Source organism: Electrona antarctica, assembly GCF_951216825.1.
Source record: "Electrona antarctica genome assembly, chromosome: 19".
NCBI lineage: Eukaryota > Metazoa > Chordata > Actinopteri > Myctophiformes > Myctophidae > Electrona > Electrona antarctica.
Genome location: NC_136800.1, coordinates 11,497,097 through 11,599,413, shown reverse-complemented (window position 1 = coordinate 11,599,413; position 102,317 = coordinate 11,497,097). Strand labels below are relative to the sequence as shown.

Genomic DNA, 102,317 nt, shown 5'->3' with positions numbered 1-102,317 from the left:
TCTGGGTACCCCCCGTAGTCATGTGGGGGTCCCGACCCACAGGTTGAGAACCACTGATTTAAGGTAGAGCACACATGGCCTCATATGGCTGTATAGGGGCTGATTTGATAAGGGCAACAATGTTTGATGGTGTTGTTCCATGTTTTTTAATTCAGACAGCCAAACTCAGATGTATTAATTGCCTCTACATCTCTGTGAATTTACTGTGTTGTGTTTAACTTTAAACATTTCGAGTATTGACAGAGGAATGATGAGCTCTGAGTGGTTGAGAATATTACTGGCTATTGTACAGAACATGCTAACACGCAGTCACGCATGCATGCATGCATGCACGCACGCACACACACACACACACACACACACAGACACACAAACACACACACACGCACACACACGCACACATGACACTACACACACTGAGCACACATTAAACATGCACAAAGATATGTACATGGCCTATAGATATTTATATAAATGAAATCAATATTTTCATACAGTGTTAAATAAAGCCTCCTACATATGGCACAGAAAACATTTAATCCAGCCTGGCCTCTAATGCAATGTTTAGAAATATGACATAACTTTGAAGCACAGTGATAGCTACAGACAGTACAAAACCTCTTGTAGAGCAAAGCGAGTGCTTATTACAAACTCGGTATGACCTGAATCAAATTGCAAATGGATGTAACTTTTGTTGAAGCTAACTGATTTAGCTTCATGCTACACTTTTGAGCCATACTTCAATTGTTTTGTGATTATCACAACATGCCAAACTCATTCATTCTAGGCTGTGTAAATGTGTGCAATAATTTATTGCTGTCTTACTTTTGTACGCATATAGAATGTAAAGTAGTGCTCACAATATAAGATAATGTATGAGGAGTTTAAAATGTAGAGCGTCTCTAAGCTAACTTGCAGCACATCTACTGTAGTTAAGCAATAAGTCTGTAGTGTATCCCTTTATATGGCCATGGCCTGTATATGCTTTGTATATATGAAAATATATGGATGAACTCTACGTACCGTACCTGCTATGTATATAGGAGAGTTATGCATTTGAAATCAACAGCCATTGTTATTTTTCAGAGAACATGAAGTTGTTTTGTACATCATTGAAGGATTAAATTTGAAAAACTTTGAGACGTAAGCCGAAAGAAACACTTCTTGTGTGTGTGTGTGTGTGTGTGTGTGTGTGTGTGTGTGTGTGTGTGGTGTGTGTGTGTGTGTGTGTGTGGGGGGGACTGCACTGGACTGTTGTTTTTGTTTTTTTAAGTGGTGCAAACCACTTCCTTAAAGGGGCATTCCACTCATTTTCAACATTTTACTATGTCATTAATATAACTTAGAGCTGTTGTGTGGAAATAATAAAAAAGTCCCCCCATTCTGTGTTTCCTAGAACTAGAGGTCTGAAAAAATCATTAACATGGTGAAACACATCTTGATGATGTCATCAAGATGTGTTTCACCATGTTAATGATTTTTTTCATAATTACAGTTCTAGGAAACACAGAATTGGGGGACTTTTTTATTATTTCCACACAACAGCTCTAAGGTATATTAATGACATAGTAAAATGTTGAAAATGGGTGGTTTTCCCCTTTAAGTGAGTATGTGTGGGTCCCTGCCTGGCTGGCTGGGTATGTGTGAGCACGAAAACAGCATGGTTGTAACTCTGTCATTTCTCAACCGTTTGGGACGCGGGCGGCTCGCCCCCCCGGGGACCCCCACACGGACGCGAGGCGGCTCGCCCCCGGGGACCCCCACACGGACGCGGGGCGGCTCGCCCCCGGGGACCCCCACACGGAGTTGCACCACTTACTTCACACGGGTGTGATTTTAGTCTTTTGAATAGTTTTCATTTAGTTTTAGTCACATATTAGTCATCTGAAATGTTTTAGTGTTAAGGTCATTACACACTGGCGAATTAGCGACGCGAATTATTCGTGCGAATAATTCGCCTTTTTTTAAAACCAATTGAAGTCAATGCAAGCTTCCACATCAGTGGCGAATGTGCGAATGTGCGAAAATGCGACCGTTTTCGCTCTTTATTTGTTCGCTCCGGTGTTCGCTCCGGTGTCGAATTTTTAATTCGCGTCGCTAATTCGCCAGTGTGTAATGACCTTTAGTCTAGTAAAACTAGACTAGTTTTAGTCGACTAAATATACGATTTTAGTCGACTACCTACTGTTGATTTAGTCGACTAAAATGTATATTGGCGGGCCTCGATGAGGATTTTACACTTAAATAGCCGATCTACAAGCTCACAACATGTCGCAGCGCGACAGCGCACTCTCCTCCCTTGCTCAATGGAAGGAGAAAAAAAGAGCCCATACAGAATTTGGTTTTGAAAAAAACAAATCATATTTATACAGTACATAACACTCAGACATTCAGTATCAAACGTAGCCCACCCCACATAACACAGCATGACCCGGAAAAAACAACACAAAAAAAACTGTACAAAGAAAACGTTTCAATTACAGTCAGCTTTACATTCTGGCTTCACTCTCTAATATATAAACACTCGAATCAGCGGCAGAGTGCTTCAGGGTTGTTGTCTTTTTGTAGGTCAACCCTGATGCTACTCCTCAACATACTTTTGAACACATTTTAAAGCTGAAAAACTTTAATAAAATGCTACTGTACAGGTATGTTAAGAGCTTTAGAGTATGTTGATACAATACTAACACTAACACACGTGCAGCGGTTGGATGTGGTCTCCTTGCTCTTGTGTTGAGAGATTTGGATCCTGTGTTGGATAGGACAGTGGTTCCTACAGTGGGGCCCGGGGACCCCCAGGGGTCCATGAGGGAGTTCCAGGGGGGGCCCCAGCTAAATGATAGTTTGCAACCATTTATTCCATTTATACACACTCAGAATTAAATTAACATTGATTTTACTATTTAAATTGGGGGTCCCAGAGATAGAAATGCCATTAAATGTGGGTTCCGTAGACTACTAATGCATGTCAAACTGGGGGTCGTTGAAATTACACGGGTCGAGAATCTCAACTAGAGCCGTAGAAATCTTCTCTTATGGGGTCCCTGGCATATGTTTTCAAATGGGGGATCCGCGGACTAATTAGTGCCAATTTGGGGGTCCTTGACATGAAAAGGTTTGGGAACCACTTGGATAGGACCTTCAGGTCGGTGTATGACCGCCTGAAGGTCAAAATGCAATTTCTCTTCTGAGCAAGCAGGTGTGCTCAATTAGCGCAGTAGCAGACAATTTGGCAGTTGCGCAGGGGACCAGGTTAAAATAATCCTGGGTAGTATATGAAAGTTATCGATTGCAGCTTTAAGCCACCCTATAGGTAATTAATATACAGTACATAGAAAGAAATGGCTTCAAAATTCACAGTTAGGATACGAATTGTTGCAACATACGTCGTAGAACATAAAGCGAAGCTCTCTTGCGTTTATGTTAACCACAGACCTTATTTGAAGCATACATCGAAAACCCTATTGGGAAAAACCCCCCATTGTGGACTTCCTGGTTTTAGGACTATATGACCTGAAGCACTATAAAACCACAGAGGAAAGAATGAGCTATGGAACAGCACATTGGTGGCAAGGAGGGGAGGCCGAGGGGAGGAAAACGTGTGTGTGTGTGTGTGTGTGTGTGTATGTGTGTGTGTGTGTGTGCGTGCGTGTGTGTGCGTGCGTGCGTGCGTGCGTGCGTGCGTGCGTGCGTGCGTGCGTGCGTGCATGTGTAAGGGCCAGGGGGTTACTAAAGGATTGATTGAGATGTAACAGCCACATCATATTAAGAATCAGCAGAAGTCCTGGGGGGTGGCAGGTGGGCGAGGGAGGGGGGGAGGACAGTCACCCCAAGTGCTCCTTCCCTTCTTTGTTCTCCACTGCCTCATCCCGCTCTTCCTCCTCATCGAATGACGCAACTCCGGATGAGGCCCGGTCGGAGTAGAAGCGCCCCGGGCCGGGGTGCCATGCGTGCCCCTCGTGGAACACACTCCCTTCCTCATCATCATCCTCCTCCTCTTCGTCCTCCTCTCCGGGAGACTCGGAGTGAGAGGTGGAGTAGCAGGAGTCAAATCGACTGCTCCGACCGCGGGGCCTCCATTCGGGCTTGTGATGGACGCAGATCTCGCCGGGTCGCTGGTTCTCCTGCTGCAGCTGCGCTGTCTGCCCTTCTCCGCCAAGCGGCCCTTCCTCCAGGAAGGGGCACGTGTGATTGCCGTACAAAGTAGGTGAATGGGTCTGGGTGGAATGTGGGTCATCGTGAGGCACAAACCTATCATGGAGCAGCCTGCTGTTGCTGCTGCTGGAGCCCAGAGGACTGCCACAGGGCGGAGCTTCGCTGTCATCAGCTTCAGTCTGGCATGGCACTTCACGCGCAGGATTCTGATTGGCGGTTGTGGCGACTGAGAGAGGAGCAAAGAGTCAGAACACCTATAGGAGATGGATTAAGAGGGATGGGGGAGGAGGCGGGCGGGGTGGGGTTGGTTTGACAGAGGAGGGGGAAGCGTTCATGAGATGATGATGATGATGATGATGATGATTGTGATCTAGAAATTACAATGCGTTGACTGTAATGGAAGAGAATAGAAGGAGAGGGGGAATTATGAGATGGGTGATGGGTGTCTTGGAGCTACCTGAGAACATGTGTGTCTGGCTCTCGGATTGCGCGAAGTCTGCGTCATTAGAGTCTTGCTCCTCCTCCTCCTCCTCCTCCTCCTCCTCATCATCATCATCCACTGATGCCCAGGCACGCAACTTGGCCTCTGCAATCGCAAACTGCTCTTCCACTCCTGGAAGAGACATGCATTCAATCATGACGTCAATACTACAACATAAACTAGACGAACTCTGCAAGCATAAAAATGAACAGTGTTTTACAGCACATAGACACTACAAATACTGCTCCCCCACTCCTGTCTCTATCAGTGTCTCACTATCAGTGTCTCACTATCAGTGTCTCACTCTGCTGGTAAAACAAAACACATTCATTCAAACTGAGAGATTCTTAGTTGACCAGTGTCACTTATTTTTTCCTTTTACAGCAAATTTCTTTGCTGAAGATTACAATTTTGAACTTGTAGATCTACCATTTTTGCCGAATAGGGAAGCTATAGGTTTCACGGGGTTAAAGTCACAGGTGTCAGGGATAATGGCAGGTGGCTTTTCTGGGACACCAAAGGGCAATAAAGTGTGTTTGCAGTCAATCTAATAGTCTAGGTAACCATCTGCTACAGTACCAACCAAGACATGCCATCCTTCAGGAGACACAAGCAGCACAGGTGAAGCTAGAATGTGAGCGCTGGCATAAAATTATATATATATAGCCTGGCAGCCGGTGAACACTGGAGTTCTCAACAGGCCCGGAAATTAAGGCCCGGCCCTACCTGTGCCCTCATCAAACACTGTACACTCAAGACACTGCCACCGCTGCCACCCTTAGATCTCCATATATGGAGCTGACCTGTTCTGACATTCCATATGTTGATCTGACCTCATCACCTCATATATATATACTGTATATATATATATATATATATATATATGAGACAAAAGAGGGACTCCTGCACATCCAAAAAGACCCGTGCGAGGTGCAAGTCTAGTTAGCAGGCATAGACATCAAAAAGAGAAAAAAACCTTCCAAGGAAGGGACTGCACACTCCAGGGAACAGAGACGGACAACTTACTGCATCAACTTATTTATTGTGCTAATAATGTATATATATATATATATATATATATATATATATATATATATACAGTAGATATACTGCATATTCCTAAAGAATTGGGCCATTATTTTAAGACAGTAACAAAATGAAGCGAGCCAACTGCAGTTGGCACAGGTTGACGCAGCAGTATAGTATAAAATGGCTGGAGCAACCATGAATACTTTGATCTGACATTCTCTGAACACTGGATGGATCCATGCAACTAACTAGCTGATGGAATGTGAAGCTGACCTTTTGCGAAGCGCGCCTCCTTCTCTCCCTCAGTCAGGTGACAGTAGGAGCTGAAATGGGAGAGGGCGGCCGGCGGGGGCTCTGTGGGTTTCGGCCACCCCTTCCACTCAATGAGGTGGGCGACCCGGCCCTGAGCCAAGGATGTGGGCTTTGTTACATGGTCCCTCACAACCTGGGAGATGCCTATAGACGTAGAGAAATAGGTAGAGGTTACTCTACATATATACATGTGTGCGTGTGCGTGTGCGTGTGCGTGTGCGTGTGCGCGCGCGCGTGTGTGTGTGTGTGTGTGTGTGTGTGTGTGAGGTGGTGTTTACCGTTTAAGGAGGACCTGGCCAGAGCGGCAAACTCATGCATGCTCACAGCTTTCCTTGAGTCAGTTGGAGATTTCACCAACTTTGGAATCATTTCAGCCTCCTCAAATTTCACCTGCAAGAAAGGTTGGATTACCATGAAATTTCACAGAGGTGACAAGCATAGCTTCTCTGTAGGTCTATATCGCACTACTTAAAATCGAATCATCAACACTGCCTAATTTATACGTGCTTTATATGTGGTTTGAATGTCAAAGTAATAATTATCCATCGTTGTCGGCTTACAGCTCAGTTTCCTTCAAAAACAAGTTCTTACAAGACAAAATTTGACAACATGACAAAGTACAAAGTATGATTTCCTTGCCAGAAGTAACATTCAAGAGAAATGTTGTTGGTGCCCGTTTGGCCAACAACAGCTCAGAATCCGAGCCCTGTTTCTGTAGAGTTTGATGTTTTTTCTACCTCTGCCTGCCACGGCTCTCTTCTTTCCCTGCTACTAGGTGTCAGCCGCATCATGGAGATGGAGAGCTGGTATCACCGCACAGCAGACCGACACAACTAAACCACACAACAGCTCACGGTTTACTGGTTTAAACCACTCGGCTGACAAGCAAACAGCTATGCCCTAAATCTATTGCACAGATGCTAAAGCCATGGTAAGCCTGTGAAACCAGATAGAATCGTTGGGTCTGGAAGGGTGAGGGGGTTTGTGAGAGTCTCCACGAGACCAGGCAAACATATGGCACGTGCATGAGCAGCCTTAGTAAGCACCTCCAGGCCTGCTGCCCAACCCATGGCTGCTGATCCCTATTAAAACTGATAGCCCCACCTAATTAACCGCATGTCCAAAACAAACAAACATATTTTAACATTGTGTAGGCTACTGCAGAACTTATACAGTAGGTCACTCCTATAAGAATATGACCAAAAGAGGTCTGTGGAGGTTATATGATACGTAGCTTGCGGAGTTAGTTCAGTCAGATATACTCGAGCAGGTTCATGCTATATGCTCAAGGGACATAAATGCATTTGAGGGGTTAATATGCTGCATTACTATGTGGGTGTACAGTGTTTGCAAGACCCACACGTCATTCGCTGATGTGGCAGTCAGCTGACCAATTGGGCGCGGTATTTAAGCTCACCTAGACTGCATGCTTCTTCCTGCCTTCCATATAGTTCCTGGTTGTTGTTATGCACTGTTTGCTCCCACCACCACCCCAGCACCACCGGTGGGCTCTGTTATTTCTGTTCGCCATGGGGGGTTGTTATTGTATATCTATCTCCCTGCTCTTTATGTTTAATGATGGTGTTTTATTGTGCCGAGCAGGGAGAAAACTACAGCAGAGCCGAACGCCAAGATAATATATTATATGCACACTTGTATTCTGATTCTATAATAAATATTGGTTAAATCTATTTGTGAGTTATCTGACTGAATTTTCTTCCAGAAGGGCTGCTTGCTTTTGCTCATCAAGTAAATTCACAGCCAGATTCCAGCTCTGGTGAACACGTGGTGCATGGCTTGAAACGACCAAATACCAGCAGGCAGCCTCAAGCAGATTGCCCCCTGAAAGCATCTAAGAAAACGAAGGGTCATGAATCACTTCTGACACTTACTAAACAGTCAACACTAGCAAAGTTCTTGGACATTCAGGACAGGCCTTAGGGAAATGACACATTGGAGACCATACTGTATATTCAGACAGAGTGAATCTGATTTCCAAGAGCCAAGCATTTGGTCTACTGGGTCAGGTGTACTAGTGCGTGCATGTAGGTGTTGGGTGAAATCAACCCTCAACGTCTATAGGCAGACAGTTAGTTGGTGGTTTACTGAGAACACACAAATAGCCAAGGTAGTTAGTGAATATATAGGTTACACAAGATAGCAATCAGCCTAGTTAGTAAATACGGTAGTGCATTGATTGATTGAACATTTTATTTCTACAGTTTGTAGAATGGGTACAGTTCAACGAAAGTACAGGTCAATACAAAATCTGCTAAGAGGAGGAAACCAGTAAAGCACTAAGACTTGTTTACATGAGGGTCCTCCATTTTCAATTCATCTGAACATTTAAAGACATGCACATAAACATGCAGACATCAAGGCCTATGATCAGCAACGTCAAACTCTTTGTTGGTGATAAGTGGATGGTTAGCTACTAGCTAGTTATAGCAAAGGGAACCGAATCATGTCAATCAATCACTATTCCTAATTTGAGAGGTTTTAGCACACAAAAAAACGTTTTAAACACACCTAGCCCTTCTCAACGTGTAGCTTGTTTCAGCACCCTGGACAGCTCCTCCCAAGTTCTAGCAATCGCAATTATAAATCCATGCAGGGCAGCACCGTTTTTTTCTCTTCTCTCAGAATACCAGGCTTCCTTCTGTCTAACCCAAGAGGCAATTCACTATAATCTTGTTATTATTGTGATTATTTGTGTAGGGCCTACTGTAGGCTACTGTTAAATCCTCGGAACCAGTGCTCTAATCGCATGACCGCAACAAGTGGAATATAGTCAAGCCAACAATAAGTGTCATGGGGTAGCATAGAGAATATAATATACCTGTATGCCCTCTAACTAGAATGGAAGCGACGGGGATGGATGTGTGATTATGCGTTTACAATTTACATCATGCTCTGAAACAGGATGATCTGTGAGTGTGACACAGTCACAGACGTGATAGGAGGCCAAAACATGTAGACCGTACGTATACTGAAATTAGTGAGAATAACATCATCGTTGAAGTGGGTGAATGAGACTTTGCTGCAGCACGTTTCTAAGCAACTGAAGACCACATCTGCACACGAATGACACGGACTGCATCGAACAAAAAATAGGATGGGATGTCCTTCATACTAGATCTGCTCTATAATACAACAAGCGATGCATATAATGGCAGACATTGGCAGTTTTGTTTACAAGTAGTCTACTGCCACTTTACAGCACCTACCTGCAAATCGAACGCTGGCGGCCCTGTAAGAGTCGCGCATTATAATGAGCTTGTCTCCAATCCTATCAACAGATGATATGTTGACCTCTTGCTGTAGGCTAGTATACATGGGAATGGCACAAAATCCCAGTGCGCATATTCCAAGCTCCCGTATTAGGTCGCGGCTGTAGGCATTGTTGCTCGCTCGGTACAGTATATGGGTTGCATACGCTGTCTCTAAATGCCCCGTTTAGTGACGCGTCATCAACACAAGGCGGTGTCATATTCCATCTCCCCCTCCCCATGTCGAATCAGATCAACTGCGCAGGCTGAATGATCCATCATCCACATCCTAAAGAGCAGTTAAGGATGATTTATCCACTTACGACACTTATCCACCTACGTTTACTACACGCAAATAATTCTTTAATTTTGCATTGTTGTCATGAAAGGCGCATATATAGTTTATTATATTATTATTATATCTGAGAAAAACAAACTGGTGGACACTGTAACGAAGTAGCCTACATTTACAACTGTGAGAAGTAAAACAATTTTAAGTCTGTTCTTTACTTGAGTAATTGTTTTTTGGACAGCCCATTATGACTCTTAATATTGTACTTTTAATGCCACTAATATCTAGGAATGTAAAAAGCACATTACACTTTTGTGAAAATAGCAAATCTAATATGTTTACTATATTCTTTGAAACTTTCTTGAAAATCTTTTTTAATGTCTACAATTTAATAGAGCAAAAAGAAAATGTACTTTGTAATTGTACTTTTGAATAATGTATTTTTAAAAGAGGTACTTTCAACTACCTATACTTTCACTTGTAGTTGAGCAATAATTGACCAGGAGTCTTATCTATTCGTTGACTCAAGTAGCCTACTGAGGTTGAATAATTTGCCCACCTCTGTAAAACACCAAGATGAAGGAAGCCTACCTGTTATTTTTTGTTGTTTTCAAACCATGAGGAACACATCAAGTTGTAAATAAAGCTTCATTTGAAGTGATAATTTAACATGAACTACAATAAGTAATGCTGTATGAAGACATTCACAACAACAACAATATACAGGCCAATGAGTATAGTTCTATCCTACATGCGCTATATTTAATATGCCCAACATGAACCCTATGATCACGTAAATTAGCAACACATTGAGTGATCCAGCTAATATTGTAGAGGCACACACAAACACAACAAAAAGGACATCAAATGAGTAGGACAGAGTTCTATACCCAAACTCTGCTCAGCAAGTCTTTTATTTGCAATGCTCCATTTCCTCATGTTTCCAGTTTCTGGTGCAAAAATAAGTAATAATTCCTTAACTCTTCATGACTACCTCCCACAATACAGTCTAATGTCCCGTAGAAAAGGTGTCTTTTATTTTGAAACCCCTGAAATTCAGCCCAAAATGAACAGAAGTAAAGATCGGCCATCACCAATTTGCTGATGGATAATTTCACTTTCATCAGAAGCTTTAATATTATTGTAACCGCGCCTATTTTTTTATGAACTCCTAACATCAACGTTTTGTTTAATCACCTCAATCTGAGCTTCAATTTCGAGAAAAACGCTGCTAAAAATAGAGGCAGGGGTCTATGCAGCGGCCATCTTGCTACAGTCAAATACACCAAGCCGGGCATTGCCTAGCGACGTGGAACGCTACTTTACTGTAGAAAAAAAGAGGCCATTCTGGATAAATATAAACCCCAAATTCACGTGATTCACGTTAACGGCAGTAAAAAGGTAAAATAATAGCGAAATCAAAAATATTTACAAACTTTCAATAAAACTTTAGGGAGGAGGGGTGGGCACAGCATTCAGGAAGTCCCTATAGTCCCTAGTCAGACTCGTCCTCTGCCTCACGGATCCAAGTGAAGAAGGCGGTCACCGACTTCAGGGCCACGCCCTTGCCCGTTTGCTCGGCAGGGTCCTTGCTGGACTCCCACCTGTATAAGGCTTCCTCTTTGATGACGTCCTCGTCATAGAGGGTGTCAAAGAACATCCGCAGCAGGTCTAGACAGGGAGGGACAGACAGGAAGAGGGTTGGCGGATGACGTTCATATTGGCTCTAACCGGCTAGACAGTGAAGTCCTCCATATTCATTTGTAGCTCTGAGAGTGCACAAAGGGAGCCAAATGTTAAGTTTGTATGCTAAGACACTGTTTTTCAACGTCAGCTCTGGGGACCACTAGGGGTCTGTGACTGACTACAAATGGAATGCTCTCAGAGTTTAACACTGGGAGTAGATTAGGGTCCCAATGGGGGTCCATGGGCTAATGCATATGAAAATGGGGGTCCTTGAAATGAAAATGGTTGAGAGTTAAATAAACACAGAGGATGTTAAGGAGTACTTATTATTGATAAGGGGAGTCGGCGATGCTCACTAGCAGGTTGCTCCATGTCCACCATGAGGGCCTGGAGAGCATAGAGGGCTTGCAGCTCCTTGTTCTCATCACTCAGGTATCTCTGCAGGAGACTGGCTCTCTGGGTGATGTGATCTACATCCACCTTGTAGGGGTTCTCACCTGAAGGGAGGAGGAACAAATGCTGGTTCATTTAAATTGACTTGGTTAAAAGAAATGGCCGTTGTGGGGCTCGATGGATACTCCCATAAACAGTAAAATCCCAAGAGAGCATTAAATATAAGGGACCATTTGGCTACAGTTTACTTTGTATTCTCAACTTCAGGCATACTTACATATGATGGCTGACTGGCAAATAGATGTCATCAGAGCACGCACAAAGTGGTTCCAATCAGTCTGTTGCTCATCTATGTTAGCCTGGATGAGGAAAACAAAACAGGTGAATATTCAAATGAAAACCAATTACATGACTGTCCTGCTGTGTACTTGCTGGGATAATTAAGCCCAAAATGGCATTATTTCACATAATAGTATAACATACTGTAGTAATTTCACCCCTTGACATAACAAACACTTCAATATAAAATTTCAGATTTAAAAATCTGTGATTGTCAAAATATATAAGTCATGCACATCCCCAACACCGGTACACACCTCAATCCAGTCTCTGATCCGCTGGTTGTTGGCTTTGTCCTGGATGAGTCGGTCAAAATGTTTGCCGAGCTCCTCTGCAGTCAGTACCTTCTTCTTCTTGGGCTCCTCAGCCGCTGGCTCCTCACCAAGAGTAAACTCCACCTTCTGTTAATGGTGCAAAGGTCACACACAGATACATCAATCAAAACAGATTCCTCTTCAACCAACAACCCATATAAGTTCAGCAGTTTGCTTTTCCATTTTAATGTTAGATTGGAGATGGACTGTTTACTGTTGTATTATTGTACAGACCTGTTCTGTCACAAACTTGTTGACATCCTCATCCTTGGGCAAGAAGTCGCTCCAGTCCAGCCCATCGTCGGCCCACATAGCTCCAACCTTCTTATGGGTCTGGTGGAAACGATTTTTTACACACAAACACAAAGTAGAATGTTGTGGATATGGACAGTGATAATAAAGTACTGTGTAACATATTAATTATTTATTTCTGCCATAGTACAAAAGATTTATTTTGTCTTGGGTGATGGTCACGTACCATTCCTTTGCAGAGCAAGGTGAGGATCTGGACAAGTAGCACACCAGCCTGACCCTGAGGCACTAGAGGCTTGGAGATCTCCCTGAACACACAATTCACACAAATTAAGATCTCACCGGTTTAGAAGATATGATTACTCTGCGGTGATGATGATGATGATAAGGTCTACAGTCAGAGCCTCACCTGAAGAGCGGTCCCATAGGGATGCATCCTTCGTGAAGCATGGGTGTGATGAGCTCTGCCAGGTAGAGCCAGAAATGGGGGATGTCTTTGGCCATGTCCTCTGCCACTTCCAGTATCTCCTGTAGCCTACAGTCCACAGCAAGGACGGTTCAATATCACCTCAAGTCATTTCTTCTAATCTTTTCAAGTCACAACTTATTGGGGAAGTACCTGAAGGCAAGATTAATGTAGTGAAATACATGAATAAATATGCAGGGTATGACCCGCATCTCTCTCACCCTTTGTAGTACTGCTGTGTGGTAAGCGTTCCTGCCTTGACGAGCTGCTGCAGCAGCAGGCCCGTGTGTTCCCTGGCGATGGTGCTGCGTTCCAGTGTCGACTGCAATCCGTTCCGCACAAACACGAAGAGCAGCGAGGCACAGTTGAGCTCCGCCACACACTGCAATGCATCCTACAGTACCCAGAGTGGAGAGGGGGAATCAGAAGACATCATGGTTATTTAAAGACGCCGCCTCCTATACTTGTACACAGCCTGACAAAGCCATTTTTCATAATAAGTGCAAACGGTCACCCGTGTTGTACCTTCAAGTCATTAATGTGAAGATACTCCTCTATGATGGTGTTGGTCTTCTTAACCAACTCTTCTTCGCTCAAGGCTGGTTTGGAAAGAGCAGAGCTTCTTACTACAAAGAATGTCATGTACTATGATTTCAGATTGCCAAAAAAGAACAACGCAGTGATAGATGAACAACTTGGATTAAAAGATTTCAAAGATTATCATGGGGACTACTTTTCGCTTGTGGGATAAATATACTGTAGGTCTAAGCAGTCTCTGAGGAACATGTCCAACCAACATTGCGCTGCATTAACCTGTATGAGTAAGGGACAAATACTGTAAATCCATCTTGGTTCTTGATACATACCTGGCTCTCCACTGACTGGTTTGGCTCCCGTTGTTCCTCCACTAATGCCTTTTCCCCAGCTTCCCCACATGCGTTTGTGGCCTGGGGCCAGTAGCTGGTTGTTAAAGTCCAGACACAAGATACTATTGGCCTAAAAGATACAATCATTTAGGCCAATAGATGAGGAATGGCAATTTAAAACCACAGTGCATTGTAAGTAAGTAGAAATAACTCCTTATATGATCCTTATACACTACTACAGCCTGGGCTTGATGAAGGTACTGTACACATACCTTTGTGATCTTGCTGAGGCGGGAAGGGTCAATGGGCCTGTTCTTGGTGGATATGGGCACAGTGTTCCAGCCCTCATCCTGGGGCTGCTGACCCCGGCCACCTCCTTCCCGACCTTCCCGGCCACCCCCTTGGTTGTGTGAGCCACGGCCCCCCATGCCTCCTCCCATCCTGCCTCCTCCTCCGTTCTTCTTGTTGAACATCTGCTGCTGGACCTTGAACGGCCACCGGTGTTCCTCTAGTTCTGCGTCCTTGTGGATCTGGTCGATGGTCTTGGGGCCCTGGTCCCCTCTACGAGGTACCCATGAACACTATGGTGCAACACGGGGAGAACATCTCTCAAAGTATTTGACGTTTGAAATGAGAACATGAGGCTGAAGAATGGGGTTGATGAGTTATGAAGGATAACAGGACATGTTGAAGAAAATGAGTTTGAAACCAGGGAAGCAATTTAATTGATCATTTATAAATTCTATCCTACCATTCTGAGGTCTATGACGTCCTGCAGCATGAAGCGGATTTTGGACGAGGTCTTCCTCTCCTTGATGATATTGTCAATTTGGTTGAAGTACTGATCCATTCGAGGCTGCGAGGGATAGACGGAGATAGAGAGACACTGAAACTTCGGTTTAGCAGAAAAGCAGAACGAGTTAAAACCTAGTGTTTGTGTATACGTGTGGCTGCGTCTGTGTGGGGACATGTGTATGCTCTGCTACCTTGGCTTTCTCATAGTCGAGGACCTTGCCAATGGTGGACAGCACCCTGCAGAGGCATTCCAGAGACTCTTCGTCATTATTCTTCAGTAGTTTGACCACGCAGTCGTGCATGATGACCTCTGTCAGCATCTTCACCATAAAAAGCTCTCCGATGAATTTGATGTTACTTAGCCAGCGGTGGTGGGCCTGGTCCCTGGCAGTGGTCAGCTCCAACTGCAGGGGCTCCTGATCCTCCTTTTATCAATTAGAAATAACAAAAGTAAGCATGGGCTCTGTCTGGACTGGGGTTTCTCCCAGTTCAGTCACTACTGCAAACAAGAAAAAATGTATGCACATAATGATGGGTGCCTAAAGTTATGTTTTTATCCAAATCTTAAATATGTAAGATACAAGAATAAAAATTGTGAATTTGGTCCATTTCCATGCCCAAGCCCAAGTGGCTGATGTTCATTAATGGATTCAATGAATGTATAAAATAGTTTCTATTACAGCACTTCTCTATGTGCCTTTATAACCACCTTTTTATAAGTTATAATAGTTATAATGTGCTGTTCCACTGAGCATAATAATGCATTATGACCAGCACTTATAATATGTTATAAACGTGGTTATAAGTTGTTATACATGATTATAAACATTTATAACGAGTGTTATAATGCCTTATAAGCACATTATAATGCATTATAAAGACGACCTTAATATAAAGTGTTACCAAGATGTCTTTAACCCATTTATACCTGAGGCCGATTCTAAAACAATACAGAGAAGGAGAAGTCCAACAGTCTGTTGGAGCAAAGACTGTGTGCGGACTACTCCTTCTCTATGTGTATATCTACCTTTTGTCCAGCACCAGCAAGGAACTGGATGTGCGCAAGCCACCTGCTTTTTAAACCGATTATAAAACAATGTCTTCTAAATCATTTCTATATCAGTGGTTCCTTAACTATTTCATGTCAAGGACCCTAAAAATTAAATGTAATTGGCCGCCGACCCCCATCTGAAAATAATATGTTGTTCCAGGGACCCCCCGGAAGCAAAGATATGAGTTAAAAACATTGAAAGAATATATAAATAAAAATACATCGCATGGATGCACCTGGGACGTATCTTCAGTGATGTTTCCTGAGGTCAACGGGGTTTCGGGTCTTCCAACATCATACCCCTCACTCAGGCGACCCAGCCGGGGTTGATCAAATCCCGACTTACGTCCCAGTAGCTACCCTTGATCAGTCCATCAGGGAATGAACAAGGCCACACAATCCGTTGCTCCGGAACTACTCTGCCAGTACTGGGAGAACCAAAATCTTGCGCGTGGAAGGACTAGGCTCTGTGGGTTGACTCCTGACCGGGCCTCTCCTACGTCTCACGTAGGCCCAGGCCCAGGACCTGTGCGTTGCACCAGACTCCCAGTACCAGGCACTGCACTCAGGAGTGGTGGACTATAATGACCCTCCTAAAGGCCTCACCAAGGTTTGTTGGGTTTCCTCCTCACGGAGGACAAAGGCTGGGGTGCTAACCCATAATGCTCACCCGGGTGCCGTCTACATTCCGGCTGTCACCCGTCTCTCCGGTGGTCACCAGACTATACCTGGTTGTCTATTCCTATGAGTCACTATAAATAGAATAACTATAAATAAAAAGACATCGCATGGATGCACCTGGGACGTATCTTCAGTGATGTATACAGTATTGTGGTGTCTCGATGGTAAATCACCACCCAGGTAAGAATACCCCCGGAGGCCAGCAGAGGCAGAGAGACAGGAGAGGGACATGCCAACCACTGGGAGTGGTTGTGGAAGCCAGGTACATTCCCCGTCACCTGTTGGACCAACTGCGATGCGCGTCACCAGTGTTCGCCCATTAGGGGAGACGTACATAACTGAGTCCTCTCTGCCTCAGAACAGATCACACTCCGGGGGGTGAGGAAGCACGTACGAGACTGCTAGGGCGGTGAGTCGAGAACCACTATTCACCTGTCATTCTATGCCACTATGTGAACTGTCATGCTGACACCTCTGTCTTATTCCCCCCAGGCTAATACGGAGCGCACGCTACACGCGCATTGGGAGCGCGCCTGTCAGTTGTAGCGCAACCATAAAACCCCGAAGGGATACGAGGAGTAGAACCTGAACGGATACGGAGCGGGGAAAAGGAGTGACGGGATCGCTGCCCGAGTACCCCAGCCTGGAGAGAGACCTGGTTCAATCTGATAGTTACTGACCGGCTCAGCTATCGATACTGACCGTCCCCTCTCCCCAGTACAGTCCAGAGACTAGGTCCCGCGACTACCTGGCCAACCACCCCTCCTAGGGGCAGAGAGAGAGAGAGAGAGACTAAGATCATCATCCGTAGAGAAACCCTATCAGTGTCCCTCTCTTTTTCTAAATAAAAACGCCTTGGAATAGGCACTTGTTCCTCTGACTCCTGGGTTTTGTGTGCCAGTCACCACAAAAGGTGGAGAGGATACGGGACTGGCCCCGCCCCGTCAACAAAAAGCAGGTGAAATCGTTCTTAGGTTTAATGGCATATTATCAAAAATGTATTAATAATTTCGCTACTGTTGCAGCCCCACTCTTTGAGCTGACGCGCAAGAGCCTCCCACACACAGTGAGGTGGAACCCAGAGGCGGAGGGGGCATTCCAACAGCTCAAAGCCGCTCTGTGCGCGGAACCCGTCTTAAAGGCGCCGGACTTCTCTAAGCCCTTCCTGCTGCACACGGACGCATCAGGGACGGGGCTTGGAGCGGTCCTCTCGCAAACCTTCGGAGGAGAAGAACACCCGATCACGTTCATTAGTCGCAAGTTACTGGATCATGAAAAGAACTATGCGACCGTGGAAAAGGAGTGTCTGGCCATAAAGTGGGCCGTGCACCACTTACGCTACTACCTCTGGGGCAGGTCATTCACACTCATCACTGACCACGCACCCCTCAAATGGATGTCCACTAACAAGGACAAGAATGCTCGCGTCACGCGCTGGTTCCTGGAGCTGCAGGACTACAGGTTCAAGGTGGAGCACAGGCCGGGACGAAGCATCCCCCACGCAGACGCTCTATCCAGGCGGTACGAGGAGGAGGAAGAGCCGCCCACGCCGAGCAAAGGGGGAGGGATATGTGGTGTCTCGATGGTAAATCACCGCCCAGGTAAGAATACCCCCGGAGGCCAGCAGAGGCAGAGAGACAGGAGAGGGACATGCCAACCACTGGGAGTGGTTGTGGAAGCCAGGTACATTCCCCGTCACCTGTTGGACCAACTGCGATGCGCGTCACCAGTGTTCGCCCATTAGGGGAGACGTACATAACTGAGTCCTCTCTGCCTCAGAACAGATCACACTCCGGGGGGTGAGGAAGCACGTACGAGACTGCTAGGGCGGTGAGTCGAGAACCACTATTCACCTGTCATTCTATGCCACTATGTGAACTGTCATGCTGACACCTCTGTCTTATTCCCCCTAGGCTAATACGGAGCGCACGCTACACGCGCATTGGGAGCGCGCCTGTCAGTTGTAGCGCAACCATAAAACCCCGAAGGGATACGAGGAGTAGAACCTGAACGGATACGGAGCGGGGAAAAGGAGTGACGGGATCGCTGCCCGAGTACCCCAGCCTGGAGAGAGACCTGGTTCAATCTGATAGTTACTGACCGGCTCAGCTATCGATACTGACCGTCCCCTCTCCCCAGTACAGTCCAGAGACTAGGTCCCGCGACTACCTGGCCAACCACCCCTCCTAGGGGCAGAGAGAGAGAGAGAGAGACTAAGATCATCATCCGTAGAGAAACCCTATCAGTGTCCCTCTCTTTTTCTAAATAAAAACGCCTTGGAATAGGCACTTGTTCCTCTGACTCCTGGGTTTTGTGTGCCAGTCACCACAGTATTCAAAGATTTTCAGCACATTTTCACGATTTTTCAAAAGATGTTTCTTACAGGTTTAGCAGCCTCAATCTCCTTCTGCTTTTTCTTGAAGATCTCGTCCTGGTCCTTCTGGAACTCATTCTGGCAGCGGTTGAGCAGCAGTTTGCGGAAGTTCACAGTGACTCCTGGCTTGTCTGTGGTGCGGACTTTCAGCTGGGGACATCAGAGAGACATGTTAGGATACACATTTTACTCACAAATGTTATCTTGTCTAATAAAAGACAACCAATGAGGGGAGTGGACATGGCACAGAGTGAGATAGGTTTTATACCTAGTTGTTCACACTGAAAATTGAAGATCCATAAGCTCACAACCCGTCACACTGTAACGTGTTGTAAGCTTGTAGATCAGCCCTTTATAGTGCATGCGACAAGATGAGCAACCAACAAAGTATAAATCAGGCATCAGAGATGTGTGGTTGATGCTTCGTAGGTTGCTCAATCCCATCAGTAGCAATCAGTGGACCAGACACATGGCACAAACTGGAGATAATCACTGAAGAAATGTCGACGACTCACCCAGTGAATCGTAAGGCAGCGGCACATGTTGGCGTAGGCCTCGGCGAAGTTGGGCTCAGAGATGGCCTTCTCAAAGATGAGGTCGATGACCCCCTTGAGCCTCTCCTCCGTGTCGATGGTCAGCTCCATCACCTGCTTCATCAGCTGCTGGAACATCTGTGGGGTCAGCTTGTTGAGGATGCTGCGCACACGCTTGAACAGCTCCACCGTTTTCAGATTTTCGGGGTCATCCTCGTTTTCAGCATCCTCCGAACGGGTTGTCCGTGGTTTCTTCACCGAAGGCTTCCAGGCCTTCTCGGCCTTGTTGAGCTGCACGTCATTGTTGAGTGACATGCTGGTGATGATCTTTCTTGGCTTTTTCCTTTGGCCCTGCTGCGAGCGACGCTGACCTATCGGCTGATGCTGATCGGCGGAGGCATGAAGGAAAGTAGAAAATCGGTTAATGTGGCTTTAGAGTTCTACCATCGGTGTCATCATTCACAGCTGCAGCAATTATGTGGTCAGTTAGTGAGCACAGCCCATTTTCCACACTTCAATTCTCATGGCATCATTCTCGAAGGATCAGAACACTTCGAGCCACGCTGCCAGCTTGTACATCTGCTATTCGCAGATGACTCTGCACTGCTGGTCTCAGACAGGAACAAACTGCAGGTTGAAAAGGCTCTGAACTCAGACTCAGTAGAATCTGCACCTGGCTCGCTGATAACATGGTTTGTTGAGGAGTTCAACAAACCATGTGAATCCCATGACTCCTTCAAAACCGCTCTCAAAGTGCACCTACGGATGTCTGCAATTCAAAACTGGCCCCAGTAAATAAAGTCCCCACCCCCTTTTCCTTTTTTCTTACTTTTTTTATATGATGACTTCCTGTTTTTTTAACGATGCAATGCATGTGGGTGAACATGTACTGTATGTCGAACATGACTAACCCTACCCCGGGCCCAAACCCCAAACCTAAACATAACCGCAAGCACGTCGCAATGCATGTCGGACCAAAGCAAACTTCACTTCATCCGCAAAAACAAGTTGTTTGCGGTGGACACAAAAATTATGGCATGAGCAGGATTCAATCCCACTCAACCCAGGAGGTATGGATTGAAAGTCTATTGCCTAACGAGCCATGCTATGAGCTGGCTGCTGGAATGCTTTTCCAGAGTCTACTACATTATAACACGCCCAAGTCATGTAAAAGAAAAGGAAAAACCCCACCCAGTAGGGGAGGGGATGGGGGAGGGAAGCCTCGCCCTGCAGGGGCTAGGCTCCCATATTTCTCAGAGATATAGCTGAGGGGTGATTTCACCCATCACCTATATGCGTATTGTGTACGTCTCTAAATGTTCTGATGAATTGAAAATGGTGGACCCTGTTGTAAACAAGTACAAATGCTTTATCATGGTTCGTCTACATGTAACAGTTTTTGTATTGACTTGTGCTTTCGTTTGAAATGTACTATTGGCCCATTTAACACTTTTTTTGCTAAGGACGTGTATAGACGTCCTGGGAATCAAAACCATGGGGTGCTAAGGACGTGTATAGGCATCCTTAGGTCTTTTTTATTGATATAAAATAAGGGTTAGGGTTTTTTTTTGGTTGGCCTTTCCTTCTGCAGCGTACTCCTTGTGTTTCACGCATGCGCACTGCCGTTCACTTCCTTGTTTACGGCTCCCTTAGGATGGCTCATAACTCCGAATCTAGGGCGCTCTCCATGGTTTTGACCAAAAGTGCAATGTTCTTTCTTCATTTCTGACTTCAGCATACATCTCGTTTGGAATTAGTGCTGCACGATTTTGCCTAAAAAAACTCGATTTGTTTCTCTGAAAACTCAATTTTAATTTTTTTAGTACAAGAAATACATTGTCTCAAATATGTTGTTTTTATTTACTTTTTAAATGCAAAGAAATGTGATTTTTCCTATTGGAATAAAGTCCAAACCTTAAACAAAGAAAGATAAATCCGCTTTGGGATTAAACAAGTGAGAATGTTATATGCCCAAAACATTATCCAAATTATTTCCTTTTCTACATTTTGAAATTTAACACTGAGGTGCCCACTCTTCCTGCCCCCTTTTGCAATGTGAAATGCCACCGAATCTGTAATCTTTTTCCATTTTGCTTCTCTCTTGTCATATGGGCCATGTGAAAAATAATGATGCCCCAAATCTCTCTTTTCAACTTGTGACAGCTGACGCTTTTATTGTGAAGGCAAAAGTTTCAGAACGTCTCATCCTGCATATTTCCGCATGCTGTAAATAGCCAATCTACAAGTTCACAACGTGTTACGGAGGCGACGCGTTGTGAGCACGCAACACGTCGTACGGCGAAGCATAAATAAGTCAGGCTTCACTTTGTTTTTAGCCGAGGTGACGTACACAGACACATGGCTCCTCAATGCAAAATAAACAGTTAGTGTAAGGGACAGTAGGTCGGGACACGGTATTGATAAGGTATGAGCTTTTTTCGGTGGCACATTATGTTTAATCCAACAACAAGTTTACCTCAGTGTTTGGGACATGTTCTGTGTCTGTGTGGATGATAGCCCTGGTCCAGTGCGTTAGTGATACTCGCTACGGCTATGTGGATGAGTGAGCACACATCACAGTGTTGTGAGCTGCGTGCAACACGGCAGAGACAGATTACATTAATTTGGTGTTGGTTTATTATGCTTTTAGCAGGACTTTTGGCTTTGTGCAGTGCTTTAATGAGCAAGATCTGTACCGTAAGTACCCTAGTTAAAGTGAAAAACTATTTTCGATTTTCTTTTTTTGATCAAATCAAATCAAATCCAAATTAAAAAAATAGCGATTTCGATTTAAATGTGATTAATCGCGCAGCCCTATTTGGAATATAAACGCTTCTAGAGAGACTTTAGATGAATCAGCGTGAGGTAAGAACGGAAGATTATGCCTCCCGGGTTTTGGGGGGAACGGAAGGCGGGGCTTTTCAGAGTAAAATCTTCCATATCTGCTGGCACTCTAGCACCTTTATTTTGAATAATTCGTTTGAAGAAATAATGTTAAGATTGATAGAATGCCGACTGTTCCATTTTTGCCTAGCGTGCCTACCCAGCCTCATCCCCCCCACCTTCAGATACCCTATGACACCCCTGACTACAGTATAGGAGTTAGTAGCCTTCCTAGACATACTTCCACCTGTTTATAACCCATTCAACACTTAGACATGTACTGTACAGTAGGGTAGCTATCTCCAGTTGCCTTCTGGCTTCATCCATCCATGATTACTATGAAAAACAAGAAACATATTGAAATCTCACCTCTCTCTGTGGCCAAGTTGTCTTCAGGATGTTGTCTAGTTGGTCTCTCAGACCAGACACGACATCAGTCACATCTCTGAAGGACCTCAGAGGACAGATGACCACACTGGGTGAGACTACTGGACATCCACTGGAACTGGAGAGAGACTGGAAACTCTGGAGAGAGACAAGCGGAGAGACAAGAAAACCACTTTAGACAGGGATTCCATCCCTGTCTAAAGTCGTTTTCAATAGATTAGTACATTGATCACAATTGGTGGAGTTGAGCTGATGTCCTTGTTGTTCAACCAGTCAAAATACGCACATATGCACGCACACTTTCCCTTATTGTATATATAGTGTTTTTATCTTTACTGTGTTGTCATGACAGAGGCATTGTAGAATCTTAGCTTTGTTTCCCTTGATATGTGCCGGTGTCGCCACAACGGCCTCCACAGGGACTGCATGACAGAGGCTGCTAGGGCACGACGTCGGTCGACCTCTGTTTTGAGGTCACCGATGTTGGACACTGTCGAGCCAAGATATTTAAAGGTGGAAACATGGCCACTGAATAACACTCTTGCGGCCAGGCTTGACGGCTTTGACTCCAGAGCCCTCAGGAGGATTGAAGGCATCACGTGGAGCCAGCATGTTACAAACCAAACTTTAAGAGAGCTAACCCAACAGCCCCCAGCATCCCGTCTTGCAGCAATGCGGCGAGTGTGCTGGTATGGCCACGTCATTCACCTGCCAGGGGAACATCCAACACGCACCATCCTGGACTTCAATCCCCAGCAAGCCGGCTGGAGACGACCTAGAGGCGCCCCCCGCACCCGCTGGCTGGATGTAATAACCCAGGACCTTAAAGCATGTAACGTAACTTTGGCACAAGCTTAACACCTCGCCCACAACAGACCCAGATGGAGAGACCTGGTGGCAAGAGGACTAAGTAAGTAAGTAAGTAAGTGTTGTCATGGAAGTGAATTGAAGTTGTATTTAATTATCATAGTTACAATAAACAATGTAATTGTGTTTTTGGTATTGAAGACTGGAATACAAATTATATTTTCTATATATCTAATAATTGTATACTTTCAAAATCAAAAAATTGCTCTATAGTTGGTGCCCGGCTGTAGAGCACCAAGTCGGTAACAACGGAAGTTGGAGATCCATGCCCCACCCGGCTATGCAATACCCGTGTCAGAGTAGCCTTTCCACCAATCTGTCTGTGTCCTTGTTATGCCCATATATGGTGATTTCTGTATCTGTCTCTCTGTGTCCCTTTATTCCTATATATGGAGTTCTGTGTCAGGCATGACGTGTTGTGATGTCAGAACAGGCCAGCTCCATATATGGAGATATAGGGGTGATCAGGTCCACGTCCTGGGTAGAGGCTTTTGTGCTGCACTTCCTGTGGGGGTGTGGAACTGGTGTGTCGAATTTGAAGTTGTGGGGCAAACGGTTCTCGAGTTACATGGATTACTAATGCACAGACGTACGTACTGTACACACAGAGACTTGGTGCATTTATAGATAGCCAATCTACAAGCTCTCTAAATGTTTGAATGATATGATGGAGTGGAATGAAATACTGTACTATGAAGCCGATTTGTCCTAAATGAGTCAAAACCAAAGTGTAAAAAGCCACGTGTGGAACCTGAATGAAAGTGATGATGTCCTCAGTGTTGGACAGCTCCTCCAGCTCAGCATGTCTCCTCTCCAGCTGCTCCAGGGTCTCCTCCAGCTGTCTCAGTAGAGCCCCAGTCTGAGCCACTGCAGTCTGCTGTGCTTCTACAGACCTCTGTGCACACACACACACACACACACACACACACACACACACACACACACACACACACACACACACACACACACACACACACACACACACACACACACACACACACACACACACACACACACACACACACACACACACACACACTACTGTAAGATGTTCTGGGTACTTTAGCGCAGTGGGGTCGCAGCAAGCCCCCAGTAAGGCTATCCAACGTTGAAGATGCCACTACCTACTGGCGAAATGTGGAATTGCAGCACTTAATGGAAGTGGACGGACGTTCATGACGTCACGTGAAAGGCCCGGACCTCAAAATTGAGGTCCGGGGCTAGGCTAGGCTAAACTTCCACTCGCTCGAGCCATTGAGTTATAATTATACTTCCGGAAGTCTTCCGGGTGCTTCAAAACGCCACTGAGCAACTTCCACTGAAATGAATAGCGGGAGGGGGGGGTCCCTGGAACAAAATATTTTGAAATGGGGGTCATATCATTTTAGGGGTCCTTGACATGAAAAGGTTTTGAGAACCACTCACGTTCAGAGCCTCCAAGACCGGTCTCAGGTCTTTCAGCTCCTTCTTTTTCTCCTGGATCTTCTGCTGGACTTCCTCCTGACTTGTCACCAACTGTTTCTGCAAGAAACAAGGAAGCTTAGAGAAGGAAGGAATATGGTTATGTGACTGGGCTGCGCCATGACACTTTCATGGGAGGCAAATTTCGTACCGGAAGTTAAATTAATACATGGCAGTGAATGGAGCCGGCTGGACCAGCTTGTGAAGAAACATTATTTCTGAACAGGCAGTTTGGCTTGTAAACATTGTGGACATTTTCATGTCGGGAAACCAATTCTAACCAATCAGAGAGAAAGAGCTCATACACACTCAGGATACAGGGAGAGTTTAGTTTGGAACCACACATCATCTTAAATCAACTGTGTAACTTCTCCAAAATACACCTTTTGCAGGGGCAGGATTAATGGACATGAAATATGATTCATGAAAAGTTATCAATCCATCGTCGTTTTAATTGGGTCAAAAATCTGTGTACTTAATCTTTGAGCCCATTAAAACCGGGGAAAACATTCTGTGAAATTTTAGATTTTATAACATAGGATTAGAACAGTGGTTTAGAACAAGTGTTTCTCAAAAATAGCAGATCTACAAGCTCACAGCATGTCACTTGAGTTTGTGCCGCGCTGCAACCTTGTTAATCTGCTAATTTGTTACATTATTATTATTATTTTTTTAAGATATTCCTTTTAACCTTTATTGATAGATTGATAGTAGACTGACAGGAAATGGGGAGAGAGATGGGGGGAAGACACACGGCAAAGGCCGTCGGGATCGGGAGTCAAACGCGCGGCATGCCGTCAGGCTGGCTCAGCAGCCTAGGTGCCCAGACGGTTGAGCGCTAACCGCCCGGGGCCAATTTGTCACATTTCTAAAAATATTTTAAACGCAAATCTTCTCTTCTGGGAGTCCCTAGCCGTGGGGGTCCGTGGCGACATATATCTGAATATGGGAGTTTTTAAGTTGTCACAAAAAAGTTTGAGGAATAATGATTTAGAAGGCATTTGTAGAATCGGCCTCAGGTCTTAATGGGTTAATACATTTTTTGCTTTTAATGTCTCCGACATGGTAATTCAGTCTTGCTTCCATCTTTAAAAAATGATCCATCACATGATTTGTCTTCAAGTGATGGTGGTGCTACCTGTTTCTCTGCCTTCTCTGCAGCAGCTGACACCGTGTCATGGCCCTTGTGTTCATACATGGTGCACAGATAGCAGATACACTGGCAGTCTGTGCGACAGAACACCTCCATCAGCTTATCATGCCTGGAGCACATCTTCTCCTGCAGTTTGTCGGTGGCTGGGACCAGCTTGTGCTTCTGCAACACAGGCGCATTGTAGTGAGGCTGGAGGTGAGTCTCACAGTAAGAGGCCAGACACACCAGGCAAGACATGAGAGCTTTGCGACGTCTGGCTCCGGTACAGAGATCACAGGCCGTGTCTGCTGGACCGGCGTACAGCAGAGCAGCGGAGGCAGCAGGAGACTGCTGAGCTTCTGTACTTCTCAGGTTCATCACGACCTGGAAGTAAAGAGAAGAGGAGGGGAGATCACTCACTGAGTGTGAGCTTCATCTGTAATAACACTGAACACTGTGCTTCTGAACTTTGCATTCCATTAAGTTGATTGCTTTATGCTGTACAAATGTACAATGTAAGTATTTAGCAGACACTCTTAACCACTAGAACCCTACAGTATGTATCTGCTATTATGTTTGCCTGACATAGGGACGCTAGGATTTAATGATTAACCAGTGACTAACAAAGTCAAAGATCACAGTCATAAAGTACTGTAGACTTAGCCTGACACTCAGCCTGAATTCTCATTTACGTTCACATAATTATCACCTGAAACATATTTTGTCCGGGTTTGAGTGAACACAAACATTGGCTTGTGATTGGCTGATCACCCCATAGCGATAATTTGAGTGGCTGAGAAAGGAATGTGATGTATGATGATAAGCGTGCCCCTCACTTCACACGAGAACACCAACATTAATAGCCTACTGTATATGGCCGCGTACCACAATCTGAAAATATTTTATGCAGGGGACCCCCAGCATATATATATATTATATATATATATATATATATATATATATATTATATATATATATATATATATATATATATATATATATATATGCGTTACGATCAGAAATGTTCAAATAGCAGATGTATAGGGTTACAGTAAGTTAAACAGACTGTGATGGTCTATTAACTAATTTACCCCAGTTCCCCTCATGGACCCCTGGAAATAACTTGCTTAGTATTTTTGGATATTATCAGCATACTAACATAATTCAAACAAGTAAACAACATATAGTAGAACTACAACCTATCAAAACAGGCAACAAGGAGTTTGCTGTGGCATAAAATGCGGATGCGGTTTAACATGAGGTTCATCTCACCTCAGCCAGCAAGGTGTTTTTCCTCAGAACAGGTCTGGGACTGAAGCTCTCTCTGCACCCGGGACAGCTGTAGACTTCAGTGGACTCATAATGGTCCCAGTAATCCTCAATACAACTGCTACAGTAACTGTGTCCACACTGTAGAGTCACTGGTTCCTTTAGAAGATCTAGACAGATAGGACAGCAGAACTGGTCCTGGCCCAGCTCACATCTCTGTTGTTGTTCTGCCATTTTGACACAGCCACAACTGCCACACACACTCACACTGAACACTTTCGTTTACTCTGCAGAGAGACTGGGAGAGAAAACTCACAACAGCTGAGCTCCAAGTTTCGTTTCTTCCTAGGAACAAAAACTCACGGGGGCGTAGCACTATCTCCTACTGGAGGTTTGCACATGCGCAGTGTAAACAGCAGAGGGTAGTACAGTCTGACGGACGACACATTGAGGGCCCTGGCCCCATAATTATTTAAAACGAGATTATATGTGAATATTATAACGTGAAATGAATGGACATATTAAAAGTGAAATGTGTGTTCCAATGCTTAATATTATTTTCCATAAGTGTCTTAGACTCTTGATGATTGATGGGGCCATAGGGGCTGATTTGGGAAATGGGAATCATGACATGATTTGCCATGTTATTTCTCCTATATCAGTGTGCACTGCCACTGTGCTAACGTTCACATTCACAATCAGGTCATTCACAACACCTGTGAAAAAATAACATACAATGGCCAAACTTTGTGCAGCAGTAGGCTAGGCTGTAATATTAATAAAACATATTTCGGGGGAGAAGCAAACCACAAAATCTCGGCCACTCGTTCACTCACACTCAATGACACTCCAGCATGGCGCCTGTTACGCTGAAATATGTGACAATCGTATAGAAGTCCACAAGATGGTCACATATTTCGGCAGCTCACCAATTTCACCATAACACCAGTACACCACCATGCTAGTGACCTCACCGAGTGTGAGTGAGCGAGTGGCCGAGAGTTGGGGTATTGGAATCTGGCTTAGGTTTATGCTTTTTCTGTTTTTGATAGACCGCTATATGTGTGGCTGTGTCCCTGTATCGGAGCACGAAAACAGCGTTTGTTCACCACCAAGTGTCACTGTTGCACAGCCTAACACAGACACACGGCCAGGGAGGTGGGCTTGTACAGTACGTACGTACAGCACAAGTACAGTACAGCACCACTCACTTCAGACGCGTCTGATTTTTATCCTCATAGCAGTTTGAGTGGTGCAAACCACACCAACAACCAGCTTTGTTTGTATCTGTGTATGTTTGTACCTGTACGTGCAGATGAGCACGGTTGCTATGGTTAGTGTGTGACGTCACTGCACCACTCAGTTCACACGGGTGTGATTTTTGTATTGACCTGTACTTTCCTTGAACTTACCCACTGTCGTTATAGGAACCTTCCGCCACTGTCTCAAATACAAATGTGCCTATTTTTGTCACTGCATTTATAGGAATGGAAAAGGCACATCAAGAACCATTTCACATTGTGCCTATTGTGACAATAGCAAATCTAATATTTTAACTATTTAGATTATTTTGGAAACGCGTTCTTGAAAAACTTTTTTAAACATTTGAATTGATATCAAAAAGAAAATGTACTTTGAGTACTTTTGAATAATGATTTTTTTTAAAGCAAGTAGGCTACGGCATCCCACCCATACTTTCACTTGTAGACAAGTTGAGTAAGATTTAGCGTCAGAATTAAACCCAGACGTTTTTAGTAATATTTGACCGAGTCTATCGACACTTTCACTCTACTACTGAGGTTGAATACTTTGCCCAACTCTAAAACAGAGATAAAGCAAGTCTACCTCAGTTATTTTCAGTTGTTTTCAAACCGTGAGGAACACATCACGTTGTAAACTAAGTTTCATTTGAAGTGATAATTTAACATGAACTACAATAAGCAATGCTGTATGAAGACATTCACAACATACAGGCCAATGCGTATAGTTCTATTCTACACTGCATTTTAAATGCCCAACATGAACCCCATTCGATCACATACATTTGTAAATATTGAGTGATCACGTAAAGTCCAGCGAATATTGTAGAGGCACGCGCAAACACAACCAGTAACAAAAAGGACAGCAAATGAGTAGGACACAGTTCTACCCAAATTCTGCTCAGCAACATGATAAGTCTTTTATTTGCAATGCTCTGTTTCCTCATGTTTCCAGTTTCCGATGCAAAAAGAAGCAATAATTCCTTAAATAATAAAGAAAGCAAAAATATTTACAATATTCCAATAAAACTAATAATCAATGGATTATCTAGAGCACCTCTCTGCATCTGGACAACTGCCACCTCAGCTGGAAAAGGATACATGGCATTACATCAGCAATTTGTTTATTATTTCTGAAAAATAAAACTGACAAAACTTTTTTTTTTATTATTATATATTTACAGAACGCTCCTGAAATGTGTTTCCACTTAGAGTAGAAAAGGCTTTCGGATCATTTCTGTTGTTTTTCTTTTCTCTTTCATCAAGTCAATTTCTGTAGGTTTTCAAGTTTTAATGGTTATCATTTATTAAGTGTCCTCTATGGGGTGGTTTGGGGTTTCCTGACCACAGAGGACAGCATCTAGCCCCCTAACAAGTTCATGTAAGTACGCCTACAGGAGAGGTTAGGAGGAAGAGTCGGGTCAGGGCTGACTACTGGGGATGGGAGAAAACGATGGCTTTGAGGAAGCATAAACAACCACTCCCCGAGTAGTCAACATCAAAGGTCACAATCACGTCCTCAATGTTTCAGTCCTCACAGGTCCCATTGTAGTAAAACAGGAAATGGAAAAAGGAAGAAGAGAGAAAAGAAAACCTTTGCTTAAACCCCGCTTCTCCCATCGGATTACGACACATCGACGTCCATTTACTCTGCCGACGTTTCTCCCACTGCTATCATCAATAGAAACGCACTTCAACCATGCTGCACACTCCAATAAGAAAAGGGGAGGGAAATACATTAGAGCTCCGTGTTCGATTGGACATCACGCACATTATGGCAATGACAGCCATTCCCAAAGAACATGCTACGTGACACTTTAGGATGTTTCACGTCTTTAGCGTGTCACATAGTATGTTGCATATATAATCATCAAGAACCATAAAAAGAGCAGCGTGTTGATTTTGTATCGTTTCCCACAAAGAAGTCAGAAATGTCTTACACAATGACGAGGGAGGGTGTGGTGAAGGTGGTGGGGGGGTAGTTCACGCATAGTTAAGCAATCCTGCTGATCAGTTCTCAGGTTTATTTCTTTAGGACACTCGTCGTTGACAAGCAGACGAGAGAATGAGGAAGAGAGAAAGAGAGACAGAGGGGAAGGACTAGGAGGGAGGGAGAGGGAAATAGAGAATTGATTGTTTGTCAAGTTTCCCTCTCTCAAAACTAAACATTTACCCTCATTGAGGATTGAGTGAGTCCGCCTCTTAGGCAATATATACTATATATATATTTATATATATATATATAGATATATATAATTAGTTCATGTCTCTCCACAGCCTGCTGCAAAGCCCAACCCTTAGCCAAAGGAGGGGTGTGGGTTGAGGGAGGAGGGGTGGGCACAGCATTCAGGAAGTCTCTAGTCCTTGTCGGACTCGTCCTCTGCCTCACGGAGCCATGTGAAGAAGGCGGTCACAGACTTCAGGGCCACGCCCTTGCCCGTTTGCTCGGCAGGGTCCTTGCTGGACTCCCACCTGTAGAAGGCCTCCTCTTTGATGACGTCCTCGTCATAGAGGGTGTCAAAGAACATCCGCAGCAGGTCTAGACAGGGAGGGACAAACAGGAAGAGGGTTGGCGGATGACGTTCATATTAGCTCTAACCGGCTAGACAGTAAAGTTCTCCATGTTCATTTGTAACTGAGTGCACACAAAGGGAGCCCAATGTTGCATTTGTACTCTAAGACACCGTTTCTCAACGTCAGGTCTGGGGACCGCTAGGGGTCTGTGACTGACTACAAATGGAATGCTCTCAGAGTTTAACACTGGGAGTAGATTAGGGTCCCAATGGGGGTCCATGGGCTAATGCATATCAAAATGGGGGTCCTTGAAATTAAAATGGTTGAGAGTTAAATAAACACAGAGGGTGTTAAGGAGTACTTAAGGGGAGTCGGCGATACTCACTAGGAGGTTGCTCCATGTGCACCATGAGGGCCTGGAGAGCATAGAGGGCTTGCAGCTCCTTGTTCTCATCACTCAGGTATCTCTGCAGGAGACTGGCTCTCTGGGTGATGTGATCTACATCCACCTTGTAGGGGTTCTCACCTGAAGGGAGGAGGAACAAATGCTGGTTCATTTAAATTGACTTGGTTAAAAAATTAAATAAATAAATAGCCGGTGTGGGGCTCGATGGATACTCCAATACACAGTAAAATCTCAAGAGAGCATTAAATGTAAGGGACCATTTGGCTACAGTTGTATTCTCAACTTCAGGCATACTTACATATGATGGCTGACTGGCATATAGATGTCATCAGAGCACGCACAAAGTGGTTCCAAACAGTCTGTTGCTCATCTACGTTAGCCTGGATGAGGAAAACAAAACGGGTGAATATTCAAATGAAAACAAATTACATGACTGTCCTACTGTGTACTTGTGTATAATTAAGCCCAGAATGGCATCATTTCACATAGTATAATATAGTGAGGTCATTTCACCTCTTGACACACCAAACACTCAAACAGATCATTTTTCCAATATACAATTTCAGATTGTCTGACACTAAAGTTACTTTTTCTCACTCAGTTACCAGAACAATACATTAAAGTAAAAACGGCTGTAAAATAAATAAAATTGGTAGGCTTAGGTTAGCTGGTAGTAAAAATGCACACATGCACAGTATGCAGAAACCCATAATGTATTGCAAAAGAGTTGCCTTGATGCAAGTAATATTAACGAGTGTCTGTCGACGAGGGTCAGCTGGATCCTCGTTGACAGACAGGCCTCAGCTGTCCTGAACTGAAATGACTGGAGTAACTTGAAAATGGCATGATGTTTACTATGATACATTTAACATCACAAACACCATATAGTGAAACCTCCTTTAACTGTAACAAAAAAAAAATCTTAAAAAAGAAAAAAAGATTTTGAATCGTTCATAGCGAGAATCTTTTTTTTGAGTGGTGCAACTACTCCTATAGACAGCTATGTGTGTCCCTGGGTCTGTCCGAGCACAGAAATAGCGTTATAGCGTTTGTTCACCACCAAGTGGCACTGTTGCACAGCCTCACACAGACACTCACAGGCCAGGGAGGAGGGCTTGTACAGTACAGTACACACCACTCACTTCAGAGCAGGTCTGATTTTTTTACACCCCTATTAGTCACGCACATCCCCAACACCGGTACCCACCTCAATCCAGTCTCTGATCCGCTGGTTGTTGGCTTTGTCCTGGATGAGTCGGTCAAAATGTTTGCCGAGCTCCTCTGCAGTCAGTACCTTCTTCTTCTTGGGCTCCTCAGCCACTGGCTCCTCACCAAGAGTAAACTCCACCTTCTGTTAATGGTGCACAGGTCACACACAGATACATCAATCAAAACAGATTCCTCTTCAACCAACAACCCATATAAGTTCAGCAGTTTGCTTTTCCATTTTAATGTTAGTTTGGAGATGGACTGTTTACTGTTGTATTATTGTACAGACCTGTTCTGTCACAAACTTGTTGACATCCTCATCCTTGGGCAAGAAGTCGCTCCAGTCCAGCCCATCGTCGGCCCACATAGCTCCAACCTTCTTATGGGTCTGGTGGAAACGATAATTTGTTTTATCAACACAAACACAAGTAGAATGTTGTGGATATGGACAGTGATAATAAAGTACTGTGTAACATATTAATTATTTCTTTCTGCCAAGTACAAAAGATTTATTTTGTCTTGGGTGATGGTCACGTACCATTCCTTTGCAGAGCAAGGTGAGGATCTGGACAAGTAGCACACCAGCCTGACCCTGAGGCACTAGAGGCTTGGAGATCTCCCTGAACACACAAATTAAGATCTCACCGGTTTAGAAGATATGATTACTCTGTGGTGATGATGATGATGATGATAAGGTCTACAGTCAGAGCCTCACCTGAAGAGCGGTCCCATAGGGATGCATCCTTCGTGAAGCATGGGTGTGATGAGCTCTGCCAGGTAGAGCCAGAAATGGGGGATGTCTATGGCCATGTCCTCTGCCACTTCCAGTATCTCCTGTAGCCTACAGTCCACAGCAAGGACGGTTCAATATAACCTCAAGTAATTTCTTCTAACTCATTGTGATATACATGAATATGCAAGGTATGACCCGCATCTCTCTCTCACCCTTTGTAGTACTGCTGTGTGGTAAGCGTTCCTGCCTTGACAAGCTGCTGCAGCAGCAGGCCTGTGTGTTCCCTGGCGCTGTTGCTACGTTCCAGTGTCGACTCCAATCCGTTCCGCACAAACACGAAGAGCAGCGAGGCACAGTTGAGCTCCGCCACACACTGCAATGCCTCCTACAGTACCCAGAGTGGAGAGGGGGAATCAGAAGACAACATGGCCATTTAAAAAGACGCAGCCTCCTATACTTGTACACAGCCTGAAGGTAATTTTTCATAATAAGTGCAAACGTACCTTCAAGTCATTAATGTGAAGATACTCCTCTATGATGGCTTTGGACTTCTTCTCCAACTCCTCTTCACTCAAGGCGGGTTTGGAAAGAGCAGGGGGAGGAGTGGGGGCGTTTTCACGCTTTACTGTGGGGGGGTAAACAAATGTAAGGGTCATCCCATGCCTCTATGGATTTTCATCTCATTATGTGCACAGTTCTACATTATAGCACTTGTTTTAGCTTTGTGCTTTATGACAACTCTGCCTCTCTCTCATTCCACAAAGCCATCCAGAATCTGCAGCCCGCCCAGCCCCAAATTCTGAGTTTCTGGTGCTGGCTATACTGTACCTGCAGGCTCCTTGCTGGTAGCCCTGTCTCGGCTTCCTCGGTCCCGGTCATCAGTCATGCTGGCCACGCGGCGCACAGGCTCCGTGGAGCTACGGCCATCTCCCCCGCGGCTGCCACGATCCTCAGATTCCCGACTGAAGCTGCGCTTGGTGATGGGCGGACGGGCGTCGTCGCGCCCGAAGCGGTCAAACCTATCCTTGTCACTTCGGTCTCGTTCTCCACCACGCTCGCGGCTGGAGCTGGATCTGAGGGACAAGGAACAGAGTTCAGAATGAAGTGGGCGGATACTGGAGATGGTGAAGAAACACAGTGAGGGAACACACTTAAAGAGAAGCAGCAAAACCAAACGGAGATTGACACGGGAGAGGACTTGAAGATTAGGGCTCTGTTGTCAATAAATACCTCTGTGGGACTCTGCGGTCCGACTCTGCGGAAGACGACGAACCAGACTGCAGGGCCGAGAAACGGTTAACGGTGCTGGTGGCTGGACGACCCGATTCTGCAGGTGCAGCTGCAGCTAGAACAGAGCAGATGAATGACCATAAGAAACTGATACCATCTTTGAGACCAATACTAGACTCACTTCGAGTCTATGTACCTACATCCAGTATTATTATTCTTTCTTTTAAATTACCTTCTAGTTATATTGTATTAGCAGCATTACAGTAAGGCAGCTAAGAACCAGCGGTGTACGCAGATTCATCCTGACACCACAAAAGAAACCCAACAGACTGTGTCAGGCCTTGAAGCTGGCCCTGAAGCTGTACAATGATGCCAGTGGTCGTTCCACCAGGCATCCTGCCAGGTTAAAATGACAGTGGCTTGGATACATTTTACTACAAATAATATCATTAAGATTTCAGAGTGCCGAAAACCAACAACCCAGTGGTAGATGAACAACTTGTACTAAAAACCTTCAAAGATTATAATTGGGGCTTGTCAGGGGATAATGTACTGTAGTAAGGGACAAAATCCATCTTGGTTCTTGATAAATGCATCTTCATTGATCTTACCTGGCTGAGGCTCTCCACTGACTGGTTTGGCTCCTGTTGTTCCTCCACTACTGCCTTTGCCCCAGCTGCCCCACATGCCTTTGCCGCCTGGGCCCAGTATCTGGGTTTCCAGAGAAACAGGCTAGAAGCAAACACAAGATACAATCATTTAGGCCTATAGATGAGGAATGGCAATTTAAAACCACAGTGCATTTTTATACAACAAGGTTGAAACAAAGGGCTGTACACAAAGAAATACTAAAATATCAAAGAAAAAAAAAAACAATACATAAATACATAAACAGGGCAACATAAGGACACAAAGCAGTGGAAGCAGCAACTCTTAATCAGTATGTTCATTGTAAGTAAGTAAGTAGAAATAACTCCTTATACACTACTACAGCCTGGGCTTGATGAAGGTACTGTACACATACCTTTGTGATCTTGCTGAGGCGGGAAGGGTCAATGGGCCTGTTCTTGGTGGATATGGGCACAGTGTTCCAGCCCTCATCCTGGGGCTGCTGACCCCGGCCACCTCCTTCCCGGCCTTCCCGACCTTCCCGGCCACCCCCTTGGTTGTGTGAGCCACGGCCCCCCATGCCTCCTCCCATCCTGCCGCCTCCTCCTCCTCCTCCTCCTCCTCGTCCTCCTCCGTCCTTCTGGTTGAACATCTGCTGTTGGACCTTGATCAGCTCCCTGTGTTCCTCCTGTTCTGCGTCCTTGTGGATCTGTTCGATGGTCTTGGGGCCCTGTTCTCCTCTACGAGGTACCCATGAACACTATGGAGCAACACAGGGGAGAACATCTCTCAAACTATTTGACGTTTGAAATGAGGACAGGAGGCTGAACAATGGGTTGATGAGTTATGTCACGTTTCCTCAACAGGGCATGTTGAGGAAAAGGAGTTTGAAACCAGGGCAGCAATTTAATTGATAATGTATTAATTCTATCCTACCTTTCTGAGGTCTATGACATCCTGTAGCATGAAGCGGATTCTGGATGAGGTCTTCCTCTCCTTGATGATCTTATCCATTTGGTTGAAGTACTGATCCATTCGAGGCTGCGAGGGATAGACGGAGATAGAGATACACTGAAACTTCTGTTTAGCAGAAAAGCAGAACGAGTTAAAACTTAGTGTTTGTGTATACGTGTGTCTGCGTCTGTGTGGGGACATGTGTATGCTCTGCTACCTTGGCTTTCTCAAAGTCGAGGTCCTTGCCAATGGTGGACAGCAGCCTGCAGAGGCATTCCAGAGACTCTTCGTCGTGGTTCTTCAGTAGTTTGACCACGCAGTCGTGCATGATGGCCTCTGTCAGCATCTTCAACTTAAAAAGCTCTCCGATGAATTTGATGTTGCCCATGGAGCGGTGGCGGGCCTGGTCCCTGGCTCTGGTCAGCGCCAACTGCAGGGGCTCCTGATCCTCCTTTTATCAGAAATAAATACATTCATTAGAAATAACAACAGTAAGCATGGGCTCTGTTTAGACTGGGGTTTCTCCCAGTTCAGTCACTACTGCAGTGTAAATGGGGCCTAAGTGGCACATGGCTGTTGACAATTTAATGTGAAACTTGGAATAATCCTATGACACCACAAATCAAATCCTAACCATATGATGCATCAAATGAGATGCATCCTAAATATGCATTAAAACCACTTGGGATGGAAAGATGGCTTTAAACAGGGAAGTGTTTCTCACAGGTTTAGCAGCCTCAATCTCCTTCTGCTTTTTCTCGAAGATCTCGTCATCGTCCTGGTCCTTCTCAAACTCCTTCTGGCAGCGGTTGAGCAGCAGCTTGCGGAAGTTCACAGTGACTCCTGGCTTGTCTGTGGTGGGGACTTTCAGCTGGGGACATCAGAGAGACACGTTAGGATACACACTTTACTCACAAATGTTATCTTGTCTAATAAAGGACAACCAATGGGGCGAGCGGACATGGCACAGAGTGACAGTACGTTTTAACAGCGGGCGAGCATCGGCCGACACATCGCCTAATCGCCCGAAAAGATTCATTATTTTTATATTTTCGTGCGACATTGCTCCGCCCACTTTTCGACCATCGCCTGTCATCGGCGGTAGTTGCCGGGTCCCATAGACAAATAATGCTCTCCCGGAAAATTCGTCTGGCTGTCGCCCGCTGTTAAAACGTACTGTGAGATACCTAGTTGCACACTGAAAATTGAAGATCCACAAGCTCACAACCCGTCACACTGTAACGTGTTGTAAACTTGTAGATCAGCCATTTGTAGTGCATGCGACAAGATGAGCAACCAACCAAGTATAAATCAGGCTTCAGAGATGTGTGGTTGATGCTTCGTAGGTTGCTCAATCCCATCAGTAGCAATCAGTGGACCAGACACATGGCACAAACTGGAGATAATCACTGGAGACGACTCACCCCCATAAGGCAGCGGCACATGTTGGCGTAGGCCACGGCGAAGTTGGGCTCAGAGATGGCCTTCTCAAAGATGAGGTCGATGACCCCCTTGAGCCTCTCCTCCGTGTCGATGGTCAGCTCCATCACCTGCTTCATCAGCTGCTGGAACTTCTGTGGGGTCAGCTTGTTGAGGATGCTGCGCACACGCTTGAACAGCTCCGCCGTATCCGCCGTACTCTGATTTTCAGGGTCATCCTCTTTTTCAGCATCCTCCGTGCGCGTCGGCCGTGGTTGCTTCGCCGTAGGCTTCCAGGCCTTCTCGGCCTTGTTGAGCTGCACGTCATTGTTGAGTGACTGACTGATGGTGATGATCTTTCTTGGCTCTTTCCTTTGGCCCTGCTGCGAGCGACGCTGACCTGGCATCGGCTGATGCTGAGCGGCGGAGGCATGAAGGAAAGGTAAAATATAGGGATTTAGTAATACTAAAAAAAAAACATCGGTGTCATCATTCACACTTTGTGCAGTAGTAATAACAGCTGTAGCCCATTTTGTCACGATCGTGCTAATGAAACAAAACACCACACAGTGATGGTACAGTATTTCATGTCAAAATATTCAAGTATCAGAAGATGATGTTACCCAGGTAATGTGTCACTCTGCATGTTTAACTTAAGCTTTCCACGTGTCCAAAGTAATTTCTGGCTTGATATAAAGCCATTTAGGTCAATGATATAACATTATGTTGTGATATAGCAGCGGGTAGCCAAATTAAGGGCCAATCAACTGTGTTCCGTGAGAACATTAGGTTTTGGTATGATGGCGGTCGACAAGTCCCCTCCCCCCCTTTGCCGGTCCGTGACAATAGAAAGGTTGGGAACCCCTGGATTAAATTAATACAAAGAGAAAGCAGGTTTTTTTCTATGAGCCAGAAACCCTGTGAATATCACCGGCACACAAAAGGGACAGAAATCTTTCAGAGGCCAGAATGAACAAACTCTTACCGGGCCTCGGGGTCCTCCTCCTGTCGCCGGTCTTCCCATGTTGCCTCCCATGTATGCGGGAGTAAAGTCAGGACCAGCGACCTGCATCATGCGAGCGGGGTCAGGTGGACGTAGTGGAGTGTTATTGGCCTACAGAAGTACAGAGAGAGGAAGAATGTTTTTGGTTTTCATTATTTGCCCGTTATACACACCGAGCCAGGGGTAACAGACTCGAGTTTTTTGTTAATGGAGTCCCGAAGGAACCATTTGCTGGCAGAGCAGGATAATTAATGAAACAAATGAATGAAATCATAATAGTTTTTCTCGCATTCCTGATGAAGATTTTTTTGTAGAACTGTACATCTCTATTAAAGCAATATCGCACTCAGGACCATGTTGTTGTGAATAGAGCACCGAAGTCTGATCCACGGGTTCATGTACTTTTTATTTGCACTGTAATCCCCATAGGGGGATCGCCTCATATAAGAACCATTTGAAAAATAAACATGTCGAGACAGCGTGGCCACAAGGGGGCGGGCCACGCTCTTATATTCTGGACTTGTCCTAAAATTCAGAAATACTGGCAGGATATCCACTCCACCTTGGAGACCATTCTGTGTCTTAAGATACCTCGGACTTGTTCCTTTTTATTGCTGGGAAATATCCCTGAAGAGTTTCTAATACATGATAAATATTTAATCAAGATCCTCTTAGCAACACGTAAGAAAGCGATCACACAACGCTGGTACCAACAGGACCCACCAACGAAAGAACAACGGATGGACATTACTGAGGAACTGTATGTTATGGAAAAACTAACATTCATACTTAGACAACAAGAGGATAAGTTCTATAAAAAGTGGGAAAAGTGGGATCTCTTCTCTCAGCCTAGCGATATACAAGAGGATTTCAATGAATGTATCTTGTAATATGAAAAATGCAGCCTTGTTTTTTGTTTTTGTCTTTTTTTTCGTATTGTCTTTTTTCTCTGTTTTGTTGTCTGTCTTATCTTCAATAAAAATTAAGTGGAAAAAAAAGAAAAATAAACATGTCATCCCGACCGTTTCACTCATATGGATATGAAGAATCAACTGACTGAGAGAAAACGCTATCGTTACCGCTACTGAATTAGTTACATTTTAGCTAGAAACAGACCATCATATATGAGTGACTGACTGTCGCAAACGATACAGACACCACTCCCTGACAATAACGCAGAGACAGCTTGTTTATTTTTGGACCACAATGCTTATATGAAATGATTTCAAGATGACCCAATGTTATTCTCCATAGAGAAATTTCTTCCGTGAACCAGGGGTATCGAGGGGATGAGCGAGTGACGTCAGGACTTCAGCGCTCTATTAATACATGCATAGCTGCGGCCTAGTGCCTGTAAGCAAATAATAGCCATGCTGACATACAGCAGACACCTCTTTTAAAACTAGAGATGTACGTACGATACCACTTTTCTTTCCCAAGACGGCGACACCCATAATTTGCGTATCGGTTGATACAGAGTACCGATCCGATACCAGTGTGTAATTAAAAGAAAAATCACACCTGTGTGAAGTGAGGGGCGCTCTTATCATCATCATGATTAATCATCTCATACTGGCTATCATTGGCTAATCAGAATGCCTGTTGCCACAAATGTACGTCATATTTGACAGACATTTGACCTAATTTCTCCTTTCATTGTCGATGGCAAATATGAGACGTGTGGGGACAAGATGACGTATATTTTTCCTTCATTGTCAATGGCATTTAATGTTTGTGTTGTGGACATTTGACATAATTTCGTCTTTGTCGATGGCAAATAGGAGACGTGTGAAAAACGCAGCAGTCTGCACAGACCTTAAGAGGCATTCAAAATATTACTGAAAATTACATTTCATGTGATAAATTACATGGACTGGCATATTCGCCGATTTTAGTTTTCCGATACTTCAAACTCAACTGCTGCGTCAGTTGGGGATCGGCAGGACCCCTTCATTTTGTGCTGGACAGTGACTGCAATCCCTCTTCCCATGGGAAAGAGGCTACACCCATACATACATACTACTGCTTCACTGACTACTGGAATTACTATTAGCTACTTAATGTTAGCTACCATCTACAATACAATTTTATTTCTCGCTAATAAAAGAAAAAAGCAGAAGCAGCAGCAGCAAAACTGTATAAGCTACAAGACTAGTTTAGTTTCATGTTGCCTATGTAACAGATTAGATAGCAGGCTGGCTAGACCAGTGTCCCAACCTGTGTGACGCGGCACTTTAGTGTGGCGTGTGCGATGCCCTCTAATCTAACCCCTCCCCTGACAATAGATACTGGGCTGCCTCCATTGTTGCTGCCCATCGCCACAGACTCCATTCAGTGAAGCGAACCTCAGCCATAGAAATGCTAATTTATGGCTTTAGTTTGTTACATGGGGCCATCACCTGTAGGCTACTCGCCTGGGTCACATCAGAGTATTTGGGGCAATGGGACTCGATGGGGCCGCAGCTATGGCCGGGCGATACAAGGGATTTGTAAGCGTGAAAGAGAATCCTGACGGCATGGTTGCGCACTGTATTTTTACACCGTGAGGAGCACCGTGAGAACTTTACCAAAAGACCCGTCAGTTGTGTTGTATAATGTGCTAAGCATCAGTTAACTTTATAAAAGCAAGACAATTGAAAAGCCTGCTGTTCGCCACTCCACTGTGCGAGGAAATGGGGGCGGAACATAAAACGCTGCTGTTCCACACCGAAGTCCAGCGGAAACGTTTTATCGTGTGTGTGTATCAACGCTTTCTGTCTGCCCAGTGCTGACTGCAATCCAAATATGCAGAACTGTTTGCATACGAGTACTAGTGTGCAAGATTAGCATTACATGGCTGATATTTTAACTGAATGCAAGCGAATGCAAGGAATAAATTAAAATCTTCTCGCAAGCACGGATAAACTGCACACATTTCGGGCCAAACTCGCCCTCTGGCGGCAGATTGTGGATAAGGGCAAGCTTGAGATTTGAAATGTTCTGTCTTCATTTCTGACTTAACCTAGCATCTCGTTTGGAATATAAACGCTTCTAGAGAGTTTAGATGTGACAGCGCGACGTAATAATGGAAGATTATTTCTCCGTTTGGGGGTAATGGAAGGCAGGGCTTTTCAGAGTAAAATCTGCCTCATCTGCTGGGCACTCGAGCACCTTTATTCTGAATATTCCTGGGCAAAGAAAGTGTTAAAAGGCCCTACTCTGCCACTACTTTATTTTATTTCCACTAACAAAATTATATTTTTTTCATGAAACACGCAAGACAAACAGATAGAAATCATCTTATATATAAAAATAAAATAAAAGGACAAATGCTGTGATTGCAAAAACAGAACATTTTTGTGAAAAACTTTCATTTTTTCATTTTATTTCTGCCCACTACTTTCACATGTAACTGTGTGCAGAGACCCACATACCTTGTCCAGTACCACATCACTGATGGCAGGCAATCCTTCAGGTTTGTTCATGCTGGCGCCTTTAAACTGGAAGCGTAGCAGGAACTCCCTGTCGTACCGCTTCTTGTCCTCTGGGTCAATTGGCTTCCAATTCTCTGGAGGAATAGCAGAACACACAGTGTGAGACATTTGTGCTGGAAGGGTCCATCCTGTCAGTCTCGACAGATCCATCTTTAAACACAAAGATAAAGCCATGCCCACTGAATTTAACTTTCATGGCACGACTTGACAAACTGGGACATATTTAAATCCGGGACACACCCTCTTTGTACTGATACTTCTGCTCAGCGGAGGCAGCTGTGGGTGGGTCAGTCACTTTCTCATTCTGCTTGTCTTCTTTCTCCTCCCAGGTCTCATCTGGAGCGGGAGGAGGGGTGGCCGGAGCGGCGGGGACAGGTTCGGCCTGAGTGGATGAGGGCTCGGGGGCGGTCTTCACCTCCTGCTGCTCCTGGATGGGACAAAATAAAAAGTTGACGATTCATTATGAAGTCATTATATATCAATTTAAGTGCATGCGGATGGTGCTGCAATGTACCGTCCTCATCTTTGCATACATGCCATGTTACGGACATAACGCACCTCTTTGAAGGCATCCAGGAGGTCTCCGATGGCCTCCTTCTTGTTCAGCTCCTTCATGTTTCTCTTCTTCTTTGGCACAGACACAGCAGCTTGTGAAGAGATGGAGAGGGTTTTTATGTTAAAAATCCAATTGGTGATTACAATAGCAGAACTTTAAAATGTGATATTTGACTGCTTTACCTTGCATAGTAGCTTCCTCTGCAGGGCAGCTGGCAGAGGTAGGGGGGACTTCCTCAACTTTCTCCTTACCCTCTTCCTCTGTCTTCTCCTGGGCTGGCACTGCCACTGCAGCAACAGGTGTGGGTTCCTGAGGTTGAGATGCGTCTGACTTGGCGAGAGGTGTAGTGTCTGCAGAATCTGTAGTGTCTGCAGAATCTGCCAAAGCCTCGGACAGGTCCTCATCCATGTCCTGAGGAAGGCCGTTGGAGAGAGGAGGCTCTTCTTTGTGAGCCACTTCAGGTGCGGGTTTGGATTCAGGTTCAATGGCGGGGACAGGATCCTGGACCTGCGGTGCAGCGGTTTCCTCATGTGTGGAGACTGGCGGCTGTATGTCACACTCAGACTCAGAGGAGGTCTCACTCACCATCTGTGGAGGTGGAGGAGCAGGTTCGCTAGTTGCCGTGTCAATCGGGGCGGCGGCGGCTGTGTGAGGCGCTGCAGGCTCTGCTTCCGTTTTGACAAGAGCCACAGGGGCCTCCTTTTCGGAGTTCTTCTTCGCCTCCTCTGTGTTCTCCTCTTCGTTCTCCGGTACCTTCTCAGCTGCTGCCGGAGCAACCTGCGGTTCTTCCTTTTTCGTAGGGCTCTTTTTAGCTGCGGGTGTCACAGCTGGCCTGACAGGAGCATCCACTGTGTCACCAACAACGACAGCTTCTGGCTCTGACGGAGGAAGAGGACAAGACAGTGCTGGAGGTGAGGGAGACCGAGCGGTCGGCTCGTCCTCTTCTTCAGGCGGGGTTGACACCTCTGTCGCTGGCACCTCTGTCGCTGGCACCTCTGTCGCTGGCACCTCCTTCTCTGACGGAGTGACCAGCTCAGCAGGCAACGGGGCCATATCGGTGTCCGTTTCTGCTTTGACCTCTTGGTCAGCCGTGGCAGGGGGGGTTTCAGGGGGGGTTTCAGGTGGGGTTTCAGGCGGTGTTTCAGCTATAGCAGCAGGTTCCATGTTTTCATCTGGGCATTCAAACATTGAAGAACAGAATGAAATGCAGGTGGTAACAAATGCATCCTTTTACAGATTTTTTTTATTATAAAGACCAAAAGGCCCACCTGATCTCGTCACCTCTGTGACGGGCTGTGTAACTTCACCGTTGGTCTGGACAGGGCTTCCCTCTGACGAAGAAACCTATTAACAAAGAATTGAAATATAAAAACAAATATTGGTAGTGTTAAAACAGTTTTACCTTTCAGTGTAAAACTGAAAGGTTCTTGCAATTTATATGCTTTATTTCAGATATAGTCTAGTAGCCAAAATGTGAACCCGGACATGTTGAGTACACCAACGTTTTATGTTAGAAATGTTGAGTATGGGTCCCCAGCATGTAGAAACTGCCGGATGCTAACTTGCATATGTTGAGCAACTTACATAATTGGCATAATCTGTGACCATACCATTAACAACCTATAAAAGGCAATAAAGTCAAAATTTCATCATGCTTTATGTAGCATGTGGCATGTCAATCTAGGGGGTTTTCATGATGCTGAATCCATTCTAAGCATTAGTTTTGCACAAAAAACACTCCTTTGGCTAAAACGGCCATAGCTGTCATCACAAATGTGATGAGGGCAAGTGGCTATGGCCGTTTTAGCCCAATGAGTGTTTTGTTTTTTTGCAAAACTAATGCTTGGAATGGATTCAGCATCATGAAAACCCCCTAGTTTGACATGTCACATAAAGCATGATGAAATTTTGAAAAAAACTTTTTTGCCTTCTATAGGATGTTAATGATATGGTCACAGATTATGCCAATTATGACAATTGTTCAACATATGCAAGTTAGCATCCGGCAGTTTCTACATGCTGGGGACCCATACTCAACATTTCTAACATTGGTGTACTCAACATGTCCGGGTTCACAATGGGGCTCTATGGGCTGGCTACTAGACTAATAGGTCTGTGTAGAGACACAGTAACTGACTGAGCTAACAGGAACCCCAAATAAATAAATTATAAATACATTTAAAATCAATTATAAAAAATAAAAATAAACCAACAAACAAATACATAAATATATACAAACAAACATACCTTATACCAAAATAAATCTCAAATACAACTAATCCAAGACCTGACTGAATAGTGAGAAATGGCTAAACTCATTCTAGAGTAAACTTGAAAAAATTCTGATGAAATTTGTACTTGTAATGTATACTACAATATTTGCCCTATCGTGTAATCCAGAACAAACAAAATGCATACGCCTGGTAATGAAATTGCAATAGTGAATACAGTATTTTTAAGTTCAACTTAAAATGATTGTACTTCTTGGCTCGTTGGACATCAAAAGCAAAAGACAACAAAAAGGTGCATGTGCTGCAAAGTCTTACCTGTGGGGGAGTCGGAGTGGTGGTGGACCTTCCACCTGACATGATCTCCTCTGTGATATCACGTCCACCCTGGTTGGGGTCTCGTATTGTGATCTATCAAGAGAACAGGGCAAGTACTGGTTAAGTCTCCACTCGACACTGATCCCACATCCCAATCCTATGCAAACGATCCTCTCCCCACTGATCTATAGCAGTGAACCCATCATAATGAACACTATTGTCATTTTGAGGCAAAAGGGAAAGTTCCACATTGAATGGACAATAAAGGTCCCCTCTAGTCAACTCATCCGCTGCCCTTTTGTTGTGGTACACTACCGGCTTGCGCTCCCTCTTGGGCGGGCCTTGTGGCTGGGCTGGTGGCTGCTGAGGGGGCGGAGCTTGTTGCTGTTGCTGGACGGGGTTGATCATGACGGGCGCGGGCTGGACAGAGGGTGTGTACTGGGTCTGGGCTGGATAGTATGCACCAGCTGTAGGGCGAGATGAGGAAAGAAGAGGGGGCGAGAGAGAAAATGGCAGAAAGAATCTTAGCTATACCATCCAGGACGAATATGCAGTATCACACAAACAGACTTCCCTTCAGGATTTTGCAGTTCTGCTGTAATCGCAACAGCAATAGCTGCTCTGCGTTTCCTTTTCATTTCTTCTTCTTCTTCTTTTTTGGAAGGGGGGCGGGTGTGCAAAGCAATCTGTGGGGTTTTAATCTAATCTAAAAGTGTAATTGGGGCCATGCTTGTTGGTGAGTTCAAAGATGAGCCTGGGATGAGATTTTCAGAGGGGAATTGTCTTTATACAACTGCGAATTCCTGACAGGATGTAAAATAGGACACCAAAACAGACACTAAAAAGAAGAGGCCACACCGAGCGCCAATCTACGCCCTACACAAAACATGCACTGACAAATAAAAACGTAGCAAGTAAAAAGGTAACAAATTCATAACTAAAATCCTACAGGCAAACAAGCAGCACCACTGGAAACAGGGAATGCCATACGGTCTTTGCCACTGAAGCGTGCTGACCAACACACAAGCACACACTACTCACCGGGGTAGCGCTGGGAGGTGAGAGGAGCACCGTGCAGCGAGAGACGCCCGTTCTCTCGCCCGCCCCCTCTCCCCCCACCACCCCGCCTCTCCCTCGCAGCAAGAGAGGGCTCTGAACCGACGCCGCAAAGGAGAGGAAGGCAGCGAGAGGGAGAAGAGAGGAAAGGAGGGCAGGAAGAGACAGATGCAGAATGAGTAAATGAGAGGAACGAGAGAAAGCAGGGTGTTAAGGCTGTGTCAAGGTGAAGACTGCAGATAGAAAGAACACCAACTGAGAAGCAAAATCAAGCCAGACCTCCATACAATTGAGTGCTCACCACAGAGTGGTGTGCTGCCGTTCCAGAGAGACAATACACAACGACAACCTGCCAGGCAAAACCATCCAGCACTACCATAGGTTTTCCCACTAATAGACATAGATCCAAACCAGAAATGCCATGTTGTAGTTAAATCTCATATACAATAGACTCTTTGGTTTTTGAGTCAAAATAATCATGGTTGTTGCATGATCACTTGTGGTTATGGTTGTGCTTGGCAGGCATGAGTCCAGCGCATTGCCACTTACCATAAGCTTGGTATTCAGCAGGGCTGGTGCCAGGATAGAAGCCTGCCGTGCCACTGGTCACAGGATACTGCTGAGTAGGAGCCATAGTATATGGAGCTCGATACTGCAGAAAGAGAAACGGTTAAAAAACGCTGTTTGCCAAGTATGGGTCACGATGAAGTTCAAATATTTTAATGCGTCTCCAGTCCACTTCATAGTTTCCACATTGCCAATAGCACAATGTTCAATGTGACTGGCTATTTGTGTAAAATGTATACTAGGGCTAGGCAACAAATTACAACGTTTCGACCTACTAGGTCTATTTGCCTGATGAAGACCTACGTCGAAAGGTAGGTCGAAACGTTGCAATTTGTTGCCTGTTAAATAGGATCGATAGGGACTGTTATTCAAAGGTTAGGTTTAGGGATCGCCTCAGTGGTGTCCGATTAGAACTTAAACCGGGGTGTTTAACAGGTGTAATTGGAATGGTGGTCTTGGTGAAGCTATGCAAGGTATCTGGGTTGTAAAACCAGATACCTCGGAGCGTAGGAGTAGTATACGGTACGAAGGGGTCTGGGTTGTAAGGCCAGACACCTTGGTTCGTATGTGTTGAGGTGATCTTGATGCTTGAATCTTGAGTCTCGAGTCTTGTGTCTTGTGTCCCATGTTCTGTATCTTGCTTGTGTCTTGCTTGGGTACAGTAGACTGTGGATTTGGGATCGTTGGAGATACTGAGTGCGTTGGTTGGTATCTGAGGTTTAGAAGCTGGGATCTGCCTTTTATGATGTGCGCAAGTCTAATGTCACGATGATGTAACCACTGTGTATATCCATCTTTGGGGTTTCTACATTACTATGATGTCAGCGCTGGATATCGCCGTTGTCTCCATATATGGGACTATAGGTTATCCTCATATATGGAGCTCTAAGTGAAAGCCTTCGTAACATTGCCTCTAAATAAAGTAAGTCTCGGAGCTCTAGAAACTGTTCTTTCCTTGATGTTTGCCTTGATGCCTGACATCCAGCACCTGGCCTAAATATAGGCATTGAGATGTGCACACAATCTTCTCTGTGTAGAGTGTGTGCTGGAAAGATTTTTAAAAAATAGATGCCTCATTGGCTGCTGCAGTTCGTTGGTGCCATGTGTGTTGACGGGAGGGCGGAAGAATTTACACTGGTACGCTGGAAGAGTGGACGGAACACTACGTCACGCTGCCACTCAAGTGACTACTGGCCAATCACAGCGCATCTTTTCCGGGACTTATCAGACCCGAACATGCGCTCTGTGACGCACACTCATGCTTTCGCGGTGCTTCGCAAGGAATCTCGGGATTTTTTTGCCCTCCCTTGAGCACATACGCTCCAGAGCCGAAAGGGGCGTCTACCTTTACGTCTATGGTGTGCTGAACCATTATGAAGAAAAAAGTGGAATGTCCGCACACAATATAATTCTGCTCCCAGTCCACCTAAATACAACGTTTCGCCCCTCCGGGCTTTCTCAAGTGAAACCATATGAACCATGAAGAAAACATGTTACCACTTTAATTGCCCGGGGTTATTTAATCCATTACATTATAGCGTCGATTTATAAACACGGACCACTTTTACCGACAGACCGGATGTTGTTGTGAATGTGTGTGTAGCAGCTAACAATAGCCACACCACTCTAAAGGCGATCGACAACAACGGGAGGTAAGAATAAATCTATCACGACTAGCGACTGGACAGCGGAGGGCCGTCTAACACAGGATGTTTTCTTATAATTAGACGGGATGATTTAGATTGCGAGTTATTAACGTTTTAAGATTTTCGTTGCCGTCGGCTAAACAGGGGAGGGAGATTTTCGATGACGTCTCACTGTTGCGCAACATCGAGGATTGCACAACAGGCGCTTCCAGGCTGTGGAGCGATGCGATCCATTTTCATATCAATAAACTTCGTCTTTTGGATCAAACTTCGTCTTGGGCGTCGGGCGTTACTAATAGAAAGGACAAAGAACTTCGTCCTGGGCGATGGGGGTGTTAATGGTGTGCACATCCAACCCTATTGAGTTCTGGTGAAAATAATAAAATCAAAAATACAAAAAAAAGGAAGCATATCCACACTGAAAATTAAACTCCCAATAGTTCAATGTCAAACATTTTGGACACAGACATAGACCTTCATCATGCATCACAACTGATCTGGACTGAAGTGTTGTCATTATATGAAGCTTAAAGCCCAATTTATGCCTCTGTGAAAATGTGTTGTGAGACCTGTCGCCCGATAAATGACATATCAGGCCGAAAAAAGCGTTGACACTTAGGCTTAACTTTAAGGGTGCAGATAACCTTCCCTATTGAACATGAACCATTGACCAACCTGTCCAGGGGGGATGAAGTAGCCCTGAGGGGAGCCAGCAAAAGAGAGCTGCTGCTGGGGAATCATCATCATTTGGGAGCCAGGCTGGTACACGTGAGTGGGTCCAACAGGCCGCGGGCCACTGCTTGTCTGGACCCTGGGAGCACTGGTGGGCATTGCCGGCCTGTTCTGATAGTAAGGCTAGAGGATAGAAGAGGGTACACGGAGGGGGGGGGGACAGAGAATAATAGTAGTCAGGCACCACTTTCAACCTGGCTATTTGGGGTGTGTTTTATTCATGACTAAGGTTTTTTAAAATGTTTCACAATTCTTCAAAGAAAAAATTGAATAGTGAAAATGGCAGATCTACAAGCTCACAATGCGTCACGATGCAACTTGAGCTTGTAGGTCTGCTATTTTTCGTGTGACATCCGTACATCAAAATAGTGCTTAAGGGGGGATTCACACAGAGTCCGTTTGATTCAAAATGTTCCCGAATACGGTTGCCTGGTCCTCACTGGCCATGATTCACATTGGCCTTGATTCTTCCGCACCCGAGTACACTTCATTCAACTGTAGTCAACGCTTTCACATTGCAGCAATCCGTATCCAAGTACCGGTTCTGAGACCACCTCCATCTGGTCCCGGGAACGGTTGGGTGATCCGCTCCCGGGAACGGTACGCAGCAGTCACACTACCACAACATCTGCCAAGTGGTCCCGAGTGCGCATCCAGGACCATAGTGTGAATCTGCTTTAAGTGGTTAGCAAACATACTACCATGCGGACTGCGAACATATCGGAGTACACAGCTACATCTCGGATGCATGGGTGCGTGTGTGAGCTGTACGTGAGTGCTTAGTCAACCGAGAGCTGAATGGACTGCACCCACAGCAACTGTCAATGTGTCGTGCAAGTTCACTTCTTGGGTTACACAGCGTCTAAATTGTATAGAATTTCATTTCGGCCTGCCAGCGCCACTGAGGTTTACCAGAGACAAGAGGAGGAGAAGAGGAGGAAGAAGAAAAATGCTGTTACCTGTAGTGCTCGGTATCCACCCTTCACGTGCAGAAAGCAAGAGAGAGGGGAGTGAGAGAAGGGTGAAAATGAGGACGAAAGAGAACGTGGAAGGTAGCGGTGACAGCGTGTACGGATAAGCAAGTATAAGCAGCAGCGGCGGCTCATCAATCAGGCATCAAGAGTGACAGGCTCAAACTACATCTACAACACATGCAACTCTATCACAGACAAATACACAAAGACATGGGCATCTAGTGTAAATAAAGTCATCCAAGGTTGCCTGTCTGCTGGTCTCAATCCAGCCTTCATCAGCAGAGCCTGACTACAAAATGGCTTGCGAAAATCTTCAATGAGGTAAGAAGTGAAACGAGAAGACCATGCATCACACAAAGAAATAGGCATCTCTATTACATTGGTTTGGTTTTATATGTCAAGAGCAACAGGAATATTGTACTCTTACTAAACACAGGACCTCCACTAATAATTAACACAAATTAATTTAACACAAATGCACGCATCACACTGGGAATAAGGACAATATTGAGAAGTGCTGAGTGTTAGTACCTGTTGGTGTAAAGCACGGGGCCCTGCCGCAAACTGGTAGGACGGCGAAAGAAAGGCAGGAAGACAAGAGTGACAGCCAGAGAAAAAGAGAGTGCAAATAGACACAGAGACACACTTTAACCAAAGCCTTTCAAAGCATAGACAGCCATGTCAGAACACCAATGTGAAAATGAAGGAATCCTAACCCTGAACAAAAAACATCAAATGTTTTAAGACACCAGTGAGCATTAGGAGGACATCTAAACATGCACATAGCGATACCTGTCTGGGTTGAGGTGCAGAATTCATTTGTGGAGGTGCTGGGGTTGCAAAAACAAGCGAAGTGGGCTGTCCAGGGGGATAGGCAGTCTGAGCAAAAAAGGGGGGCCGGGAAAAGAAACAAAATGACAACAAACCCCCTGCAAGTGTCAAAACTGCTAAAGGGAAAGCATCTGTGCCATTTTGGATTTTTGCATTGGCTATTCAAAAATAGCACTTTTTGAAAAATGTTGAGTGTGAGAATGGGACAACTGGCTCTCACCTGTGTCAATCCAGGGGAGGGGGAAGGGTGTGGGACAGATGTGGGCCCCGTTATAGGCTGTGGTGGTTTGTTCATTTCACGTGCTTCTGTGGTTCTGCATTAGGGTGGCTCTGACTTGCCAGCCTGCCTGTGGGTAAGAGAGAGGGGGGGATTTACTACATAAATCTGACTTACTTCTGTTAGGATAAAACATGTCAATGACACAATAAATAGTAAAAGTACATTCAAATAATATTATCTTTACCGAAAGTGGTGATGTAGGCCGATCACAAGAAAATCGCAATATGCAATTTCAAATGCAATTTCGCAACATGCACAATCCCATGAAGACATAATAAATTATTTTTGTTCAGGTCTGAAACAGAGTATATTGAGGCTTGAGAAATGAGACAATTTCTGGCCAAGAAGAGGGTGTGGTCTATGTCCCTGCCCTCCTATGATAACACTGATGATTACCCCTCCCATAGCACTGTTTTCATTTAGCTGTGTATCCAGCAACTGGTAAATACACTTCTATTATGAGTCAAATGTTAAATTAAACCAGAGGCGGGGATATAAATAATTTTTATGTCCACTGCAATTCTAAGCAACAATATCCGCAGTCCCACAATTAGCTCATCTATCAGAACACAGTGCTGTTAAAACTGCTCTGGCAAAAATATTTCTCTGTATCACATTGTTGTTATTTCAATATTTTAACCACAAACTAATACACAATGTATCTTATATCACGAGTCACAACGTGTAATTAATTTGGTCCAAATGGATTTAAATTAAATAGCAGCTAAGATTTCGTATTTAACACAGCTCATGTGTGACTGAGAATTTGGACTGGCCAGGATTTGAGTGTGAATTTAGGAAAATGGATACCTCAGGTCAAAGTTCATTTACAGTGTTGCCAATGGCTTCCCTACACCCCCTCCCCCCCTGCTAGCGCTAAATAGAACTGACAACAAATTCTTCTGATGACAGTCTAAACAACATTCCATACCACATTTGTCCTGGCTACACTTGTATCACTACCTAAGTCCCAGGCAGAAAAGTGCCAAATGCATCTGATCGTGAATCAATAAAGTACTCATGACGAAAAGCCATGTAGCAGACGTGTCATTCATAAACTATATCCACCTGCCCGGAACAGTGGCTAGCATTAGGCTAGCTGCTGCCTGTAAAGCAGCTCCATGCTGGATCTAAACGGGGGCGTCCATCATGTAATATAAAGCCACCATATGGTTCTCCCAGCAGCCGGCACTGAGTGACAAGAGAGCCGTTTAAAACCCGACAGTGCTCCAGTGCACGCAGTCACGCTGTAGGCAGCGTCAACAGTCGTGCGGGTGGATTGTAAATGGAAAACATTATTGGCCAACAACCAGACAGTTGATTCATAGGTTGGGCAAGAGAGCTACAGTTAGCGCTGTAGCACAGCCTCTATCTGGTCCTACGTGGAGCAGCAGAACAGGCCCAGGGAAGCTCCTTGGGCCTGTAAGCTCCACGTAGGACCCAGGACTCAATGAGACCACCACCGTGATCAGCTTAGCAGGCTCCGCTCTGAGCCCTACGCCGAAGACTTTAGTTTGAACACGCTGAATAACGGGTCTTAACGTCACCAAGCCCAATCTGAACATAATATACACACAACCACAATCAGTCATTTAATTAACGGCAAGTCATACACTTCAGTTCACAGCAGGGGGGAGATAGCTGGCTAACACGAGCTAACCTTGTGTGGTTTGACAGCCGACACGACAGGGCCTCTAATAACAAGCTGTGCCAAAAAAATAAAAATAAACCAACAATAAAATGTTAACAATACCTGTAATTAATCTTCTTACCGGGAATGAATAATGTCTGTGTGATTTGATGGGAAGACGGGGGACTCTATCTTCTGTTAATTGAAAGCAGTGGCTTAGTTTTCTTGTCCTCTTTCTCCAAAGGGAGAGTGGTGCCCTTCTTAGCTATTGACTTAGCGAGCTAACTAGCTAGCTGGCTAGGCTAGCTGGCTGGCTGGCAAGTAGGGTGAGTGCTGTAGCTGTCACTTGCTATTTAAATCCCCGAAGCGTGCAAAAGTGACAGCACACAAAATCAAGTAATATAGCACTTCAGGAGTACTATTGGCAACTCCGATGCCCCCGAAAAAAGCCTCTGGACCGGAGGTCCATCATCAAGGCGCCGATGGTAACGGATTGCCGGTAAGATATATACACAGCGGGCGTTTCAGTCGGCTTACAGCGAGGCCATAGTGCGATGTTTCTCCTCTAGGGAGCCGGTGAGCCCAGGCAGAAAGTCGCATGGGCACTTCCGGGAAAATTAAAAATTGACGCCGGTTCCCTTGTCACGTGACACAGGAGAATAGTATAGCCACATTCAGGTTCCTCATTTGCAATGAATGACTACATTAAACAATGCTGTTCTTTTGGACCCCTCTTTTGCTGTGAATGCAAGTGTTTGTCCCTCTATTTTGCTGTGCCGTGTTGAATGTAGGCTATTGGAGTTGCATAATATTGAGCCAGGCATCAGCCATTAAAGGTTTATTTGCTGCAAAAAATTATAATATCTGTGCTTATTCATTTTTATTTATTTCTTTTTATTATATTTTTCAGATCTTGGTTCTAAGTTCAAACTATCAGAAATTGATGGGGTTCAAATTTGTCCGTCCCCGACCCCCTTTGTGGGGGTCATCTACTTTGAGACCTCGGAAGGCTACCCCACCCAGTTAATGTCTGAGTTTCATAATATTAGATTTGTAGGTTTTCAAACATTCTGGGTTGATTTATTAAACTTTTAAAGCTTTCAGTTGGGGTACATCTTTCCTCAGCTGGGACACCCCAGACTGCCTATCTCAGTCATCATTATTCATCGCTTTACTCCTGGTTCTTACTCGGGCCAATACAACTTTTGTTATTTCAGGTGCATCCATTGAAAATGAATACTGTACTGCAGATGTAGACCATTCTTAAAGGTATTTCCTGTTTTGATTCAGAAAAACCAAGGGTCAAAATATGGCCAATGTTGCCGAATCCTTTCCATCTGTCTAATTTCAGACATCCTGGTAAAGAATATAAATTGAGCCTACTGTATATTCAAGCTAAAACCCATTCAATGTGAAGATACCTGGTAAACAACCAGTGGTGGTGACTGGCCAATAGAGGGTGCCCCACCATTCCCCACATGATCCCAAACCTGCATTGAATAAGACTAAAAACATCATAATTCACTGCGTCTGTCTGTCTGTCTGTCTGTGGCATCTTCCCCCTGCCACTGATGATTAATTTAACAACCTGTATTACGTTCCTGTGTTATTTCTTCCCCATAATCTATAACCGGAAGGTTGTGACACAAATGGTTAAAGTTTTAATTATTCTTTATTGGGTATGTTGCAGAGAGTTATATTATTTTGACTTTATGTATATTGTGTGGTGTCTGATGAATTGATTGCTAATTGGCTCCAGGGTAGGGAGCATACTAACTGTGGGTTTGTGTGGGGAACACACCAACTTGATTTTGTATATAGAGACACTTATCTTTAATTATATTATGGGGATCATTTATATTATGTATTATGTGACACTCTAAAATGTGTTATGAATGAATTGTGATGTCTCTGGACATTGGGTGGCCACTGGTTAGATTGTGGAATCAATCCTGGGTTGGTTTGGTCCATGGGTCCCCAAGAGGGGGACCCCTTTATAAGAGGGGGACCTGCAGGCTGCCACTACACAGGAGTCAATGTAGGACTGCACAGGCAGCAGAGCAGACCTGTAGAGCCAACCAGGCCAGTGTTTCTTTTTTGTGTGTGTTTTCTTGGAACACGCATGTGCTGTGGACACTGAAAAATGGTGAATAAAAATGTAATTTGATTGAGCATCAAAAGACTGTTGGTTGTTCAATAATTTTTCACTATTTTTGAGTATTTTTGGAGAGCTGGTTCGAGTGCCTTTTGCACATACTACCTCACACAGCAAAGTGTGACACTGTCTCAGAATATTTGTCCCTGGTATTATATATTAGTATAACTCGGGTAGCATCTGACCGTTCAGTGTCAAACCCCAAGGTGCAGTGCAGAGCAAAATCACGAATATCAAAATTTCCGGCCCATGTATCCCTGAGAAAGCAGATTTTATTTTTAAAATGTTTTTTTTGTGGCTTTCGCCTTTATTTTATATTTTTTTATGGAGGGACAGACAGTAGGCTGACAGGAAATGGGGGGAAGACATGCAGTAAGGGCCGTCGGGATCGGGAGTCGAGCCCGCGGCACACTGCCAGACTGGATTACCAGCCAAGGTGCCTGGACCATTGAGCCATGGCCCAGGCCAGCAGAAATTATTTCGTCACGTTTGTGCCGCAAAGACAGTATATGTCTGATTGGCTAATCCGTTGGCTCAGGGGTGCCTAAAAGGTAGATTGCGAGATCACAAAGACTGTGCAGGTAGACCACATGACCTGCCCCTAAAAAATATATATAATTTAAATTTAATAAAATGAATTACAAAAAAAAAAAGTGGCATCTTAATACAAAGTTATATAGGCTATAAAAAATCATACCACTTCCATTTCCCCACCAATATCATTCCAAGAGTGTTTGTCTTATGTAATGTCAGCGCCGCTATTCGGACCCCTCAGGTACATTTTCAGTAATGGTATACACATTTCTTTGGTGGGTGGATCTTGTTGAGCTGGTCATTTTAAACGTAGTTCTCAATTCAAAAAAGTGTGGGCACCCCCATAACATTTGTGCCGTATAGCTTAGATAGAATGACTTTCATCGTACCTGACATGCATGGCATGTCGGGAACGTTGAACGTATATGCATGCTGCATGCATAATACTTTTAAAATGGTAATTAGGTTGTTAATCATTACCACACCTCATCTTACTGGTCATGAGTACCTCAACGCTTCCCATAAGCTACAGAAGGACAGTACATTAATGCATTGAGGTCAAATGGGGTGCGTAGCGTTAGTCCGACGTCCCAATAATCCGACATACTAACCCTTCCTCTAACCAGTAACCCTATCCCTAACCATAACCGCATGTGGAAGCCACAGGTGAGTCTTAACTACACCTGCGGTGCAACTAAGGCTTAAAAAACACTATTAGCCCTAGAGCCTGTGCTGTGCGCTGCCACTCTGTTGGTCAAAAGGTGATGATGCTAAAAGGAAAATCCATGACGTCACCAAAATCACCAAAATCAATAGGGTTCATCCTGCAGTGCAAACTGTATGTTAGCTTATGAGATATCTAGTGCAAAGTTGACATTTGTCTGAGGGTGACACTAAAGCAAAGGTCATGGGGTCACTTCACTTCCTTCAGGGAACATGAATGCTGCAGCACATTTCATGTCAGTCCACCATTAGGAGATAGTGTGTGCAAGTGGATCCTTAAGTTTTGTGGAGGTAGATCTTGCGATGTATGGACAGTGACACTTTTGACGTAAAGGCCAGACCAAAGTCACTGAACAATATGCACATTACAACTCCTTGCAACAAAACTATTTTAAGGCCAGTCATAATGGTTGCAAGTAGTTGCGAGTAGTTGCATGTTGCAAGGAGTTGCGTTGGTGTGGACTGGCCTTTAGGGTGGCACTAAAGGAAAGACCACTGGAATCACAAAAAGTATGACTGGGCATCCTCTGGGGAGCATGAAGTTCACAGCAAATTCTGCCAATCCAGCCAGTATTTTTCTAGATGTTTTTTTTTTTTTACCAAAGTGTTGGATGGATAGACAGACGGACAGACCAACCAACCAACATGGCCATCTCTAAATAATATACTTAGGCCTACACTTTGTCCAGCTTTCATAGACTTTGACTTGAAGGACTCATAGAGGTTGTGGCTCAAAAGCTGTCAGATTAGAACCATTCATATAAATCAATCTATCAATCAATCTATCCATCTATCTATCCATCTATCCATATTGTACATTTTTACATTTACCAAATGTAATAGTTTTACAATGAAAGTCAAAATAATGATAGTAGTGGTAGTGAAATTGAGTGTTTTATTTGAGAAGGGTGAAGCAAAGTACCTACATGCATATGAGACTGTCATCACCTCAGGCAATGTCCTAATTTATACTTTGTCGAACAGAAGCAACCTATTTTCACCTGAACACAGCAACACCTTTTTCAGTCGAAAACATGTTTTTTATCGAACAGTACATCATGGTCATTCGCAAAAGTATACTTTTTTCTTTAGTGTTCATTTGTAAAAAGTTGGAGTAGTGCACAGCAAAATAATGGGAGTTTCATACATTCAAAATAAGTTCAACATGTGTTTATGTATTTCTAGAAAACAAGCATCAACAAAAAAAACAAATGTCATCTTGGGGTCCAATATAGGTAGTTTGCACGAATCAGACTGAGTCACCTTTTCTCAACTAGTTCTTTTGCTGGCAGGAATGGAAAGTGCATGATTTCTCCAGATCTAATGGGAAAAGAGAACATAAAATGTAAATGTAGAAAGTGTGTGTGTGTGTGTGTGTGTGTGTGTGTGTGTGTGTGTGTGTGTGTGTGTGTGTGTGTGTGTGTGTGTGTGTGTGTGTGTGTGTGTGTGTGTGTGTGTGTGTGTGTGTGTAATAATGTAAAGATAATATACACGTACGTGCCATATGTATAGATGGGGATTTCTTCATAATGGAATTAAAAGTGTATGTACAGGTATAACATTTGTGTACTAAATTAAGTACCTCTCCTGCGAATATTTATCCATAATACCAACCTGATGCAGTGCCACATTCCCTTAGGGACTTCATGGCGGCCATATACGAAGGTCCGAGGAATTTATCATAGCCTGAACCACTTTCTACCATCTGGAGGCACTTTGTTTTTTCCTTGAAGAGAAGGTCCTTTCCTCCATCAGAATCGAACATTCGGAACGAGTCATCAGTGCCAGTGGCACCAAACTTGGCCTGAACATAAACAATAAGGTATATATTCAGCTCAGTGTTCGCTCAACAAATATCACAATGAAAATAAATAAATGTAATGAAGCTCATAAAATGGCTGCCCTAAACTACAAGTATTTAATGGCAACATTTCAACAGTGTGATTTCAAGATGATTTGATACCAACCTGCTGGTCGTTCAGTATGCGCACCACCTCATCACGCATTTCTGGGCGTGTCACCACAGCGTGAGCTGGCACCTTGGCTAGGTTGCATGACTCATACTGAGTGATTGGAACCTTCTTCCCAGGGCAGACCAGATTGTAGTCAAGAGGATTGATATTCAAGGTCTTATCCCATGTTGCATGATTGGCTTGATACGAGCAGGTGCGATAGGAGTGGAGAAAGAGTTCAAGAGGCATGTTATACAGTATGAGTAAACAAAAGGTACGGTTGGGAGAAACAAGACTGACTGTTTGGGGAAATAGCAGAGATTAGCAGTCTCTTACCACCACTGTTATCTGGAACAATACTGTGTTTGATGAAGGCAACATCTCCACCATCCTCAACAAGACATCTATAACAATTGAAAGGCATACAACTTACTGTGCGGAAGCACAACACTGTGAGGATGTAGTTCAGTCTTAACCCATTTTGGGCGGGAACCCCTTTTGGTGTTAGCATTATGTTATGCTTTAGCTATTGAAAAATAGCAGATCTACAAGGTCTGCTATTTTTGAAAAATCAGGTCATAACTGCCCTGGCTGGCACCTCTTACCTGAAGGCCCCGTTATAGCCGTAGTACCGCTCATCAGCGCTGGCTTTGCATTTGGAATCATCTCCCACAGCTCTACCACTGCCAATACACTGCTGACAGAGTTTAGAGCCTGTCTGAGCCCCAGGAGCACAACTGCCACTGAAGAAGCCATCTTAAGAAAGGAGCAGACACTTAGGCTGTTGCTGAGAGAAATCACCTCATTTCCTAATTTACATGGCTCTAAATAGGAGGCTCTATAAGACACTAATCACAGTAAAAGTAAAGTTTCCTGAATTCTATTGAGAGTGACACTGATTATAATCAATCTGCATCTGGTGATCCTATAAACAAAAACACATGACAACATGAATACATGTAACTTATAATAATAATAATAATAATAATAATAATAATAATAATAATAATAATAATAATAATAGTAATAATAATAATAATAATAATAATAATAATAATAATAATAATAATAATAATAATAATAATATTTCTAATACCATAATCATTTTTTTAAATGTGTTATTATTGCTGGATATTTCAAATCACAGTGGGATATATGAGCACTCCGGAAGGTCTGACAACGTTTGACTGTAGTGGTGACGTTAAGCTATATATTAAATGCCAAGCATATTTAATAATGCAATAAACTGAGAGAGAGCGGAAGCAGAGCTAGATTGTGTTGGTGACAATTCCACACAACTGCTTACCGAAGTCACATTTCATTGTCTGGTTATGGATCAGGCCCATGGGGATGTTCCAGCCTGCAGTTCTGCCAAGGCCAGTGTGGCAGGACCTCTTGCCCTGCAGGTTCTCCCAGGTCACCTCAGAAGTCCTCTTCACCACTGCTACAGCAAAGTAGGAGGAGGCTGACACTGTGGATGAAGATACTAGTATTAGAAGACGAATGATAACTAATAAAATAATAGTTTGGCTCAACAAGAAAGAAAAGAAAAATCGCCATGCTGCCACTCAAAATGGCTTCAGGTGTACTTACCACTTCCGGTGTTACTGCATTGCGCTGTGAAGAGGATTGAGATGTGAACAATATCAGTGTTGATGTAGAAGATAATCATATTAGTACAGTATATACACTACACTATATGTGTGCAAGTGGAAATGTCAGCTTGCTCTTCAGTTCCATCTTGAACCCCACACACACACACACACACACACACACACAGTCTTGATATACATGTATAAACTGTCACTACTTCGACTAAGCTCATCTTTGGGAGTTACTGGACTGGACTTGACTTGACAAAAACATTAGAATCCACAACATCTCATCCTTCCCCATCATCCTCAAATTCCTCCTCTTGATGCCTGCTGCATCACGAGGGACTAATTCAGATTCAGGGTCAGAACCACCAAGGCTGAGGAACAACTTCTTTCCTGATGCTGTGAAACAGTATTGTATTGATGATCAGTCGATCATCAATACTCTGTATATCTCACTGTTTCACACAAAACATGTTCATTCTTATATGTCTACAGGCTATTTCTATTTAGCCTTTTACCTGCATCATACTGCTCCACCATGGCAGGAACGAGACCACATTTCCCAGCTGTGTACACCTGTCCTCCATCCACAGCCATGGCATCAGCCTCTCTCCGCTAGGAAGCAGACAGGACAGTGGTTGTCAAAACTTTTTCATGTCAATGACCCCCAAATTCAGATATATTTCGCTGCGGACCCCCATCTGAAACTATTTTGAGCCAGGGAGGGACCCATATGAAAAGATTTGTGTTTATTGTGTTATTCCAAAACTTTTCAATACGCTATGGTTAAATTGGTTAAGCAACTGATTGTGGGGCTAATTTAGTTTGGGGCCTCATTCAAGGACACATTATTTATTAACCTGTGTGCCACATGAAATGGGCAAAGCTATTGCCAAGCTTGTAAGCATTTACCATGATCTTCTTCACACAGTCTTCCACCGTGAGGGCTGTCTGGCATTCCACCACGGCGGCGCCGTCAACAGAGCCGAGGGTGCTCCACGTGTCACATTTGCTGCGCTCGGCATGGCTCACGGCACACCATCTGATGCCACCAGGAGGGGCAGAGGACAGCTCTGGAAAGCAAAGTTAAAGAAGTCAGTAATAAAATAATAAAATGCATTTATAACGTGTTTTGTATAAGTAATAAGTGACTGCAAAAACAATCGCTGCTATTTCTTTCAAAAAAGCTTTATACCCTGTATAACATAACAATGCAATGTGACATAGCTCTGTTTACAAAATGTTGTACGCCCTCCAACTGTATATACGGTACTTTCCCCATTCTCAACAGTTTTTATTATATTTTTACACTTGCTTTGGCAATGTAAACGTATGTTTTCTCATGCGAATAAAGCTCCTTTGAATTGAACTGTCTGTCTGTCTGTCCGTCCGTCCGTCCGTCCGTCCGTCTGTCCTTACCTCGCTTCAGGGAACGGATGGTGCTCATGTACTGGGCACCCAAATAGAGGAAGGAATCCGTGGTTGGGGACAGCTTCACCAGTCTTTTTGTTGAGTCCTTGAACATCAGATCCTTGCCTGAGTACTCACTAGAGGAGAAGAGGCTAAAACCCTGAAAGTCACAAAGAATGATATTAGTTATTATTTGCATTAGAAAGCCTGACAAATATGTTCTATTTCTTTATTAACATTAAGACATTATGTAGTCAAATCTAAAAGCAATTCCTTATTCTGTCTGTCATATCTGCAGCAATTAACACATTTATCTGGGTAGACAAGCTGTGTCTTACCTGGACTGAGGTGAGTTTTTTGTGAATTAAAGTAGCCCGGTCGGGTTCATTGGCACGGCTAACCACAGCATGGGCCGGGACCTTGGCCAGGTGGCAGGTCTTATAGCTTCCGATGGGTGCTCTGGTGCCATCCGGACATAGCAACTCATAATGCACTCCGTCTGCAAAATTATAAGCCAAAAGTCTTTAAAGAAATATATATATATTTGTGTTTGAAATAATAAAACATAACTGTATCTCTTTTCCTATAATATGGATGATGGTCTATGCAACTTATTAAATACACAATCTTATTAAAAAAAGCATGGGAACATCCGTTTGAACCATTCCACTCATGATTGACTGGAAGAGCCTTCTATATAAGAGGCGCCTTCTACAATCTACAGTCTATGAATCAATATTAATGCTGCAGTTATTTCATATCAGAAAATGTTTGAATACTGACCACTAACTGTGCTGTGTTTGACAAAAGCTACTTCTCCAAGTCCGTCTTCCAGGCACCTATGGGACAGGTCGACACACAGTTTCAAGGGTATAGACTAAACAGTAAACAGAGAAGTGGTTATCTACCCTTTTAGGCAGCCTTAAATTCACTGTCATCTGGGGACCCCCTGTTGTTTATTGTCAAATGTACAACACAGCTGTAGCAACATTGTAGGCAGCGACTTTCCTACTAGAATACTAGATAGTAGACTAGTACTTAATACAATAATAAAAGATAGCAATGTTATAATCTCATAGCAGAATATGTACAGTAATGTTGTTGTTAGTAGTCCAATGAACATAGAACTAGAAGCAATGGCATTCAGGTCCCATTTACTTAATGGGTTCCCAGATTGTTGCCACACATTGGCTTATTTGGCTATATTGTTCAAAGATAATATAAGATAATGTCTCTGTAGCCTACTTGAGCAGTTTATCATGTTTGTCTATTGTGACAAACATTCTGTGTTCTACCTATGGGTACAAATAAACTATCCTGAAATTGAGCCTTTATTGTTTTATATTGTAATTTATTGTGAAGCTCTTTGGCAAGGCAATATGTTTTTCCCCGTGTCAGCAGCTTTGAAGTGGAACTGATCAAATATAGGTAAACAATATACATGTTACAATAAAGAGGAACATGTACTCACTTGAATGCACCTGCATAGTCATAGTAAGGATTGGAGTGTGACCTGGAGCAGTCGGACCCGCATAGCTGACAGAGCTTGGGATATGTATTACGGTCAGCTCCTGGTACACAGCTGGCCAAGAAGAATTCACTCACCGCTACAAAACCACAACAGTCATATTTAATTTAAGGAGATGACAGCAGACAGACAGACACAATTCCTACAGTAATAATCAATATAGGTACCTCTCTTTCACAGTGTCTAAAACATTGATAATGTATGCACCTCTTTAATACAAATGGAAACCTGGATTGACCAACAAATTGTTGGAGGAAACGGAACGGAACAGAAAAGCAAAGCAAATGCAGTCTTGTTTAAAAGCACTATACAAGTACAAGCGACCTCTCACCCTTCTCCACAGGTTTATCCTCGATGTCTGTCCACTGGATTTGTTTCGATGCTAACAGAGTTCCTATGGGAATGTTCCAGCCTGCAGACTTTCCTAATCCTGTGTGGCAGGACTTCCTTCCCTTGAGGTCATTGATGCTGTTGACGGTGCCCTTCTTTACCACAGCAACAGCGTAGTAACAGGTGTCTGAAGCTAGTTGTATACAGAGGGCACATGAATAGTTTTAAAGCGATAAGAACATCAAAATCGAAAGAGAAATAGCCATAGCCTAATTAGGAGAACTAGTTGCTGCACCAGTTACTAATCTTACTTGGGCCATAGTCCTCAGCAATAATGGGGTGCAGTTTGTAAGGAGCCAATCCAGCTGTGTAAATATCACCTCCATCCAAAGTGATGGCATCTGCTTCACCAGCCTGTCAGAAAGAAATATTTATCTTGGTAAATGATGATTTTAGAATGAGGGGTTATATATCTCTTTTAAACCAGTGTAGTTTTGGTATTAACAGTCGATGAAATATCCTGGCCCTTGTTTGCCTAGGTCAGTTTATGTAGAATATTTGCGGAGAATAAAGACAAAATTAATTGGATCATGGTAGTGGCAGTAGTTGCCTATCTCTATTAAGTCGATTAGTTCTCACCTTAACTGCCTCTATGCATTCGCGGGAGTTTTGTCTTTGCACACAGCCAAACGAAGAATCTATGGCTATGAGTGCTTTACATTTGATCATTTCTTGGCTGGATTTCAGACACCATCTGATTTTGTTAGTGGGAGCCGTAGACACGAACGCTGTGGATAAGGATACATCCAGAGATTCTTGTTTATCTTGGTACATTCATTTTGTTTAAAATATGCTCAAAATTATTCAATTTCCACTATATTTGACAGTAATATTTCAAGGACAACATAATAATAATACAAGAATACTCTTTACCAAGGCTTCCCAGCATCAACGAAATAAGGAGAAGATTCATGTTGGATTGTGGTAGTCTCCAAATGTGCACAGCAGACTGCATGGTTCAGTGACAATAGCCTACTGGTTTTTATAGAAAACGTCAACGTGGGCTGATCAAACAGAGAAGGGTCATAGTTTGGTCAGGGTTTCCTAATGCATGGCTCTGTAATTGTTCACTGTGAACACTTCTTCATCATGCATGATGAAAGAGAGGCTAGAAATTCCGATATTTCATCATAATGGAAAGTAAAAGATAAAGAATGAAAAAGATAAATACAAAACTATTTATACAAACTATTTAATTTGGAATCAAAAGCAAAATGTCATCCTAGACAGAACAAACAAACAGACAAACATATTACAAAATGCCATTCATTCATGCTAGTGTATGAATGTGATGTTGTTCTTATTTATTCATACAATTAACGAGATAAACTGCTGCCCAATTGCTTTGTTCACAGTGAAACAATAGTTTTGAATTGTTAGTGTTGAGCGTCAGAAAGGTTTTTGAGTTTTGACATACAGTATTTGGATAAAGTTAACAACAACGCTAATTTATCACATGTATAGATGAAGTCAAGTAAAAAAAAAAGTTCGTCTTTGAAAGGATTATTAGTCTACACTGTCAAAGCAGTAAAATATGCCCAATGCTGTATAGTATAGGTTGTGTATCAATAACTGACTTAAAATCCTTAACAGTTTTGGGTCAAATATTGATATACAGTAGACATAAAGGAACACAAAAAATAAGCACTGGCAGTTGGCCAACCACTTCTGGCACTTCTTGTGATTTATTTCAGGTTAGACAAGAGAGTGGACAAATTCAACATAGGAAAGTCTTTTCCCTCTGAAAAGACTGTGAGTGTGACCCATATAATGCAGTGTTTGCTGAGTCAACATTACCCAACAGTAGAACTAAAGTACATGTTTGATCTCTAACGAACTAACGCTAACTGATTCATGAAGACCTGCACATAAGATTTTTAAGATATTCAAATACCATGGCCATGCACTTTTACAGGAAAAGGGCAGATGAAGCCATGATGAGTCATAGGAGGTATCTGTCCTTGTTTAACCAACTAGTGTCTGTAAATGAAGGACTCATGCAGTTTCACTGAAACCACTTATATTATATTCACTCTATCATTATTGAATGATTTAAAATGTCCGTTTCTGAATGATTTAAATGTCCGTTTCTGAAAAGATAATAATAATAATAATAATAATAATAATAACTAGAAAAAGTGCCCCTCTGGGCACAGGTCTCCACCAGCGCAGGTCAGGTTGTGGCCACCTGGTGGCGCTATAATAGGCCAATGTGAAAAGGGTGACATTTCTTCTTACGCCTTGAATGGCAATTGGATGATTTGAGGCATTTTGTTCCAAAAATGTGTTTTGCAAAACTCCACCTGTTGGTGGCGCTATAAGAGGCCAATGTGAAAAGGGTGGGACTGGGATATATTCCTCGGCTTAGTAGGAAAGTCATGTAAATTGCACATTGTTCATGATTTGAGGTTTGTTCAAAATGGGCCAATCCTGATCCGGCTTGAACACATGACAATTTGTGGGATTTTTGGACAGAATCTGGAGGAGTAATATAAAAAAAAATTGTTTTCAAAAGTTGGCCTCCTGGTGGTGTATAACAGGCTGTTCTGAAAAAAAATCAGAAATTTCAAAAAAGTGTGTGTGCAAAGTTTGGCATCGACCGGGTTAACGGTGCCGGAGATTAGCTGTACAGTGTACACAGACGGACGGACGGACGGACGGACACAAGCACACACACACACACACACACACACGGACGGAGTGCAAAACATACTCTCTCCCCATGCCTTCGGCCTGGTGGAGACAATAAAATAACTAAAACAAGTGTACAAGTGGTAAGACTACAGTATATAATATTTATTCATTCTTAACCCATTTAGGCCTGAAGCCGATTCTAAAAATGCCTTCTAAAGCCTGACCTAAGTTTTCTGAAAAACTTCAAATATAGCAGCATCGTTTATTTATTTTTAATTTTTGAATACTGTACAGAACCCCAAAATGGGTTCCCGGCCTGAAGGGGTAAAACACCAAAAGGGGTTCCCGCCCAGAATTGTGAATTACTTGAGGTTTGAGCTGACACTCAGGTTACAATAGTATACACAATCATGTGAACTTTGACTCTGACCACTGACACAGCAGTGATAGTGTAGTGAAACCTCTGGACCAGGGAAACCACAAACTACACAGCCAAATCTGGAGTGTTAATTACACTTCTTCCTGGGCCACCCATGAAGGGTTTTCATTTTAACTTTAACTTTTCAATTCCCCTTTATTATAGTGCAGAATCACCGCAAGTTGTCTCTGCTTTACATACAGTATAGAGTAGAGACCTGATGTTGTCCTCCCAGCCCAGAGCAAGCATTTTATTAATATTAGTGACAGTGGTGAGGAGAAACTCCCCTTTAATGGAAATAAACCTCAGGCAGAACCAGGCTAGGTTGGCAGCCATCTTCCTTGACCTTAAATCTATCAGAGTTTAATGAATCTTACGTAACCTACTGTATACTTGGTCATACGTACTTATATATACAATTACTTTATATGTAACTGTACACCCATGGTACTGTTATTTCTAAGTTACACTTGACTTAACTGTAAGTGCAAGTGTTACCTGGGGGCTTTAATAAAGCCAAGGTGTGTGCAGTACAAAAAAAACATGATTGAATAACCTAGATTCTTCATTTAAGGAAGTATTAATATACTGTATGTATTTGATGTATGCTAAACCAGAATTATTTTACTGTAATCCTTGCTGTGCTGATCTATATATATATCTATATACACAACACTTCCTGGTATTCAGTGATGTATCATGTTACATTGTGTGCATTTAGATGCGGACGGGAGTGACATGTCCTTATGTGACATACAGTATCAATGTCAAATGAGGGGAATAAGGTCCCACCTGCTACCAACAACAGACCCTGTTCATATGTACAGTATGTGTTTCTGGTTTATGGTATTTAAATATTCACTGTACGTACATGTTGACATACATCATTGTCAAAGGTCAATCAGAGAAGACTAAACTGAGAACTTACATGATCGAAGAACAGAATCAATACAATAAACAATCAATATTGTGTTACCCTAGCTGCTCCCTAGGACCTTATTGAGTCTGACTGGATGTTTAGAGCAGGGGTTTTCAACTGATTGTGAACCAGGGACCACCACCCTGACTTAGAATCAACCTGGGGACCACTATTGTGTTGGGTGGGGATATGGGCTAAGATTAGTGATTTTGTAAGTTAACACTTGCTATGCATCCCATGTGTATACATCGCACTCTCAACCGTTGACTACTACTGTATTGTATTGTATTGTATTGTATTGTATTGTATTGTATTGTATTGTATTGTATTGTATTGTATCTGTATCTGTATGCTGCAGGGCGGGTCCTTGGGGTCCAAGACTAATTTCTCCCTCAGGAGACAAAATAAAGAAACCTTGAACCTTGAACCTACTGGTAAAATGTCCTAATAATAATGACTCAACCAGACAATCCGGTGCACACCCCTTCTTGAGATTCTAACTCCCTTTTTCTTTTTCTGTCAACTTGTCAGTAAATGACTACATGGATGGACTCATCATAGGTCACCAGGTCATTCAGTTCACGGTTTCTCAACTAACCTAATGTGATCCAGGAATATTGCTAATATTTGGTTTTCATTCCTGGGAATACCTATGTTGCAACATCTACTGTATGTGCATGGTCACTGATTATGGAAAACAAATAATGGTGTGGCTTCCCATAATTGAAAAGGCTTTCAGATACAGTATGTAGCTAAATTATGGTAATGATCTGTTAAACATGTTGCCCTGGCCTTGCATGAACTGGAGATAAGGGGCCCAATAGTTAAGGCAGGTATCTGGTGACATGGTCAGGAGGATGATGGATGCCTACTAGTGATCTGTCCATTGTGTTCATTTGCAACAATATAGGTACATGTGTCAACGCTCACATGCCCAGAGACACATCCCACCGACTACCTGCAGCTGTTCCACGGGGTTGAGGGATGAGATGGAAGTGATCTGAGCTGGGACTTATGTGGGATACATACTAGCTATACCATGTAGGGGGACCCCACGTCTGTCATTAGCAGGGTACTTGATCAGGCCGTATTCACCACTCTCAACTACTCTCAGATCATGATGCACGTTTTGCGCCGGTGCGCCACCACCAGGTTGGAGATCCAGGGTGACACTGATGTATATTTTGATAGCTTATGCCTCTCAACATATGTCATAATTGTACACATAACACTTCGGCTTATAGGAGGTCACATTGAGTCCCAATGAGTGAAGAGTTCATCTTTGGATAGCACGTTACTAAATAAGCCTAGGGACACTTTAAGACAGTCAGTTTGCAACAGCTGTGAGTTCATCCTGCTATATAATGGACATTGTGAGGTTTTATGACTCAGGAATGCTTTCAAAACAGACCACCACCACAGGTGGTCTGTCACAACTTGTTGACTGAGCCTTAAGGGCCAACCAACACACACACACACACACACACACACACACACACACACACACACACACACACACACACACACACACACACACACACACACACACACACACACACACACACACACACAAACAAACACAAACAAACACACACACACACACACACAAGGTGACACCCACATGTAGAGATGCAGGGTATAAGATGGACAGGGGATCAGTGAGATAGGGTGTGAGAGTAAGTGAGAGACAGCAGAGAGACAAGGGGGGCTCTGCCTGGGACGCAGGCCTCAATATGCCGTAACCATGGAACGATGATATCTGTAACCTGTCTGTAAAACTGACTAATAAATGGAAAGAAGGATATGTGCCTGACTGGATCTCGTATTCATTTCAACAGCAACTTCAACAAAGGAATTAGGTAAAATCTCCACAGAACCCTGAAGAACAGAGACATCAACACAATAACCTACTTAATGATGTCATCATCCATCATGCAGAGCAAGGGGAGAACAGTGGGAGAGGACAGACATTGCAATGCAGACACCTCAACCTGAACAGCTATGTCAGAGAGCCTTATGTTGCGTTCACACTAGCATCTACAAAGCTACCGTTCATTTTCAATATAAACCAGCGACATGAAGATAAAAAGATACAGCAGACGTTTGTAGCTGCTACAAAAGCTACTACAGCTACAAAGAAGTTATAAGCTGGTTCTTATATAACTTCAGTACAAATCTACAAATATGCTGTGTAGCTTTTTAATCTTTGTAGCTGTCTGTGAGAACAGAGCATTAGCCAATGTAGTTCAACATTTTCCAGCAATAGTTTTGCTCTAATCTTGTCATGGATGGTTCATACTACATTAGTTGCTCACCATCTCGTCCTGATGTGCTGGCTCACGTGAAGTGATGCTACTCCACATTCATGTCAACCAAGTAACATGGACATTTTAGAGGCTCATAGTGAATGGCAGATCAGGAGTAGTTCTTCAAGGAGAGAAGGTATTTCTCGTTCACCTTCTCACCAAGATTTCCCCCAAAGAGCTGTTTTTTTTAACTGGAAACTATTCTAGTATAACTGCTACCGTCAATGATTTAATCCCTTTACTGTACTTTGTTCTAACTTCAGCAGTATATGTGGTATCTCTAAAAACTATGGCTCTTTTAAGAATTTGGTGCTTTGCTATTTATTTGACCTGTACTAGCCTTAAGTCTCCAGACAAGTTATTGACTGCTGAGAATGAGCTGAGGTACATGCTGGGTGAAAAGCTCAACATTCCCTTTATGCAGCATAAGACCATGCAAACAAGGTGGATTTTAGTGCAGCTGTTAGTTGTCTGGGGGTTGTAGTAGTGTTATCCTTTAACCTTATATACTATATTGTGGTCCAAATGACACCTTTGTGCAGTTTTCCTCCTTTATCTTAACTTCAGTTCACGACCCTAGCTTGTCTTGTGATTGACACAAAAATAAATAAAGAAATTGCAGAATGATCTTCATGTCGTCCATGCACAGCTAAGTGAATACAATAGAGTCAATGTCCTCATCTGTTTGATCAGCTGCAGATTCCTCTTTCAGCTCTGACCTGTGTCCTACTCAGATGTTCTAAACATCAACTTGATGCACTCAACTGACCTTCTATTCCAACACTGGTCCCTCTCTTGTTCTGTCTCTAAGATGTAGAAGGTTGTCTAGCTACACGTTACATACTAATAATGTGGGATATCAATATTAAATATATAGCGGGGACATGAGATTAGATCATATAGGCTAAGTATTGTCTTTTCCTGGTTTTAGGCCTTATTTTATACCACATTTAGCATATCGTTGCTGTCGGGAGGAAACCTCCTAAATCAATTTTTGAGGTTTTTGATTTGTTTTTGCATAAATCAGTGCGTTGTTTCAACAATATTGAACCAATGGAAAGTAGTAAAAACGCTTTGGACAAAACCTCTTAACTCCATTGGACCCTCAAACTGTCTGCTAAAGCAACTAACTCCACCACCGCTTCCCCTCTCATGCAAGTAATTGACAATATATAAACTCACAACACCAACTTTGATGAGGCAGTTTGCTTTGTTTTGAAAATATAAGGTTTTCTTAATTTCCTGAAAAAAGTATAATTTTCATATCCTCAAAAATGAACAATTTGGAGTTAAGAGGTTTCTTCCCGACAGCAGTGATATCTACAAGAGCTTAGATTGCTATTTTTGATATGTCGAGATATCGTCACAATATCGATATCGAGGCATTTGGTCAAAATGATCATGTTTGTTTTTTTCCATATCGTCAGATATGTATTGTTATTATTCCATTATGAATTATGTCACAATATTTTAACCATTTTAGTGTATTGTACCATATTAAAAAGGGTATCTTTGAAAAACAAAGAAAAGGTCCCGCACACTGTCAGACACTTCGGTCGATTAGACCTTCATCAGGACAGACAAAGGTCTAATCGACCGAAACGTCGACCTAATAAAGAGCAACATTTTGGCAAGTGTCTGACAGTGTGCAGGACCTATTCTTTGTTTTTCAAAGATACCCTTTTTAATATATGCTCTATTGCCCTACGCACCTGTCACTAGCCTTTTTTTTGCGGCTTTCGCCTTTTTTAATATTTTTATAGAGGGACAGACAGTAGGCTGACAGGAAATGGGGAGAAAGATGGGGGAGTGACATGCAGTAAAGGCCGTCGGGATCGGGAGTCAAGCCCGCGGCACACTGCCAGACTCGGGCTACCAGCCAAGGTGCCTGGACCGCTGAGCCACGGCCCAGGCCCTGTCACTAGTCTTCTGAGGTGTGCATCGGCCTTTCGCTAAAAAAGTGTATTGTACCATCCTAAGCGCCACTGGATAACTTCCCAGCATGCCTTTGGGAACACATCCTGGCATTATTGGTTATTAGAGATAATTGTAAACTGTATGAAGTTGCTGTCACGGTGCTTTCTTAAGCATCTTAATCTTAAGCACCTGCTATTAACAACACCATCAGTACAGGGCCCATCAGAGGAGATGCACGCAGCTGTGGGAGAGCTATTTCAGCTAAACAGGAAGTACCTCAGCTCTTCCACACAGTTCCACAGCTACTACTGGAACAGAGTCTCAACATTTGCGCAACCCATGACGAGTATTGTTCCCAGACCACGTTGGACTGTCCATCGGATAACGAATAAAGTTGCCACCAACAAGGCCCCCGGAACCAAGGAGTTGTAGTTTTTCCAATTTCCAAAAAAACCCTAATGCACAAGTGACAGACCTTCCATTTGGGAAGAGACATGTCACTGCCTTCCACCAGCTATGGTGGGAGGCACTCACTCACCACTGTTTGGTGTACAAATCATTCATTGTGGCTGGACACCAGCGACAGAAGTCTGAGTGCAGTGCTGTTCCAAGAGGGAGAGTAGTGGCTTATTACAGGTGCTCCGTCAACGTGCAGAGCACAACTACTGTGTGACCTGACGGGAGTTCAGCCCCTACCCTAGCTCTGGTCCATAGCCTTAGACAGCATTAGAGCTATGGACCAGAGCTACCCCTACCCTATAAATATGGACAGCAGTTCTTGCTCTGAGACTGATCAGTGTCTCTGTTTGAGCATGTCCCGAAGGAAAGGTGACATTACCATGGATTTAACATCAAGCTTTTGCATTAAAATGACAACGGTTATGCATGACTGGTCTTTCTTCTACCCTGGGTACCGATATGTAAAGACGGTGGTTCTATAAGGGATTTGGTGCTTTATACATTTGACCCTGCCTGGCCTTAAGCGGCAGGCTCCAGACAAGTTATTAGTTATACATTAACTTCCATTGACTGCATTCTGAGAATCATCAGAGAGGTGCATGCTGGGTGAATAAGGTCCAACATTCTTTTTATGCAACAAAAGACCCTGCAACGTGGGGGTTGTTTAATAGCTACAGTAACACTTTAGTGTTAGCATATTATTTACCTTATACTGTATGTGGTCCAACTGACACATTGAAAGTATTGATAAAAAAAAATGTGAGTAATTTTTCCACCACCGCCTTTTTCATTTTAAGGTGCCAGTAACAGGTGACTGACATCTTCCTCAGTCATGCCTTAAAATAAAAAAAGGCTTAAATGACCGAGCTGCTGTCCTCTCGTTCTTAATCTTACAATGATTTGTACTGAATTCTAAGATGTACCCCTTGTTGTCTCCTCCGCCAGGCCGAAGGCGTGGGGAGTGTTTTGCACGTGTGTGTCCGTCCGTCTGTGTACAGCTAATCTCCGGCACCGTTGGCCCGGCCGATGCCAAACTGTGCACACACCCTCCCTGGATGCCAACGATGTACCGCCTGCACCACTTTTTCAACAGCGGCCTGTTATAGCGCCACCATGAGGCCGACTTTTGAAAAACATCTTTCCATTACTCATACACATTTTAACCATACTTCATGCGAATCGGTATACACTAGCTCCAGTCATTTAATCAACACAAATCTGTCCGCTTCCCCATATTCAATGCCCATTGGCTAAGATTGCCTTCCAAAGTTTGCAGGATTGGTCCGGTATGAACAAAATGCCTCAAATCATGAACGCAGATTTGAAGGACATTTTTCATGCACATTCCTACTAGGCAGAGGAAGAAATGCCACAAGAAATTTTCACATCAGCCTCACGGTGGTGCTATAACTGGCCCGTTTGTGTTTTTACCTATAACTTTGTATGTACTCTCTAGAGGCCAAGGACAAAGCTTTGACCTGCATTGTTCACAAATGCCCTTTATAGCACCACCAGGAGGCCAACTTATGTAAAACACATTTTGATATTACTCCAGATTTTACCCAACACAGGTCTGTTTGATTTCTCATATTCCATCCTGATTGCCTAAAATTGGATCCAAAGTTTTCAGGAGTGGCTTTGTACAAAACGATGCAAATCATTAACACAGCGTCCGATTGTGTGACACTGCACGCATATTCCCACTAGGCTGAGGAAGAAATGCCACTTGACTTTTTTCCAAAAATGATCCTATCCTAGTACCGAGGGGCACTTTTTCTAGTTATTCATGTTATTTTCGAGTGACAGCATAGAATTTCCTCAAATAAATTAAATTGAAAAGCAAACTTCTGCACTGAATTCAGCACCATTTGTGGATAAAAGTTAAAATAGTACAAAAACATATTTATGGAATTAAGACACGAGCATCAACATTAGTTAATATCTCAACTACACTGCAAGACTGAAATGAGTCTTCTTCACCTTGTCCCCAGGAATCACAATATCTGATTTGGAGATGTGCCAAAGCTCAGTTATCTGTGCAGGTTTAGGAAACACACTAGGAGTTATTAATTTGTATTGTAACAAGACCTCTAGAAGCCCTGCAAGCTACACCCACTTGGAGCAAAGTAATGCCATCTCGAGGCCCACAATTGGGGCTACAAATGGATAAAAGGGAAATGTACGATTATTATTAGTGCCAGACTTAGGGTGGAGGTATTGTGTATTCACTTAAGGACACATTAAGCAACAGCAATGCTTCAAAGGAAAATAAAGTACCATAATAAAATAAAAAAAAGCTTTGCCCTAAGGGTGGGGCTAGCACATAAATGTCCATGGGGTGACCAAAATCAGTAGGCTTCTTTCTCCAGGAAGCATTAATGTGCTCATCAAGTGTCTTGTATGGAAGTGGAAATGTCCAAATGGTGGTGATAGAGGAACGGAGTCACCAAAATGTTGTTGGGGGCACAAGTGGTCAACGACATTTTGTGACAGGGTACTTCCTTAGAACCCTGTCACTAGCAACACTAAGAATGACCCGTTGGGGCCATTTAAATTATCATTTTGCAGTGAAACAGCATTTGACACATCCCACCGCATAAATGAGCTAGTAGCATTTGTGATGCAAACCATTTGAGTAGAACATTATGGATGTCATAAAGGCTACTTCATTGCCATTATTATTGTTCCAGTACAGGCCAGGCTATAGAAGGATTAGGGCAAATTATAGGGAAGTGGCCATGATCAACCCCATCTCTGCAGGCCTACTGTAACTTTACAGAGAATCATGACAGACCCTGTGCTCACACAGTAAGGCTCGGACAAAGTCGATGGCCTTTTAGACGTCTATGAATGCAATGAACAGGTTCTGCTCTTCTCTGCATTTTTCTTGCAGATGTCTTGTGGTGAATATCATGGCCACAGTATTTCTGGTCTGCTAGATCCACACTGGGATTCTGGACGTTTCTCCATGTTGGTTCAGCAGTACCTGACAGTACCTTGGTCAAATCGTTACCTGCTGACGACAGTAGCGAGATTCTCCTGCTATTGTCACAGAATTTTGTCACCTCTTTTTGTTAATTTGAGTGGACGCAAAGGCAGATGACAGAGAATTTGCCTATGCCCTTCCCGAGGTACTCTGGTCAACAAAGTATAAATGGTTTAAGTGATTTCCATATAATCAGGGACTATCGGATGAATGCAATTAAGTTAGTTAGCATAGCATATACAGTTACATACCATGGGCACATACTGAAAGATACAGAACACGGCATGTAACAGAAGAACAAGCCAATAATACCCTTGATTTGATGGTTATATTTCAGCATCTTTTCTTGGAAATTGGGCAGCATATAAAAAAAAAGAAACAGAATGACTACAGCTAAATATCAATCTCTCTACACCATCACTGTACAATGCAGGTCTGTTCAATGCACTGAACAACCCTCTCATTAATCCACTTCTGTATCAAAAGTCAACCCCCAAAACTCAAAAACATTAGTTAACCCATATAAACCTGATTAAAAATATGCAGATCTACCCAATCCTTTTAGATCTACAAAGATGTCTCCAGGGGGATAGTACACGATGTTTGATTTGTAGTTTGTGGACCTGTCTTCTTACACTTATTACGAACAAATGTGGGCCAAAGTAAATTAAAAAAACAAAATAAAGCCCTCCTTGACCTGTCCGCAGATACAGAAAATATAAACAAGGACTAGAAAATAAATTCTGAAATCAATCCTTGCAGCTTTCAGGGGATGTGGGAGAAAGTTTTTTTTTTCTTTTCCTTTTTTTGTTACAAGTCCCCGGTGCCTCAATTATCATTGAAACATTATTCTGTCCTTTTTAATTTCACGTAGGCCATATAAAATGTATTCCATCCTGATGTGCTTTAATATATCAGAATATGAAAATGTAGCTCGAACCAGAGATTACGTTGAAAAAGTGTGCTAGCGTCAATAACACTTTACTGGCCAGATTTTGAGCACTACAATTGTTTTAGGGTATCAGTAGAGACACTGGTTGAGGATTCAGGCTAGAAGAATGGCGGGAAACGCAATCCATCCAATATCAAATCGTGGCAACAGGGGGCCTAACTCCAGGAAAAAAGGTTAAGGGGCCATGGCCAGTAAAGTCTTTCCAGGTCATTGTTAACAGGGTGAGGTCTATCAGAGAAAAGAGAAGGGGACGTGGGTAGTGAGTGGGATTGAACAGGCTAGTTCCTCTCCTGCACAAATACAGTCTCCTGTGGACAAAGCCCTGCCTCTTGCAATGTGATGTCATAGTCCAAGTGGGCAAGCTTCCGTCTGGGGAAGTTAGTGACAAGTTCAAAGCGTTCATTGGGGTAGCCTTTTGACTGGACGTGTCTCACCAGTGCCTGTGACAGGACAAAGAAATAAAGTTGAGCGATTTTATTATAATATTCATACAAAAAAAAGAAATATGAATTGACAACCATGTATAGAACAGAAGCCATTGCATCGATCAGAATAGATAAGTTGCCTTCTCACCATAAGCGTGGCTTTGGATGACAAAGCAATCTGTTCTCTCTGCCCATCTGGGTAACGAAGCATCAACCTTGCCTTGGGACCTAGGATAAAAGAAAACATCAACATAGAGCAACAACAAACTGGATTTGTGCAACATGACGTGGACACCTATAGTGTACATACAGACGGGCACACTGGGGCTTTGTATGTTCATACCGTTATCATCAAGGCAGTCAGAGGGTTTGGTGGTATTGGAAGGACCAGCAATTTGGGTTGCTGTGGTACAGTGGTTCTTTCCAGCGTCTGGTCCGGGCGGAGAGCGACTTGGGCCTGCAGACGAGGAGGGCTCTAGGTGGTTCTTTTTGCTCTCCTCTTTTCTGTGGCTGTGGTTGTTTTCTTTGTGTGGGGACTTCCTGTGCTGTGTGGGGGGGCTGTCGGGATGGAGAGGCTGAGGGACAGTGGGAGGGGCTGGGGCATGTCTGACAGAGGAGATCTTCTCTTCCTGGGCATCTGGCGTGTCGTCATCGGAGCCGTCGACGGAGATGAGGCCCTCGCTGTCCGAGAAAGGCTCGGCGTCGGAGTCTTCCTCCGAGCGCGGGGAGTCGGGGGCCTCCGCGGCGGAGCCGGACTCGTAGTGGGTCTCCTGCAGAGATGCTCGGATGGCTGCCTCAAGCTGGCTGTCCTCACTGGCATCGATCAGACTCTCCTGTAACAGGAGGACAGACAGTATTGCACATTTTAAGGAGCTGAATGACAGCAGAGTGAAACAACAGAGAGAGCATTGCTGAAGACTGTCTCAAAGCTGTAGCTTTCAAAATCAAAAATCATGACCAGGTAGCACTAGTGAGCAGCAAAGTGCATTCCATGAAAGAAGGCACAGAGCTGCTTCATGGAATTTATGTCTAATAAAAGTACAAAACAATCAAAAAGTAAACAGTTAATGCTTCATTGCATTTAGCTGCAATACAGTTATACTTTAAACTTATACCCTATCCATGGCATACTGAAACAAGTTAGGGAGTTGCGTGCTTGAGGCTAATCTACAGTATGCGGTCATTCCCCTTGTGAAAAAACAAAAGAAAACAGACCCGAACTGAGTGGTGCTGTGTGTGTGTGTGTGTGTGTGTGTGTGTGTGGCCTCGTTCTGTGCCGAGTTGTCCAGGTGTCCACTAGGTGCCCAGTTGTAGTGTGTGTGTGTGTGGACCTTATGAATACTGGTACAGTCACATCGGACTATTGGCATGTCGGACTATTGGGGTGTCGGACTATTGATTTTCGGACGATAGGCCGTCTTAGTACATCATTGGTATGTCGGACTATTGTCTGTCAGACTCTTAGTACACAAGTCAGGACTATGTACTCTGAACTGTACTGCCTCTCATCATGCGCCTGTGCACAGTGTGAAGCTCAACAGCACCACGTTGTCACCCGTTAGTACCCTAAATAGACAGACATAAGGACACACATTGCTGTTCCTTGGAGTAGGGGCGATAACCGCTAGCAATGCGTATGCAAGATCTGCTCTGTCTTCCCCCTCTCTCGAGTGGTGGATTATATTATTGATGATATAACAGATATAAAATGTACACAGTACGATTAATTTAACATTGGGAGTGTAACCAAATGGGCCTGCTCGTTCCATTTTGTGGTCTCAAACACCTTTAGGCTACTGGGAAAGTGTGTGCATCACAGTGCATGTGTTCACGTTCACGACACGTTAACTCCCCCTTGTGGAAGGATCAGAAGCTCACCTACCAAATGCCAATAGCACTTGTTTCCAACATATCACAAATCACAATCTAATGCCACAATCTCAATGCCTCAAATTACATTTCTGTCATTTAAACCATTGGTTCCCACATTTCTGTCATTCAAACCATTGGTTCCCAACCTTTTTATACTGAAGTACCACCTCAGAAAATATTTGGCTCGCCAAGTACCACCATAATAAGTGATGTTAAAATACAGCGTATACAGTGTAGTGTAGTGTATAGTGTAGTGTATAAACCATAAATGGCCCCAATAATCCCCAAACATGGGAAAGCCATGACAGTAAATGTGATCTGCTGTCGCAATTAAGCCCATATATGGATCCCTGATGTCATCAATATTGGCCAGCAACTCCTCTGATCTGATCTCAAACCTCAAACCCTTAGATCTCGATATATGTCAGAACCTGTTGACTGATACCTGTCCATTCAAACTCTAGACGGGCCAGACCCAAAGTTAATAGTGCAGCCGTGCCTGGCAGCCAGCGAAAAGTTCTCAACAGGCCCAAACATTAAGGCCCGGCCCTCATCAAACCCTGTACACTCAAGAGAATGTCCCCGGCACTACCCTTAGATCTCCAAATATGGACTGGAGCTGACCTGTTCTGACATTCCATATGTTGATCTGACCTGGCTCATCAAACCCTGTACACTCAAGACATGCTCCTTATACTGTATGGCCAGTACAGAATTCATTCCATGTTGATCTGACCCCCCATGCCAAAGCGCCAGTGCTCGCCCAGCAGTCTGCTGTCAACGAGGCGGATGCGTGCACGCGACCTCGTGCAGGTCTCTTCTCGGTCTTACTGGTACTAGTACCAGTGGTTGGGAACCTCTGATTTAAACAAGTCACTGAGGAACCTCGCTCTCTCTCCCCCTAAAGCAAGTATCTTGAAATATACATTGAAGTAAATGCTGGTTAATGCTGCTGACAAAGATTTGGGTTCAAATAAGTTCTTTTGAATTGCAATTTATGCGTTTCCTTTGCGGCCATTGTTTTTACAGTACGTCTCCTTTGGGCCAAATATCACACAAATGGATACACATTATTTCTATAGTCATGTGATCAAGACAGATCTGTCCAATTTTTCCCTGATTGGCTAAGATTGACTTCTACTACCTGGCCTGGCGAAGACCTGTGCTCAACATTTTCTAGTTTTATACCGAGGTCAATGGCAGTGGGATTTGGCTGAAACCTTGCCCAGATATGGAATTGACTGACGTCACAGTACCAACATCATAGAATCTGAGATCTGCATGGAAGCCACGCCATTATTAGACCCCGTCTTGTTTTTTTTATCATCTGCCTCGTTTGTAAGGCACTTTGGGTCCACTGTGCCCTTTTTAAATGTACTACATAAATAAAGGTGATTGACATTTGCAATCTCTCTTGTTGGCAGTTTCTGCTCAGTTAATGTAAATTATATACAAATTTAAATTATACATCTTTTATAAAGTATTAGTACACCAGCTATGGTGTACTAAGAGCAGACGCGAGTTTGAGCGGACATCCGCCAAAATGGTCACTGAATCAGACTCAGTCTGAACGTGGAAGCGAAATGCTAAGTGAAAATGTGAAATGCTAATCTATCCCAAATCCGAGATTGTAGTCTCATTGCTTTATGCAGCCTGAACAGCAAAAGAAACACACATGTTAATAAGATTTGAATCACATTCTTTAGCCTTATTCAGACTGCATAAAACCAAACTCCAAACAGCATAGGAAATCAGATTTGGGCTGAATTTGGGCTGCTGGTCTTAACAGGCCCTAGGTATAAAGGGTGTAAGTGGTTACCAGTATCTATATTATGTGAAGCATTACCAGACAATCGTTATCCAAAATAATAAACACAGCAATCAAATACTCACAGAACGAGCTCGTTTTGCAGGGGGCGCATGGCAGGACGGTCCATCCAGTTGTCCATGCTCCGCCAGGAAGCCCGCCACCTGCTCCAGGAACGACGCCACATCCAGCTGGTTCCATTCCACCATTTTTTGACCTTAGGTTGGATGCCAAGAGACGGGGATCACAACTTTTTAACCCATTTAGGAATGAGGCCGATTCTAAAAACGCCTTCAAAATCTGAAGGCGTTTTCTGAAAAACTAATAATAGGTTCCTATCTTGAAGGGTATAAACCCCAAAAGGGGTTCCCGTCCTAAATGGGTTGACATGTCTCCAAAGGCATTACATGTACAGTATGCAAGCAATCGCTATAATTGTTTTTATTTACATTTATGCTTAGCAAAAGTCAGGCTCACAAAACATTTGGAAAATGGGAATAGGTCATCACATCAATGGTCCTCAAAATGGGGTTCGGGGACAGCCTATAACTATAAGACCTCCTCGAGGAGTTTCTTACACAGCCCACTGACAGCTCCCTGCCAATACAGGAAATCGTCATTACAAGGGGTCCTCAGCTGTTTTACCACTTTAACTTTATTGTATGCTTCAGCTCTCCAAAAATTGCCGATCTAAAAGCTTCTAGATCTGTTTTTTTCCCTTACGAAAATTGTATGTTTCAACACACATTCATGGCTGTGCTCGATATGCTCCAACCAGTGAAACCACTAGTATCAGACAGTATTATACCTTCAGCCAGGACTCACCTGTGCGGGGGTCCAGGATAGATATGTATGGGAACTTTGACAGCTTGTAGAACTGGATATATCTCTGTCCCTCTTCACTGTCATGATATACCTGCAGTTTGGAACAAGCAGATAAAGTGATTTATGGTAGGCATACCTGTGATAGGTGATTTTATTTTTGAGTGGTGTAAACCACTCCTACAACTGGCTTTGTTAGTTTACGTGTCTGTCCGTACCAAAAAAAAATCACACCCGTGTGAACTGAGTGGTGTAAGGTCTTATATAGCCTGATCAGCTGTGGTCTGACGTAATGTCTGACGTAATGAAATCACACCCGGGTGAACTGGGTGACAGTAGCAACCGTGCTCATTTTTGAGTGGTGTAATTGAGTGGTGTAAACCACTCCTACAACTGGCTTTGTTAGTGCAGAAAAAATGAGCATGGTTGCTATGTTCACCCGGGTGTGATGGTGTAAACCACTCCTACAACTGGCTTTGTTAGTGCAGAAAAAATGAGCATGGTTGCTATGTTCACCCTGTTCACCCGGGTGTGATTTCATTACGTCAGACATGATTTCAATACGTCAGACAGGCTATATACACCACTCAGTTCACACGGGGGTGATTTTTATTTGAGCAAAGACAGACTAACAAAGCCAGTTGTAGGAGTGGTTTAAACCACTCAAAAATTAGCATGGTTGCTATGGTCACCCAGTTCACCCGGGTGTGATTTCAGCTTTGTTAGTTTACGTGTCTGTTCGTACCAAAAAATGAGCATGGTTGCTATGGTCACCCAGTTCACATGGGTGTGATTTCATTACGTCAGACCACAGCTGATCAGTCTATATAAGACCTTACACCACTCAGTTCACACAGGTGTGATTTTTTATTTTACTACTCATACTGTACGAGTCAATCGTTCGCGATGAGTTCACGATTTATGTGACGTGTTTGAATTGGCTTGGTGATAAAGAGTGTCGACAGACTTTGCACCATGTATTGATCATTATTACTCCTACTGATAAACACTGATAAGTATTTTTGCAATGTTATGAAATTCAAATTATTTTTTGGTTTTTACACTAGATGGTGCTCTTGGCTAACCTATGATTCACACACACCTGCCAGAAAATGAAGTGTTCTCTGATGATGGTCCTGACAGCATCGTTGCTCCACACGTCCCTGTTCAGACACTGGCAGGCAAAATCCTGCACATTCTGGATGTTGATCATCAGCCACTTATTCTCTAGCTGACCACAGTCTTTTGCCTATATGGGACACAACATGAATTACACTGGCATTAGATTATGGGATCTACATAGTCAAATCCTCTGTGTTCTACTCACATTATTAGAGGTAGATTGTCTACATACATCCAAGCTGCATCTCTTTTTATGCATCTGTTCTGTATATATTCCTAACTGCTGTAATGTCACGAAAAAATGAATTTCCCCCACAAGATAATAAAGGTGCATCTAGTGTTAACTTAATTTAACTCAGAGTGTACAAATGGAAGAAAATGGATCCAGTCCATTAGCTTACTAATAATGAAAACAAACAATGGCAATGCAATATCACACAGTAGATCATTAAAAATAAACATAAACCTAAACATAAAAGCACAAATGTGGGATCTAGTCAGAAAATAGGGTAGGAATCACCAACAATAAAGAAATAATACAGAAACATCTGTATAGCTGATGTACAGACATGCTTGTCCGGTCGTCACAGCTACCATCAGAATTATCATTCAACATTCAGAACCAGCATAGAGTGAGTAGAGTAGTGTGAAGTGGTGTAAAAGATTCAGCGAGTGTGTGCTCACCGTCTCAAAGCTGCCTTTGTGCATGAGCTCAATGGGGGGGCGGAAAAGGTCTGCCAGGGTGCTCAATTTCTTATCCACTGCACTACCGTTGCGCAGCTCCTGCTCCTGGCGAACTGGTAAAAAATACATGTATACTTAGCCACTACGGGAGGAAATGGTACAGCTAGGAATACAATGACAGAGAGCAAGAAAGAAGACACAGAGAGGGCAACCCCAAAAGAAACTGAAAGAGAGAGACAAGATATTTTTCTGTGTTAGATGTGCTTATTCGCATTATCCCACAGCATTTTCTTTTTAATACGTTTGCTTTTAAAAAAGGTCCGAAGAGAAAAAGTCTGGAGAGTGGAGACATTAAAAAGACTCACTTGTTTCAGTTTGGAAGTCACGGAAGCCATCGAATATGGATCGGGCAGGTCTCCGTCGCTTTGGCGCTGCAATTATAATGGACACGGAAAGCACATTCAGACACTTAACAAAAGACTGACTGTTTGAAATTAAATAATTATGTGTGAACTTTCAAGAGAATATACAGTCAAAGGAAAGACAGAGTACAGTTCAGTACAGTACCTCCAAACAGTGGTTCTGGTTCCACCAATATGTCTTGCTTCTGGGGAATGGGTGCTCGTACCTCACTGAAACACAAGACAACAGACATTAAGGGCAGATTCACACTGAGTCCGTTTGATTCAGGTGTCTGCCTATTATTCCGACCTCTCAATATTCCAACCTCCCATAATTCCGAAAAAGGTTAGGGTTAGTTCGAAATTATGGGTGGTCGGTATAATGACATGGTGATGGCACCTTGATTCAAACTGTTCCCGAATACGATTGCCTGGTCCCCGCTGGCCATGATTCACATTGGCTTTGATTCTTCCGCACCCGAGACAAGTACACTTCATTCAACTGTATTCAATGCTTTCACATTGCATCAATCCGTATCCGAGTACACTTCATTCAACTGTATTCAATGCTTTCACATTGCATCAATCCGTATCCGAGTACACTTCAATCGGTCCTGAGACTACCTCCATGCGGTCCAAGGAATGGTTGAGTGATCTGCTCCGGGGAACGGTACGCAGCATTCACACTACCACAACACACGGTCCCGAGTGCACATCCGGGACCATAGTGTGAATCTGCTCTTAAAGACATAAACAAGACAGGGTCTAATAACATAGAATATAGTGGATCTCATTCTCAGACTTATTATGGCCAGTCTATGATGTCTCTCATCTATGATATATGACTCCATATTTGCAGAAGGATTCAGCTCGATCCGACTGACATTGAACCATTCACTTACAAATTTACAATATAAAGTGTGTAAAGACTGTGCCGCCCAAAATGATCATATTTGAACTGCCTCAGATTTCGGGAGGTGTACATCCAGACTATATAATTCGGTGATTGTGGAACAGTTGTCTGGCTACAGGAGGAGACTACCATGCACACAACCATGAGAAGTTGTGAATGTGATCAATTGCTCAAGCCACTTAGGAATCCAAAACCAGATAGTACTCTAGGATTGGATGCCAAAATATGAAAACGGCCATCCTACACCGGGCTGAACTGAAACGGTCTCTGCTGCCGATGCCTGGCATTTCTTCCATGGAATGGCTTGCTTTCAAATGTAAACCTCCAAACTCCATGACAGTGCTTCTCATATACCGACCTTCCAAACCAAATCCATCCTTCCTCCCCGAGATAAATGAACTACTAGCCTCAGTTCCTGAGTGAGCACATTGAGGTTCCTACTCGCATCAAGGGGCACACCCATGATGTCATGACCGACTCAGCCCCCATTAATAACCTGCAGGTCTACGGTCTGGGAGTGTAGACCTGCCTAGACAAGATCTCAATGGCCCTGACATTTCGGCTGCCCCTACTAGACCTAGAAGTGTCAAATGGTTTTCCAATACGGGAAAGGCATTGAAACAGCCTACATAAGCACGGATGTTCAGCACATCTCCTTCGCAGTCTCTGCATCAATGGATGAAATAGTGGAGCACTACAACACATCCCTTGACCTCCATGACCCCGTTTGATTTTGTCCTGGAATGACACTTCAGACACTCTGGGCTCACTGTGCATAAACCGGCTTTCCGTGAACTTCAAAAAGGTCAATTCCAAGTCCCTTAAAGATGTCAGTCCTACTCAGAATCAGCTTTATTTGTCACATCACATTACAAGTAAAGTGGGTGAAATACTTTGTTGTGCAGGCACTCATTGCAGTTACAACAATTAGAACTACACAGCTGCAGCCATATTTCGGAGCTGCCCTCAGCTTCCTTGCATCTCGAGGCTTCCACGGAGAGCAAGAGAGCTCCTAATCAATACAAAAAACCTTCAAATGTCCCTTTGACTATCAATCAAGAATACCAATCCATTGATATTTGCTTAATCCCGTCTTCTACCCTGAGCCATCACAAACTACTAACTAGCAACGTGTGTTGGAATTAGGTGGGTCATGGTCTTTAAGGCCAGGCCTGACAGACAAGCAGACACAGGCCCATTTGTAGACCTCTTGCCTCATACAGAGCCATGGTGTAATAACAATCCAGTGACATAAAGTAAAGTACAGGAGAATAAAATGGTTTAAGTGAATCGACACCAAAACACATCCGTGGGAAAAAGGGGGAAAAAGTTTGGAGCTACTAAAATATTACCCGCATTAGAATGAAGACAACTAGCTTTCTATCATTCTAGCTGCATTTTACTGTGGGAGGGGTGAGGAAAATGGAGATCTATGAAACAATTCAATGCCAACGTGTATGTTGGGACAGGATTATAAACCGATTCATGGTACATGTGTTTTGGTGTGGATTTCTCCTAAACTTTAAAATCTGGATACAGTAGGTGAGAAGGGCGAACATAATCTTACTCTTCAGCAGGAGGACCTCTGCTGCTTGAAGCCGCTGTTGAGCCCGAGCTGGTGCTGGGCTCCTCTGCAATCCCTCCTCCATCTAGAAACATGGTCACCGCCATCTCTAAATTGTTGTTGCATGCCTCTAGCATGTGTTGTCCTACACTCTCTGTGGCCCCTAGAGGAAAACATGTACACAAACATATACCAGTTCATATTCTATACACATTTATGTTATGAATAAAACACTATACATGGAAGTTGACACCATTCACACATATATATATCATGTAGGAAAGTTCCTACACACCCAGACAAAGCCATAATGCTCAAATAACTTTGACCATGGCTAGCACACACATTGAATCTGTATTAAATGATATATCAGCAGACTAAATGTAAGTTGTCACCATGTCATCGTTGTGCAAAGAAATATTCATTCATTTTGTAGGTATAATGTCAGTCAGCACAGTTATGTATATCATATGTGAGCGAACAGTCCATTATCAGTTTCCTGTTAACTGCGCATGACCGTTTCACTTTCCCCAAGTCTTGCTCTACAAGCAGCCCCCCATCTGGATCATCCATTCCCTTAAAACGCATTGATGTAGTTGAAACTCAGCACACTATAATAAACACGCTCACATTATTAAGCAACTTCTACGTGATGGCATTAAAATTACTATTCCAATCGAGATGCCGACACGCGAGGCAAGAACAGGCAGGGAGATGTTTGATTCGCAGCCAGCCACCACCAACGTGAGGCGGAGCGTCACAGATACAGCGCAGGCTGGCTGATGGAAGGAAAAATGTTACGTCCATAATGATTCCACATACAATCAAACCTAATACAACAGGCGACAGGCCGAGCCATCTCGCGGTAATCAATAATACCACGCAACGCAATCGGCTAATCTGAAAGGCAACAGTGCCAGGTAACGCCTCCGCCTTGTGGTTTTTACGGGCCTTTGTTCGGAGAATTGGGTGTAAAGTTGAGCAGCTAAAAAGCTGCACACACATACTTGTCGGCCCTCCTCCTATCCCCGGCTGGCTGCTGCTATGTTCCCCCTGTACAGAAGCACTAACAGGGGGCAGTGCAACACTTCATGCCCGCTCCGTTTTCGTGCGCGGCGAGTTGCGGGAGCGAAGTGGCTTTGATGAAAACGTCCCGTGTCGACCCTATGATAAAGCAAAAGCAAAAGGAGATGTTTTGTCTTACCTGTAATTGCTGTGAATTGTTGTATTAACCCATTCGCCCCCGGAGCCGATGCATCTCCGAGCGCCGCCATCTTACCGCCACAAACAACAACACAAATGTTGCGCGTGCGTTCCGTCGTCCCTTCCCCTGGCGCAAAAAGCCTGACGTCACGAGAGGCTGGTGTTGAATTGTGGGTTATGTATTTCTTTTACAGGGGATTATTGGATTGCCACTTGTTTTAGACTGGATGGAGTTGCACAGAACATTGCATTTGTAACTGGTCCCCCCACCCGGCCCCACCCCACAACTGTTTACTGTACATATTTTTAGTATATGATGTTTTGCATAATATTGTTTAATGTTTATCTTTAAATGTCTCGATGATTTGAATACACAGGACCACAATGGACATAATCCATTAGGGTTTTTTGCGCATTTTGTATAATTCGTACCACTGTACCTTTTTTGCTAACTGTTAAGTATTCTATCAAACAATCAATAAGTCAACTTGTGAGATTTTCTATCACAACAAAAACAAATATATCCCTAGAGTCAAGTTTGTTGGACGTCACTATTTGAAGACATTATTGGAAAGACACATTGCCTTACTGCCATTATTATATTTAATGAACACGAAGAGACCAATACATGTACATTTACAATAGGCTACATGTACACCACTTCTGACAAGTTCTAGCTACTCATATTTTTTAATATGAAAAAATATAATTCTATATAGCATGTTAACAAAATAATAGTTTCCAATACATTTAGCCTACCTTTGTTATGGCAAAATGTCATTCACAAACATGTGGTCTTTATTTTAGAAAACACTTGACCCGGGTCAAGTCAAGTGTTTTGTTAATCTTTATTATTTTTTCATTATTGCATTGTCTATTTATTTGTTTGACTGTATTTTCTATAGTTAATATTTTGCCTACTTATACTGGTGCTATTGAAAAGGGTCGGTTATGTATTTCATCAAGAGTAGCAAGATGCCAATACTAATCTTTCTTTGTCCACAGATCATTTGCAAATCTCTTTTAATGTATTTATTTTAAATACATTCAGTTGAAAACAAAATAAAACAGCAGCAGCCAACTGGATCTGAATACTGCTTCAACCATCTTACTTTATGAGAAAACATAAGTCCAACAGTCAACAGGTTTCTTTTGTTTAAAGTGCGAAATTTGGTATAGTCTTTTTTATTGGCCTAAAATATTGTCTATATACATACATTCATGAACCGGCTGTCAACATTGAGCAATTGTTTTAATATGGATTTATATGTGACCATACCATTAAAAAATTCAAAATTTCATTATGCTTCAAGTAGCATGTGACATGTCAAACTAGGGGGGTTTCATGATTCTGAATCCATTCCAAGCATTAGTTTTGCCCAAAAAACACTTCTTCGGCTAAAAACGGCCATAGCCGTCATCACAAATGTGATGAGGTCTGCACATTTTGGACACATTTGGGCAAGTGGCTATGACTGTTTTTAACCCTGTGTTTTGTGCATAACTAATGCTTGAAATGGATTCAGAATCATGAAAACCCCCTAGTTTGACATGTCACATGCTACTGTACATAAAGCAAAATTAAATTTGAAAATCTGAATTGCCTTATATAGGAATAGGATGTTAATGGTATGGTCACAACCGTCACATATAAACCCCTATAAAACAAATTGCTCAATGCTGACAGCCGGTCAGCAAGAGGATTCATGAATGTACGTATATAGACAATATTTTAGGCCAATAAAAATATATACCAAATGTCCCACTCCACAACCGTGGCTGCCGGACTACTTACAACCAATTATACATTGCTTGAGATTGATCAAAATGTCTGTGTGTACACAGTTCTTCCCCCATATTACTGCATGTCGTCTCATGATTATGCCATGCACTCACTGGTATTCACAGTCCAATACATATATACCATCCAGATGAATCTCCAATGCTTGAGAAATTATCTAGCCAATTTGCCAAGTAAACCTTTGGGTATTGAGCACTCCTGTTCTACACAACAGGACCATGACACTTATGCTTAATTCCATCTTCTTATATACATAGTATACATAGCAGTTTCTTTACCATGATTCACAACTTTTTTTGTTCTGAAGCAGAAAATGAGTCATGTATAAAAGACGTATCTCTTTTAATTATAACAGGATAACAGGGAGTAAATCAAGTGCACTCAAGCATTATATATACAGACCCCATGGATGAGTCAATTATTATTTGTGTGGTCAAGTCAGTAATTGAAGAATACCAACTCATACGGCAACCAGATATCATAAACCATACTATATAAGCAACATGAACGTGGGGCAGTTACAGAATATTACAAAAAAACAGCAGGTCACCTTAGCCTTTATACATTACAGAATTCTTAAAAAAATAATAAATCAGTCTGCTCTGAGCCTATGACATAAAACATCTGAGATTCTTTTCTTTTTTTAATAAATATCAACAAATCCCATCCAAAGTGTGAAACCAGAAGCCTTTAATCAGTCTTCAAGAAAACATACAAACAAAATTGGAGATGCTTCACAACAAATACTTGATATACTTGCTTTTACATTTTAATTTAATTTAAAATTTGAATTATAAATTCACTGGGATCAACCAAAAAGAGCCAGTATCCCTGTAAAATGTACACTGGACTTATAGCTTTCATAGTCTGTCATGAACTGCCAATGAAGCAACTCCAGATTCCTATTGATGCTGCTGACTTTACTGGTTTCTCAACTTTGGATAAGCCTTGGAGATAACTGACTTTCCTAATAAAGTTTCAGCAAAAGGAATTGTCCCTTTCTACCTTGATGCACTCTGTCTCCACCTGGTGGCTTCAATGAATGCAAAATGTCCATCTGCAAGTAACTAACTTTCCTGCTTAAAATGTTGAATTTCTACACCTTATCAGACATATGTACATTACGGTAGTTTAATATGGTCATGTATAGAATGTTATTTCCTTAATAGAAAGTAAGAAACTGATGGTATGTATTACTAATCATCACTTTCATGGCATCTAACACACAAATGCTTTCCCCCTAAAGCCGAACACACACAGGCTGCAAACTTTCAATGGACCTATCGCACACCGGCGGCGTCAGACACGCGTTCACGCATCGCACGGCACTCTGATGCGCCAATGTTCTATTTCCAGGCGTTGCCGCGGGGTGAAAGTGTTTATTTCTTTTACTACAACTGTACAAAGTTGGCAGCAGAGCGCCGTGTCCTGTTGGTGCTTATGGGCGGCACTTGACGCGCGTCAATACTGTGCTGCTACGCTGCGCAGCCTGTGTGTTGGGCTTGAAGCAGAAAGTATAAGTGGATCCAAGTCTGTGGTGTGCTCATGTGTCAAATATAAACTTTGCTAGTATTAATGCATAGGAATTATTTTAGAACAGATTTTCTAATTAAGTCATCTTGAAGTTTATGTGACATGACATGCACAATGACCAGTGCTTCAAGTACAGAATTACACAAGTTACAGACAGAAATCATTTGTGTACCTTGTGAGACCAAATTCACCCTCTTAGAAGAGCAGTTGACCAATACTCAATATAGTAGTATATCAGTATTTCCCTTATAAAGTATGGGAACGCCTAAGCCTGCAGAGCAACTTCAATATCGATGCAATAAGCTCAACTTGCATCCATCCCACATCTTCAACATGCAAAAAAAGGATCAAAGAGTAAATGTAAGCAGGATTAAGTTAAAAATGTGATACTTTCTATTCACAGTCCATATCCAGCCTAATAAATTAATAAGCTTTGACGATACAGCATAAGTTGTGCATGAATGTCTACATGTGCACATGTATGTTCACATGTTACATGGATGAGCCATAGGTGAGTGAGTTAAATGGCAGAATGTGTGCATGTATATTTATATATAAGCAAATACGATTGTGTGATTGTGTGTGCATATGTCAGCGTCTGTGAGGCCAATATACTGTATTTCAAATGGAGGTCCTTGTTGTGGGAAGGGCAGGCAGGGTGGTGAGGGTCAACACTTAAGTGGGCAGACAGAATGTGAGCCCGCAGCTCAAAAGCGGATAAAGGTAGCGTCGATCTGGCGTACGGTGGGCAGGGCCAACATGATCTTTCGCCGGTACTGAGGGTCCTTCTGTAGCGGGTTCCTCTCGAGATAGACCGTCTCCAGAGATTTGGCATTCTTCAGCTCATCGAGATCTGACCAGTTGTCGATCTGATTATCATTCATCTGAGAAAAGACATGACTAGTTTTATCTTTGCCTATAGGTCTGACATGTCCAAAGTCCGGCCCAAGGGACCAATCGTGGCACGAGGGCAGATTTGATATGGCCTGCGGGCGGCTTACTTCCTCAAATGTATTATTTATGGCCTGCTCCCGTCAGTATACTTCGTGGGAACTTCATCATAGAGTACTAAAAGGATAGAGACTGAACCGGAGCGATAGCCCCGCCCCCCGCTATTCATTTCAGTGGAAGTTGCTCAGTGGCGTTTTGAAGCACCCGGAAGAGCTGTCTACTTCCATTTCACGGAAGTGCAAACGAGCGCTCAATGTTAAACCCCAGCTGCACGGGGTTTCCTCGTCAGAACTCCACGGGTCCGCCTGCAGTCCCTGCTCGTACCACTAGGGCCGAGCGCCTCAACGTTGGAGAGCCTCACTGGGGGCTTGAACTTCATACATTGAAGAGTGTTTTGAAATTAACCTGAGCATTTCTCTGTAGAATTTGTAAGGATTCCTAACTGCTTGTTCCTTGTGTCATTTAATTTTCAGGATGTGAAAGGAAGGCTATTTACTTTATTTTTTTTATGTTTTTTTTTACATTTGGCTACACTGCCATTTAAAAACAAAATGACAATTTAATGGACTGTCAACATAATAGCAATGCAGTGCTATTATGAAAAGAAAAGACTGAAAAATAAACTCAATTCAGATTGTCTCAGATTTATTGAAGCGATAGCCCCTTGAGATGCCGCATCTCATTTTTGAGGGGTCCCATATTGGTTTTGTTCACACAGCAGTGACGTACATTTGGCAACAATGCCATCAAAAGTCCATTGATATTGCACTGGAATTAAATCACATCGTTGCATTGTATTGCAATGCATTTGTATGCCACTTTTGTTTTGGTCCAAAAGGTACAGTGACAGGAGATACAGTTGGCCCAAAGCAATTTTTTCAATGATTCCCGAGCGCAGCGCGGCTGAAGCTAACTGCTCCTTGGCTGCGGCTCATCGCTCCAAGAGATTCAAAGTGTCAAATGCAGAGTCAAATGCAGAGAAAATGTTTCACTGCGGTAACGTGTGTGACAAATCGTACGACTTTTCATATTTTCAAATATGGCCCCTTTTGGACGCCCTGGATTAGGTAGAGAGACAGTAGACTTATCTAGCGATTGACTGTGGCATCAAGTATAATTATCTCATATACATACCCAGAATTCCTGTAGATCTGTTAGATGGCTGATGTTTTCAATTTTCTTTACTCGGTTGGCTGCAATGTCCAGGGTTGTGAGCTTTTTCTGTACAGGCATAACAATGTGGGCATGACATTTAGAACGCTGCAGTGCAAAATAGCATTACTTGATATTATAAGTTTTGTGCATGGTGGTTAGTGCCCAGCAAAATCCTCAGTGTGAGTTTATCGATTTATACAAATGTACACAAATGGGACCATTACGGGTCCATTTTACAGTGGGCGTGGCAGGGCCTTTTCAGAAATGAATGACTCACATTGTTCTCCAGGCCTTCAATAACCTCTATGCCATTGTGACTCAGATAGAGCTCTCTCAGGTTGGCCAGGCTCTGTAGGCCCTCAATTTTAGTGATGCGGTTACTCTGGAGATAAAGACACACACAAAGACATATTTGCATTTAATAATTTTCCATGAATATACAAAACTTGTGCAGCACGTTTTGTTTGCCTGTTAATGCCAGTGAATTTTGTGAATATACCTGGATACTTAAAACAGTCAAGTTGTGCAAGCCTTCTAGGTGCTGTAGCTGCGTTATCTTGTTGGTACCAAGAAACAAACTTTGCAAAGATGTGAGCCCATCCAAGTTCTCTATTACCTGTGAACAAACAAAACAAAGGGGGCAACAGACACATTATTAACATTATTGTCTCCAGCAGGCCGAAGGCATGGGGAGAGAGTATGTTTTGCACTCCGTCCGTGTGTGTGTGTGTGTGTGTGTGTGTGTGTGTGTGTGCGTTTGTGTCCGCCCGTCTGTCCGTCTGTTACCAGCTAATCTCCGGCACTGTTAATATAGGATTCAAAATGCTTTTCTGTGCTTTTGGTTCTTTGTCCCAACTGTCTCAAAAATGTGAATAGCAACTGAAACCTTACATTCTATAACTCATTTACAGAAAGCTTCAAATTATCATGTCTCACTCGGATTTTGTTGGAGCCCAGCTCCAGCATTTCCAGGCCCGTAAGGTGATCCAAGTTGTCAATAGTACTGATTTTGTTATGTAGCAGGAAGAGCTTCTTCAGCTGAGTCAACCGCTCCAGACCTTCCACCTTCCTCAGGATGTTGAAGGACATGTCAAGCTGCCTGTCAATCAAATATATCAAACATATCGTCACTGTCAGGCAGAAACCAAAACAGTTACTTTTCAGGAAATGGAAAAAAATAACCTGTGTTCCAACTTCCAATGTAGTTGTTATTTAGTCACACGCTCTTGTTAACACTTTTCATTTCTTAAATATTTATAAAACTCACATCCTTTGAAATTCAAGTCATTACCAAATCATCTCCGTTTTCTGAGCTGTGATGGAAAATACAAAGCATTTTTTGTTCAGTAGTCTACACATTACTCACTCCAACTCTGTGAGGTTCTGCAGGTTCTCCAGTTTGCGGATCTGATTGTCATAGAGATCCAGTTCCTGAAGTGAAGTTAGACTCTCAAGGTTCTCTATCTTTTTAATGAGATTCTGTCGTAAAGATAATGTCTGCAAAAATACACACAGATAAACCAAAAACAATTAAGAAAATCGAATCAAATAATGATCACTCTATAGTGTGTCTCAAGCACCTTTTCCTTAACCCAAAATCCCACAAGAAAGGAAATCCACCAAAGGAAATTGTAACCAATGCCAAAAACAAAGGAGCAAACCAAGACAAAAAAAACTAAAAACTTTAAAAAATGAAATTACAGATAAAGTAGCAATAACTGTGGCAAAACAATAAGCCAAAATAACCGATAACTTACTTTAGCCTTCTGTAGCACCTCCAATCCTTCAATCTTCCCAATTCGGCAATGAACTAGATCAACATCCTTGGAACAAAGAGACAGACATTGATATTAAAACACACAATGTTGTATTAATATTGTAATTTCATAAGTGAAAGGTTTAACCACTTTTAAAAACACGGTTCACGGTCTGATGGTTTATGGTGACTAGCACAGCAGACCATCTTAACCATCCACTCACCTCTTCATCAGGGTCGAGGGTTATCGTTTCCATATCAACAGGAGACTCTTCGTTACCTAAAATAGCAAGAATAAATGATATGACATCATTCTGAGACTGCATTATATCCCTGGCTATGTTCACATATACAATACAGCATTCATTGTCACACAAATGTTGTACAGGCAGACAAACTTACTTGTGGTAACGGGCTTATTAGTGTCCACATCGCCATTGATGCTCTTCCTTCGGGTCTCATCATCACCAGACTCCTCTGATTCACCCCTTCTGTCCACTACAGAGTACAGACAGGAATACAATGGCAGGTGTTATTTGTGACACGTTTAGCTAGAAATTGAGACCTCAGCTGATCTCAAATGCAATCCTTGATTGATTGATTGCTTGCTAATTGTATTAACAGTTTGTAGAATGGGTAAAGTTCAGCGAAAGTACAGGTCAATACAACAACTTCAAGGATAAAACCAGAAAAAGCATTAAGACTTGTTTATATCAGGGTCCTGAGTCCTGACAGTGAAATGCAAGTCCTTGCCATCCCCAAATGTTTAAATAAGTACAATATAATTCCCAAAATTGATTAAACAAAACGTGAACTCCAACAGCAAATAAAACATAGGTCTACTCTATTGTCTTAGAAAGGTGTCTATAAAAATGGAATATCAAAAAAATAGCATGGCATATCAAAAGGCTTTGATCGAGGGCCGATCGCTTTCCTTCAGGATAGCTTGATGATGGGTAACGTACTGTAAGCTAATCGTTGCTAACGGCTTAGCTATGTCTATTTAAATTAAAATTACCCTTAAAGCAAGTTAAAACATAGAAAATGTATTGTCACACAGTTGACAACATAACGCAACCTGTTAATTATAAGGATCAGCGTACCCTAAGCTCAGAGAAATGCGACATCGTATCGTAGGATATGACAACACAAGTACATAACATTAGCTAACGGTGCATGTTGTTAGCATATTAGCTAGTAAGCCAAGGATGAAAGTATGACCAGTAAATAGTGCCAGTTAGCACTGAGAAGATGATTTGCTCAGTTGTATGTTCGACTAGATGAATGACGATCCAGTCAACTGCCACAACAATGAATGGAGGCAGCAACGTATGAACGTATTTAGTATTTACTCACCTTCCATGTCTTGAGACTCTCCTACATTCAGGGAAGCCATATCTCCTGGAAAAAACAATCCTGACAACCGCGCTCAACCAATCAGGTGGCAGAACATCTGGAACGCATAACGCTATTTGTCACAAGAGGGCGCTCATAGCGGGATGCAAAGACCAGTCCAATATACCGATATCACATTTATTACACACGCACGCACGCACGCACACACACACACACACACACACACACACACACACACACACACACACACACACACACACACACACACACACGCGCGACACGAGTGTGTGTGTGTGTGTGTGTGTGTGTGTGTGTGTGTGTGTGTGTGTGTGTGTGTGTGTGTGTGTGTGTGCGTGCGTGCGTGTGTAATAAATAATGTGTTTTCAAGGTTCAACTTTATTGTCAGCAATACCAGTTACAAGAGTAAAAGGCACGTGAAATTCATTGTGCGTTAAAAACCCATACAACAGCTATAGTCTAATGTCAACTAATCTATGTAAAAACTAAGTGCTTAAAACTAATTCGTTTTAGTGCAATTAAGATCTCAGGTGCAAAAATGCAGAAAGCCATTTCATTTGCCTCAGACATATGGCCATATAGTCCGGGCCTTGTAGTGTTCAGTGTCTATTCATCATAAGTCTGATGGCGGAAAAGAAGAATGTGTTCCATAGTCTCTGGCCGCGGCCGCTTAGATGGTTCAAACAGGCTGTGGCTGGGATGATGCACATCTTTAACAATCCGTTTCGCCTTGGCCACGCATCAGCTTTCGTATATTCCCTGGAGGGAGGGAAGCTCACCTCCAATTATACGCTGGGCTGCTTTCACTACCCTCTGTAGTGCCTTCTGCTGGCGGACAGTGCAGCTCCCGTACCACACGATGGTTCCACCCGTTAGGATGCTCTCGATGGTGCAGTTATAGAACGACCTCAGGATACGGGGGCTGACCTTGAACTTTTTCAAGTGCCGTAAGCAGTACAAGCGTTGTTGTGCCTTTTTCACCACATGAGTGGTGTGAGTAGCCCACTTAAGGTCCTCATCGATGTGTGTACCAAGGAACTTGAACTCACTGACGCGCTCCACTGCAACTCCATTGAGAGGGTGGCTGAGCACACAGCCTTGGTGCACCACTGTTGAGGGTCATTGGGTCGCGTGTTATGTTCCTCATCCGCACAACCTGAGCACGGTTCGACAAGAAGTCCAGTATCCACCTGCACATGGTTGGGTGCAGGCCTAGGTCTCTGAGCTTCATGTCCAGTCTTGCAGGGACAATTGTGTTGAAGGCGAAGCTGAAGTCCAAAACAGCATCCGCACATACCTGTTGTTGCTCCCTCTCTTGTCCAAGTGAGTGAGGGCGGTGTGGAGAGCCATGGCCACTGCGTCATCGGTAGATCTGTTTTTCCGGTATGCAAACTGGCATGGATCCAGTGTAGCGGGCAGGACCGAGCAGATGTAATCTCTCACTAGTCTTTCAAAACACTTGCTGACAAGGTAACAGATCTCCAGTCATTGTAGCATGATGTATTTGTACACTTGGGTATGGGTACAATGGTGGACCTTTTGAAGCCAGCAGGAACCTCAGCTTGGGAGAGATTGAAGATCTGATGTGCACAGACTTTAAGGACCTGGAATATCAGCCTCTGAGATGGATAATGGGCTGGCCTCGATCCTGCGGTATCGCAGGCTCTGGTAGACTGTTGTTGGTGCCCTTTGTCTCAAACCGTGAAAAGAAGGTGTTCAGCTCATTGGGGAGGGAGGCAGAGGGGGGCTCTGTGCTTATGGGTTGCCCTCTGAATTCAGTTATTTCCCGGAGCCCTTGCCACACGCTCCTCGCATCCCCACTCTTGAACTGATCTTCCAGCTTACACGCGTGCATGCGTGTGTGTGTGTGTGTCTTTTGTGATCTTTTGACGATCGCTTTCATTTTAGTGATCACTAAAAAACATGTGCTGGGCAGAGGTCAGACTCCAAAAACTAATAAAGTCTGCACACTGGATAATAAAGTATACACGGCAGACCAGCTGGCACCAAGCTGGTCAGCTGTGCATCCTGGTCAGGTGACTCAGTCAGCACAACATATGCACCTGAAGATAGGTGCTTGTGTGTGTACTTCACTATCAGACGAAGAAGAGCCAGCAAGGCTCGAAACATGGAGCAGACTTTTGGTCACTCGACTCACCCACCTACCTCTCACACACTCAGATTCAGACATAGAGGATCACCTTCTGTCTGCCCACTTCGGTGGGTCAGCAGCAAGAGTGAATCATGGATGTAAAGTGATCTTTAGCTGTAATCTTTCACTAAACAGTAACACCATTGTACCCAGTAGTAGGCCTATCATGCACATAAGCACACAGTCAGGGGGAGAGACAGTTCCCAGTCCCAGATAGTTAATGTAATATAATCTCAAGAGTTTACCCCCAAGTTATCTTTGTAGGCTTTTCAAACGTACAGAAATATTTAGAAGACTGAAAAAAATAACAACTGACACCACGTGTCTACTGATAGGCCTATCATTTATAGGAACAAGATGTTCTGCATTCACTGATGCATAGGATGTACTGACATAAACACAAGAAAGGCTGTTGTGATAGTCAAAGTTTTAACAACATTGTTTGCACTAGCTGTAACACAAATTGCATTCCATTTTGGGGGAAAATAACTTGACCTTGATCCACTTCACACTTGGTGGGTGTATTACTGAGGACCCAAGGGGTCAATCATGAAGACACTGGAGTAGTCTCGGTCGGACAACCTTTTATTTACAGGGTGTAGGCAAAACGTCAATGTTTCGATGTCAATACATCTTCGTCAGGTCATAGCCATAGGTTATTGGGAAAGCTTCATGCAGCAATATTGTGTAGACCAAGTAAGCCCTTTCTGAATGTATTATTGAATCCATCAAAACAGCTAAATTGAATTGCGTGTGAGTGGGGTCAGGGGTCTTTCAATGAATAGATATGTGTCTAATAAATACTAATAAGCATAATGTACACAATATCTAAACAATGAATATATTAAGGATGATTTTTTTTCTCTAAATATTTATCCCACGATTTTGTAACCCATTTTTTCACCCAGTGTCAATTAGCTAATGTAATCCTGGGCTCTACACTCTTTCTGCCAACCTGGGGAGAGCAACAGACTGACCTCATGCTTCCTTCAATGCATGAGGAGTCCAACTTAAGGTTGCACCACTTAAAAACTTCAGGGCAATACAAATACAGACCAGCCAGCAGGGAATATATGACTCTTATCAGGAAATTAAAATGTGCTTGATGAAACAGATACTTTTATACCACTGTTCCAGAGTCTGTAAGTCAGTGGTTGTGTGCTTTGACTTTGACATCTTTGATAATAATAACATATTGCTTATTTATGTCCAAGAATTATTGGTTCCCAGATATCACACAGTCCTTTGTACAAATCATGTAGTGGTGCATGATGTGATGCATAATGTGACACAGTCTGCTTGTGCATGTCAGTCCATCATCCATAGATAGGTACAAGAAAATGTCATTGTGGGGAAACTGTGGGTGTGCCTTCTACACTGCTAAAGTAGATGTCAGTGCATGTGAGCGTATGAGTATTCAGTGTGCTTGCTAGCTGATTTCTGGCCTTGACAAACAAACAAGGCCAATCAAACTTGATTGGATCATTGGATTAGGACTTGTGTCACTATCACTGTATACTGATTGAAGAATCAGATACCACAGAAAACTGTCTGTGTCATTAGAATGCATGGCTCCTTGCATAGGGCAGTATGAAAATTACCCCCATAACAACTCTGTCTGGGAAAACATGGTGTGTTCGGATATAGGCGCACTGCCAATACAAACTAATAGGCGAGTGCGCTTGCCGGTGTGCATTTCCGAACGCACCCTATGGGAACTGGCCTTCCGTATCAGCTTGTTCAGTTTGTTGGATATACCTTGTGTCGATTCTACCCCCCTATACTAACATGCCAGCATGCCACAGGAAATAAGAGGACCTAGCATTAGCCTACTAGAATGGTATACAACATCTGCAGCAGCCTGTTGCACAGTAGTAGTGGTGGTAGTAGTAGTAGTAGTAGTAGTAGTAGTAGTAGTAGTAGTAGTAGTAGTAGTAGTAGTAGTAGTAGTAGTAGTTGCGACTGCAGGTCGCTTTTACTATGAAATTGTACATTTCCCGTCAGTCACTCAATATCCCCATACATGGGAATGCCCCCATATATGGTGATGTCAGGTCTCGTGACATCACGTGACATCATCAGGGATGGAGATAGTAAATGCGAATTGCTGTCGCAATTAAGCCCATATGGAGATCCCTGATGTCATCAATATTGTCCAGCAACTCTACATCTGACCTCAAACCCTTAGATCTGGATATATGTCAGCACCTGTTCTGACATTCCATATGTTGATTCTTCCCCATCCATCCTTCCTCTGACTGATACCTGTCCATTCAAACTCTAGACAGGCCTGCCCCAAAGTTATTAGTGCAGGCGTGCCCGGCAGCCGGCGAAAACTAGAGTTCTCAACAGGCCCGAAAATTAAGGCCCGGCCCTCATCAAACCCTGTACACTCAAGAGAATGTCCCTACTATATGGAGCTGACCTGTTCTGACATTCCATATGTTGATCTGACCTAATCAAACCCTGTACACTCAAGACATGTACTGTACTTATATGGACAGTACAGAATTCATTCCATGTTGATCTGACCCCCCATGCCAAAGCACCAGCGCCCAGCAGTCTGATGTCAACGAGGCTGATGTGTGTTCAAAGGGGCGAGGTCGCTTAATTCTCACCCTTAGGCGTCTTACTGGTATTATAGTATACAGTAGTATTAGTAGTCGTAGTAATAGTAGTACAGTAGTAATAGCCTATAAGTAAGGTAAGTACATTTGGGAGCATGCATTTTCTTTTTTCTTTCCAAAATAGCTAATACAGCAGATCTATAGGCAGCTGTAACTGGGATTGTATTAGAGTCCTGTTTGTTTGTTTTTAAACCACAATGTTGTGCACAGAAGGGCCCCCACTGAAACCCCATGTCAAAACCACAGCCACACCTCCATTAGCCTGATTTAAAACATCACAGCGAGTATCTAGGCTACCATCGTTGAGAGACCGATAGTGAGCCATATAATAGGTTTGATCATGACAGTCCCCAGAGAGTCTCAAGTTCAACCAACCAATGATTAAGCCTATACTGAAAATAATGAACTGTCAGAACACACTGGGCACCTCCCATCAACACTCACTAACCAATCAAAAGCCAAGTCCTTGTGCATTTAAAGAAAACATTTACCAGGCAGCACAGTGACATCTACAATGCTAGAAACACTGTGTAGTATTTTCTTGTGTCTCTGGCGATTAACTTAAACGGATTAAAGTAATCGTATTAGGTTCTGAAGTTGCATTTTGAAATTATCTCGTAGCCTATTGTGTTTCAAATGTATTCATCATTTACCATCATTTTGTTGTGCCACTTATCGTGGGGTTTTGCAATTGGTAAGTAGGCTATAACTTGTTATTGTTATTGCCACTAGGCTGTTATTGTAGCGGCTATAAAGCCCCACTTACGACGTATTAACTTTTAACTGTTAACTTTAGACACGGTAATTCAGATCCAACACACGGGAGTGGTCGGCAGGGCGGAGACCGTGGATCGGGTCCTTGTAAACGGATTGTCTCCCCCGAGCAGAGGCACGGAAGTCTCTGATATTATAAAGACGTTGTCGGTGGATTCTCCCCTCAGATCCCTTGAGGCTGAAGTAATCGAATTAAACGAGACTGCAGGTAAGCATCCCGTCGGTTGTGTGGTTGGTTGTAGACTTGTAGTCAGTTCAGCAATGTAGGCGTATATACTGATGATTATCTTTTTTGTATTTAGACATTTTTTATTCCGCAGACAACCACACTTTTATCCGTTTGCGTGAATGTAAACTGGACGGGTCACAGGTGCATTTGACCGACAGTCTTTTCTACGACGGGGTGATATACTTGATCCTGGACCGAACCACCGACACATGGACAGCCCAGAGACCCCAAGCAGTGCCACTCAAAACAAGATGGGACCAGGAACCAGAGCGCACCAGAAAGGAGAGGATTCAGCTTCAGGAGGGATGCTCTAAGCTTATGAAAGTGTTGAGGCTTTCTGAAGACAAAGCTGGTAGGATAGCCTAATCTCTTTCACATTTCACATTTTCCTTCACAGGTCTAAACAATATATTGTTTTTGATTATATCTTTACTGATCAGGATAAAATATCCTGATATTTGCGTGTCCATGGTTTCAGTTTTCAAAATTATTGTGCAAAGTGTTGTGTGGCTATATGCAAAAAAACAAACGAACAGTGAAGGTGCATAGCCTATTTGACAAACCTGTTACCCCACATTCTGAACTGTGACCTGGTCTGAACTATATGCAAAGTTCTATACAATAATTGGGAATATTGTGCTAGTTCCACAGGTGGCTATGCCTGCTATTTTGGTACCAATCTTGGCACTGCTGGCTTTTATTGGGCTAATATTGGTCAGCCTACTCATATCTAAAAAGCAAGGTGAGTGAATTTGTCTCTGCAACTATATTTAGCCCTGCCCAAGACCGTTTTATTCACTCTATTATTCTATTATGTTAACAAACAGTCCATTAAGTAATTCTTAAATCAAATAATTGCAGTGTTTCACTTTAGGTCTCTTTGCTTATTATCATATTATTGTCTTTTCCTCTCTATATTACACAAGCTTCATTATATAAAACATGTTATGCATTTGAGGTCACATGAAGTCTCATACTCATGAGAATGTTCTGTATGGTCATGGGATTTTCTTTTCTGCTTCCAGGAATGAGACACCCTGGAGGTAAGTACTTCTCATTTTGTTAGCCATAGACATTTCAGTTAACAGGCATGGGTGAAGATTGATAGAAAATTAAAGATTACATATCCACCTCACAGTAATTTAACCACGGGGGGGGGGGGGGGGGGGGGGGGGGGGGTGTCACATGGGTATGCAATTCCTGAATGATTCTGTCCTCAATCACATTTCATTATGAGTTAAAGTTACTATGGGCCATTTCACCCAGTGACAGGAATGAGAATGACAGAAAAACAACAGTCAGTCATTGTATATTAGATGTAAAGCTGAAGTGGTAGCGTGCCCATAGTAAAATAATT

General features: G+C 43.3%; 6 protein-coding genes and 1 long non-coding RNA gene across 10 annotated transcripts in view; 1 reads left to right on the top strand and 6 right to left on the bottom strand.

The window, feature by feature from the left end:
- Positions 1 to 3,824: 3,824 nt before the first annotated feature.
- On the bottom strand, positions 3,825 to 9,234 carry fam131aa (family with sequence similarity 131 member Aa; the record flags this gene model as incomplete). Its single annotated transcript, XM_079530360.1, has 5 exons — positions 9,205 to 9,234; positions 6,256 to 6,367; positions 5,939 to 6,121; positions 4,613 to 4,768; positions 3,825 to 4,381 (listed from the first exon to the last, which is right to left on the bottom strand). Exons 2-5 carry the CDS (start codon positions 6,344 to 6,346, stop codon positions 3,825 to 3,827), a joined length of 987 nt encoding a protein of 328 aa, XP_079386486.1. The 5' UTR covers positions 6,347 to 6,367; positions 9,205 to 9,234.
- Positions 9,235 to 10,406: 1,172 nt separating this feature from the next.
- On the bottom strand, positions 10,407 to 27,660 carry LOC306943887 (eukaryotic translation initiation factor 4 gamma 1-like). Its single transcript, XM_079530411.1, has 20 exons — positions 27,291 to 27,660; positions 26,025 to 26,402; positions 24,851 to 24,946; positions 24,177 to 24,320; positions 22,541 to 22,696; positions 19,271 to 19,672; positions 18,765 to 18,905; positions 14,841 to 15,074; positions 14,606 to 14,710; positions 14,127 to 14,435; positions 13,855 to 13,984; positions 13,514 to 13,614; positions 13,210 to 13,382; positions 12,932 to 13,057; positions 12,749 to 12,830; positions 12,505 to 12,603; positions 12,214 to 12,357; positions 11,895 to 11,976; positions 11,581 to 11,721; positions 10,407 to 11,209 (listed from the first exon to the last, which is right to left on the bottom strand). Exons 1-20 carry the CDS (start codon positions 27,519 to 27,521, stop codon positions 11,034 to 11,036), a joined length of 3,450 nt encoding a protein of 1,149 aa, XP_079386537.1. The 5' UTR covers positions 27,522 to 27,660; the 3' UTR covers positions 10,407 to 11,033.
- Positions 27,661 to 29,441: 1,781 nt separating this feature from the next.
- On the bottom strand, positions 29,442 to 53,514 carry eif4g1a (eukaryotic translation initiation factor 4 gamma, 1a). Of its 3 annotated transcripts, XM_079530401.1 has the most exons (32): positions 53,057 to 53,514; positions 51,225 to 51,351; positions 50,966 to 51,052; positions 50,705 to 50,737; positions 50,159 to 50,179; positions 49,143 to 49,322; positions 46,804 to 46,906; positions 45,514 to 45,665; positions 45,199 to 45,291; positions 43,921 to 43,996; positions 42,835 to 43,824; positions 42,655 to 42,743; positions 42,337 to 42,523; positions 42,037 to 42,170; positions 38,606 to 38,734; positions 37,626 to 38,036; positions 36,926 to 37,072; positions 36,419 to 36,652; positions 36,184 to 36,288; positions 35,663 to 36,007; positions 35,250 to 35,370; positions 34,639 to 34,753; positions 34,237 to 34,481; positions 33,912 to 34,033; positions 33,621 to 33,793; positions 33,391 to 33,516; positions 33,214 to 33,295; positions 32,965 to 33,063; positions 32,674 to 32,817; positions 31,765 to 31,846; positions 31,446 to 31,586; positions 29,442 to 31,085 (listed from the first exon to the last, which is right to left on the bottom strand). In XM_079530401.1, exons 2-32 carry the CDS (start codon positions 51,297 to 51,299, stop codon positions 30,904 to 30,906), a joined length of 5,223 nt encoding a protein of 1,740 aa, XP_079386527.1. In that variant the 5' UTR covers positions 51,300 to 51,351; positions 53,057 to 53,514; the 3' UTR covers positions 29,442 to 30,903. The 3 variants fall into 3 exon arrangements, with proteins under 3 accessions (XP_079386527.1, XP_079386529.1, XP_079386528.1); XM_079530403.1 differs by lacking the exon at positions 50,159 to 50,179 and having other exon boundaries at positions 34,639 to 34,735; XM_079530402.1 differs by lacking the exons at positions 50,159 to 50,179; positions 50,705 to 50,737 and having other exon boundaries at positions 34,639 to 34,735; positions 53,057 to 53,513.
- A 3,710-nt stretch (positions 53,515 to 57,224) lies between these two features.
- Positions 57,225 to 64,123, bottom strand: tfa (transferrin-a). Its single transcript, XM_079530412.1, has 17 exons — positions 64,078 to 64,123; positions 63,784 to 63,932; positions 63,456 to 63,558; positions 63,146 to 63,337; positions 62,758 to 62,893; positions 62,070 to 62,125; positions 61,625 to 61,785; positions 61,296 to 61,446; positions 60,789 to 60,949; positions 60,395 to 60,491; positions 59,872 to 59,895; positions 59,585 to 59,749; positions 58,884 to 59,034; positions 58,615 to 58,682; positions 58,294 to 58,478; positions 57,941 to 58,130; positions 57,225 to 57,646 (listed from the first exon to the last, which is right to left on the bottom strand). Exons 1-17 carry the CDS (start codon positions 64,115 to 64,117, stop codon positions 57,600 to 57,602), a joined length of 2,076 nt encoding a protein of 691 aa, XP_079386538.1. The 5' UTR covers positions 64,118 to 64,123; the 3' UTR covers positions 57,225 to 57,599.
- Positions 64,124 to 75,152: 11,029 nt separating this feature from the next.
- Positions 75,153 to 86,753, bottom strand: ubxn7 (UBX domain protein 7). 2 transcript variants are annotated; one of them, XM_079530413.1, is made up of 11 exons: positions 86,610 to 86,753; positions 85,409 to 85,568; positions 83,095 to 83,159; positions 82,893 to 82,958; positions 82,528 to 82,640; positions 81,824 to 81,970; positions 80,725 to 80,815; positions 79,986 to 80,116; positions 76,564 to 77,053; positions 76,369 to 76,448; positions 75,153 to 76,235 (listed from the first exon to the last, which is right to left on the bottom strand). In XM_079530413.1, exons 1-11 carry the CDS (start codon positions 86,677 to 86,679, stop codon positions 76,074 to 76,076), a joined length of 1,575 nt encoding a protein of 524 aa, XP_079386539.1. In that variant the 5' UTR covers positions 86,680 to 86,753; the 3' UTR covers positions 75,153 to 76,073. The 2 variants fall into 2 exon arrangements, with proteins under 2 accessions (XP_079386539.1, XP_079386540.1); XM_079530414.1 differs by lacking the exon at positions 86,610 to 86,753 and adding an exon at positions 86,413 to 86,557.
- A 1,981-nt stretch (positions 86,754 to 88,734) lies between these two features.
- ppp1r7 (protein phosphatase 1, regulatory (inhibitor) subunit 7) lies at positions 88,735 to 95,288 on the bottom strand. The gene is made up of 10 exons (XM_079530422.1): positions 95,161 to 95,288; positions 94,207 to 94,302; positions 94,029 to 94,084; positions 93,806 to 93,871; positions 93,415 to 93,545; positions 92,985 to 93,147; positions 92,548 to 92,664; positions 92,326 to 92,430; positions 92,028 to 92,114; positions 88,735 to 90,826 (listed from the first exon to the last, which is right to left on the bottom strand). The coding sequence occupies exons 1-10, from the start codon at positions 95,198 to 95,200 to the stop codon at positions 90,650 to 90,652; spliced, it is 1,038 nt and encodes a 345-aa protein (XP_079386548.1). The 5' UTR covers positions 95,201 to 95,288; the 3' UTR covers positions 88,735 to 90,649.
- Positions 95,289 to 100,479: 5,191 nt separating this feature from the next.
- The window catches only part of LOC306943898, a 4,864-nt gene continuing 3,026 nt past the window's right edge, over positions 100,480 to 102,317 (top strand). The window contains exons 1-5 of the long non-coding RNA XR_013792460.1: positions 100,480 to 100,651; positions 100,754 to 100,939; positions 101,034 to 101,312; positions 101,604 to 101,702; positions 101,986 to 102,003. This is a non-coding gene — a long non-coding RNA (uncharacterized lncRNA). The remainder of the gene's footprint in view (positions 100,652 to 100,753; positions 100,940 to 101,033; positions 101,313 to 101,603; positions 101,703 to 101,985; positions 102,004 to 102,317) is intronic.

Excerpts from the sequence above, each read along its gene's own strand:
- tfa (XM_079530412.1), bottom strand. The coding sequence starts at position 64,117 with ATGAATCTTCTCCTTATTTCGTTGATGCTGGGAAGCCTTG. Across the intron at positions 61,786-62,069 it reads CAAACACAGCACAGTTAGTG|ACGGAGTGCATTATGAGTTG; the intron begins GTCAGTATTCAA and ends ATAATTTTGCAG. Across the intron at positions 61,447-61,624 it reads AAAAACTCACCTCAGTCCAG|GGTTTTAGCCTCTTCTCCTC; the intron begins GTAAGACACAGC and ends TGTGACTTTCAG.
- LOC306943887 (XM_079530411.1), bottom strand. The coding sequence starts at position 27,521 with ATGGCAGAACAACAACAGAGATGTGAGCTGGGCCAGGACCAGTTCTGC. Across the intron at positions 12,831-12,931 it reads CCTATGGGACCGCTCTTCAG|GGAGATCTCCAAGCCTCTAG; the intron begins GTGAGGCTCTGA and ends TTGTGTGTTCAG. Across the intron at positions 11,210-11,580 it reads GGACATGGAGCAACCTGCTA|ACCTGCTGCGGATGTTCTTT; the intron begins GTGAGCATCGCC and ends CTCCCTGTCTAG.
- ppp1r7 (XM_079530422.1), bottom strand. The coding sequence starts at position 95,200 with ATGGCTTCCCTGAATGTAGGAGAGTCTCAAGACATGGAAG. Across the intron at positions 94,303-95,160 it reads AGAGTCTCAAGACATGGAAG|TGGACAGAAGGGGTGAATCA; the intron begins GTGAGTAAATAC and ends TGTACTCTGTAG. Across the intron at positions 92,431-92,547 it reads TGACTGTTTTAAGTATCCAG|AGTAACCGCATCACTAAAAT; the intron begins GTATATTCACAA and ends CTTTATCTCCAG.
- ubxn7 (XM_079530413.1), bottom strand. The coding sequence starts at position 86,679 with ATGGCGGCGCTCGGAGATGCATCGGCTCCGGGGGCGAATGGGTTAATA. Across the intron at positions 82,641-82,892 it reads TGACTTCCAAACTGAAACAA|TTCGCCAGGAGCAGGAGCTG; the intron begins GTGAGTCTTTTT and ends ATTTTTTACCAG. Across the intron at positions 81,971-82,527 it reads ACAAAGGCAGCTTTGAGACG|GCAAAAGACTGTGGTCAGCT; the intron begins GTGAGCACACAC and ends TGTCCCATATAG.
- eif4g1a (XM_079530401.1), bottom strand. The coding sequence starts at position 51,299 with ATGAACAAACCACCACAGCCTATAACGGGGCCCACATCTGTCCCACAC. Across the intron at positions 38,037-38,605 it reads GAGGAGGACCCCGAGGCCCG|CATCAGCCGATGCCAGGTCA; the intron begins GTAAGAGTTTGT and ends TCCGCCGCTCAG. Across the intron at positions 33,794-33,911 it reads TTCACATTAATGACTTGAAG|GAGGCATTGCAGTGTGTGGC; the intron begins GTACGTTTGCAC and ends TGGGTACTGTAG.